This window comes from Chrysemys picta, chromosome 4, assembly GCF_011386835.1.
Source record: "Chrysemys picta bellii isolate R12L10 chromosome 4, ASM1138683v2, whole genome shotgun sequence".
NCBI lineage: Eukaryota > Metazoa > Chordata > Testudines > Emydidae > Chrysemys > Chrysemys picta.
Genome location: NC_088794.1, coordinates 21,303,126 through 21,445,221, shown reverse-complemented (window position 1 = coordinate 21,445,221; position 142,096 = coordinate 21,303,126). Strand labels below are relative to the sequence as shown.

At 50.5% G+C, this 142,096-nt stretch overlaps 3 protein-coding genes across 13 annotated transcripts; 2 read left to right on the top strand and 1 right to left on the bottom strand.

Moving 5' to 3' along the window:
- Window positions 1-9,750: 9,750 nt before the first annotated feature.
- On the bottom strand, window positions 9,751-28,687 carry FMOD (fibromodulin). 2 transcript variants are annotated; one of them, XM_005308272.4, is made up of 3 exons: window positions 28,304-28,676; window positions 23,300-24,292; window positions 9,751-13,287 (listed from the first exon to the last, which is right to left on the bottom strand). In XM_005308272.4, exons 2-3 carry the CDS (start codon window positions 24,285-24,287, stop codon window positions 13,136-13,138), a joined length of 1,140 nt encoding a protein of 379 aa, XP_005308329.1. In that variant the 5' UTR covers window positions 24,288-24,292; window positions 28,304-28,676; the 3' UTR covers window positions 9,751-13,135. The 2 variants fall into 2 exon arrangements, with proteins under 2 accessions (XP_005308329.1, XP_042704988.1); XM_042849054.2 differs by lacking the exon at window positions 9,751-13,287 and having other exon boundaries at window positions 23,139-24,292; window positions 28,304-28,687.
- A 56,076-nt stretch (window positions 28,688-84,763) lies between these two features.
- PRELP (proline and arginine rich end leucine rich repeat protein) lies at window positions 84,764-119,583 on the top strand. Of its 2 annotated transcripts, none has more exons than XM_042849053.2 (3): window positions 84,764-84,896; window positions 109,959-110,913; window positions 114,856-119,583. In XM_042849053.2, exons 2-3 carry the CDS (start codon window positions 109,974-109,976, stop codon window positions 115,029-115,031), a joined length of 1,116 nt encoding a protein of 371 aa, XP_042704987.1. In that variant the 5' UTR covers window positions 84,764-84,896; window positions 109,959-109,973; the 3' UTR covers window positions 115,032-119,583. The 2 variants fall into 2 exon arrangements, with proteins under 2 accessions (XP_042704987.1, XP_005308328.1); XM_005308271.5 differs by lacking the exon at window positions 84,764-84,896 and adding an exon at window positions 98,242-98,412.
- A 3,155-nt stretch (window positions 119,584-122,738) lies between these two features.
- On the top strand, window positions 122,739-138,802 carry OPTC (opticin). Of its 9 annotated transcripts, XM_065591571.1 has the most exons (8): window positions 122,754-122,831; window positions 124,459-124,655; window positions 131,102-131,336; window positions 132,406-132,559; window positions 134,478-134,636; window positions 136,600-136,802; window positions 137,681-137,776; window positions 138,262-138,802. In XM_065591571.1, the coding sequence occupies exons 3-8, from the start codon at window positions 131,109-131,111 to the stop codon at window positions 138,430-138,432; spliced, it is 1,011 nt and encodes a 336-aa protein (XP_065447643.1). In that variant the 5' UTR covers window positions 122,754-122,831; window positions 124,459-124,655; window positions 131,102-131,108; the 3' UTR covers window positions 138,433-138,802. The 9 variants fall into 9 exon arrangements, with proteins under 9 accessions (XP_065447642.1, XP_065447643.1, XP_005308322.2 ...); XM_005308265.5 differs by lacking the exon at window positions 124,459-124,655 and having other exon boundaries at window positions 122,779-122,878; XM_005308261.3 differs by lacking the exons at window positions 122,754-122,831; window positions 124,459-124,655 and adding an exon at window positions 125,132-125,157.
- Window positions 138,803-142,096: the final 3,294 nt, after the last annotated feature.

Sequence of the window (142,096 nt, the reverse complement as noted above, 5' to 3'; positions counted from 1 at the left end):
TGAACACCCCTGAATGTTGCGGGGCTCCAATCCTGGATCTGGATGGCAAGGCCTGGTCCCCTCTCTGTTTACTCAAAGCCCCATGCTAGCTGACTTAATGCCTCCTTCCTGCATTTTAAATGAAACTGTGCAACTAAGAGCCCTGCAGCCAGTCCAGAGCATCCCTGACACCGGTTGGCACAGAGGAGCCAGGATCAAAGCTCCAGTGAATGCCCTGGGTGAGCTGGAGGCTGTTATTTCAATAGGAATTTACCTTCTCCGCAGTAAAGGGTCTATTTGCACAGCTTACTGAAGCGAGGGCCATTCGGGAGGAGAGAGGACATCTGCAGAATCCATCACACCATGGAGCGTCTAAGTGCTGGAACAGAAGGACCATCAGACAGCAGCAACCAGTTAGCCTGCTGCTCCCATGTCTAGGGGCCTCCCAAGCTACCTGTCTCTGTGTCCCTGTGACCTCAGCATCTATTCGCTGTACAGGCCTTTGCTTCACCGTAGCACCACGAGTACCCAAGGTCGGGGCCTGTTGTGCTAAGCCTTGTCCATACGTGAGAAAATCCCAGAAGAGCTTATCGTCAAAACAGACAAAGGACACGAGGGGGAACAGGCACAGAAAAGTGAAGTGACTTACCTAAGGTTGCACTGCAGGTCAGGTTGCACTCTCTGGAGCACACTACCTCCTACCTTCTTGGTCCCCATTTATTCCCCCATGTCCCTCTGTCCTGCATTATCCCACTGAGCTCCAGCATGTACTTTTCCTCTCCTGCCTTAAGCGGCAACAGTGCCACCGTCTTGGGGTCAGCAGCTCAGGGGCCATCATGTCATATTCAGCAAATCCTCCCATCCTGAGAGCTTGCTCGGCAGCAGAGAGCCAGCCACATCTCTACCACATCCCCAGCCTCCCAGGTCCTTCCTGGCTAGTGCTTTCTCCTCCTCCCGGCACTCAGGGATTGGACTCTCAGAGCAGTGATTTTGGGGATACTATCCATTCTTTGCCCCTTATGCCCACCCCTAGCATGTGAAAGGCACCATGGTAGCTGCTCTAGGAGCTACCACCAGGGGCAACCAGAGCCTGGGGCAAGATGCCACTTCTTGCTCCCTGATCTTTTCAAAGGCTTGCTAGGAAGGGGAGTGTGGACTGGTGGTGAGAGTCAGGCCTCCTGGGTTCTTTGCCACTGACTTGCTGTATGACCTTCGGCAACTCACTGACTCTCTCTCTGCCTGAGTTTTCCCATCTGTAAAATGGGGGATAATATTTCCCTACTTCACAAGGGGACTTTGAAGCTTAATTCATTGTTTGTTAAGTGCTTTGAGATCCTCGGATGAAAGGTGCAAGGAGAAAAACCCTAGAGTTTCCTTTATCTCTACAATACCCTTTGCCTGCCTTGAGGATGAGCCCTTTGGAATGGGGGTTACAGGAGCCTTTCTCTGGTACTCACTGGGGAGCAGGACCTCTCTGTTTTATTTACATTTCTGTTTGCAGCAGAGACAAAAGGGAAAGAAGATCTTTCCGCGGCTCTCGTTCTCCTCCTGAACTCTGCAAGCATGGCATGGCAGATGTTAGCTGGAGCACCATCTCCAGGGGCAACACACACACGCACACACACAAACACACTTCCAGGCAGCGGGACTCCCTGCCCCCCCTTCCCTGAATACAGTTCTCCCGCAGGAAGGCAGCAGCAGGGCTAGTGTCATGGAGAGGACAAAACCCCAGGCTGGAGCAGGGACACACAGTGAGTGACTACCTTGCGTCTCGGGTCAGAGTGAAACACTGCCAGGTTAGAAAGAGGAAACAATGAAAAGCAAATCCTACCCACCCGATTCCTGACCTCTCCAATGCAAGCACAGACAGGGGAAAGCCAGAGCGGCCCAGCGAGCCCTGCGGGCCACCATGCCTTCCTACATGGCAGCCCCCGTTTGGGAAACGCTTTGGTCCCACGGCACGGCTCAGTAGCGAGGGTCTTGATGTGTCTTTGAAGCAGAAACAAAGCCGGTCTTGATATTTATGGCACGCGCGCTGTTACCGTAGAATGGTGCAGGGCATACTGTACTGCGAGACAGATGGCAGGTTAAACAAAAGGGGAGACGAGAAAGAGAGCTGAACAGATTGGGAATTTCCTTCCCCCTTCCTTCGGCCTCCCTACACGCCAAAAATACTGGTTGAAGACTCATTTATGTACAGGAAGGAGTAGGGAGGTATAGGTGCAGTCTCAAAATACACTGGTGAGGCTGGGTTGTCTAATGGTTAGATCACTGGGAGTCAGGGCTCCTGGATTCTATTCCTGTCTTAGGGTCGGGGTATAACAGAGCAGGGGACTGGGAATCAGTATTCCTGTGTTCGTTTCCTGACTCAGCAGGGTGACCTAGGATAAATAATCTACTTTCTCCATGCCTCAGCTTCCCGTTCTGTAAAATGGGGATAATATTTCACCTACCTCTCAGAAGTGTTGCGAAAATGAGAGACAGTTGGTGAAGAACTTTGAAGGCCTTAAATGAAAAGCGCAGCACCAGAGCAAACTATTTATTATTTATTTCCTTGTTATTAAGGGAAGTCTTCTGCGCTGTTTGTTACCTCTTCCAGAACTACAGGAACTGCTGGCACCCAACATTCAAACAACCGACAGCTTATTAATAATAATAAACAATTAATAATTTGCTCATCTCTAGCACCTTCCCGCTGAAGATCTCAGAGCCTTTTGCAAAGAGTAAGGAACTAAGCCTCACAATACCCTTGTGAGGTGAGGGTTATTTTCCCAGTTTTACAGATGGCAGGACTGCGTGTTTGCAAAATTTGATCTTAGCTACACAAATATCCATCCAAATAAACTCCCCACAGTAGAGTCACCAACATAACAAAGAGCAGAATTTTGCCTGTGGCTGATAGAAGTGACGAATATGTATGATAACTTCAACCAGGGAGAAACCCAACCGAGAAGGGAAAAACACAAAGCAATAGACAGTGTATGTGTGTATGTGTGTACACTTCCCTTTGTTATGACTCAGACTCTGATTATGCAAACATTTACACATATGCTTAAAGTTATGTGAATAGTCTCGCAATAAGTTTGTGGAATCAAGGCCTTAGATAAATAAACAGAGACTCTCTCTCTCTCTCTCTCGAATTTTTCTATCGCAGCAGTAGTGTTAATCATCTTAAATGGATTACTCATTACATTGTGGTTTTCCTTGTGCCTTTTGTACTTTTCTTGGGGGGAAATATAGATATAGATATAAACAAAAAATTGCATGTGCTGAAACAACAAATCCCAATAACCTTGAGAACCCAGAAGGTGTCTAAAGTTGTAATTGGGGGATGTTTAAAACCAGAATAAAACAGCTGAGCATCTAGGTCAAGATTTTGAGACATAAGCACTGATTTTTAGGGAGTCCAACTTTTAAGATATTTCACAGATTTTCACCAGGAGCTCAGCACAGGAGATGCATGTTGGGTGCTGAGTTCTTGTGAAAAATCAGCCCCTCTGGGTCACAGCGGGAGTTGCTGGGTGCTGAGAACTTTGCAAAACCTACACGGGGAGTTGAGCTCCTCTGAAAATCTGGCTTCAGCAGTGGGTGCTTCTGAAAATGGTTCTGAGGGGCTGATTTGCAAGGGAGTGGAGTAGCTGCAGCACTGCTGGGGGTGGAAGGGGATCAGCACCTTTGAAAAACCAGGCTTCAAGTGAGCGCCCTAAAAGGGAGGTGTCTGAAACCCGAGGTCACTTGGGAAACTGTGTCTTGCTGAGCCCTCTAACAATCCCCCTGTTGTTTGCCCCAAGACGGACCCCTCCAGCACACTTTGGAGGGGAGAGCACTACAGGATTTTTATTTTTCGTGATCTAGGAAACCAGGCAAAGACAAAGGTCGCCTCCCCCCTCCCCCGCCCCCTTCCTGCAGTGGGTGGGAACAGCCCGCCCTGGGCTTTGCCTGCTCCCATCCCCACAGGGCAGCCTGTCGTACCAGCCTCTGCCTCCTTCTCCCAGCAACAGAGTGAAAAATCTTCCCCACACCGCCAAGGGCTTGCTCCACCCCACCATGACAACAGACCTCTGATTGGGCAGTCTGGTGGCCCAATGGGGGCCCTCCCCTTTGGGGGATAAAAGGGAGAGGCGTTACTTGGGGTGCTGTTAAAGGGTCGGTGCCCACTGCAGGGGGAGGGTGGTGGGGGAGAGGCCCCTTAGAAATCAACACTCCTCGAAGCAGCTGTGGCCTTTTGGGGGGGGGGGGACAGAAAAAGCAGGGGGTGTGAGGGGGTTGGCAGCTGCTTGTGTTCGCCAGGGCTGCCTGCCAGGCGAAGTCTGTTTGCAGGGTGTTTTCCAAGCACTGACCTGCTTTGCAAGCCCTGATCCCGTTTTATTAAGGGAGCGGGATAGTAAAGCCCTCTTGTCAGTCTTGCTGACGCGGGGTGGATTAGGCAAGACAGTAGCTCTGGCCAAGCTGGGATCTTTTACCACCCCCCACCCCCACGTGTTTTTTTTTCCAGACAACATGCATGGAACTGGAAATGCACAGTGATGTTTCTGAGACTGCCTCGGGGATGGGCCATCCAGGGGAGTTGGGGTTGTCCCTCTCCCAGTCCTTGAGCCCTTTATGAAGCTGAATATTAAGGGCCAGCTTCCCAGCTGGTGTAAATTGGCATCACTCCATTGGAGCCGACGGGCCAGATCTCTGGCCGGGGTAAATCTGCCAAACTCCAATGGATTCTCAGCTGGTATAAAGCTCTGTTAGTATCAGTGGGTCAGATCCCCAGCTGGTGCAAATCAACATCACTCCACTGATGTTAACGGGCCAGATTCTCAGCTGGTGTGAATCTGTGGCATTCAGTGGTGCTGTACCAATCTACACCACCTGAGGATCTGGTCCTAAAAGCAGAATATGCAAAGACTCCCCACCTGCCTGTGACTCAACCCCACTGGCTATGAGAACCACGTCTAACCACAGCCCTAGTGGTGTCAGAACCACTTCGCCCTGCCGTTAAAACCGGATCTGCAGATCCCAGTGCATCTTAATTTTTGTTTTCTTCCCCCTCTTCTTCACCCCAGGCCAAATTCAATGGCTTTGGGGATGTGGGATGGGTCAGCAGACAGGGACCTCCAATGCAAACGTCCCAGGATGCCCGGCTCTCCTTGGTCCTATAGGACAGTGTTGTTTTTGGAAGGGTAGCTCAGTGCTCCAAGGCAAAAATCTGACCCGGGAACAAAGAGCCATGTGTACAGGGCACTTGGGCAGCTTTTGAGCACAGGAAGGGGAGGGGGGTGCTGAGCAGCTGAAAGGGAAGGAATTTGCAGGCCTCCTTGCAAGAGAAAAACTCCCACAAATGCTCGCTCCCCCCACAACAGTGGGGCTCCCTGCACTGCTTCAGGGGGTGTGTTTCCCATTACCATCTCCCCCCCCATTGATCTGGATGAATGGATGCTATTATGGAGGAAGGAGGACGGGTAGTGAGCCATGGTATGTTTCTGGGTGGTTGCAGGCTGTCTCTGGCAGGGCTTTGAGACTGAAGGCAGACGGGTGTCAGGTCACTTGCCGAACGCCAGGACCAGATATGCACAGCCTGGAGTGTGCTGTAATGCCCGGGCTAGGACTCTGGGACAACTGGAGAGAAGGCTAGAGCCCTCCTCACAAACTCTTCATCCCTGGGCTTACGATGAGCCTGATCCTCTCCACAAAGAATCCATCTCCGGGCTGGCCCTGAGCCTGGCCCTGCCCCATGCTGGGGCAGGACTTTGGGATTTCAGTCAATCCCAGGGAGTGCAGACACATTCATTGCAGCTGGTATTTACCTACATCAAAACCATGTCAAAGCCAGGGACACAGCCACTGTTAACCATCTGCTTCCCAACGATCCCGAGGGAAGTCAGATGTGTGTATTTAGTGGGCATGATAAGACGTGGTTGAGGGTCAGCAGGGAGACCCATTGGGCTAACACCAGCTGAGGAGGTACCATGCACCTGATGAGAGTCACTGATTCTCCCCACTTGTCTGGAAATTCAGCAGTCACTGTATGTGAACAACTGTGCACGGAGGGCTGCATCTGCTGGAGAGGGACTGTCCGGGACTGATCCCATTTAACTGCACCCAGTGTGCTCCTGAAACTCCCATGCTAGTGACAATCGGGGCCTTTCGGATTCCCAGACTCTTCCTGCTGTGGGGTTCCCTTATTGCTTTGGCTCTGCTAGCTCCATAATCCAGCATGACCCCCTATCAGAAAGGGGTTCACGGTACGGCATATTCACTCACGCAACATGCACCAGGAACTCCAAACCCAAGAGAGGCAGAGAGACTTTTCAGTACTTACCCCAGCAACTGAGGTGTGTGGGTGGTCTAGGCCGGCTGCACTTTTCTCCTCCCACACACTGGCCTTCTCTTTGCTAGAGATTTAACATAAGGTCTGGTTTGACTGCAGTGAGTCCTCCGTTGGGGAAGCCCCCAGAGCAGTGGGTCTTGGAGCTAACACCCCACTGAGATGCATGAGGCAGTTCACACCTCGCGGAGCTATTGTTGCAGGCTGTCTGCATAGTCAGGCATTGGGTTCATATTTTCAGGATGTTCTTTGCAACTATGAAGGCTAGAAATGTTTTGTTTTGTTTTTAATGAAAGTTGTGATTCCGACACTGATCCAAGTACTGGGGCCCTAGGCACTGGCCTATAGTGCCTATGACTTAATCTGACCCTGACAACAGCAGATGCCTGGAGATTGGGATGGGAATTCAATCAGAGTAGATGATCAAGCTGATAAGAAGGGAAGCAACAGAGCAGTGTAGTTGGTGGGGAGGAAAATCATATGGTGACGGGGTGTGCAAAGGAGCGTCAAGGCGAGCAAACATCAGTCGACATGAGGAGGACACGGATCACTGGACATGGCGCTCATAAAGATCTGAATATTAACTGCCAACCCCAGCCCTGAATTTCACGTGTGCTGACTGATGAATACATGTTTCCTTCCAACTCCTAGACAGAGAGAGAGAGGAGTGTAGTGAGCTCCAGTGCGTTCAGGCACTGACCTGTTTAAAGGTCTCTCTCCTTATCTGGGTCAGGCTGCAAGCTGTTCCCTTCTTCCTGCACCATGGAGCGGGTGCTTTCAGCCCCTCGTGGAGCAAGCTGCAAGAGAGAGACTGCCATTATCTCCCATCTCCTGTTTGTGTAACCTCAGCTCTGCGCACCTGTGTCAAAGCAATTGGGTCAGGTCTGGTAGTCAGCCTCTCCTTACAGCTTTTGCTGCCCCAGTTTCTCTGCCAGGCAGCCTCCTGCCTGGCTGACCCGACTATTCCAGCTGCAGCAGCTGCGTTCATACCTAGGCCCACGCTGGGTACCCACAGGCTGAGGAGCGTTCCACACCTGGACTGCTCCCAGCGCTGGCTGAAATCTGTTAACTCCTCTGGGCATCATCCAGATTCTGTTTAGAAGAGATTGTCTTGGGTTTTGTGACTGCTGATGTACTTATATTGTGTTTGCTCAATGGTCCCATTGGTGGGTGAGACTCACTTCTCATCCCCCTCCCTACCCCATCATTTTCCACCTCCAGAGCTTTCCGTTCCTCCCGAGGGGTTGCTGGAATACCGTACGGGTTAGCTCAAAGTCCTAGCAGTTACCAAGAGCAGAGTGGGGAGTACCCAAGTGCCTGTGGGCCTCATCTCTAGCTGGCACTGGGAAGCCACGTGAAGAGGCAATGTGGGCCCCCACCTGAAGGCAATGGATTTTGGGTGCAGGTAGGAAGGATGGAGAGATAACGGGCATGGAAAGGCATCCCATCTGGAGGCAGCTGATCCAGATAGTGGTGTGCCAGCATCCAGCCAGGGGCTGTACATTAGGGAGACCAACCTAGAAATCTCTGGGAATCTATTGACTCTTTATCTCAGGCTCGTCCTATCCCCCCTAGGAAGAGCCTGTTTCTTAGGTGAGCCTGGTCTGAAGCACCATTCACGTCACCCCATCCGCTTCTCCTCTGAGAAGAGAGGAGCTGTGTATATCCCTAGATCCCTGTATTGCTCATGGGCTTGTAGCTCGTAGCTAGCCTCTGATCTGTTCTAACCTTCCAGGGTCCAACGTCCTTTTTCATTTTAACAGGCACTGACTGTGGCTGTGCCTGGGATCCCCTAGCATGTCCTATCTGCCTCCTGCCTTCCCCTGGGATGGGGCCGATGAAGGCTGTCAGGGAGCCTGGATTCATGAATATTTTGGGGAATCTCTGGAGACAGGTGCCTTGTCCCAAGACTAGATTCTACTAGATACAGCTTTCTTCCTTTCTCCTCCTCCTGAGTGCTTGATGTCCCTCCCGTTTTAGCTCAGTCCAACCCTCCCGAGCATGGAGCAATCAGCTGAGGTTTTGTGCCCACCAGTCACTGCTCTGCCATCGACTTCTTGTTGAGTTGGAGGAACTTCAGACTGCAGACTCAGCTCCCACGGGTCTGGACTTAACCTACCCCACCCTGCAGGGTGCAGACGATGTTCTTCATCGGGGCTTCGGAGATGTGGCAGATGTGTGGGTATCTGGGGGCCGAAAAGCTTGGGCAAAACATTCCTATCCCAGCTCAGGCTTTAAAAACAGAGCAAGTTGAATGCAACTGACGTGCAGCACTGACACCTAGCGTCAGAAATACAGTGGTGCCTAAAAAGATTTTACTCATCCCAGTAAATACGCATTTAAAATCGAGGTGGGCCTTATCCTGTGATGCTTTGCTTGAAAAGCAACATCCCCCAGCCACTGGCTATAGTAAGGGGTGCAGGCAGGGCTTACATTCTCATACAGTATTTCCTGGCACCCCCTCCCCCCCATGCCCCTGTCCCATTCGGGGCTTCAGCTGCGGGGCAGCTTCTCAGGGCTTCAGCCCCACGGGGCATGCCAGGGCTCGGGGCTTCCGCCTCATGGGTTTGAAACTATTTACCAGAGCTCTGCTCCAGACAGTTCTGGCTGAATTTAAGCCCTGGGTGCAGGGATGTTTTAGCAGTATCCAGAGAGGGTGACACCACCCTCCTAAACTCTTTAGAGCAAGGACTCTGTTTACTATATGGGCACACAGCACCAAGAGCAATTGGGCATTGGGGTCTCTAAGAGCTATTGTAGTAAAATTACTGGCTAATGGGGCTTTTGGCAGAAAGCTTTTACCAGGACACTGTCCGTGGCTCACTTTCCAGACAGGTCAGTGGAGCTACATGATTTGCATCAATTGACTATCTGACCGTTTAGCCCAGTGGCAGATCTGGTACCTTGTGTGATTGTGTCAGCAGGCTTTTCGTAATTTTGGGTAGCTGCTGGTTTGTTTGTTTAAAGTAACAACCCTCTCCACCCAGAAGCCCCCTTCCAGAACCTTTCCGAATAGAAAAGAATTTAGACGAGAGCTTGCCAGTCACCACTGAAGAGGGATCCAAGCGGCAAAATTAGGATCTAGAGATGCATTTTCAAAATTCCCGAAGCTCAGGCATGTTTGGAGCATGGTATTGATTGTAAAATTAGGATCTATGGTCTGCCTTTCCAAAAATGACTAGTGATCTTGGTCGCCTCTGTTGTTCGATGCCCAATCTGAGACTCTTAAGAGACTTCCTGATTTTCAGCAAATGTTGAGGGTCTTGTCCTCTTAAAAAACACACCCCTTTAAGGTTAACATCTCATGTTCAGTACCCAAAATCACTAGTCACTTTTGAAAATTTAGGCTTAAACCTTTATAAAATTCTGGAGTGTTTGTTTCAGGCCCATCTCTAATTGCCATCTAGACATTCAGAACTTGGCCTCCCTTTTTTGCATTCCTGAAACACGTTCCATGCAATTATAAAAAGGGTTTTATTGATTGGTATGATATCTACAGTTCATGCTTTGGTGAGAATACAGATTCCTTTATATCGTTAGCATGCAGTTTAAATGTGGAGGGTTTAGATGGCCTTTTGAGCTTCCCAAGTCCCCCAGAAGCTCACCTGACCCTTGTTCTCTGCCTTGTCCAATGAACCCAGCTGGTATTTTGGCTTTTGTGGAATTCAAATTCACCGCCAAGATTTTTTAAAAAATGGGACCCCAAGCTGGGCTGGGGAAAAGGGATGTTTCAAACCAAAACAATTCAAGGGGATTGATGCTTAGAGCAGACTGAGAGTTGCTACCCTGTGAGTTCCTCAAGAGAAAAGGGCAAACTATTGTACAGGCAGAGAGTGCCACACTTAACAAATGCAATTAACCACAACAGGAAGGCACAGTAGGAATTTGCAATAAGGGCCAGTCTGGGCAGCTCCTTTCATTTGAGTGCGACATCTGACTGGGCTCACACACAACCATGAAACCAGCTTTCCAGAACCAGATTGTCTGCCTTAGAGCAAAAGCTCACTGAACCAAAGTGAATCCTGCCTGGTATTATAATGTCAAGGCGGGTCGCATTATAGTTACAACTGGCTCTGAATGCCACTTCGTTAAACTGTAGCATTCTTCACCTGCAGCCAAGCAGCACATGGAAAAAAAGGTATGATCCATACGTTACGAGCAGTGATAGCAAAGCTGGATTCCACAGGAGTTGAAAGTAACAAGAACGCTTTTCCTCTCTGGCTATGCCTGCTGCACTGTCTCCTCCTGGTACCTGCTGGTCACCTGTAAATTCATTTGGTGGAGCTTACGCAGGCAAGGACGCTCAGAGACTGATACTACCCCAAGGAAGCTGCCACCCAAGATCTGCCCTTCTGCTACCTGGACTGTAAAAGGTTGCTACGTTGTGCCAGAAGTGTACAACTTTCAACTCAATGCAACTGGGAAACGTAATGCTCCTGCAGCCTTGAAATTCCACTCGTCCCACCCGAAGGGGACAAAGTTTGGCAGGAACTCAGTTATCCAGTGCAAACACCCTGCAGGAAAAGGTGGAATTTTAAACTGTAAACCCTGTCTATAATGGAAACCACTTCAAGCCGGGGTGCGGCAGCCCCCACATGCACTCCTAGTTCCAGCACCTATTGGTACTTTGGCTTGGCTGGCTGACAGGTCAGGGACAACCCCCCCTCCGCACCCTCCATCTGTGAGTGCTGCTGCCTGGTAAATGCTTCACGTTCACATGGCTAACTTGTGCCTGGTAAATGTTTCATGTTCACATGGCTAACTTTGTTTCAGGCACCTGTCGATCCATCCCTGTTGCTCAGCCACATGTGCTCCTTTCGCTTTGCCCACTGAGGGTGTTTGTGTCTATGAATTAAGAGTTAATACAAAGAGGAGAGGTTAGATTTGGATCTCCAGCAGAAATGCAGAGTAACACCTCACTGACTTCCATTGGCAGCCACTTCGGTGGCAGGCACTCTATAAAGGTTATAGAGAAAGATGAAGGATAGGATACAATAGGAATGGTCATACTAGCTCAGACCAGGAGCCCATCTGTCTGGTATCTTGTCTCTGACAGTGACCAGTACCAGCTGCTTCAGAGCAACCTTCAAGAAATTTCCTTCATGGACAATTCTTGGACGAGCTTCCCTTAGCAGCAGTTTCACCCTAACTCCAGAGTTACTGGTTAGCTGGTACCTAGAAGCAAGAGGGTTTATAATCCTTATAGTTGATGTAATGCAGTTGTTCCGGGTTTGACACCACTGTTACAGAGATCAGAAACTGGCCCACGGTCTATCAATTAAAAAACCCACGGTATGGAGTCTCGCTTGCACTAAAGATAATTGCACTCATGCTAAAGCCGCGCTGCCACGCTCTTGCAGTTCAAAAGGGCCCTAGGATAAATGGGAATCAGGTTTTATATAACTATTGGCTTTTTTTTTTTGGACCAATTCAGCTTGAAACATCCTACTGGCAGGTTCCAGCTAGAGGGTGACACCTGACCACATCATCGGCCAATAGGCTCTGTTGGTTTGCCAACATTCTGAGGAGGGAGGGGAAGTGTGGGGCTCGAAAAACTAGTCTGCAAACCTTTGAACCACACAAATCTCCCCCAGGCAATTCCCCTTTATAAACCAGCTCCTACATCTTGCTAGCTACATAGAAGCCTGCAGTGTGTTTTAGGAGGATAGTCCCCTGAAAGTTCAGCAGTAAGAGGAGACCAGTAAATACAAGATGTAAAGTTGCAGATGTAAATCAGCTGGTGTAAATCAGCATAATTCATAAGAACATAAGCACATAAGAACGGCCATTCTGGGTCAGACCAAAGGTCCATCTAGCCCAGTATCTTGTCTTCCGACAGTGGCCAATGCCAGGTGCCTCATAGGGAATGAACAGAACAGGGAATCATCAAGTGATCCATCCCCTGTCGCCCATTCCCAGCTTCTGGCAAACAGAGGCTAGCGATACCATCCCTGACCATTCTGGCTAATAGTCATTGATGGACCTATCCTCCATGAATTTACCTAGTTCTTTTTTGAACCCTGTTATAGTCTTGGCCTTCACAACATCCTCTGGCAAGGAGTTCCACAGGTTGACTGTACATTGTGTGAAAAAATACTTCCTTTTCTTTGTTTTAAACCTGCTGCCTGAAGTCAATATAGCTACACCCATTTACACCTGGTGAAGTTCTGACCCATAGATTATAGCTATTTTTCCATTAGAATTTTCCTCTCGCCCTTCCTCTCTGCTCCTCTCTTCCACAGTCTTTCTTCAAATGATCCCCATCCTGTCCCATGGCCTGTTCTGTTTTTCCACACTACATCTGAAAAACCTGAATTCTCCTCCTCCCCCGTCTCTGATCCCTTTACCACAGTTCCTCCTACACAGAACATGAACTCCAAAACTATCCCAGCTGGCATCAAACTTTCAAATCCAATGCATTTGAACAGAGACAACTTGAGTCCCCTCTGCTCAACCCACCCATGCTGGTGGGAGCTGCATGAACATGCGTGCCGCAAGACAATGGCGGGGAATCATCAAGAGAACTGATTGGCTGGTTAGAGAGAGAACCGTAGGGGTTTTTATAGGACAAAGCAGAGACCTGCCTCCATACTGGTGTGACCTGATAGGCTAAAAGGGGTAGCATCTAGTGGGTGGAGTTAATGACACATCCCTCCTACTCTGGCAGGGAACCCTGTACAGGCTACTATTGTGCCACCCATATTACGCTATTGCAGAAGCCAAACAAACCATCAAGCCGCGTTAAAACGAGAGTGAAACCCCCCCACCAGCCTGGATTACTGGAGCGGGTGTGCTGCTGCCCTGAGGACTGGAGGAGAGCACGGGGGGAAGGGGAGGGGGTTAAATCTCAATGACGGCAGCACGCCTCAGGCAGAGGGGGGCATCCGGGGGCACCGCGTTCCGTTGGATCTCGTTCCCATCCAGCCGCAAGACCTGGAGCTTGGAAAAGTTCATGACGTCGACGACTGTGCAGAAGCTGCTGATGGAGAATTCTGCAGGGAGAAAAGGAGACAGAGCGCTAAGAGACAGAGCCCACGACTGGAAAAGAGCCGTGCCTAGGATAGATCCGGACTAACAGCACCATGGGTAGTAATAGTCATAACAGTGGACATGACTAGAACGCCTAGGCACTCCGGTAATATACTTTTTTGGACAGCGCAATGTCTTGCTCCATAGTGCAGGCACAAGGCCTTTGAAATTCAGTTGAGAACCATTCTGCCCCCTTTGCCTCCCCACCCCTCCAAAAATCCCTCCCATAACTGAAAACCACACTTGGGCTATCTTAGTGGGGTTTGGAACATGTAGTACTTTGAACCAGGGCCAAGACTTTCAGAACTGAGTAACGATTTTGAGACAACCTTCAGGAGGCCTGATTTTCAGACAGTGCTGACTGCCTGCTCTCTGCAAATCAGGACCCTTAAAGTTGGGCACCCAATAAACGGAGGCTACCAAAATCACTAGCCATGTCTGAAAGGGCAGAAAATGCCCCGGCCCTGATTCTCCTCTCATTTATTCCTGTGTAAATCAGGAGTCACCCCACTGAAGTCAATGGAGTTACACTCGTGTAGCTGAGGGAGGAGTCAGACCCTGCCCTCCTGTTAACCTTGGGAAGGGGAGTAGATTGCAGAGCAGGGCTGGGTCTGTTTTCCTTACTTCTAGCAAGATATCTCTGCTAGCAGTGAAGGGGGCTGCTGTGATCCCAGCTGAGCCACTACAGAGCCACAGCAAACCTTGAAAGCCCCCTGTTGTATTGTGGGAGAGGGTGTGTTTTGGAGAGGGGCATGCTACAGCTTTACGTGCAGCGTTTGGGAAGGAAGAGAGCAACCAGGGGGCAGCAAAGCTCCAGGACTTGGCGGAGACTTAAAAAATACCTAGCCGGGGAGAGAGAATTCCTTAGCACAGATGTTCCTTGTTTAAAGCTGGGGAGGTGACTGCGCTGCTCACATGCAGACTCGGGAGAACAGTGAGACTCCATTTCTCCAGCACCACACGGGGACAGGGGGCAGGGAATAGGCATTGAGCCTCCCCCTGGCCCTCTGTAGCTCTTTCACAGGGGGAGTAGCCCTGACTAATGGTAAGAGCAGGGAAACGTGAGTTCTATTCCTGCCTCTGCTACTGTTTCACCACATGTCTTTGGTCAAGTCACTTCATCTCTCACTGCCTCCATTTCCCTGTTATTTCTATTACAGCAGCACAGTGTTGCCGTACGTACTGATAAAATGGACTTCCATATAAGTGCCAAGTACACCATTACAGAGAACTTTGAAGTACAAGTATGCTGTGGAAATAGAACTGATGTATTTATAAATACACGTACAAGTTCTTTTAACCCCCGTATTATAAAAATTAAGCTAATTCTTACAATAGCTGATCTGTTTTTTCTTTGGACACTGGCCCATCATGGAGTTGTTGCTACAGAAAAGTATCCATACAAAGGGGCCTTGTATTCTGGGCTTTCCCCAGGTGCTGTGAACAAGTCTCCCCATTGCAGCTGGGCCGGGGAGCAGGTCTCCTGCTGCCGGTTGCATTGACCAATCAGAAACGAAGGTGAGGGGGGGCAAGGCTGCCACCCTCCCTGAGTAGTGCAACAGCAGGACCAGAAAAAAGCCCTGGCAGCTGGAACTCAGGGCTTGAAACCCTAAGCTGGGACAGTGGGTTCCGGGGGCCAGCCAGACTCTGGGACAGTTGGGAGGGACGGGATGGTTTCCTACAGCTATTCTGAAAAAGTATTTGCAGATAAAAAAAAGTTATTGATTCTTTAAGTACCTTTAAAATGTACTTAAATTCAAGTACTAAGTACAGAACATTTAAAGTACTTAAATACTAGTCTGTAGAGTACCTGAACCTACTTACCTACATGGGAACATGCAGTAGTATCTAAAGGCTCCAACCAAGATCCAAGCCCCATTGTGCTAAGTACTGTCCATTCATATAGTGAGAGACAGCCCTTGTCCTAAAGAGCTTCAGAAGACAAGACAGTGAGTGGGTGAGAAGGTTAAATGACTTGCCCAAAAGTCACACAGCTCGTTACTGGCAAAGCCAGGAGTCAAACCAATCTCTCCCCAAACCTAGTTCAATGCCCCATCCACTGGTCCACACTGCCTCAGCTTCAGTCATTAGGAGATGTAAAGTTCTTTGAGATCCTTGGATGATGACACTAAAGACAAAGTGGTATTGTCCATCGGAGACGAGTCACAGGGAGAATGTTTTCCGTCCAGGAGATCACAACATCATTATCTTAAAAGCTCAGCAGAGGCTCCAGGTCTGGTTTAAAACAAAACACTGCCTCTCGATTCTGTCGATCTGCAGCATTCCTCATTCACTACAGGGAAATAAAGCTCTTCAGAGAACCCCATTGAATTCTTTCAAACTCAGCTGCAAAACCAGCCGTAAAAATGCATGACCACATAAACACAAGGGGTTGAGCACCAGCATGATTTAACGCCATCTAGGCGCAGACTCAACAATTGCACATGTTGAAAGCAAACATTTGGGAGTCTGGTCGCGTTTTGCATGTCTGTCACTTCCCAGCGCAGGGCTATGCATTTCCCCTAAAACAGTTGATGGCATCACTCACACTTAATTTAAGAAAGTGATGCAGGCAGCACGGCTTGTTGCTCAGGTTTCTCTGATATTACAGAGCATCCTGATCGCAGGGCTTGTCAGGGGAGCGAAGCAGGAATGGATTTTTCCAAGCATTCAGCTTTAAAAAAAAAAGTTCCATTTGTTTTCTTATTTCAGTGAATTTCGCCCTGGTGAAAGATGCCAGGTTGGTTCTGGAGATGAAAGGCTTCTGTTTAACCACAGAACCTGGGCAGCACAGGAAATGACAGGGCAAGCTTCCCACACATGATGCTTCCACTCACCTGGAGGGGCCCCTTTTGGGGTGTCTGTCTTAAGTGCTTATATGGCCCCCATAACTATAGTAACTGAGCACCCCACAATTTTAAAAAAATGGATTTACCCTCCCAACACTGGTGGGCAGTGCTCTTATCTGCATTGTACAGATGGCAAAGCAAGGCAAAAGAGACCAAGGGTTTGTTGGCACATGAAAAATAATCCAGAAAAAGGTAGGATGTGAATTTAAAGCAGATTAACTATTCCTGATTCACTCCATGTGTGGATGTTCTTCTTCCAGAATAGGAATGCCTTATTCTGAATTAGCATAATCCACTTTGGAAGTAAACTGAAATAAATAGGAGTTAGGCACCTAAATACCTTTGAGGATCTGCATGCAAGCTCTTTGGGGCAGCGCTCTCTTATCATGAGTCTATGCAGCCCCTAGCACACTAAGGTCCTGATCTTGGTTGAGTCTACAAGCAAGACAATAATAAATAATAAGATGAAACCCCTTCAGGGTACTGAACATCCTTCAGAAAATAACATTAACGACTTATGGTCAGCAATGGACCCAGTCTGGATTCAAAGTGGTGACTGTCAGGCGAAAGGTTCCCAAACCCCACAAAATAGCACATTTAGAATCTCAAACAAGATTTTTCCATTTGCCTTTGAGGGGGGAACCAAATAGTGAACAGGAATGTTGCTCCTGTGACTTGGATGGTTTGGAGAGAAATCTAGACGCTGACATGAGACTTTCCGATGTGAAAGAAGCTGCCCATTATATCCAAGCTGCTTTGGGTGATCCAAAGTTTTAGAATAAACGGGTCCAAAGCAGAATTCCCTGATGGTGCCAAATTGGAGAAATTTTAAAGAGACACTGATGGCAAAAGTTTAGTGGATCCCAGAAAGGAGGGATAGAGAGCGAGGCAGATAGAAAGGACCAGACAAAACCAAGCATCTTTTCTTCTTTGCATGTGTCTTCTTGGGATCCTCTGAATGAAGAGTCATCTATAGAACTCAGTAACCTTTGTGTACTGGTTACTGGAGCCCATGATATGGGTTGCTTCAGTTACATGCTGTCACGGACTGAAGGCTTCCTCCTTCCTGTATTTGTTCCATGTGTATTTGTCAAGGCTCCTTCCCCACTCTGAACTTTAGGGTACAGATGTGGGGGCCTGCATGAAAACTTCTAAGCTTAACTACCAGCTTAGATCTGGTCCGCTGCCACCACTCCCAATGTGCTAATTCCCTTCCCTAGGTAGCCTTGAGATACTCTTCACCAATTCCCTGGTGAATACAGATCCAAACCCCTTGGATCTTAAAACAAGGAGAAATTAACCATCCCCCCTCCTTTCTCCCACCAACTCCTGGTGGATCAAGATCCAACCCCCTTGGATCTAAAAACAAGGAAAAATCAATCAGGTTCTTAAAAAGAAGGCTTTTAATGAAAGAAAAAGGTAAAAAATCATCTCTGTAAAGTCAGGATGGAAAATAACTTTACAGGGTAATCAAACTTCAAGAGCCCAAAGGAACCCCCTCTAGCCTTAGGTTCAAAGTTACAGCAAACAGAGGTAAACACCCTAGTAAAAGGTACATTTACAAGTTGAGAAAACAAAGATAAAACTAACACGCCTTGCCTGGCTTTTTACTTACAAGTTTGAAATATGAGAGACTTGTTCAGAAAGATTTGGAGAACATGGATTGATGTCTGGTCCCTCTCAGTCCCAAGAGCGAACAACCCTCAAAAACAAAGAGCACAAACAAAAGCCTCCCCCCACTCCCCAAGATTTGAAAGTATCTTGTCCCCTTATTGGTCCTTTGGGTCAGGTGTCAGCCAGGTTACCTGAGCTTCTTAACCCTTTACAGGTAAAAGGATTTTGGAGTCTCTGGCCAGGAGGGATTTTATAGTATTGTACACAGGAGGGCTGTTACCCTTCCCTTTATAGTTATGACAGTATTGGAAATAGATGGAGATGTTATTAACTAAGTAGCCAGCATGCAAGCTTCAGTTTAGGGTTGCATCCCCTCTCCAGTCTGGGCCTGCAGAGCTTCCATTGATGGCAGCTGGTTTCTGGGAACCAATAAGTGACCTTAGGAATGGATAAAGAGAGGTGGGCCACAAAGACTTTTCAACCAGGAGATGCTGCCCCTACAGATGGGACTTCTGCTGTGGCTAGTGACAAGTGGTGTAATGGCCGTATCAAAGTCATAGACGGCATGTGCGAGGGAGTTCTCTGAATGAGACCTCACACAGCACCTGGTTTCTCTTGCGACATGGTACACTACTGTCCCACTGAGCCAGACTAATTCCTTGGCTCTGTTGCTTTCCATTCATCTGTGTGCACGCTACATTGCACAGGTGTCTGGAAACTCCATAGCCCCTTAGAACAGTGGCCCCTGGCGGGCCACGAGCAGGTTTCAGGGGGTCCACCAAGCAGGGCCAGCATTAGACTTGCTGGGGCCTAGGGCAGAAAGCCGAAGCCCCACTGCCTGGGGCTGAAGCCAAAGCCTGAGCAACTTAGCTTCACAGGGCCCCCTGTGGTGTGGGGCCCCGGTAGGGTTACCATACGTCCGGATTTTCCCGGACATGTCCGGTTTTTGGGGGCTCAAATCCCCGTCCGGGGGGAAAATCCCCAAAAGCCGGGCATGTCCGGGAAAATCGGGAGGTCAGCCGGGCCCGCGGGGAGCCGGTCAGCCGGGCCGGCGGGGAGCCGGGCCCGCGGGGAGCCGGGTCAGCCGGGCCGGGAGCCGGGGGGTGCGCCGGGCCGCCGGGGGCCAGCAGTGCTGGGCGGGCCGGGGGTGGTCGGCCGGGGCCGGCACCCCAGGGCCCGAGCCGACCCAGGCTGGAAACGCCGGGGGGCCAGCCTGGGCCGCGCCTCCTCCCCCCACACCCCCCTTACCTGCTTCAGGCTTCCCGCGAATCAAATATTCGCGGGAAGCAGGGGAGGGGGCGGAGACTTTGGGGAGGGGGCGGGGTTGGGCGGGGCTGGGGGCGGGGCCGTGGGCCGTGGAGTGTCCTCCATTTGGAGGCACAAAATATGGTAACCCTAGGCCCCGGGCAATTGCCCTGCTTGGTACCCCCTAACGCCGGCCCTGGCTTTTATATGCAGAAAAACAGTTGTTGTGGCACAGACGGGCTGTGGAATTTTTATAGCATGTTGAGGGGGCCTCAGAAAGAAAAAGGTTGAGAACCCCTGCCTTCGAATGTAATGTGCACTGCTAAAGAGGAAGCCGACAGAAGCTCAGCATTGAGTAGGGCAGGGGGAACCTACAGCAGCAGTCATCGAAGCCTGGAGATGCCAGTCCTAATGGAGAACCGCTGATCAAGAAAGACTATTTATCCTGTGCCCAAATCTCTGATCTGGGATGGCTCAGGGACTGCCACAAGTGAAAAGCATTTGCTAACTGTTCCAACGTGAGCAGATATAAGAACCCCTGTGACAGCACAGACCCTGTTACCCCCAGCCCCATCTGACCCCAGCACAAACCCCATCATCCCACCCTGATGGAGACCCTCCATCAGACATTTGCTCAGGCTTTAGTGTCACTATCACCCAGGACACCCCAGCTAAATCCACACTGGAGTTTCTGGGCCAGTGCAGATGGATTTAGTTCCTGTGCCGAGGAGGCTCCCGGAAAGGCCAGGCAGCAGTTCTCACTAATTGTCTGTAACGATGATGCATGCTGGGAGCAGCAGGGTGGAAGAGATGCACTGTGGCGCTTTAGCACCCCAGAGAGGGGAGCGTCACTATTTTTGGCCTCCGGGCCGGTAATGTCAAGCAGCCAGTGCTCCAGCCCAGGAATGGATACAGGATTAAGTTAGGCAGAAGCCCAGATGCTAGGGCTACCATATGTCCGGATTTCCCCGGACGTGTCCGGCTTTTTGATCTATAAATAGCCGTCCGGGGGGGATTTTTAAAAATCGAAAAATGTCCGGGATTTCCCCCCGGTCGGCTATTTATAGACAGAAAAGCCGTGGCCAAGCGCCGCTGGGCACCCAAAGCCCCTTCCCGACTCCCCCCATCCCCTGCAGCCTTACCACGCTGTCCCGCCCCGCAGCTGTCTTCCCCCTCCTCCACTCCCCTGAACGCTCCGCCCACCTGCTCCTCCCCCTCCCCTGCTTTCCGCGAATCAGATCTTTGCGGGAAGTCTGAAAAGAAGCAGGGGCAAGCGGGAGGCAGCAGCAGGTAAGCTGGGGCGAGGGTGGGGGGAGGAGAGCTCCGGGGAGGCGCGGCCCCGGCCGAGCGGCTCCCTCCGGCCCTGGCCGAGCGGCGCCCGGCAGCCCCAGTGGCTCCGGTCCAGCTCGGGCCCCGGTTCCGGCCGAGCGCGCCGGCCCAGCCCCGGCCGAGCACCTCTGGCCCGGCCCCAAGCCCCGCAACCCCGGCCGGAGTGCAGCCCGATTCCTGGACTCTTTAAAGCCAGCCCTGGTCAGGGGACAGGGAGGGGGCGTTGGATGGGTCGGGAGTTTAGGGGGGGCTGTCAGGGGGGCAGGGGTGTGGAGAGGGGTTGGGACAGTCAGGGACAGGGAGCAGGGGGGGTTAGATGGGTCTGGGGTTCTGGGGGGGCTGTCAGGGGACAGGGGTGTGGAGAGGGGTCGAGGCAGGCAGGTAGCAGAGGGGGTTGGATGGGTCAGGAGTTCTGGGGGTCCTGTCAGGGGGCGGGACAGTTGGATAGGGCATGGGAGTCCCCGGGGGTCTGTCTGGGGGCAGGGGTGTGAATATGCGGTGGGGGTGTGGATAAGGGTCGGGGCAGTCAGGGGACAGGTAGGGTCATAGGGGGTTCTCAGGAGGGGGCAGTCAGGGGACAAGAAGCAGGGCGGCTTAGATAGGGGGTGGGATCCTAGGGGGCAGTTAGTGGCAGGGGTCCCAGGAGGGGGCAGTCAGGGGACAAGGAGCGGGGGGGGCTTCTGAGGATGGGCAATCAGGGGGTGGGGAGTGGATGGGGGCGGGGCAGGGGCGGGACTAGAGCGGGGCTCCTCCCCCCCAGTGTCCTCTTTTTTGCTTGTGGAAATATGGTAACCCTACAGATGCATAGACACAAGTGCCCTTCATGGGCCAAATGCAAGCTGGAGTGAACTGGTACAACTCCCATGAGTCAAATCAGTTTTGGTGTAAGTGTTACGAGGTGCATGTAAGTGGCAAAGTAGCAAACCTTGCGCTGATCTGGCATTCAGAAAGCAGCCATTGCCCATGCACGTAAATGGGAAGGTGCAGCTACACCATTACCCAGATTCCCAGAGTTAGCTTCAGGTCTGGTGTAAGCAGACACAATCTCCATTCAGTTTAATAGGAGTTGTGCTCACTATTCAGGTCTGAATTGGGGCCCCACAGACTTGCACGCCCACTGAGTGCCAAAAAGTGGCATAAGTTACTCCACTTTGCCACTTACCCCTCCTTCCGGACCAACCCTGTGTCATCTGGACCCAACTCTGCTCCCACCCACACCATTGACTTCAGCGGAGTGACTCCCCATTTACACCCATGTAAGTGAGAACGGAATCAGGTGCATCACTTGCACCACAGTTTACATCCCGGTGCAGGGAACCAAATGTACGTCTCTAGGATTATTCATCTGTGCACCAGCGTGAGGGGGAGCAGAATATTGTCTTTCGCCTGTCATGCAAAGGATGAGTTTCTTTCTGTTCTTTTCACACCTTTTCTGTTGTGCTTTTTTGCTCTTTACACAACAAAAGTTTATATAAAGAAACCACATGGGCGCACAGCTGGGTCTCAAATAACTGTGTTTACTCGATGTACACAAACACACCAGACCTAGCCACCTACACGCTGCTGCTCTCACTGGCTTCTAATATAGTGAGCACCACAACAGTGTTCTCAAAATATTTAAAGGGATACTATCCTATTCTTATACACTATGCTTTCTTATGTCCTCTTCTCTCAGGGGCATCCCCCATTCTCAGTGCAGCCACATCACTTGTGCCTAAGATGACCTTTGTCATCTGACCTCTGACCATTTAATTCAGCTAGTATTTTTTTAATCATTAATATATCTCAATCTCGAGATTTCTTCTCCTTTAAATTCTCTGTGGAGTTCTACCTCAGCTTGCAGAATTTAAAAAAATAATCTCACAGACCCGAGCAGGGCCGGCTCCAGGCACCAGCTGAGCAAGCTGGTGCTTGGGGCGGCAGATTGTTGGAGGCGGCATTCCGCCCAATCCTAGGCTGGGTCTACACTACCCGCCTGAATCGGCGGGTAGAAATCGACCTCTCGGGGATCGATTTATCACGTCCCGTTGGGACGCGACAATCGATCCCCGAATCGACACTCTTACTCCACCAGCGGAGGTGGGAGTAAGCGCCGTCGACGGGAAGCCGCAGAGGTCGATTTTGCCGCCGTCCCTACAGCGGGGTAAGTCGGCTGCGATACGTCGAATTCAGCTACGCTATTCGCGTAGCTGAATTTGCGTATCTTAAATCGACCCCTCCCCCCCCCCCCCCGGTAGTGTAGATGTAGCCCTAGGGTGGCAGGGCCGCTTTTTTGTTTTTGTTTTTTTGTTCTTGTTCCGCACCGGCCGTCCTGTAGGGGGCGGTGGCGTGGAGAACCAGAGCGCCCTACAGGGCAGTCCTCTTCCTTCGACCGGAGTGGAACCCTCATGGCAGGTGGCAGGCGGCAGCGCAGCGGGAGGGGCCGCGTGGTAGTGCCCCTGCTGTAGCCCTGGCCACCCCCTTCTCTCTCTCTCCCGCCTGCTCACTCCCCCTCCCCCCCAGCCTGTCCCCCTGCACCCGCGCTCCGTCCGTGCCACAGGTTTTTGGGTTTTTTTTTTTGCTTGGGGCGGCCAAAAAGCCAGAGCCGGCCCTGGACTCGAGAAAGACTTCCACTGAGCAAAAGGATAACACCTTGCACCTACCAGAGCACCATGCATCCCAGCATCTCAAAGCACTTTACAAAAGTACCATGTAGATGGGGCAAACTGGGGCAAAGAGTAGGGAAGTGACTGTCCTAAGGCCACACAAGAAATCAGTGGTAGAGACAGCAATGGAATTTAGGTTTGCTGAATCCCAGCCCCTCTGCTCAGGCCATTAGACCAGGCTGCTTCCAACAAACAGTGCCAGAACCTGGCTCCCCATCTCCCTACCCCTTGTCCTGACCATTTGACATTAGGATCCCCTAGCATCAAGAGGGTGCTGTTGGGAGGCTGCTCACCATTGATTTGGTTCCCTTGGAGGTAGAGGTTCTCGAGGTTGGTGCTAACCCGGGGGATCTTCTGGAGCCTGTTATAAGACAGATCCAGCTCTAGGATGCTGCTGGTGTTGAAGGTGTTGGAGGAGAGCCCATCATTGGTTAGGCTGTTGTGGGACAGCCTGATATAGAGCAGCTTGGGGGACACTTTGAAATACTCATCAGGGATGGTGTAGATGTAGTTGTGCTCTAGGTAGAGCTGCTCCAAAGAGCTTGGGAGGCCATCGGGGACCTTCCTGAGGTGATTGTAGCTCAGGTCAACAAGGATCAAGGACTTTAACCCTTTGAAAGATGCTCCTATATCATGGATCTGGTTGTGGCTGAGATACAGGGCAGTAAGGTTCTCCAAACCTTCCAGAGCGTTGGATGGGATCCTGGTGATCTGATTGTAAGCCAGGTGGAGTTCTCTCAGGGACCTGGGCAGGGGGCTGGGCATCTTGGTCAGGTTGTTGTTATCCAGATACAACCTCTCCAGGTTCTTGAGCTTGGCAAAGACCCTCTTGCCCATCTTCTCACTGGTTATCTGGTTGCCATGCAACGCAATCCATTCCAGTGTTGTGGCATTGTCGAAAGCCCCCTCTTGGACGGTGGTGATCTGGTTGTTCTGGAAGTAGACGTACTTCATCCTGGAAGGCACAAAGGGAAGGTACCTCAGGTTGCGGCTGTCGCAGTACAATGCCGTGGAGAAGTTGGGGGGGCAATCGCACTCCTGGGGGCATTCCCGGGAAACGGGCTCAAGGAGGGGCTCCGCAAAGGGGGACCCAGGTGGGACATAAGGGTATTGGGGGACCTCATCCTCGTAGTATGGCATGTAGTTATAGGACAACGCCTGGCTGCGAAGGTACTGATGCAACCAGTACATATCTTCTTCATCTTCATACTGGCCCAGGGAGACCCCACACAGCCCAGCTACTATCAGGACGGAAGCCCAGTGCATTGTGCAGAACCTCATGGAACCTGTATGGAAGTGGGAAAAATATGAGCAACTTTAGGTCAGGGACAAGTGACTAGAAATAGGAAGCAGGAGGGAGTTTATCATGGGGAGGCATGGAGCCTAGAGCATTGGAGAGTGAATCAGGAGACCTGGGTTCTATTCCTGACTCTGTCACTGGTTTTCAGGGTGACCTTGGACAAGTAACTTCCCTTATTTTTTTGTCTCAGTTTCCCCATTTTTAAAATGGGGATAATGACACTGACCTCCTTTGTCAAGTGCTTTGGGGTCTGCTAATGAAAAGTGCTATAGAAGAGCTAGGCATTGTTATCATACCATTGAGGGAGGTGGCCCTTGAGTTGCAGTAATAGAGAGAGATGGATCCAATTCACCATCCTTTCATTTGCTTTTCGTGAACATTCATGCCAGTGACATTTTGATCATGATAATTTATTTATTATGAATAACAATAATAATAATAAATAAATAATAATTGTATTATTACAGTAGTGTCTATAGATGCTACAAATGAGATTGGAGCCCTATTGTGTTAGGAGCTGTACATTGTAAGAGTTCCTACTCCAAATATATATAGACAAGAAGTACACAGGATGGAGGAGAGACAGAGACAGCAGGTCAGTGACAAGCTGAGAAGAGAACCCAAGATTCCTGACATTGGTCACTTAAGTCACAAGGTATTGTTTCTGCTTCCTTATTGGGTGACACCTAAAGAGTTTCCAAGCAATCACTCATAATGCAAATCTTTATACAGATCCATGTGCATTAAATATATTTGCAATTAGACCCCGTGAATAGCAATTGTTTGAAGTGACAAATAGTCAAGATGAAACCCAGAGGCTGAAGTAACCATTCATCATCGACTTTTGCATAGCAAACACATTTATAAAGATCAAAGTCTATTCATGGATAATTTGCAAGCAGAAGAAAAGGGGCTAAATTAGTGGCATGAAATTGTTGCTGTTAATATTTCATCAGGCTGCAGTCACAGACCCTGGCACTGGATGCAATGAGACAAAAGCTGTTGACTGGGGAGGAGGGGTGGCCTGTTGGAGAGGGTTTTGGATTGGGACTCAGGAAACCTGGCTTCCATTCCTGTCTTTGTCACCGACGTCTTTCGTAACTTGGGCAAGTGACTTAATCTACCCCACGCCTCAGTTCCACATCTGTACAGTGGGGTTAATAGAATCATAGAAGATTAGGGTTGGAAGAGACCTCAGGAGGTCATCTAGTCCAATGCTCTGCTCAAAGCAGGACAAACCCCCACTAAAACATCCCAGCCAGGGCTTTGTCAAGCTGGGCCTTAAAAACCTCTAAGGATAGAGATTCCACCACCTCACTAGGTAACCAGTTCCAGTGCTTCACCACCCTCCTAATGAAATAGTGTTTCCTAATATCCAATCTACACCTTCCCTACTGCAACTTGAGACCATTGCCCCTTGTTCTGTCATCTGCCACCACTGAGAACAGCCGAGCTCCATCCGATTTGGAACCCCCCTTCAGGTAGTTAAAGGCTGCTATCAAATCCCCGCTCACTCTTCTCTTTTGCAGACTAAATAAGCCCTACCTAAATAATACTGCCCTACCTTCCCATTAATGACAGTAGGTTTTGGCACACCATGGCCATGAGGGCCGTATAACCACCCACACAGTGGCTTACACGCTTTCTTGAAGGGAGGGGATAATGACCCTGCTGACCGAGGCATCTTCCAGTACATACCAGAAAGCGCTTGATCAGCATTCAATGGCCTGGCCTTATTGTCATAGAGTGACCAGCATGATGGAGAGGGGGCTGCTCCCAGAGGGTTCCAGCTACTCTGAGCATGGTGTGAGTCCAACTTATTGTTAAGGTCTGCTCTGCAGAGGGAAAAGGCTGCCCTTGTGCTTACAGCACTGGCCTGGGATGTAAGAGACCGGGCTTCAACTCCCACCTCTGCCACAGTCTTCCTGCGTCACCTTATCTCGCTCTGGGCCTCAGTTCCCTATCTGGAAATGGGGATAGGAATAACACTTCCCATTTTTTCTCTGTCTGGTGTATTTAGACTGTCAGCTTTGTGGGACAAGGACCGTCACTGCCCATATGTACAGCGCCTAGCGCAAGGGGGCCGTGCTCTTGGCTGGTGCTACTATAATCCAAGTAAGAGTGGAAGATCAGAGGTCCCCTTACAGGCATGCCCAGGCCCTTGCAAAGCTGTGAAATTGGTGCCTGCTGGACATTGTGATCTAGATTTGCTGCCCCTGCAGACAGCCTGTCCAAACTGGGCCTTTGGCGGGGGCGTCGCCAGACTAATTATCACAGGAGGCCTCTGGGTTACGTGTAGCAAGCCTGACAGCATCCATAGCCCTGGCTCAGACATACATACAGAACAGAGCTGCAGGAAGGGGGGGATATTTATAGCTTCACCCCTAATGAGGAATCCCGGCGCTCCAAACAAAGAGGGTACAGTCCTGCTCTGAGCCAGACTGTGCATCGCCACCTAGGCACACTGCTGGCTGGCAGGCTGCTCGTGTGGGAAGAAAAGAGGGATTGAGACACTCCATGGCTGGGCTCTTGGGTTTCTTCCATTTTCCATACGTACAGGAGTTCTGGCAGTCGATGGGGCCCATGAAACTGAGTCTGTGTGTGGTGCAGGAGCTTGGCATGCAGGCTGCTTCAGAGAGCAGCTCTCCTTCTCCTCCCATTCCAGGGGTACCTTGATGGGTAAAATACTAGTCCTACTTCCCGATAAATGGGCTTCCTCCACCCCCACTAAAGGCCATCTTTCCCACTGTATAGCACCATTCCTAGGGAGTCTGACCCCTCTATTTGGCACAATTCCTAGGAGTTCTGTCCCCCAATTTGGCACAATTCCTAGGGGGTCGGTCCCTCCATTTGGCACCATTCCTAGGGGGTTTGTCCTCTAATTTGGCACCATTCCTAGCGGGTCTGTCCCCCCTATTTGGCACAATTCCTAGAGGGTCTGCCCCAATTCCTAGGTCTCTCCCACTATGAGGCACTGTTCCTAAGGGGGAATCTCCACTATCCACTATTATTCCTAGGGGGTACCTTCCTGCAAGTACACACCATTCTGAGGCGGTCTTTCCCTCAATCTACCCGTTCCTAAGGAGTCTCTCTTGCATATACAGCACAGTTTCCCTCTGTCCAATGCCAAGTCTACGGGGTTTGTCTCTCAACCTACAGCCCCCTTCCTATAGGGAGCTTTCCACTGTCCAACCCCATTTCTACGGTGGGGTCTGTATCCCTTTCATGTGTAGGATAACACAAGTTTAACTTCTTCATCTGTCAGCATGAATAAACTGGTCCCAGTTCCACTGGCTGCTAGTCTAATTGGGATTGTGCTGCATAGGGCACCTTGCTGGAACAACCAGAGTCAGACAGCATGAGCTTCATCCATTGCCACCTTCTCACCCTGTTAATCAGGTAATAGCCCTCATCTAGAACCGAATGCAGAGCCAGGTAGATGTGCTTGGTGGAGGAGGTGGTGGTTGGGGGTCTGGAGACTAGAGTCTGGCATGAAGGAAAAAGTTCCTGTCAGGGTGGTTAAACATTGGAATAAACTGCCCAGGGAGGTTGTGGACTCTCCATCTCTGGAGATATTTAAGAGTAGGTTAGATCAATGTCTATCAGGGATGGTCTAGACAGTATTTGGTCCTGCTATGAGGACAGGGGACTGGACTCAATGACCTCTTGAGGTCCCTTCCAGTCCTAGAGTCTATGAATCTATGAATCTGTCTGTCTAGCTTGTCTCACTCTTCCTTGCCAGGAATTTAACAAGTCACCAAAGGAAAAAAAGGGCATTGTTAATAAGGACAAAAGCTCCCCAGTAGTAACCAAAGCAGCCCTTGAGGCTCAGACCTGTGCCATCCATGTCGTTGGCGTGTGATTCACATGGCTCCCTGTGTCAGCGTCGTGCCACCGGCATGGCGAGGGGGTTGCATTCCCTCTGCGGTACAGGTATGCAAACAAATAAAAAAAAAAAAGGCAGCACAACCCATGATAAATACAGAAATCGACTTACCAGACTCAGAGTCCCTTTTCCAAAGCCTCAGTGTTCGTCTGCCTGATCTCCTGTGTATTAAAGAGCATGTGTATATCTCAATTTGCCAGGGTTGGTGCCCGCCCCGCAGTCCTGATCAAATATTGTGCTTGCAGGTCATGGGCACTGCAGGGTTTTTCTTTTGGAGTGACCTCCCAGCGGCAGACAGTTTGCAGACCCGAGTGAAGATACCCTACCACTGCCTGACTTTATAAACAACCTGCTTTTTCTCTCTCCTCTCTCTCACTCTTGTGTCTTTCCTTGCAGAGGCTTTGGCAGTTTCCAGCCTCTCTCTGTTTAACAAGTTAGTGGAATCGTGGGTGTTGTTTGGAACAGACTTTTGCTAGGTCGCCTGCGTTTCTCATCAAACAGAGCTGATGAGGCCGCTTTAAAAAACAACACAGGCTTTGGGTGGGGGGAGACGCTGAGGATGAACGGCTTAGAAACAAAGCATCTTTCATGTTTTCACTGCGGGGGGAGAGATGGCAGAATGGCCCACAGGCTGCATCCCTTGGCTCTGGGTCACCAGCAAACCTTGATATTTTATTATTCTACTATTAAATAGGAATGTATCATAGAAATATTTATTCTAATCAAGCAGCATCCAAGGTACATAAACTACATACCAAAAACCTAATGTCACACTAAGAATTTGTTTTCATCTGCTGCTGAAAGGTGCCAGGTTGACCATCCTGCTAGCTGGAGTCCTCTGCCAAGCCACATGGGAAGCAACATAGTTTCTTGCTTAGATACTGTGGGGAAGGATTCTATAGAAATATCGAAGACACATAGCACATAGACTAGGACCTGGGAGTCCTGGGTTTCTATCCATCCTTTTATGATCCCCATTACTGTAATATCTGGGCATCTTACCATCTTTAATCTTTATCACATGCCTGTGCAGCAGGGCAGCGCTACTGTCCCCATTTCACAGATGGGGGACCTGAGGCCCAGAGACATTTAGTGCTTGCCTCCACATGAACATTAATCTGGAATAAGATAAACTGTTAATTTAAAGTGGATTCACTGTTCTTGATTAACTCCACATGGGGATGCTTTTATTCCAAATCAGCTTAATCCACTTGCAAATTGGAATAACTCCCATGTAGACAAGCCCGAAGGCACTTTCCCAGATTCACACAGCCAAAGGAATTGGACTGGAGTCTTCCAGAGTCAGAGGCATGCTAACTATTGCCCCACCCTTCCTGCGTAGGGGGCTCTGCTCCCAGTTCTGCCACAGATAGTCGCTCAACTTATGCAAGTCGCTTTGCGTCTCAGTGCCAGTTTCCTCACCTGTGTTATGAAGCTAATGCTACTGACCCAGCTTTGTAAAGCGCTTTGAGATCTGGGGATAAAATGGGCCTAGACAAAGGGCTTAAATATTATTATTTATCCACCACACGGGCCATGGCAATCCAAGCTGCTTCCAGATTCCACATTATTCTCTGCCAATTTGCCTCTGGAGAAGCAAGAGGCCTTTGTAACTCCGGGGCTATCCGCTTTCACCAGCTCTCGACGCACAGGGTATTTTTAAAACTTCAAGACATAATTATTAGTTATTCAAACATTTCCTCCCGCTCCCCTCACAAAAGAAAAACCAATAGATCCTCATCCAGTTGTTAATAACCCCTCAGTACAGCAGCAGTCAGGGCACTGGGGATAGGGTTTCTGAAGGAGCCTGGAGTAAATTAGTTACATTCAACAGGCGATGGATGCCAAACTCCCTTAGGGGGGTGTATTTATGTAGATTCCTTTGAAAATCCCAGCCTAAACTACCACTGTTTTTTGGGATGCTTGCGGTGACCCTAAATAACCCATAACGAATTGCTAGTAGGAGCGCTCATTGTAGCCGGAAAGAATGGGAGGCAGATTCATGGAAGTTATTAGGAAAGGGACTGGTTGTATGGAATCATTGTCCTATGGAGCAGCTGCTATTTATTAGGGAAGGGTGTGGCCGGAGAGATCAAAGCATCACCCTTTCTGTAGCAGTGTGAAGGCTGGTCAGAGTAGAGTCCTGCCTGCTACGGCTCTCTCCACGCTGCAGTAAAACACCTGCAGCTGGCCTGAGTTAGCTGACTTGGGCATGCAGGGCCCAGGCTGCGGGGCTATCCGATTTCAGGGTAGGTATCCTGGCTGGCTCAGGCTGGAGGGCAGAGGATTCCAGAGTTGGACTCCATCCTGAGCCGAAAGGTCTACACAGCAATTCATCAGCCCCATAGCCCGAGCCCCATGAGCCTGAGTGAGCTGACCCACGCTAGCTACGGATGTTTAATTGCAGTGTACACCTATCCTGAAAGAGCTGGCCTGATCTGCAGCTACTGTGAGAAGCTGGACTGTATTTTTGGCAGAAATGCCCCCACTGCCTCATGGCATGTTGTCAACTTCACCACAGACAACCCCCTGAAATTCAGGTTCTTGTCAACCCTCTAAACCCCAAGGCTGACCCATTGATGGAGCCCCAGGCTCCCCCTGAATCCCAGGCAGATATTGCAGATCAGTGGCACTATCTGCCTCAATGTAGCCGTGTCCTGAAAACCTCTGCTTCTGAGAACTCTGCAAACCGGGCTACACCCTTCACTTCCCCAGTCCCGTTCCTCAACCTTCCACACCACAAGACAGCGTGGCGAGCAGGAGAATCCCTCAACTCCCACACCCACAAGGGACAGGCCTTTCTCTCTCCCCCGCATCCTACCCCACAAGATGCAGAGAGCATTTCCCCCATGTGTGCAAATTGGTGATCTTGAAAGCACAAACTTGTGCTCCCCCAGCCCTGTGTTTTTTGGCACTGGCTTGTAAGTGTGCTCTGTGTAATGCCTACGCAGTAGTTTTTTCTGCTGTTCATAACACACAACTGGGTGGATGATTTCTTATTACATTGAATGTCATTGGAAATGTCATGAGGTTGTTTAAAAATTTCACGAAAGCCTTGCCCGAAGCAGGATAAAATCCCCACATGAAGCTTGCTACAAGCCGTGCACCATGCATCACTGGTCCCTGCACACAATCATGAGAAAAGCCTTACACTAAGATAGCTGCGTTGTCCGCAAGACTGCCCTGGCCTCACAGCAGGAGCATAACGCATCCCTGACCCTGTGTCCTTGACCAGTTGAAGCATTTCATAGAAGCCGCCTCTCTGGCTGTTCATAATGTTCAGCTTGTCTGTCCACCTCTTCTTTCCACCCGTCATTGAGGAGCTCTCCCTTGTGCTCACTTAGGCTGTGCAAAACATAGCAAACCGCTCTCACACGAGCAGGGCCGGCTCTGGCTTTTTTGCCGCCCTAGGCAAAAAAGCAGCGGCTCCGCTCTCCCCGACCTGCCGGAGCGCCCCGCCGCACCGCCCCCCTCCAGGCGCCGCCCCAAGCACATGTTTGGTGGGCTGGTGCCTGGAGCTGGCCTTGCACACGAGGCAGATAATGTTCAGCAGCCTCCATTCTTGGCAGTAGGTATCTGCATCCTCCCTTCAGTCTCTAAATGTGCACTCCACTGTCATTCTGCAGCTGCTTCTGGCATAGCTAAAAGGCTCCTTTCACCTATCCAAGTATCCATAAAAAGCTTCATAAGCTGGGAAGCAGAGGGGTAAACTCAGGGCAAGTTTACATTACACAATTAAGTTGACCTAACTTATGTCGACATACAGCTGCCACAGTAATTAAATGGCTTTTGCATGCCCACACTATGCTCCGTGGGTTGGTGGTGCACGTCCTCACTACTAGTGCTTGCATTGGTGCGGAGAGCAGTGCACCCTGGGTAGCTATCCCACTGTGCAACTTGCCACCATGGCTGTCTTGGGAAGGGTTTGCAATGCCTTGTGGGAGCAAATGAGTCGCACAGGAGGACCAGGAACATGGTTTCTATGTCTCATGATGCAGTTTTCTCCATCCCATAATTTTATCTGCATCCAATAATGTTTCGTGCCTCTTTTCAAAAGCACCTCCAACCCGCGCATCTGCCATCTCTGTACGCATGGATCGTGCACAGCTGTGCGCTATTGTGATGAGCGTTGCGAGCACAGAGCGCCTGATCCTGCAGTATTTGCAGAGCTGCCAGAGGAGCTGCGGGGAACATAGACATTCCTTGGAGGCTAGCTTGCTGTGGGACACAGTAAGAAACAATTCAAGGTTGTCATTGGCATTCACTGAGCAGTTGCAAACATGACACGAGGAACCGAACACCACCGAGGTCCATAGTGGTCCTCCAAGCAACAGTTCCATTTGTCATTGCAGGATGAGGTGCAGAGTTTCTAGTGGTCTTGTCACCATGGACCTTCTCAGACCACCCTACATTAATACCGATGAACCTTCTATGGGGATCAGCCAGACCTTGCAGCACCGTGCAGAGAGACCCCTTATTGTTGATGAATTCTGAGTCCTGGGGTTGAGACAAAAATAAGCATGTGGGTCCCATCACTACCCCGTATACAACTTGAGAACCCCAATCATGCAACTCCAGCAATAAACCCCTGAGCATCTCCAAGCTTTATGACCTAGGGCAACAGCACATTCTGAATAGCACCACTGCACCTCCATGACAATAGCCCCAACAGTTGATCTATCAACACCACACTGGGCAGTTGCTGACCGGTAGCAATCGGGGTGTGGCGAGCTTCCAGATACCACTAACCATGTACCTGTGTCCAGCGCTGCAGCTGTAGGGTGAGCTCAGCACAGATTTTTAAGAAAGTCACCTCTGATATCCTGAAGTTCTGCTGCCACTGCTGGTCTCCCAGGTCTGCATCTCTGTCCTGCCCTCCCATCATGGCTAGTTGGCCATGCCCAGAAACAGCAGCCCACCACGGGAAGCCGCTCCAGGAAAAGTTCATGCAGAAGTGACTACTTGATTTCAGCCGCCTCCTCTCCAGGTGCCTGTATTGCACTGCCCCAGAAACCTTTGCCCAATTTGAGATACATGGGAAGCAACCTGTTTGTCAGGATCACAGCACTCAGCAGTGTTTCCACTACGCTGTGTGACAGTGAAATGCCAGAAGAATCACGGGATGCAGTGAGAGGAACTAATTAGTTGGGAATTAATTCGTTTGACCCCAAGTTTCAGAATCCCAGTGCCTTGGGGTAGCTATCCCACAAAGCACAGGGGGAAAAAAAATACCAGACTGCATAGAGCCTAGTGGAGGAGTATTGCACCAGGGGATGTCTGCCCTGAATGCTGAGGGCTTATTTGGAGCAATGCAGTGGTGTGTGGGCATGATGATCCCAAAGAGAAGTACATTAACCTGGGGTGATGCGGTGTGGATATGCCACTCGCATAACAGTTGTTCAGGATGACTTAATGCAGATCGACATAACTCCAAACAACTTTCAAGCATGGACATATGCTTAGGTACTGTGACAGACCCAGACCAGTGGGGTACAGGAGTCTGGTAGAGGGCAAATATACTGGTCAGCGGATGAGTAGTTTTCTGTTCCCCGAGTGACCAGAGCAGGGGCTGCACTAGAGTAATCAGGAACCTGCTAGAACCAGTTAAGGCAGGCAGGCTAATTAGGACACCTGGAGCCAATTAAGAAGAAGCTGCTAGAATCAATTAAGGCAGGTTAATCAGGGCACCTGGATTTTAAAAGGAGCTCACTTCAGTTTGTGGTGTGAGTGTGAGGAGCTGGGAGCAAGAGGTGTAAGGAGCTGAGAGTGAGTGCTGCTGGAGGACTGAGGAGCCCAAGTGTTATCAGACACCAGGAGGAAGGTGTCTGGAGGAGGCCATGGGGAAGTAGCCCAGGGAGTTGTAGCTGTCATGCAGCTGTTACAGGAGGCACTATAGACAGCTGCAGTCCACAGGGCCCTGGGCTGGAACCCGGAGTAGAGGGCGGGCCTGGGTTCCCACCAAACCTCCCAATTGACCTGGACTGTGGGTTCTTCCAGAGGGGAAGGTCTCTGAGCTGTTCCCCAGCCCACATGGTGAATCTCTGAGGCAAGAAAATCTGCCAATAAGCGCAGGACCCACCAAGATAGATATGCATCCGAAGAAGTGGGCTGTAGTCCACGAAAGCTTATGCTCTAATAAATTTGTTAGTCTCTAAGGTGCCACAAGTACTCCTGTTCTTCTTTTTGCGGATACAGACTAACACGGCTGCTACTCTGAAACCTGTCAAGATAGAGGAGGAACTTTGTCACACTACATACAAGACTCCTCATTCCGATAGGATCTGAGCACTGCAATCTTTAATATATTTATCCTCACAACACATTTGTGAGTTGGGTAAATGCTATTATGCCCACTTTACAGATGGGAAACTGAGGCATGGAGAGACTAAGGCATTAGCTTCATTAGAAAAAAAGATGTGTTCTTAACTTGTTAGCTAACATGAGGTGAAATCCTAATGAAGACAAGGCAGTTTGTAGTTTTAACACAAGTTTGCAGGACAAGGTAAACCTTAGACTAAGAACACATGTTGATTCCTCATGAATACACACCTTAAATGTGTAATCACTAGGGTGACCAGATGTCCTGATTTTATAGGGACTGTCTCGATATTTGGGGCTTTGTCTTATATAGGTGCCTATTGCCCTCACCCCCGTCCTGATTTTTCACACTTGCTTTCTGGTCACCCTAGTATTCACCTTCAAGTACATAAAAGGCTGTTACAAGGAGGAGGGAGAGAAATTGTTCTCCTTAACCTCTTAGAATAGGACAAGAAGTAATGGGCTTAAATTGCAGCAAGGGCAGTTTAGGTTGGACATTAGGAGAAACTTTCTAACTATCAGGATAGTTAAGCACTGGAATAAATTGCCTAGGGAGGTTGTGGAATCTCCATCACTGGAGATTTTTAAGAGCAGGTTAGACAAACACCTGTCAGGGATGGCCTAGATAATACTTAGTCCTGCCTTGAGAGCAGGGCACTGGACTGGATGATCTCTCGTGGTCCCTTCCAGTCCTACGATTAGTGTCAAAGCACAGACTTGACCCTAGGCTTCCCAAGTCTGAGGCAAGGGTCCCTACCCACTAAACCAACCAGCAAGTTCTAATTTGTGTGCTGTTAGGCTCTTTTCCTCTTAACTTTAGATCCGCCTATTTGCTTCACACAAGCTGTCCTTGGTCTAATATGAAGAGCAACACCATTATGAAGGGGTCTCTCCTGCTGTCAAAGAGAGGAGGTGCACACAATAATGTACATTACCCAGTTGCTAGACAGATGAACCAAAGTCAAATCTTTGGGAATTCAAGATACCACTAACACCAGGAACTTAGTAGGCTGTTAAAAGGGTGAGACATTTCTTTGGATAGTGAGAACACCCACTCTTACATTAGACAGGGCATGTACCCTATAAATATTATATACTTGCTGGGGTGAGTGACAGCTGGGAGGGTACCATCTGCAACACCTAAGCCTAAAGCCTTGAACACCTTCCTGTAGAGAGACCCAAGCATCTAGGATCCAGGCTCTGCTCGTTAGCCTCGTATATTTTCCAGACGGCACTGAGAGAGCCCGATGATGAGAATGGTACAAATGCCTACACAGACAGACCAGCTAGATCCAGAAATGGTGACTACAGAACATCAGGGTGAGAGGCAGAGAAACAGTCCTTAATTGACTTCAGACTCTGCAGTTGGTCTCTGCAGGGCCTGTGGATCTCAGGCCTGATGTTTCCTGACTGGCACGTCTGAGAGTTTGCATCCATACAGTCTTCCTTGCCAGCGCTACCTCTCTCCATCCTCTTTGAAAGGCAGAAAGGATGCTTGTATTGACACTGACAGGGTGCCCTTTCTCCAAACAAATCTGATGAGTCTCTCTCTCTCTCCCTTGCTCATTTTCATTGCATCCTGGAAAAGGCAGCTACCAGCAGAGGGGTGGGCAGCAGGTCTACAAGCCACTGCAGAGCTCCTGGAGGGCTCTGTTGTCCAGTAAGGGGGTTGAGTCCAGCTACCCGGGATGGGCTGTGCTCTCAAAGAAGAGGCAAGGAAAGGCAGGTTCATAGGGAATGTGGAACATCGGTCAGACCCACATTAGAGATACCACCTACTGCTGTACTAATGTCAAATATTATAACCTAAGCAGCACTGGCCCTGGTCACTACTTGGATGGTTGAGCTGCAGTGAAAAGCCAGGATAGTGTAGGCAATAGAGCTGGTGATCCAGCAGGCGTCACCCTTCCTTCTGAGTTAGTACAGAAGAAGTGCCCCGCCCTCTGCGTGCCCTGTGCTGCTGCAGTAAGCTGAGACCTAATGCCAAGGGGATGGGCCACTAGTGGTCATCAAAGGTTCCATATTATGTTCCCAGGGGAACTGCCAGGGTGTGAAGCACAGGCTTTGTGCCCAGTACTAGCAGAAGCTGGGAAACCATTTAATTCTTTTAGCTTGTTATAAGAGAGTCTGTGCCCGTGAATGGGAGTTTGGGGTTGGAAATGGCCTCTTAACCCTAGAAATTTTGGCGGTGGATACAGAATTCAGTCTGCTCACTCATAAGAGTGTCCTCTGGGAAACCAAGCACCTCGCAAACCCTGCTCCCTTGTATGGATTGCTTAAATCAAAGCCTAATTGTGGAGGAGCAGGCTGGCTGGGGCCCCTGGATGGGGGCTCTTCATTGAAGGAAAAATATCTAACTACAAGTCGTGCACCTTTGACGTTTTGCTCGGTGTCAATCACTGTTCATTGGTCTAGTCCATTTTTGGCAAACTCTTCCCAGCCTGGATCACGTCTAACTCTGTTTGTACAGCACCTAGCACAAGGGGGGCAGTCTTGACTGGGGGCTCTAGGCATTATTACTATGGAAACAATAATAATAGCATAGCAAGGCATGTGGCAGGATAGAGCTGAGGGGCAGCAGAGCTGGAGCCAAAGAGTGAAGTAGCCAGGGGTGCTGCAGGGCTGATTCAAGTGCATTGGCAGAGCTGCAGTGGAGCCCAAGACTGGATTAGATGGGTGGCATTGAGGTTCACTAGCAGAGTGGGGTGGTAGTGGGGAAGTTAGGCCAGGGGTCAAGGTGGCAGAGGGTTATCAGGGGATGTGGCAGATCAGAATGGAGATGTCTTCATCAAACAGTGCATGGGAAGTTTGCATGGCACCTACATGACATCTACAAATTGGCCGTAACCAGTGGTTCTAATTAGTCTTGGAAGGATTAGATTTGTGTTGGTAAATGTCAATTCCACTGTACACACACACACACCCTCACAAAGAAATATATCCATTGATAATCATTGAGATAGGCAGACAGACAAAGTAAGAAAAATGCTGCTTGAGAACTTCTTACAGCCAAACTTCAGTGATTTAGAATTTTGAATTAAGCTTGTTACGGATGGACTAGCCAATGAACAGTACAAACAGGGATGACTTGTTGATTTGCTTTGTATATTTGCTATTTGCTTTGTATATTTTGACACGTGATGTTGATAATTTGGTGTCAACCGTTTATAAAGCTTTAACTTTTTCAGTCTCTCGGTTTACTCTCATTGAATAATTATCTGACCCTCCCCCACCCCACCCATCATTTCATGCAACTGAGATAATTTAAATCAATCAAAATTGAAAAAATGCTTAACAATAAAGATTGATACTATCCATTAAATTATATAAAAAATTGAATTTTGCCAAGCCTCATTATAATATTGCTTTCCAAAAATCCAAAGGTCATGATGGGGGTGAGAGGGTTAATTCTCCCTGGACCTGCCTCTTCACCCATGATCTCACTTTTCCTAGTAATAGTTTTTTCAACCCAAACAACATTCTTGAATCGAGATTTGAGAGAGTCTGAAGAGAGAGACGGTCACTCGGAGACAATGCGGCTACGGGGAGCAGCACCGCTCCCGGAAACTCTGACTCCAAGGAGAGTTGTTTGGTTGGTGTTTTATAAACGATGCTTGTGTTTCAGTGGAAAGTCTTTGCCACCTAGGATCCCCAGACTCTCTCGGGTCACACTGTTTCCATGGCAGATTCTTTAATGTTTACCCTCAAATGAAATAAATAAGTGACTTAAATTCTCAGCCTGGAGTTTTCTAGAATAAGAGTGGTGCAACGGGAGAACCCCTTGCTAGCAGGGTGCACTGGCGCCACTCTGCTTCCAGCTGCTGAGTTGGCTTGGCTGCCAGCACTGGGGAATGACAGTTTGCTGGAGCAGCCTCTGACTTGTCCCACGGTAATTACAGCTCAGATCCTGAGGGTAATTAGCACTCCCTTCTCCCAGGAACTGGGGGGGTTGATGACAGGCTAGAGGCATCGTCTCCTCCCTCCCGCAAAAGCCTGGACTCAGTAATGAGAGTCCCAAGGCCTCATCAAGGAAGGAAGGTCTCTCCAAACCCACCTGGTTTGACCCATTTCAGAGCCATTTGCTCGAGGGATTTCAAAGCGGAACCTCCATTGTTTGCCCTAGAAATCCACTCCCTCACCAGCACCACTGGGCCCAGGAGAGGAGAGGCTGGGTCCCAGGCCAGGGAGATACTCTGCAAGCACAAGACAGGATGGATGTGAAGAGGATATAATCTGAGCCACAGGATTTTTAAGGTCTGACATCTCACGGATCAGCCAAGTTGCTATATACAGCATGGGAAAGCTGGGGCAACGGGGTGTGGCATGAGATCCTAGCCTCGGAAGGTCATACGATGCCATCATCCCATCAAAGGTCCCTGGGACCGAATAAAAATACAAGCCATTTGCCAGGCCAGGTGAGAGGGTTTTCAGGATCCTCAGCATCCCCACTCTTCTGGGATGCTGTATTTAGATGATCCTCCTCGGTCTGAAAAGAACTGGCTGTAACTCTGGAGAACTGCCACATACTCCATCAGGCTGGCTTATCCATCTCTCTATCTACCTAATCTTCATCCTTCCTGTCTTCCTTCCATTTTTCCTTAGCACCCATCACCCTGGAACCTAAATTTTGCCTCCTCTTTGCTCCCAGCTGGTTTGGACTGTTATCCTCATAATCAGTGTGACCCTGAATACCCTTTGGGTAGGTCTACACTTACCTCCGGGTCTGGCGGTAAGCAATCGATCTTCTGGGATCGATTTATCGTGTCTTGTCTAGACGTGATAAATCGATCCCGGATCGATCCTGGAAGTGCTCGCCATTGACGCCGGTACTCCAGCTCGGCGAGAGGAGTAGGCGGCATCGACGGGGGAGCCTCCGTGCCGCGTCTGGACCCGCGGTAAGTTCAAACTAAGGTACTTCGAATTCAGCTACGTTATTAACGTAGCTGAATTTGCGTACCTTAGTTCGAAATGGGGGGTTAGTGTGGACCAGGCCTTAATGTACAAAGAGAAAGAGTAACAATACCCAAGAGGGGAGGACTCACAGTGCCAAAAACTACTTGAAAAGGGTGGGTCCCTAATTGAGGAAAGTTACGGGTGCAGCAGCAGCTTCCAATGGCTCTCCCAGTCGTCAGGGTGCATTAGCGAGGCCGTGCTGCATAGTCGGGAACAAACGCCGGGCAATGTTAATACCGAAGGAGCTAAACAGAAGGTCAGTTATTAGCATGTAGGGAAATAACTTTGAGAAGAGAGGAGCCATGAGAGGCATTTGCACAAGATTAGCCACATGCAAATCCATTCAGGAGCACAGTAAGTGAATTGCCAGTCGTGCTTATTTCTGGGAGGTGGCTGGGTTTTTCCAGGATACTGAAAGTAGACTAAAGAAATGCGAATGCACCCACCTGGTGCAGCTGCATTTTCATTTTTGGGGACTCGCATTTCCCTCTTGTGGTTTATGCTGTCACCCTGGATAACCCTGTACGGCTGAGTGCAGTTTGTTCTCTTTATAGTACTTCACAGGCCTGTGTCTCAGTTACTCTGATCCTGTGCTTGGGGGAAGGGTGTGTGGGTGGGTGGCAGATGGTCAGGATTTGTGCATCCCATATTCTAGGACTGGGCGGGACCTGCCCAGCCTCTAGGGTAGGTTAGAGCAACCACTGGGCTTATCTACACTTGAAATGCTATAATGGTACCGCTGCATCTGCATCTCAGTAGCACTTCAGTGTAGACATTTCCCCTCTCCCTTCGGTGTAGGTAATCCATCTCCCCAAGAGGCCATAGCTGGGTCAGTGGAAGAATTCATAGAATCATAGAATATCAGGGTTGGAAGGGACCTCAGGAGGTTATCTAGTCCAACCCCCTGCTCAAAGCAGGACCAATCCCCAGACAGATTTTTGCCCCAGATCCCTAAATAGCCCCCTCAAGGAGTGAACTCACAACCCTGGGTTTAGCAGGCCAATGCTCAAATCACTGAGCTATCCCTCTCCCCCTCCATCAACCTAACGCTATCTACATGGGGGGGTTATGTTGGCTTTTTCACACACCCGAGTGACATAGTTAAAATGACGTAATTTTCTAGTATAGACCAGGCCTAAGCTGTGCCCTGATAATCAGAGGCTAGCCCTAGACCAATGCATTCTGTCCATGTACCCTATGCAGGGGGCTGAGAGCAGGGCTTATGTAGAGGTCTTACACCAGTTCTGCACAGGCTGGGGGTATGCTCAGCAGGCTGGTTCAATACCCTTTGAGGCTTTGTATGCTACCAGGATGGCATTTAGATGCCTTCATGTAACTGGCAATCAGGCCTAAGCCTCTGTGTGACCTAATGGTAGGGATTTTTGCCTTTTCCTTATCTTCCCATCTCCTGGGCCTTGCTTCCTGTGGGTAAGCTTGCCATAGAGTTGCATATGAAGCCCTGTTCAGAGGGATGTCTATTTGGCTTTGGGGCCCAGTAACACCTGAATGACGTTTAATGGTTTATAAACTTACATGGTAAACTCACTGCATGACACCTGGCTATCCTGCTTCCCAGTTGAAAAGTGATCCTTTGGATTTGGGAGGAAACTCCTTCCCTACTTAGCAATGCCCCAAATCTTGGAGGTTCCCCTGTTGCTCTTGAGCCACTATGCTACTGATACATTAGGAAGTCTACAATGGACAACTGTCAGACCCAGTTGTCTTTTCAATGGTTAGATACGACACATGATGGCTGCTATAGAAACACCTGTGATAGGTAGATCACCTTCCAGCTGTGAAGAAGCTGAGCTACTCACTTCAAGCATACAGTAATCCAGGGGATGTATTATTCCGCATGGGAATCCAGGTTCTCCAAAGAGCTAGACCTTACAGTGGTGGGTCATCAGAGTCAGCTGGGAACTGAACTTGGATCAGTGTGCTTGCAGGTACCAGGATTTGTCAGACTCCTGCTGCAATTCATTCCTATCCTGGAGATAGAGGACAATCAGCAAGATGTCTCATGTTCAGGGCTCAGGGTCTAGCGGCAGCCTGTGGGCTGCTCAGCACCACAATTATTTTTCTTTTAATACGCCCCTCTTGGCAGGCTGGCCCTTTGCAGAGGTTTCACAATGATCGCAGGAAACGTTCCAAAGATCACAGCCCACTTCCTGGTTTTGTAGCTCGCATGCACTTTTCTAGGCAGGGGGTTGCTTATGGGGGTGTGTGAAATAGCTCTGGGATGTTAGCATCCTAAGGCCGACTTCCCCACAACACACGCACACGCCAGTCAGCAGCCCTAGTAAAGCGAGCGGGAAAGCCCAGGTTAAACAGGGGGGTGTTGAAGGATTGTCTTCCACAGCTGCTCCTTTGAAGTGGTCTGAGAAACCACAGCAGTGTCCCAGCCATGGGCCAAGCAGCACAGTCCACAAGCCTGAGCGGAAAATGGGCAAGGATCCCAAAAAGGGCTTCAGTCTGGTCAACCCCCCGGGCCACAATGTATTGGCAATATGTGAAGTAGGGTGTGGATGGAGACCAAGCTTCCAAGGCTCTTACCCAGACTATGACAATGCAGAATTATGACATCTCCATGGAATTTACCAAGACAACACTTTCACCTTGATACTCCCAGAGGCTGTTTCCCTCGGAGCTACGTCCCTCTGACACAGGATTGGTTATGGAACCTGTTTCACTGGGATTCAAGGAGTGTCAGGTCTAGAGAATGTGGGATAGACAACAGATCCAGACAGCTGTAACTGGCTTACATCTTCTCCTGTTTTGCAGCGTTGGGAGGGACATATCACAGGCCGGGACACATCTTGTTTGGCAGAAATCCTGAGCAACCTCGCAACGGGCCTTACAGGGCTGTATCTGAGATCACAATTTGGACTCTTCTTAAAATTGGGGGAGCAATTTTCCCATTCATCATGGGGTGCTGCAGCTATCCCCCACCGCCCCTGACTGTCAGCACCTAGACCTGATGCCATGGGGCAGATGGCAAATTTCACACAAGGTGACCGGAGAGTTAGCTTTCCAGCAGATCTCAAGACAGAGGCCAGGTCCATGTGGCTCCTTCTGCTTAATGTCTGTTATGCATGACTTTGTTGTATGGTTACAGCAGCCACTTAGCAGAAGGCAAGCTCTCTCCTTCCCCCACCATTCCAGTCTGTGGCATCAAAGCTGCTGGTATGAGCGCCAACAGCTGTCAAAGGAGGGAAGGGAAAAAGTGTTGCATTTCCTTACTCACAGCTTTGAATTCATGTTTTCAAAGAACCACTGAATGCTTTGCACGTCTCAGAAGCCTCAGTGTCCTAAACAAACAGCACAACAGAAACAGGTTCCTTTACATCTCGTTGACAGCCGGCTGAGATCCCTGGAAGGTAAAGCCCTCTGAGGAAGGCTACGTGTCATTTTTCATACAGCTTGCAAGCTGCTGAGTCCCCTCGACTCCCACTGGTTTTGACTTCCAAGGCATCGTTCTGGAGGCAAAATTTGACCTCTCCAAAAACAGTGTTGCCGACTCTTTAGGAGATAAACACAAATCAATCCAGAGCTTCACAAAGTGTAGCTGACACTTTAAACTGCATCTACGAGCAAATAGGTAGCCACTGCAAAGCACAGAACATTGCTGTCATGTGTTCAGAGCTGCCTGCCCTGCTCAGCTTCTGTGTGCTCTTCAGAGCACAGACCCTCTTTTTAGACCGCCCTTTTCCTGTCAGGCACTTTGTGAAATACGGTACACAGGAATTGCTTCACCTCTTACTAAAATGCAGCCACTTCTGGGGTGGAAAGAACCAGCTGTTTAATAGTGCACAGCAACAGTTTAGGGCAGGCAGGGCATACGCATCCCATTGTTTTAGGAGCAGAATGCACTTCTCCTTTTAGAACAATCAGCAGTCCAGTGTTTCTATATGCCTGGGCTGGAGAGCAACACACTTGATACCCGGGATTCCATTGCAGATAGATCTCCTCCTTTCCAGCAAATATGCAGACCTCCTTCCCCTCTGCTCGCTCTATCTTTGCAGGTGGCCTGCTCTCTTTAAGCCGCGTTGATAGGCAGCCGAGGACCCTGGGGAACATTTCCGCACTTCTTCAAATCCATAATAAGCTTGCCCAGTTTCCCCTAGTTTGAAATAAACCCCACCTGCCTTCGGGGAGACACTGTGCAGAAGGTCACGCATAGAACTTGGTTCCCAGATGGTGCACACGGGCTGGTTTTTGTCCCTTAAAAATGTCTCAAATATGACATTGAAGGGAAACGTCAGCTCTCTGGGAAAGCCATTACCATTCCATGCTGCCTGGCCCAGCCGCCTGGCTTTCTGTTAGAGCAAATAAAGAAATGAAATGCCCAGCTTTCGAGCTCTCCTTGCCCTGGCATCAGCCACGTCATTTCTCATGGGGCACGGTGCTCGTGTTCAGTAAACGCAGCCAATACCTCCCTGAAATGAGCCGCTTAAGCAGTGCCCTCCCCTCCTTCAAACCCCCTTCTGAACGACTAAGGCCTGCTCTAGTCGCACAAGTTCCAGGGGTTTAGCTAAAGATGTGCTTTTTAAATGGATTGAGTTCAACCAGCACAAAAGGCTGAGTGGATGTCCTCTTAGCTAAACCATACTCCTGTCGGACAAAAGCCAACTCAATATAAACCAGGTTTATATTGATTAAGGAACATCCCCACTGCTGCTGGCACCAGTTTAATTAAATCTATTTAAAATCGCTCCTTTAGTGACGCCGGTGCAGGCCTGCATGTAGACAAGCCCATTGATTGTAAGGGGTAGGGACTCTCTCTTTCATTCTGGGTGCATAGCACAAGGGGAGCGTGACTGGGACCTCAGAGCTATATTGCATTGCAAATAATAAAACAGGTTGGTTCCTTAAGGCCTACAGGGGATTGATTGGCTGGTTAATCACAGAGCTCAAGGAGCCGCTGGGTAGATTTGATGAGGGTTTGTTTAAATATATTAAATTAAATTACATAATTATTTAATTGTAATTTAAACAATCAATAGAACATGTGTATCTGCTGAGGCAGTGTTGTCGAATGGTCAGGGCTCTAGATGGGGGGTCAAGAGACTAGGGTTCTATTCTTAGTTCTGCCACTGGTCTGCTGGGTGACCTTGGGCAAATTACTTTCCCTCTCTGTGCCTCAGTTTTCCCTTCCCACTCCTTGTCTATTGAGACTGTACGATCTTCCTGGCAGGGACCGCCTTTTACTATGTGTCTGTGCAGCACCTAGTACAGTGAGACCCTAATCTCGGTGTTATTTGCACTGTAATACAAATAATAACAGAAATCACCGTTTCACGCATCACCTTGGGGGTAATAACATGAAAGAACTCCGGGCTCATAAAACTAAACTGGATCTTTATTAAGAGAACGATTTACGGAGGTGCTGCAACCGTAGCTAGCGTTTGACTCTGGACATGTGCCTGTTGAGTACGTTCCAGGTGCTTCCTCCAAACTCTTCCCTCTTGAAACCTGTGTTCCTCCCTCCAAGTTCCAGGCAGGTTGCCACAAAAACATGCATAGAAAAATTGTACATATTTTCTTTGTATCCGTCTCCGCTCTCCTGTGTGTGCTGGGGGAAAGGGGTAGGGTTGGGGCCATGACGAGGGCCCATGTAGGTACTTAAATACAGACTGAATTCCTGGGGTTGGAGGCAGAAGGAGGCAGTGCCTAGCACATTGTAGGTGCTGCCAGAATACAAATAATAATTAATAATGATCAAAGCTGCTTGCAGATAACATTCATGAATATTGATGTATGGAAATCCCAGCTGGATGCAAACCCTCTTTCAAACCCCCAGTGTAAAGACAGCAAAAACCTGCTCATGTCAGAGACTCCTCAGTAGATCGCAGACACGAAATCTCTTCGTTTGCAGAGCTCTCTCCCTGGGCCGAACAGGTTTTGCACACTTTGTCCACAGAGTTGCACCAGTAAAGTTAGGGAGTCTCTTCCCAAGCTGATGCTTGACTGGAAGAAGAATGGTTGAGTGGTTAGAATACAGAACTTGGGGGCAGGCCCATTATTCCCAGCTCTGTGACCAGTTGTGCCTCAGTTTCTCCATCTGTAATAAATAAGTACTGTGATACAGACATTAATTTCTTTTAATTAAGTAAGCTCCTTTGAGGTCCTTGGATGGAAGGTGCCAGAAGACTGCAAGATGCTATAATGCAGCTGTGGCCACTTAACCACTTCATTTACTGCAGACAAGACACAGAATTTCATTGCAGTTTCTGTGTAGAGACATAGAACTTATGAGACACACTTGGAAAATTCTGATTCCCTAATAGAGGACAATGGTGCACAGACACACAAGCCAGTTCATTCCAGCGTTGCTATTCAAATATCCACATGGTCAGGTCATGGGCTCCCTAACACCCAACCCCTATATTGTGTATTCTTAAATGCTGCCACGGATTAGCACACGTGGAGCTCGATATGTTATAGGGAGGGTTGGATACATGCAATTAGAATGAAGTTTTCCAGTCATATTCTTTAGATTGTCTTTTGCTTTCTGGTTGGCAGATGTTCTCTAAGGACAGAGTGGGGATCTGATCTCGGGTATGAACTGGAGCTGCTGTCAGCTGAGTTTACTCCATCTTCCATGAGTGAGGCACCAGTGACTTCTGTTCTGCACAGACCAGGAGTATCCTATTTGTTACTGGTGTAAGCTGCCTTTTGCTGACACCAACATTTGCCAACACGGCTTCAAGATGAAAGTGACCTGCTTAGTATGTGAAATTTTGCCACACTCTGATCTACTTTCCCATTAAAAACAAGTACAAGTCATTGCAAACCTTGGCCCTGTTACTCCAAATAGTGCCCCACCCATAGGCGCCGACTTCCCCTCTGTCCAGTGGGTGCTTGCCCCTGGTCCCACCCCTGGACTGCCCTCGTCCCGCTCCCATTCCACCCCTTTCTCAAAGTCCCCACCCCAGCCCCGCCCCTTCCCACCCCCATTCTACCCCCTTCCCCTAAGTCCCCGCCCCTGCTCTGCCTCTTCTCTGCCTCCTTCCCTGAGCACACCGCATCCCTGCTCCTCCCCCTCCCTCCTGGAAAGTTGTAAGTGCCGCCAAACAGCTGTTAGGCGGCGGGGGGGGGAGGGCGGGAAGCGCTGGGAGGGAGGGGGAGGAGCGGGGATGCGGCACACTCAAGGGAGGAGGAGGAGGCGAGGAGTGGGGGGCGGGGGGAGCTTGGCTGCTGGTGGGTGCGGAGCACCCACTAATTTTTCCCCGTGGGTGCTCCAGCCCCGGAGCACCCACTGAGTCGGCACCTGTGGCCCCACCCTGATTCCCCTGTACCCAGCTCCCTCCGCACCTGTGTGATGCCCCTATGAAATGGCCTTCCCCCAAAATCTAGCCACAGTCATTGCAAACCTCTGTCCGTTACCCAAAACCCCACCTCTCCTCAATCCTTCAGACCTCAATCAAGCTTTCTGTACCTGTGTGATTCATAGATTACTCCCCCACACACACACCATCCGCAATTATATGTGTTGTGTTTTTGATGTCCCTGGGAGCTCTCTACTCCTGCTGGGATGAGTTATTTCTCTGCCTCTAGGGAAAATAATTAAATAAGTAAATAGACTCTGTAAAGCCAAGTTTGCACGATTGAAAGGATTCCATCAGCAGCTCCTTGCCAAACATTCCCAGGGATGGGGATGTGGCTGGGCTCTGAGCCCATGCTGTATTCAGACAGAGACAATGGCAGTATTCCTCTAACTGGAGACCCGGAGAGAGAGACTAGAGAACGGAGCTTAGCGCCTCACAGCTAAAGATTTCACCGTGCTTTATGAACCCGTGAGTTGGTGAGTCTAGCTAGTCCACGAAGAGGGAGACGGTCGATACATTGGACAGCAGTGGTGTGCTGAGAATCTCACTGTTGTGCCCGCCAGTGTTTTCAAAAAGCATTTGTTATTTAAGGTGCATTCGTTTTGGGAGCCCAGCTCGAGACCAGGTCTGAAGTTCAGGAAGTGCCGAGCACCCATGCGCGGAGAATCAGGGCTTCTTAATGTGGCTCATGTCGGGCATCCAAAATCACTGGTTTTCTTGAAAAGCTTGGCCACAATGAATCAGTGACGGCGCTGGGGCTAGGACTCAGGGGGCCTGGCTCTGGGTCCCTTGCGCTAATTCATGCACACCCTGGAGATCTTTGAAAAGGGGAAGCTTCTTCTGTACTGTGAGTTCATTCCCTGCAGGAAATGATGCCTGTTATGAAAGAGTTCAGTCATTTCCTGCAGGACAATCCTGTCTGTCCCTCTGTCCATCCATTCATCCAGTAGAAAATGTTACTATTGCAATTGCTCTAACATTGCCATATGCCACTACCTGGGATACAGAGCAAACTCTTGGGACCCATGCAAGCTATGCCCCCATGGGAGGATCCCATTATTGATTGCAAGGGGCCTTAAAGATTTTGACGCCATCCCACATCTCCACGCCTCGGTGGGACCTGCAGTCTCTGACGACATTGGTCGGAATTCCACTGGGCTGAGACGGGAAGAGGAGGACAGGGGAATGAAGAGAGAGGAGACAGACACTGAAGGGGCTGTGAAGACTGAGGTGAATGTGGGGGAGGGAGTAGAGGTAGAGTGAATGGGCCCCTTGCCCCATCAAACTCCCCGTGAAAGGCAGCCCTGCTAGGATAGCGGCAGGCAGGGGCCATTGTTTGCACACGGCCTCTGGGCCAGCACGATGAATTCTACAGCAGCCTGGGGGGCGCATGGATTTGTGCACAGGGTCAGCAGCCTTGATACCTCCTCCTCCTCCTCATCATCTGCTCTGCCGTCCCACTGCCAGCGGTGATGAGAGGAGATCAGTTTCTTTCACAGGAGGGGCAGCTCCATTGCAACCGCTCTTCCGTGAGGACGCGATCGCCGCCCGCCTCGTTCTCCTGTGGGTCCTGCAGCGTGAATGATGAGAAAGCTGCTTTTGATGCACAGGTGGCAAGTGGGCGGGCTCGGGGAAGTGTGTGCCTGACGCAGCCTGACCTGCCAACACGACAAATGTTCACCGCGTGTGCAGGGGAGGGGCTGTGGTTCAGGGGCTGCAGTCTTGCCTGGTCGAAGACTGATGTGGGGGCTGCCGTAAGGGATGTCCATAGGGTATCTGCCCCGATGGGCAGCCATTGATGTAACTGCACAGGGGCAAGCCCCTAGAATAGCCTGACTAGGATGAAGCGACATCCCTGATTGATTAAGTTGCTCTGGTGCGAATCACAGTTTATTTTCTTGTCTGCGCCCATGGGCTTGAAGCGCTGCAGCTACACGGAGGGCTGGAATCAGGGCAAATTGCCTGCCTGGGCAGGACTTAGGGTGCTGGGTTGAATCTGGTCAGATCCCTAGCTAAGCAGTTGTCACTGTCTGAAGGCGGTTACATGGCCTATGTGAAATGAGGTTGGTGCGTCTCAATCCGGGCAGGTGACACATGATGGAAACCTCCACCCTAATTGACAGCTGTTGAAGGACTGAACGGCCACGGTGGAGGGACACCTCCATGTTCAACCATAGCTCCTTGCAGGTGAGGGAAGTTTGCTCGGCAGCTGCCGATGTTGGACCCGATCGGTGGATAAAAAGAGAAGAGCTGTCAGCCCAGCAATTTCCTTATACACTGAACTCCCTCGGAAGATGCTGTATACCTGCAGCAGCCCCTTAAGAAAGAGGAAGAGAGTTGGCCTCTCACCCACCATGCCTGCAGCCAATGTTCCTCTTTGCTGCTCTGGCTGATACCCACACAGGGGGATGGCTTGGTGGGAAGGCTGCCGTTCATAACAGAGAGAGGCCCAGGGTCGGAAAATTCTGTTTGGACGTTGGGGCCCCCCAAAACTCAGGAGTTCAGATCCAGGGTTCCAGTTTGGTCACTTATAGAGATCAGGGCTCAGCCTTGCTATCTGGGATTCTGGCTCCCCCTTGCCAAAGATCGGGGGGATTTGGTAAAGGGCTGCATCTAGGCGTGACGCAATGGAGCATCAGTCAGCAGCGAATTCCCTGCGTTGTATGTCCCTGCACCAGATTGTTAGCTGTTGATCGGAGGGGCGGGGCAGCCCCGCTGACAAAGTGTGATTCCAGTTCCACACGTGGGCGCTCCAATGTACTGCACCTCTCGGGGACCAGCCAGCCTTTGGGGGGGACAAGGGCAGCTCCAGCAGGGTTAACAAGCCAAGTCAATCCCTGGGCTCCTGGCAGAACCATTAACTGTGGCTGGAGAGGAGGGAGGATTATTCTGGAGCTGGGAAAGAGACACCAGGAGGAGGAAGTGTGGGTATTATGCAAAATAAGGCTCTGCGGGCAGCAGGAATCTGACTTTCATTCTTGGTTCCTGGCAAAGCCCCCAGCTGGGAGTTGTGCTTACCCCTGAGCTCTCTCTTTTGGGTAACCTGCCCTCCCTATGGCCATGGAGCTGTGCCTCGAGATCCGACTCTAATGATACCCCCCTAACACCTTTCATCACCCTTCCCACGGCAGAGTAGAGGGCAGCCGCCGCAGGGTTCACCCCACAGCATGGGGAAGAAAAGGTCTGGCCCAGGACATGGGGACACGCCCCGGCACTTTCCGAGAGAACCACTGCAGAAGGACTTCTAATAGCCACTCTGCAGGGAATTCAATGGATTGCAAAAGGTTGCTGGGCTGAGCCAATGGTGCCGATGTTCGAAGCTGATTCCAGAGACCTTTGAGCCAGAGGCCGAGGCGTCTGGAGTCTGAGCCTCAGTGATTCTGCCAGCGTCAAGGGGCCTTAGCATGGGTGGAATTGTCCCCTGAGAACACCTAAGTGCAGGGGGCCTCCCTGGCTGTGGGAGAGCTGGGATAAGGGCTCTCATTGCCCCACTCCCTGCCTTTGGTGTGGGGGTTGGATTGGGAGTGTGACTGGAATTCACTGTGTCTGTTCACAGCTTCTCAGCCACGGCTTGTTGGGGGGGGAGGGCAAGTTAGAGCAGCTGTAAGGCTGCCCTAAATTACACCAGGGCCCCTGCATGGTCACAGAATATGGGGATCGCAAAGGAGCCTTAATCTACTTTTGTCCCCTCTCCCTTCAGGGCAGGAAGAATCAGACCCCTTAGCTTTCCTTTCCAGCCAGAGACCGGATCTGGTCTCACCTCCCCTTCCTGGAGAGAGGCATCATCCTGCAGCCGTACACCCATGCACATGGGAGTATATCCCACAGGGGGCACTATAGGAAAATAATTAACAAACCCCGGGCATCTCATTGCCCCTCAAAGAACAACTCCCCTCCCCTCCCCTCCTGCCCCCCAATCCCCTCTGGGTGTCTCTCTTCACCAGCCCAGGGATCGGCGGGATTCCCCGCTGCACTGGCCAGTACAGTGACACCTCTTGCCCCCGAGAGAGAGTATGGGCCAGCGCACGGCAACTCGCGTTGAGAGCAATGGACAATCCCGCCTCCTCCAGGCCCCAGTGGGAACTGCAGCGTGAGGCACATGGACAATCATGCCCATATAACGGGCCCAACATTCTGGAGTGGGAAAGAGGCAGGTCTGTCCTATGGCAGGTGGCCCCTCTTCCGGCAGGTGCACAGGCTCCGTACAAACAGCTGGGCACCCCCTCCGCCAATTCCCTTGTGGCGCAGCACTCAACGCGGGGAACACCTGCACTTCCAGTGCCCTTGGAGCGCTCGCTCCTTTCTGGGAGCTGCTGGAAAAAGGATTCCTTTTATTGCTGTTAATACTTTTCGCCCTGCTAATGAAAGGCAGCTCTATTCCAGGCACTGCCGCTTTATGTGAGGGAAGGGGTGGGGCTGGTGGAATATTAAGCATGTGATTTTTCTTCTTTCCCTGAAAGAATGAGAGAGATGCTGCCGGGCTGATGTGTAAGCTCTGGGTCTCTTTGGCTCCCTAGGTTCTCTACGGCTGGTAATAAAAGTCACATTGCGCAGAAATAGCAGGCAGGAAACTCTTTCATATAGAACTCGGCTATATTCTTCCAGGCTCAGGCACTTAAATTTCCCTTGTGCTCACTGTTGGCTGTCTTGTGCTAGACAGAGAGAGCGCGCGTCTCTAAAGCCCAAATGGAATTAATGGGCTGTAAAGGATAGTACACGCTGCTCTATCAAGGTGCAGTTCTCAGTTCATTGAAGGAGGCTGGGTCTTCATCCCTCCAAGTGTTTTCTCAGCTGAGCGGTCTCCAGGATTATTCAGGGAAATTGATCTTATCAGCCTGGGGATGGATCACGTGACAGTGCCGTAGTGATACAGACACACGGGCAAAATGGAATGCAGGGGCGGGGGTACGGGGGGAAGGGAGGGGGAATAAACTCTGTTCTCAGAGTCCTTGGTGCTGCCCAAGGGGCCTCAGCTGTTGAAGCAAATTTGTTCAGCGATAGGAGCCGGGCAGCTGGAGTGCAGATGGGGTTGGCCTCCACAGAGCTGCCATGACAGCAGGCACAGTCTGTACTGGAGGAATCCATACTGGTTAATTTCAGGATAAGTGTAACATGGCCTGCAGTGACTCAAGAGCACGAGTAGGAAGCTTAGGGGAGACTGGTAGGAACCAGGGCATAAGCCCCAAATCGGCTGTGAGGTCTATACTTAGATTTCACCACCCAATTATCAAGTCTAAACTCCTCAGGTGCTATAACAGCGTTAACCTGGAGTCACAGACAGTCTCCTTGGGTACTCCGATCTATCTTGCCACCCAGGTGAGCGAGCCTTTGTGATAGCTCAGGGGTTTTCAACCTTTTTGCATTTGCGGATGCCTTTTCGAATGGAGGTGAGGACCCCTTTGGAAATTCACGGACCACAGGTTGAAAACGGCTGTTCTATGGTAACAACAAACTTTTGTGGACCCCTTAGACATAGTCTGCAGAGCCCCAGGGGTCCGTGGATCACAGGTTGAAAACCACTGTGATAGATGATTGCTTACACCAAGAATCACAGCAATATTCAGGTTACTCCCAGAGGACCAGTCACTTACTCCAGGTCAATTGCACCTTAGATCTCGCACCAAAGACATTGCTTGTAACCAATACTATAATAAACTATCTAAAGATTTATTAACTAGGAAAAAGAAATGAGTTATTTACAAGGTTAAAGCAGATAAACATATGTACACAAATGAGTTACAGTTGTAAATTTCAAAAGGTAATAAAAGCTTCTATATCCAGCAAGCGCTATATGTCCCTGAGGGCTAACCCAGGCTAAGCAGCTGAGGATCTCTCGTTTATGTCTAGAAACACTTTGCACCCCCAGAATCCAAGCAACATGGACATCCCAAGTTCCTTTTGTTTGCAGCTCTGAGCACATGGCAGCAGGGGCAAAAATAAACCAAACTCAGCTGATGGGAGGAATCCACTTGCAGGGCTCATCTTCATAGGGGAGAGTCTTTTGTTCTCTTGTTGATGGTATATGGGGAGACTGCATTTGCAGTGTCCCTAAATAGTCCATCTCGTGTGGTTGGATCCTTCCTTTCGGGCAGGGCATAACATCTTTTGTTGGAGATCAGCCCTTCACGCTAATTAATGTCTCTCTCCTGTCTTAGGGTTACCATACGTCCTCTTTTTCCTGGACATGTCCGGCTTTTCGGCAGTCAAACCCCCATCCGGGGGGAATTGCCAAAAAGCCGAACATGTCCGGGAAAATGGCGGCTCTGCTCCTCCCCGACTCTTCGGCTCTGTTTAAGAGCCGGGCTGCCCGAGCGCTACCGGCTTCGGGCAGCCCCCGTGCCTCCGGACCCTGCGCCGCCGGAGCCTGGGAGGGGAAGTGCCCGGCCGGGGGTGCAGGGTCCGGAGGCATAGGGGCTGCCCAAAGCCCGAGCGCTACCGGCTTCACGATTTGCCGGGCAGCCTCCAGACCCTGCGCCCCCGGCTGGGCGCTTCCCCTCCCAGGCTCCAGCTGTGCTGGGGAAGCGCCGGCCGGGGGCGCAGGGTCTGGGGGCTGTCCGGCAAACCCTGAAGCCGGTAGCACTGGGGCAGCCCTTTCCCCCTGGCTGGGAGCGGAAGGGAGGAGGGGGCGGAGTTAGGGTGGGGAAGGGGCAGAGTTGGGGCGGGGCTAGGGGTGGGGAAATGGGCGGGGCCAGGGCCCGTGGAGGGTCCTCTTTTTTTATTTATGAGATATGGTAACCCTATCCTGTCTGGTGATTGATAGTCACAGAGACTCACAATACAACCACTCAACTATTACCTTGCAATATGGGATAGAGATGTTATAAGTGAGATTTATGCTGGCAGCAACTTGCAAGTATTCAGTAAAGTCTAAACACTAAACACATTCTTATAACTCTAATACCTATTTTAACAATACTAACACACAGGTGAGCCAGACTGACTCCAGCTGTGTATTTGTCAGTGTTCAGTTGAGACACGGGGACCTTGGCATGAGCTGGAATTTAGTCTGCCAGTGTCACAGTAACAATAAGGGAAGGATGAGCTTGGGGTTAAGGCACTGGGTTGGGATTCAGGAGATGTAGGTTCAGCTCTCAGCTCTGCCACAGTCTCCCTGAGTGGCCTTGGACAAGTCACTTAATGTCTCTGAGACTCAGTTCCACTTCTGTAAAATGGGATTGATATTCTATCCTTTCCTCCACCCTTTGTCTATTTAGGGTAGGTCTGCACTTAACAGCAACATACAGAGTATAGACACTGCATGCCCTGCTAGCATGGGTATAAATAGCAGTGTAGATGCTAAGGCCTGGTGTAAGTGAGTAGAGACATGCCAGGCCCCTAAGGTAGGTACCCGCCACAGCTCTCTACAGGCCCAAGCAACACCTCCCACAGATACACTGCTATTTTTAGCAGTGTCGTGTCCCACTGCCATGTGTAGCTGCACACCACAGGGATGACGCAGCCTGCCTTTCACTGCCACCTGTCGCGCCCTGTACCCTACAGGCTGCCACCAATGTATACAAGGCCTTAGACTATAAGCTCTTGGGTCTTTTACAATATCTATGTGCAGCACCGAGCACGGGGGCTGGGACCGTCTTTTTGTTCTGTGTCTGTACAGCACCTGGCACAGTGGGGTCCAGACTGGGGCTCCTAGGTGCTACGGTAATACAAATAATAACAACAACCGGGCCTTGATTTTCAGTGGGCTGTCTAGGTGGTATCGTCCTAATCCTAGCTGGGATTTTCCAAGAGCATAAGGGAGTCAGGCATCCGCATTGCATCGGCTTGGAGCTGGGGCTGTGAGATACCTTTGAAATCACCGGCTGACAAGAATAATAAACTGATGCTTCACTTCTAAGGACTCGGAACTTTTCATCAATAAATGATCACGAATGTGAAATGTATTAATAATAAATAACCAGATCCCAGTTCTGCTTTAAGTTACAGGTCTGCAACTCCCACGGGAAAAACTAAATAAATACTCACCTGCAACGTGCTCTAACCACCACCCTACATCCTCCTACAGACCCCATTGGCCACTACACTGTATGGATGAAAAACAACTAATTAGCCCAAGGAAAATAATTATATTTACTTGGCATTTCAGAGGCATCATAATGTTACAGGAGAAAAAAAAAAGAAGAAAAATGGCCTTCCTAATTTGTTTATTGATTTTCCCAGGAGGGACCCAGTTGAAGTAAGATGGGGACAATAAGCTTCCCTTTGTGTATCTGGTTTATTGAGACCAAAGATCCTCAAGGCAAGGATTGTCTCTTATTATGTGTCTGTAGAGCACTTTGGAGAATGGGGCCCTGATCTCAGCTGGGCAAATAATGGAGTTCTTGTCTTGCGTTGATCCAAAATAACTTTACAATCCTGGGCAAGTTGCTGCTCTGTGCCTCAGTTTCCCTACCGATAAAATGGGCATAATAAAACTTCTTCACATGCCAGGGGGCTGTATCATGATTAGTTGGTTAACATGCACAGGGGGCTTTGAGGAGAAGTGCAAGACACCTCACTATTATTTAACATCTTTTTCCCGACCTTCAGCCCAGATCAGCGACATTTTCCAAAGTAAAACACGGCACAGAAACGCAAACACCACTAGGGGAATGAAGCTGGGCATTTGTAATATTCTATTCCTAAATATTCTATATTTAGAAAATGCTGGATTTCCCTGAGCATTTGAACTCCATCTTAAAGATTCTGTTCTCGCTCTCAGTGTCATATACTCACAAAGATTCTTTATTTGGTGTGCTGGCTATCGTCAGCTGTATTTAGGAAAACACTGTTTCCTGTTGACTTGTGGGTTCCCAGATGTGATTCCAAACATTGTTGGCCAACCCGCCCTCTCCCAGCCTTTTTGTCCCCTTCCTCCCATCCCACCCACGCACCCCTAAAGCAAGAGAAAGTGACACAGCAAACACTTTTCCAAGAATTCACATTGGAACGCCTCATCCAAAGCCCTTTTGAAGTCACTGGAAGGGAGTCTTTTGATTTTGCTGTAAGTATCGGGGATGCTAATTGTGATTCAATGACTCAGAATGATAAGGCTACTGTTCCGAAGGTGGCCATGATAAAATAATAATAAGAGTTAGGAGAATAATTCACAATGGAAAATGTCACATCCTGAGCTAATCTCTTTTGCTGGCCAGGGAATATTCCCAAGCAGACCAGGATGTCCACTGACTACTATATTTCATGGTTTGAAATCATTCAATGCACTTTTTATTATAATTTTTTTCCTCAGGAGTATTCACCATTTTCTCTGTGTTGGTTAGTTGTGATTGATCAGGTGAGTCCTGTGGTATTGTTTCTTCTCCTTGATTGGAGAGGGAGATCTTGTGGGTAAGGCCTTGGATTGGGATTTAGGAGACTCAAGTTCAGTTTCTGGTTCTGTGACCTGGAGCCAGTCATTTAATCTGTGTATGAACTTCCCATCTGTAAAATGGGGATAATACCTCTTTCCTCCCATATTTTGCCTGTCTTGTCTGCTTAGGCTGTAAAATCTTTGGGGCAAGGACCATCTCTCACTTCTTAGCATAAGGAGGCTTCCTGGTCTCAGATGGGTTATTCTACAGATGGGAAACCGATGCACAGAGAGGGGAAGTGACTTCCCCAAGGTCACACAAGAGATCCGTGGCAGAGTGAGGAACTGAACTCATCTCGCTTCAATGCCAGGCCCGTGCCATCGCCATATGCAATGAACCCATCCTTCCTGTCTGGCGGGGATTTTGTTTCATGATCAGGGCCAACAAGAAGGGGGGGAAGCTGGTACAAATTACCGGGCCCCGGCGGTCCGGAAGGGGGCCCGGGGCCCAGCTTCCCCCACCTCTCATCGGCCCTGTTTAGCCAGTCTGACCTTGCTGGGGGGCCCGACATTTTTTTTTCACCGGGGCCCGAACCCGCTCTCGGTGGCCCTGTTCATGATATCTGACACCCATCAAGGAGAGTCAACCCCGAGGGGAGAGTTTTAAATGGAAACAAGGCGAACAAGTGCTTTAAACTGGTGAAGAGAGCGCCATCTGAGTCCGATACGATCTGCCTGACGTGCTACTGTTATTGCTCTGGCCGGGGAGGCTGCCAAAGCGCTAGGTGAATTAACGAGCAGCAAAACAACACCTGTTTGTGATTACATTTGCCCGTCTCCAATCAGCGTGAACAGCAGCTGCAAAGTCACCCCATTGACAGTGCATAAACGAGCCAGGGCCTGCTCTCTTCCAGCAGCGTCTGATTCTAACTCCTGTGCCTCCAGATCCCTGGATTTACCTGGCTGGTTCCCTCTCTAATGGTTGCCGTAGAACCGACATAGAGAGGCATCTCCCACCCAGCTGTCTCTGTGTCTATGCAGCTCCCCACCATGAGAATGCCACAGCTAAGCCCTGGCCTGTCTCTCCTGCGCACCAGGCAGTGCTCTTGAAACGGTGGCCGGGAGGTGGCACGGGGCTTGGAACCGGATTGCCTTTCTCCAGCCAGAGAGCAAAATAAAGGAAGCGGCCTGGTCTCCAGCTGCTTCTCTTTCCAGTGACTGAGGACAATGGAGAACAGATGTGAAAGCTTGACCCCTAGCGGCTGTAACTCTCGGCTGCGGTGCAGGCTGTGAGGAAGGAGCACCGTGAAGCTGTGGAGTGGTGTAGCTCAGGCGTCTGCACCTGAACTGTAGGCTGACCTGCCCCATCCCAGCTACACAGCATGCAGAGCTCAGTTCCTGCACCTCCTGCTTCCCCATGCACATCTAGGGATATTACTGCCCAGATAAGCCACTCTAGAGCCTTGCTCCCAACAAAACCCTAGAACTAGTGGATAATAAGAGCTAGCACTTTCCTCTAGGAATCCAGAGAGGTGAACGTGACCTGTCTGAGGCTTCCCAGCAAGTCAGCGTCAGAACAAGGAACAGAACCCAACCCTGATTCGCAGATGGACGCCCTGATTGTCGGAGCCCTGGGCGCCTGGGACCCCTGCAACGAGTGTGTGCTGCGGACCTGCGGGATCGGTCGACGCTACGCATAGCTCATGCGGCGCCTCATGGTCTCAGATGCTATCCGATGGTCCAGGGACATCTACATCGAGCACATCACCGGCCACCGACAGTACCAGGAGGCGTGAGCCAGTGACATCGTTCTCCCACTACGAGAAAGGGACCAAGTGACCTCCGTTGGATCATATGAACTGGAACCATAAACTCCCTGAACATTAAATCTCACCAAATGAGGGTCAATCCATCCTCATCATCATATCCACTCGTTATACTCCACACCCGAACATAGCCACTCTATGAACTTCATACCCTCATATCTCAATGCCTGTCCTTTCACCCATCAACCTTTTACCCCCAATCGGGGATATTGCAGATTATGTATTCCTTATGCCACCTGATCTTAAACAAAACTTTGCACCCTCGATAATCTGTACCTTATTCCCTGATAACCAGAAACTTCTATGCTCAAACTCTGTGAACTTTTTTTAACATCATCTTAATAAAATTTTTAAATCTATTATTAAACTTCAGAGAGATCTGTTGTGTGAAAAGGGCCAGGCACTGAAAGTGTTAAATGCTTTGCCAATGACAAACTCAGCATGTTGTTGTTTGGAAATGATCTGAGGGTCACGGGAACTTGATGGGGCCAGATAAACTCCTGGGACCTGTTTCTCAATTGGTGTAAGGGGCCAGTGCTACACTGAAATTCATGAAGCTCTGCTGATCTACACCAGCTGAGGGTCTGGCCCTGAGGTCTCCCTGCCTCCCTGTCCATGTCTGCACGGTTTCAGTGACTGCATTGAAAAATAAACACATTTCCTTATAGCTTCACATACAAAAATGTTACCGTTGGCTTCCTCCGAGGAGCCAGGAGCACAGGGACTGAAGGGGCTTTTGTTGGGGAAAATGGCTGCGAAATAGGAGTAGGTTTTTCTTCCATCCTCTCTCTCAGCCCTCTTCCCCCACACCCCTTCCAGAAAACGAAAACCCAATATTCATGCATGGGAGTTTATTATTGCACTCTGCTGGAGCAGACCTGCAGTTTGGGATGGCTCGGCTTGGTACCATCGTTCCAGATAGAAGGATTCTGCACTGGAATCCACCCAGTGGCCTGCAGGTTGACGTACCTGCGGTGCTCAGGAGTGTGACACCCCCGTCCCTTGAGCACTGGAGCTGCACCGCCCTCCACCCTCCACCCCCTGATGTAGATGCAGCGAGGTCAATGGAAGAATGCTTCTGTGGACGTTGCTACCGTCACTCGGGCAGAAGGAGAAGCAAAAACTCCTTTGGTCACTGTTGGCAAATACAGTGCTGTAGCAATGCCACCAAAGGCCCACGTGGCACAGACATGGCCTCAGCTCGGCTACTTTGCTGTCGCTCTGCTGGGAAAATCCTCCCTGTAGACTCCAGTGTGATGAGCGAGCACTGGGGAGATATGCGGGAGGGAAGGTAAGGGACCGGAATTCCCCTGCTGGGTAAGGACCTGCTGCAGGGTTCACTCTGCTTCACCCTGCATTTGCCCCCAGGGTCCTAATGCGACCCCCCTACATGGGGGGAAATGGGAGGACCTGCCAGTGCCTTTCCCCTTTGAGTGCTGCTGCACAGAGACCCTCTGCAGAGAGGCTCCAAGCTTCAAAGGGGGGGGAGGGGTGCACCCCACACACAGCATCCCAAAACTCTGCCTTTGCCCTGAGCCATTGTAACTGCAAGACTGGCTCCAGTGTCTGCCCCCAACGCAGGCCTGTCCACCCTACAGCTTCTACCACTGATAGTGCCACTGGAGAATGATGGGTCCAGCATAGACACCCCTCTGGGCACAGAACTCCCAGGAGAACAGAACTGCACAGCTGTTAGCCCACTGCCTGTGGTGGGCTGTAGGGGGTGCGGGTGGGTGGCATAGATGTGAAAGAAGCTCATTAAACACAGCCAACGGAGAGACCTCATCACCCATATCCCCTCTTCCCCCACTCCAAGTGCACGTCAGACAGCATTTCATCCTCTGCGGGGGTGAGCTCTGTATCAGAGCTCTGGAGAGACCGCTCCATTGCAAACCCTCCCTGGGGTCATTATGCCATAGAAAAAAATCACACCTGTACACACTCTAGTCTCTTCCTTCTGTTCCTTCTCCAGCTCCTGGGCATGCCTGGGCATCCCGTCTCCTCCCACCCCCTCAATTAGATTCTGCCGAACAAGACTGTCTTGGTCCACCTGCCGTTTCAGGGGTCCCCAGCAGGTTGCCTTTGAGGAGCTGATTCAAAGGGCTTAGCAGTGCTTGGTTACCTGCTCTGTGGGCTCCCATTTGAAGCTCCCTTACTTCTGCAGAGGCTGCTGGCTTGCCAGTCTCACTTGCAGCAGCTGGGATCCATACGGGGTGAAGTTCACCTGCCGATCAGAAACCAGGGCCAGTATCTCTGGGATTTGGGCGCATGTGCTTTTTGTTACAGCTTTAATTGCAGGCTCTGGCATTCTGCTGAGAAATGCCCCAGACACCATCAGCACAGGGGTGAGGCAGGAAATCCTAGATGCTCAGCTGCAGCAGGGTGCGTGCTTTATTAGGCGAACATCCCGCAGGAGCATTCCCAGTTGCAGATAATTCATGGTCACAAAAGTATGTCCACCTTGCTGTGCGACTGGAGAGGACTTGGAAAGCTCTCAGACCTCGAGAAATGTCATTGAAAGCAGAAAGCTGCCTCCCCCTTCTCCCTTAGGTCCTACCTCGATGGGGCAAAGTGCAAACCCTCCAAGAGGAAGGAAGGAAGGAAGGAAAGGAGCGGACAACAGACTGTACAGAGAAACAGGACCTTAGAGCGGGGTGGTTTACAGCGCTTTGGATGAGTGCTAGGGCCTGGCGATGAGACCCTCCTGCACTCCCCTCCTTCCTATCTAGGTTCAGGAGAACATCTGAGTCTAGGTTTGACTAGAGATGATGAGCCAGCCTGGTTAAAATAGGAACCACCACTCAGAACTTAGGTCTGGGGCAGTCGGGTTAAAGATGCTCCTACAACATCGTCCTTGAATGGGGAGTACCAATCCTGAGCCTACAACCACCCCATCTTACCTGCCCACCAGCCCCGTTCCTCTACTTCTTACATGCTGTGCGGCCATTGTGGGAAGTGGGGCTGGGGGCTGGCCCTTGCTCCTCAGAGTTAGGCTTTAGAGTTTATCTCATCTAGCATCAGGGACTTCTTGTGAGAGAGTGAACAGGTCTTGCCCCCACCAGCTCCCCATTTATTATCACTTTACTTCAAGAGACAGCTTTGGCTAATTTCTCTCCTTCCACCTGAATCCACTCAGGGATCTTCCTCTGGGGTAGGCCAGAATGCCTGTTGCCCTCTTCTGGGGCAGTAGGGCCAGGAAACCCCACCTCTGGCTCCCCCTGATCTGCCACTACCAAATTTAAGATGCACTTCAGAGCGTACGCACCCAAAATGCAGAATGGTGTCATGGAAAACCTTCCTCCATTTCTCTGAGATCACCGGGGAGCTGGGATCCACCCTGCACCACATGTCCAGCTTCTCCTTATAGATCAATACTGTATATACTTAATTGGCTTGAATGTTGGTTTATTAGAGCAGATGAGTGTGTAATATCCTGGAAAATATTCACTCCAGATTTCTGACGATGCCTATGGAAACCCAAAAACAGAGAGAGCCCCTGGGGAAACTAACGTCCACTCCACAATCCTGACCAGGATTTTGGAAAAATCATAGAAGAGACCAGCCTCAGGTTGTGCACAGAGCCCAGTTCATGTAATGATCTGTGCAGTTATGTCATTCAGTCACTAGATGTCTTTGTATGCTACACAGATTTCCAGACAGGATGTGGTACCTGGTAAACAAGAGAGAGAGAGCGGGAACTTGAGCTGTGTGAAAGTCTGTTTGTGTCTGTAGCTACAGCTGTCTTCTTTAATAGATGCCTGTTTAAGAAGGAGTTTGATTCTATTTATCATGAGAGAGAACTTTGATAGTTTGTGGTGTGTGAATACTCATGCAGCGCAGATCAGCTCAGTAAAGTCTGGCAACATACCTTACTACCCCGGCTCAATGCTTTGATTTAAAAAGATCGAATAACTTAGAACACAACCAAATTCACCTCCTTAGTTTTGCATGGGATTGATTGTATGCTGTTGCAGGGCATTTGGGAAGTGTTAGTCATTTTCCAGGTAGACTGTTAGATAGGCTAAATATATTCAGCGAAATGGCTAGTTCATTTCCTTCACACTCATCCTGGGGGCTGATTTTCAAATGTTCAGCACCCAAAATTAGGGCCATATTTTCAGCTGTGTTCTGCACCCAGCAGCTCTTTGGAAACTCCAGCCATTTCTTTAGGGGCGGAAGCGGGAGTTCTACTCTTATGCTAAGTCTGGCTCCAATTGTGCTGAGCACTGGGAAAGATCTGGCCTTGGTGTGCTAAAGGACACAGCAGTGTACAGTGGTGTACTAATGATGCTAACCAGTCCTAGATGAATGAGAGCAAGCGCTCCCCAGTGCCATCTCCAGATGTGCATTTCATTCCGATTTAATAACACATTTATTGTGGGTCCATAAAACAATGAATTGTTCAAAACGCATTTCCACAGCTGTTCCCTGGGGCCTGTTCTCTTCCATAATGACCCCTTGCCTCTCATAGTGCGTTGCTGTCCAATACCTAGTTAGCTAGTGCCCTGTTTGTGAACCTTCCTTTTACATGATGTGACCAAGTCCCGACTCTATCAGAGCACGTAGCTATTTAGAAACATCCCTCAGGTGGGCCAGGAAGTTCTCCCGAAGGCAGTCACTAATTATTATCTGATCACATAATAAATGTCTCAGATGCAATAATGGGTGCAGCTGGGAACTAGGTTCTACCCTGGTTTTTGTCTGGCTTTCTTTGTCTTTGATCAAAGCAGTTGTTCTTCTTGATCTGCTCTGGAATAGCAGCCCGTTCCTTGCAATGGGATGTTCTGGTAGTGCACTTCAGTGGTGAATGGAGCCTGCCATGCACTGATACCCCCCCTGCATTGTGACACATAATGTGCACCAATGTGTCCTGGTGTGATGCTATGCACCACAGATCAAAGCATTACACATCATGGCCTGTACCATCTATTGCTGAAATCGAGCACCAAATATCAGGAGGTTTCTGTTGAACCATAGATACTGCATGTAGTAGTGCTTGACTTTAGCAACGAGTACCACAGTGGTACACTCTGGCATAATGGTATGTCCCACACATTGATATAATCAAATATAAAGGTGTGTGCCATGTATTCTGAAGACATACCAGGCCTTTCCAGCTGGTTTAGCAAATTTCAGCCTAATGGCGTGGATTGCACATGTGCAGTTGGCATCCCGCAGTGTTGGTGTGCACCGCACGAGTGCATTGTTGTGCATCAGTGTAACGGTGTCTATGATGCATTTGAAACGTGCTCTGATATCATAGCATGCGCTGCCCATGTACCAAGTCCAGGGCAGTATCTGGATTGATGTGCGCTGATGAACATGAGAGCGGCCATACTGGGTCAGACCATGGTCCATTGTGCCCAATATCCTGTCTCTGACACTGGCCTGTACTGGAGCTTCAGGGGGAGTGTACAGAACAGAGCAACTACAGAGTGATCCACCCCGTCTTCCACTTTTAGCTCCCGGTAGTCAGAGGTTTAGGGTCGCCCCAATCCTGGGGTTGCATGTAACAGTTCATGCTGCAACTGCATGCTGCACGTTGGGGTGCCGTGCGGCAGAGCTATTGTGTAGACTCTAGAGAGATATGCAGAAAAAGCAGGTCAGCTATTTGCTAACTCGAACCTCAGTGCCAAGGGACTAGGCAGAGGACTGCTTGTGGGCCTTTCATCTTCAACGCTACGAGAGCAGAATTACTCAACCGTCCTCATCAGCAGAGCAGAAGAATAAACAGCACCTTTGGCTGGTTGAGGAGAGCTCAGTCATCCGTGGCTGTGACCACTGGGGCTTCAAAAAGGATGGGGCTTGTGCCGTGATTATATGGAGCATAGTTGTGAAAGGGGTGGATTCTGGCATATCCATGTTCAGCTAGCAATTCCTTGCAAGCACCAGACGGAACCTCGCTTCCTGACATGCCTCATTTCAGCTAGCGTGGGCTTTGCTGCTGCCTGTCTGTCTTCCACCTTTCAGTCAAGGCCTTCCCCCACCCCCACCTTACATTCTGAACTTATCCGCAACTGATTGCAGACTCCCTGGCACCGTTTGCTACTGCTCTTGTTTTTTCAGAAGACGCTACATCGCTTCCGATTTTCTGAAGAGGCTCAGAAAACAAATCAGTGAAATGTCTCACGTCAAAGGTAGCATCAAGTGCAATCTTATGTCCCGTGGTGATGGGGGAGGAGCCATATAAGTACCTAGACAGACAGACAGATTAGATAGATAGGAAGCTAGTCATCATCGTACAAACCTCTCTAGTATCATCAGAAATATTATAATAAGGAAGGATTGATCTTCAGGGATTCACTAAACTCTTGAGAGTGTAACAGATCGATCTATCTATCTATCTATCTATCTATCTGTCTATCCCCATACACTACATCCATCTAATCTATCTATCTCCATACACCACATCTATCTATCTATCTATCCCCATACACCACATTGAATCTATCTATCCCCATACACTACATCCATCTAATCTATCTATCTCCATACACCACATCTATCTATCTATCTATCTATCTATCTATCTATCTATCTATCTATCTATCTATCTATCTATCTATCCCCATACACCACATTGAATCTATCTATCCCCATACACTACATCCATCTAATCTATCTATCTAGCTATCTCCATACACCACATCTAATCTATCTATCTAGCTATCTCCATACACCACATCAAATCTATCTATCTATCTATCCCCATACACTACATCCATCTAATCTATCTATCTCCATACACCACATCTATCTATCTATCTATCTATCTATCTATCTATCTATCTATCTATCTATCTATCTATCTATCCCCATACACTACATCCATCTAATCTATCTATCTATCTATCTCCATACACCACATCTAATCTATCTATCTATCACAGAATAAATATACCTTACACTGTACCTAAATTCTTCTTGCCAGTTGCATGGGAACAACTTCTACTGGCTCAAATGGGAGGTGTTCACATGCCACTGGTGGGAAAGCCCCTCTTTGTATATAGAATTTTTCATCCTACTGGATCCCAGCTGCAGGGCAGACCCTGGGTCGGGTCCACAGCTCATGTAAATAGATGTAGCTCCTTTGACTTTGGGGGAGCTATGCCCACTTATAACAACGGACAGTCAGGCCCCCTCAGTCAAACTCTGCACAGATTTATATTCCATGCAGCTCTCTGGAGCCGGACAAGGGATAAGCCTAGGCAGAAGATGGCCACATCTCTAGAGATGATCTCACTCATCATCGCCTGCGGCCACCTCTGGGTGGGACAGGGCAGAAGTTCTACGTCTGCCCTAGGCTTAAGAGAGGAAATGAAGGCTATACACACACACACGCTGTGCAGGGAGCGGGCCATTATGGAGGCTGGAATTAACGCTTTTCGTGGTCAGAAGAGGAAGGAGAAATAAGAGGAAAGGGGGCAGATAGAGCTAGACTGCAAGAGATGGCAAAGTTGCTGTTGGGATTGCTGGCAGTGTCCGGGCTGCTGGCGAGACAGAGCTGGCTGGCTGGGTTTTTTTTTTCCAGGCCCGTGTCTCAGTTTCTCTGTGTTTTATGTGTTTTTATTTCCTATTAAAAGCTCCCTGTCTCATTTCCTCCATGAAAAACAAGGCTCTTTCAGGGAGATGAATTCCTTCAGCTCCAGAAGAGCCCTAGTCGGCACTGAAAAATAAACAGCCTGCAGATCGCAGCGTCTTTCTCCCGAGCCTCCTCTTGAGCCCCACATTCTCCCCCCAGAGCCTGCGGTTAGCCTGCTTTTATTACCAGGACTTAGGGACATCAGAGATTCTGGTGCTAGAAAATGTTCTTTCTGCTCCAGACATCAATTGTTTGCAGCCCAGTGCACTCAATGTATTCCCGTGGCCCTCCATTCAGGGACTTGTTTTGTGCACCGTGTTCAGTATTTGGTTAAAGTCTAAACTGCTGGTTACTAGCTGCGGACAATCTGTGAGCAACACCTTTCTGTCAATGCTGCACTCTCCTACCCATGGATCCAGGGTGTGTCGTCTCCTGGCCTCCCACCCTGTGTGCCTGATCCACTAGCCTGGCCTCTCGCTCCAGTCCGGGGTTCATGACACGCTTCCCTGGCCTGTTATCTGTGTACGCTGGTCAGAAGTAAGGCCCTTTGGCAGAGTGGTGCTTGAGGGAGAGCCCAGAACAGGACTAGCAGGGGATGCTGCTGGCTGGGATTACAGTGCATTGGAAAAATGCTGGGGAGCCCAGGACTGACGTGGCAGGAGATGCTGCAGGCCAGGAAGGAGATGCACTGGGCTCAGGTGTGTAGGATCCCAGTACTGGAATAGCAGGCAGGACCTCAGGGGTGCACTCAGGCGCATGGGCAGAGCTATATGGGGGGAATTTGCAGAGTGTCACCTCACCATGTGCCTGCCTTTAGCCAAAACTGTTCACCTTGCACTTTCACAAGCACTGAAATTCACCTAGATACTGAGGGAAGAACACCCCTGCGTTTTCTGCTGGCCAAAAATAAGTGACTCTGGCCAGTTTGTTTTCTAGCAGCGAGTGATGCCTTTGGGGTGTTCGTCTGCCCTGGGCCGCATGTTCCTGAGTTTCGTTGGCCTCCAGGCTGAGGAGCACAAGCGTGGGAATGACTTCATCGTGATCCCTGCTGTGCATGGCAGGGGAGCTTGTCGCACACTCACTCCCAGAGAGGGGCTCCTCTAGCTAGAAGAGCCAGGTCAGCAGGAAGGGCTGGCCCTGGGGTACAGCTCTCCTGTCCAATAGCCCTCCCCTGTGGTCACAGGGTATTAAAGAAAAGCCCATCTGCTCTCCCACCAGAGACCCATGTCCTGCATCTTTGAGGCAGCTGCTTGCAGAACCCAGCAGTGGTGTCTTTCAGAGGCTGGGGTGTGTTGTCCTGGATAAGAATCAGGTCATTGATGAGCTCTCTAGAAGGTCTCTTGGTCTTTTCCCAGCTGAGGAAGTTGCTGATGACCAGTGACAACCTGGAACAAGTCCCAGGTGCTGTGGCCAACCAACTAGCAGCAGTTGAGGTGAGGACACATTCAGATCTCAGAGGGATGGCTGGTACTTTCAAAGATCTGGTGGACCTGAGCCTGCTGCCGCCTGAGGCCTACAAGACTGAAGAATTTGAGGGGAGAAGGAAAGGGGTGAGGGTCATTAACTCAGGCAGCCTCCTCCACATTTCCCCTTCTTTGCTTATGCCAGACTGGTAATCTTGGAGCCTCTTCCATGGTGCTTTGGTACGTTTGGTCCTACCTGGAGCCAAAGGGTAAAAAAAAAAGAGGTTAAACAAAAAAATCAGACAAGCAACTGAGAAACAAATAGTTTGGTTCCAGTTTGGTTCTGGACCCCAACAAAGGCTCTGAAACCCGTTGTTTCTAGAACATGATAAAGGCTCTGAAACCCACTGCTCCTAGAACATTACAAAGGTGCTGGAACCCACTGGTTCTAGAACACGTGAAATGTACTGGAACCCATTGGTTCTAGAAGATGACAAAGATGCTGAGCACAATTCAGGACCCTGACAAAGGCCCTGGAGCCCATTGGTTCTAGGCAAGCCAATGGCTCTGGAAGAGTCTGGAACCCTTTGATTCTAGACCATACCAAAGACTCTGGGAACCCACTGCCTGTCATTACTTGGAGAAGCCTCCAAAGTGTCTGCCTGCTGCATGTAACCCCCTTCCTGAAACCATGGCATAGGTATTTTCATGGTGACGGTGCTTCCACCCCATGATCCTCCTGCATGCAGTGTTTTAGAAAGCTGAGCTTTGACTCAGTGGGGAGGGAAGGCAGCGTCACCAGGACCTTCATGTTCATATTAACCTCAGCCATAAAAACAAAAACAATAATAATAATGAATAACTACATGACATGATTGCAAGAAGCAGGCAGTTTGCTCCAGCAAATCCCAATGGCCGTTGCCAAGAGAACTGGAGTGTTGTGTTTATCCCAGCCAGCGGAGTTGGCTTTTGGAAGCTCTTCCCCCTCGTAGTGCACTTGTGCGTGTTGCCTGCAACACACTGGCCGCCCACATCAACATCTGAGCTGTCAAGGCTCAGCTTTGAATTTGACCAGCCCGACAAGTGGAATGAGCTGGTGGGATCTCGACTCCCAAGCGCCACTGGACAGCTCTGAAAGAGTGGTTGATAATGACACCTGCAGGAGAGCCTCCTCTTAGCCCTGCAGGCTCCTGGCAAAGTGTAGGACCTATAGAAACCATCCTGGCCCTGGATATCTCTCCCTAGCAAGAGGAAGCAGCTACATCCCCCGGGGAAAAGGCACGCTGCTTTTAATCATTATAGGACCGCAGTGGGGTGAACTGTCTTTTCTTCCTAGGAGAGGGTGGTCCCTGAGGAAGCTGTTACTGCAGTGGAAGGAGATTTGATCTTAAGGTTCTCCCTAGATTCACTGCCCTAGATCAGCTAGTATCAACCTTGCCCTCCAGAGCTGCCTGCTCTTTGCACTGAGCTGTTGGCTGATGCCCAGTCCCTCAGTAAAGCACGCCGCAACAAACACAGTGGTGGAACCAGCCAGCGGGGATAGGAGCTCCTGGCCTGTGTTCTGAGACTATTCTTGACAGTCAGTTTTACAGCCTTGGCAGCTAATCTCCCCCTTCCGTCCCTTTCTGTTTAAATCAAAATAAACGAGCAAAATCAAAGCAGCAAAACCCCAAGCACAGAGAGACGTTTATTCTCCAGCCGTGTAATAGATATTTGTTATTAAATATCGGGGCTCGTGGAGGAGAAAATATTGGCAGAGGCAGAAGCTACAGCCCGGCTCATTTGCCAGCTGCAGGGACACTCAGCAGCTGCTGATGCCAGTGGCTACTGGGGAGGAAAGGTATTCTGGGACTCAAGAGAGCTGCGTAGGACATGGGGTTTCCCATGGGGAAATTTTTGAGATTTAAGAAAAATGTCCTGTCCCAAATCAGGATGAAAAGTCAACATTGCAAAAATTTGAGTGAACCGACAATTAAAATAAAAAAATATATATGTGTTGGTTTGAGTTGATCAAAACGTTTTGTTTTGATCATTTCAAATCAGACCCTTTCCAGAAAAAAGTTTCAGTTTCGATGAATCGGCATTTTCCTAACCAGAGTAGGGAGGAAATTTCATCCAAAAGTTCCCGACTAGCTCTAGACCTGGGTTCAAGACTCGGCTCTGCCACAGACTGCCTGTGTGACCTCGGTCAAGTTACTTTATCTGTCTGCATCTCAGTTCTGTACAAAAATACCCCTTCCTTTGTCTGTCTTGTGTACCTAAGACTGTTAGCCCTTTGGGTAATAACGCACAGGCATTACTACCTACAATGTAAGCCTCCCCAAACACTCAGTGGTTATACCTTTAAACTGCCTGTTGCATGCTGGCTTGTTGTTTAGCTCCTCCTGACCTCAGACTGGTGGATTGTGACTTATATTGGCACCCTCAGAACCATGGCCTGGAAGTGGAGACAAGGTGGCTGGAGACCCATTAGCAAAGTAGGGAGTCTTGTCCTTCTGCAGTCATGTGCCCTAAATTCCTTTCTATGGAGAGAAGGCAGTTTCATGAGGCTTGCACTGAGCACTGCAGCCTGAAAAGGGGATCAAACCTTTTGAAGGAGGACAAAGAAACCAAGTGCTCTGCTGAGATCCCCCTGGAAGCTGGTGAGCATGACTGGGTGGTGAAAGTCATCACTGGCCACTGGACCTGCCTACTTCATGGGCTTCTGCTCAAAGGTAAGAACCTCGCTAGGAAAAGGGACTTCTTGCCTGGGTTCACTGCTCTGCACTGGGCAGCCAGGAGCGGGGACTGCGAGATGGCACGCCAGCTCATGGAAATGTCCAAGAAAGCTGGCAGCTGCCTCGACGCGAACGCAAAGTCCTACGGAGGTTACACCCCGCTCCATATCACCGCCATGCACGGGCGTGAAGATGCTGCCGCCATGCTGGTCAGGAATTACCAGGTCAAGGTGGATCTCTGGGAGTGCAGTGGGAGAAAGCCCCTACAGTACTTAAACAATGAGTCGCCTGACACCCTCCAGCAGCTCCTGAGCAAACCAGATAGTTCCAGCGCTGCTGCAGCCAGCCGGTCTAAGATGACAAATGTGGAAACTGCCATCTTGAGTCCCACCAGCAGGTTCCTTGGAGTGATCAAAGGCTTAAAGAGATCTGTGTCCTCCCTCAGTGGGTCAGTGGGTGCCAGGAAGACAGGTAAAGCTACAGGGATCTTTTCATCCCTCTCCAAGGAAGTGAAGCAAGCCCAGGAGGAAGCCAAGACCAGAAGAATACAAACCTGTGTCTAAACTATTTTCTCAATTTGCTACTAGTCTCTGCCTTAGTAAATTCAAAGAGATGTGAACAAAGGCATCAAGGTCTCTGGAACTTGTACCACAAAGGGAGGAGGAGTTTTGCACCTGTACACTGGCACTACCCAGATTTCCTTAGAAATGCTGTAGCTGAGTGGTTCTCAAACTATGGGTTGGGACCCCAAAATGGGTCACGACCCCATTTTAATGGAGTCGCCAGGGCTGGTGTTAGACTTCCTGGGGCCCGGGCTGAAGCCAAAGTCTGAGCCCCACCACGCAGGGGAGAAGCCCTCTAGTTTCGGCCCTGTCCAGGCAGCGGGGTTCAGGCTTCAGTCCCCCTTCCTGGGGTCATGTAGTAACTGTTGTTGTCAGAAGGGGGTCGCGGTACAATGGAGTTTGAGAACCCCTGCATGATACAGACGTGTTAATTGAAACAGGGAGACCTCTAACTCCATGCAGGAGGCCTGAGCTACTTCAAACCGTTTTAGCAGAAAGAATGGCCAGTTTACACAACAGCTTGCTTAAGCTGAACATGCTTCCTCGGAATTTGCCGCGCCTTCTCCCAAAGCTTGAAGAGGACCAAGGATTGTTTTAAACGAACCCCTTGTGTTTTGTCAAGCTAGGTATCGGGTTCTTAAAAATGGCCCTTTATACTATAGGTTTAATGGCGCCATTGAGAGAGAGGCAGAGTTTGGGGTGTTTTGCAAAATCTCCCCCTTTGAATTCTGGTTGACTTGGGGGTATGCTGAGAAGGGATGGAGTTCAGAGGGAGGGGATGTCAGAGCAGCTGAGAGCCCACTGCATGAGAGGCATGTGGCAACCAAAGGGTTAAAATTAACTCCAGGGTATGAAACATCAGTTAATCAGGACCCCAAGGTGTCCGGCCTGAGACCAATCAAGGGTGATGCAATCTGTGGTGCTGAGCACCTGCTAGGTAACTGATCTCTGGGTGTGGCCCCAGGGCTGCCAGAGCAGTAGCTGGCTTTGATGCTGGTCAGGCCTCTGCAGCAATGTCTAGTACCTTGGCAATTGCTTTTGGTGTTCAGTCTAAACTGAACCTCTGCTAAGGAAACTCAAGTGGGTGCTTTGTAATTCTCCAGCGCACAAGGGTGAGGCTGTAAGAGGGTGGGAAGCAGAGCTCCAGACAGCGAGTGGAGGTGTTGGAGGAGCCTGGAGCAGTGATTTTTATACTGAGAGGTGGTGGGTTTGCTGAGGGTGGGGATACGGGAGGGATTTGCAGTGTGCTCTGTTGAGTGTCTGTGCTGCATGGGGTTAGTCTGAGAGTTTGGAGCTGTCCGAGTCTTACAGCAGCTTGTTTAGGGGGTGGCAGATTGGAGGTAGCAGAAGGACTGGCACCATCCTGCAGGGGGGCTGTGCTCTGTGGGGATGGAGTTCCCACAATGGAGATATTGGGAGCAGGCTGCAGGCTCATTATGCATGGGGACTGGGGCTAGGGGAAGGACTGGCAGCTCCCTGCCCCATGCTTATGGGATCAAGTGCATTACATCTGGTAGTTACTTCAAGTTCCCCAGTGGCGCTCCCTGCCCTCCCCCCTCTCCTTCCATGTAACTTCATGTAGTTAATATCTCTTGGGGGGCTTCAGGGGAGTGTGGAGGAGAGGAGGATGTCTTTCTGCTAGCTGGCAGTGAGTGTGTGAGACTGCAGAGTGGCAGGGCCAGGGCATGGCTAGGCAGAAAGGCCTGAGACAGGTGAATGAGCAGATCGCTCTAGTCTAGAGGCCAGGTTGGCTGGGCTGCTAGATGGGCAGGTATAAGATTCAGGAGTGACCTTGGAACCTCTGCAAAAATTGCTACAAAGGTCTCTGGTGATACAGAGGCAGGGGTATCGGGGCAACAAGATCAGCGGTCAGTGCGCTCTGCCGCCCCCTCATCCTGATTCCTGCAGCCCCTTTCTTCCACTTTATGCAGAAGGCTGCTGCCTATAGAGCGTTCCCCTTGGCCCCAAATGGCTCCCCATTGGCTTAGGGCAGTGGTTCCCAAACTGGGGTTCGCAAAATGTTCTAGGGGCTTCTCGGGGGGGGGGGATCCCTAATGGCGGACAGAGCTGTCCCTAGGGACCCAAGGCAGCACGGGGCCAGCAGCCCGGAGCCCCTGGCCTTCCAAGAGCTAAGCAGATCAAAGCAAGCCTATCTATCACACGGAGGAGATTTAAACTTCAAGACTCCTTATAAGAAATGGAAAGGGAGGTGGATATTTTTTGCTGTTTTTAAAATGAAATAGGCAATTAGTGTTTTTAAAATTATTATGAAGAACAAGTTTAAGCTTTGTTGTAATGTGCGTTGTTTGCCTGGACTGCTCAAGACCTGAATGTTTGTGTAGGAGGAACTCTTTGAGTTGGCTTCTTAAATACCTTCCTGCTGTTTCACATCTGATACTCCTTGATGAAACATAGGAGCCTTGTCTTATAACAGGCTTATTCAAAGTGATACAAGCTATGAAAGTGAGATCTTGGAAGTGTTGCCATTTTCATAATGTAATAAAAATACTGTAATGATAAATAATAATTAATGATAAATAGTGTGTAATCATGTCATAAAAACAAATTGTGTATTTCCAAGATCACTGCTTTTATAATTTATACTCAGGTAAAGGAGAAAATCCCTGGAAATATTTATTTTTAGGAGGGGGTTTGCGAGACTTGACATTTTTGTGAAAGGGGTTCACAGGTTGTTAAAGTTTGGGAACCACTGGCTTAGGGTCTCGGTCAGATCCGCTTGCCTTGACTGTAAATGCCCATCATGGGCGTTGCTCCATACTACCCTGCTGATATGGGCCTGATTCTCCTCTCATCTAAACAGGGGTGAATCAGGAGCAGCTGCACTGGACGCAGTGAACTGGATTCTCAGTAATTCCCTTCCTGCATGTGGAGTAGGAAGGGGGAGGGCAAAGGTCCTCAGTAGAGGGCTTCTCTAACTTATTCTATTTCCTACTGTACCCTAAGCAGCAGAGAATGAACAGCATGCTTTGCAATGCCCTCCAGCAATGCGCCGTTTACCAGGGGGCCGGGAGCAGGACTGGTGTAGTGCCCTTGCACCAGTTCTACATTGGCCAGGGAAGCTCCCTTGGAATGGGATTATCAGGGGGCCGTTTACACTGACTTTAAGGCCCCGTTGGCACTGCCAGCGCAGCATAAAGGTGGGCTTAGTGTAGAATCAGGCCCACGGTACTTGCATCATTTTAAGTGTGAGCAGAATCAGGCCCATCTGCTCTCTCTACTGTGCTCTCCGCTTACCTAGCACTTCTCCCCCATCCTGCCATCTGGCCCCTGCTGCTACAAGAGCCTTCTCCTTTGCATCTCCCCAACCTTGTCTGCAACAGTATCTTCCCGCCCGCACCTCCCTGTGATTTCCTAGGTTACTTTCATGCAGTGCCTCTGTTCTTTAGCCCTGCAGCACCATTCGCCTGGAAGATGCTATGTATAAAAATATAGCATTGCTTAATTCTGCACACTCCTACTCTGTGTATGGAAGAGAGACTTCACTGGGGATCAGCAGAGCCCTAGTGAGGGTAAGTAGGGTGGGGTCCAATTGATAGGAAGAGTTATTCAGACTGCAGCCAGGACTAATTCTGGTTACGCTTTCTCCCAAACAGCCCCTAAAAATATCATTTAAATTGGGGAGGGAAGAAAAAGGACATTGATTTTAGGTGACGTAAAGGCGAGCTAATGTTAAAAGCAGATTGATCGAGACTTCATAGATTTGTAATAAATTCCTTCTGCAAACAATGTGTGTGAGAGGGCAGTGAAATCCCAAATGTTTCTCCTTCTGTTGCTCATTAAATAACCCGATGAAATTATCTTTATTAAACGCAGGCCTGCCCCGGCCATAAAATGTTACTTTCATAACGAGTGAGGGTTGTTCCAAACGGTAACTTGAGGGATAATAAACCTGCAATAGATGTTCGCTTATTGCACAGTGGTTAAATGGTCACGATTGTTACTCATCACTCTTTGTTGTGTGGCAGCCCCTAGAGCCCTTGCCATGTGTAAATCACTGTACAACCACGGAACAAAAAGAGGGCACCTGCCCCGAAGAGTAGGATCGTTTGATTAACTTGAAATCCATGTCTAAATTAATTTTTCTTATTTGGGACATTCAATTAAAGGCTTTTATTATTTATATTGACGTAATCATTGCTGGCCCTAGCTAAGATAGGGGGTCGTGCGAGGTGCTGTGCTCACACAGAGCAAAGGATAGTCTTACAATCTAAATAGAGCAGACAGGCGAATGGTGTGGAAAGTAAATTATTCTTCTCTCCATTGTACAGATGGGGAAACTGAGGCACAGAGAGACTAAGTGACTTGCCTAAGGTAACACAAGGAGTTTGTGGCAGAGCTGGGGATTGAAGCCAGTCCTCCTGAATTTGCATCCAGGGCCTAGTCTTGGGGCTCGTGAAAGTACGTGTTTCTATAGAGGAAGGCAATTGCGCATACACGGTTTGATTTCAAAGGTTATGCAACATCAGCAATGCAGGAGATGGCACAGTTTGGTGGTGTGACAGGTTCAATGGGAGAATTTAGCTATCAGAGAAAACAAGAATGTCACCCAGAAGAGAATTAGTGGAGCAGGAAGCAAGTATGTTAAATTACCCCCACTGAAGGTCAGAGTGACACAAGAAAAGTGAATGAATTGATTATATTTGGAGACCTTCTAATGGATCACTGATGCCGTGAGCGTGGTGGTCTCAGCCCAGTGCAGAGCGAACCTTTTCAAGAGCACCGCACAGCACGGCTAGATGTGAAAAATCTCTGCACAGAATAAGACCAAGACTGGTGGCAGTTGAGGACTGTGGTACCTTGGTAGAGCCCAGCACTGGAATGGCCGGACTGGTGCTGCAGGTCAGGATTGAGGTGCAGTAGCATAGCCGTGGGGGGCTCACAGCTGGCACAAGAAGAGCTGGTAGAGGTCGGGATTGAGTAGCATCCGTGGGGTGGGCTCAGGACTTGGAATAGCAGGGCATGCTGCAGGGCAGGACCGAGGAGCATTTGAAATGCACTGCTGAGTTTTGTTCCCTCACTTTCACGTGCCCCTAGTCCATACAGAAACCCCCCCAATAAATCTCTCGCAGGGTGTCGATTCGGAGCCAAAGCTGCCTCTCTTCACACTGAAACAGTGGAAAGCGCAACAATGACTCAATGGGGCAAAGGGAGGTGAGATCCATGCACAGCAAAAAGCCCTGATTTATTAGGAGACATTAATAGGCCTAGTGGTAATAAAAGGTCAACATTTGTTTAGCGTTTGGCACATCCTTATGCAGCGGCGAAGGGGGGGGGGGCGGGAGGCTGCATAGCTGTTTGCACTGCTAATTGTCTGCAATGTGGAGTTTCTCCAAACACACAGGAATCGTCAGCCAGATGTTGGGCTCAGCCAGAGGACCAACCTTAGCAAAAGCCTTGGCTTGGTTAGTGCTTTGGAGAGGGTCATGTAGCTTTCCCCCTGACTCGGTGAAGGCTTGGAAGAGCAGTCAGTGTGTGACATGCTGATTGATCTCCTTTGCATTCTGCTTTCCCCACCAGTCGCCAGAGTTGTGGTGTTTTGCTGTCTGGCATGACTGCTGAAGCAGTGTTGTGTTGGCCAGCCTGATGTCAGCTTCTCCCTCTTCCATTTTGTCTGGAAATGATATGGCAGCAGCGGGACAAACCAATTAATGAAGAGGGGAAGTCAAAATAGCTGAAAGCGTCTTGCTGTCACTGACTCTGAGCTCAGGACAGAGCACAAAGGGAGGCAGCTGTCGTGCCTTAGAGGGGAATAAAAACAGTGCTTTTCACAGGTATAGCACCTTCTCTTCAAGGGTCTCAAAGCACTTCACAAGTTAAGGCTCCCAGCCCCACTTTGAAGCTCAGAAGCTATAGATAGGTGAATTATAGACGGAGAAACAGTGGCACAGAAAGGGTAAGACTTTTATTTTTGTTTTAAAATAGGGATGTCTAAATTTAGGCACCTAAATAGGTGCACCCAGTAGCTCCTTTGGAGCTCTCAGGAGGCTGCTGAATGCTTGGCACTTTTGAAAATCTAACCACTTCTTTGGGCTCCTGGCTTTAGGCCCCCAGGTTTAAAAAAAAAATCTTGGGTTAAGTGACTTAACCAATGTTGGACAGGGAGTCAGTGGCAGAGCTGATCACCTCTACTTCTCAGACATGGGCATCAACCCCAAGGCCACCCTTCCCCTCATGAAGAGAGAGAGAGAAAGGTGAATGTAGAGGGAGGACAGACAGATGCAACGCCAAGACAACAGATTACTTATGGGAAGTTCTTTGGAGCAGGGACCATCTTTTTGTGTTTGTACAGCGCCTTGCACAGTGGGGGCCTGGTCCATGACTGGGGCTTCCAACTGCGACCTCATTACAAATAATTAAAAGAGAAGGTGAGGAAAAAGGGAGGAGGGGGGAAAGCAGGGGGGAGAGAGAAGAGAGCGAGGAGGAGACATAGAAAGAGGCGAGAGACGCCAACATGACCTCTCTTGATGTACAAACTACTCCGTTTTTTTCTGGCTGGTTCAAGACTCTGATTCATCAGCCTGGCTATTTTAATGGCTTAACCCCCTAGAGCAGAGAATCCCGGTCTGTGGATCACTGGTGGTCTGCGACGAGTTGCCTGGTCACATAGCGCTGGCTCCTCGTCCTTACTTCCAGCAGCTAATGCGCATCCAAAGACACTTAAAAAAGGACCTTCAGCACTGTCCCGACCTGGTTCTTCCATGTAAGCAATGACCGTGGTTGCCACAGGGACGTCATAGTGGTCCTCTGTGCTTGTGAGTAAGAAGACTGATGGCCTGTCTCTACAATAGGGTCCCCCACAATGAAAAAGTGTGGGAACCCCGGGCCTAGAGCACTATTAGCAGAGCGAGAGAGACCCAGCTGGAGCAAACGAGGGAATTTTTGTAACGTGTGTAGGACAAACATGGGTGACACAATTTACCCGCTGACTCTGCATTGCTATGCACTGGATGTCAATGGAGAAGGGAATGAGGCATGGCCATGTGTCACGTATGTTGTCTGGGTTGAGACCAGCTGCTCTAACGAGAGCTGGCTGGAATCAGCACATACGCAGGGAAGGCCCAGGGGAGATGACAGGAGTCTCAGTGACTGAATGTTAACTTTCAGTGACGGGGAGGCTGAGGCGGGCTGCAAATGAGGGCCAAAGGAATATGGGGTGAGCAGACTGGTTTTTAAGATTGTTACTGAGACATGCAGGGTCACAGAGACAGAGGGACGGAGAGCCAAGATGGATCCAGGAAAGCATGCTGGGGCAGTTGCTTCTGCCAGTATGGACTCTGATTTCAGCTTGGCTTTCCCATCCTAACCTAGAAGCTGTATGCCAGGGGACTAATAAATGCTGCCTTGTTCTGAAAAGGCTGCACGATGTCGCTGCAAAATTCACTCGGGTGCCTGAAGGGGTAAAAAGTCTCTGAACAGGGCATCTGCACTTCTGCCAGGCTCGCTGGGGAGAGCCCCCGGGGAGAAACAGAAGTGCTGGACCCAGAATGCAGGCCCGGTTTCGGAGTTCGGCTGCAACCAACGTGTGTCTGCAAAAAGTTCTGGTTTCAACAGAAAAGATGTTTTGTTGAAAAATTCCCAGCCAGCTCTAGTCAATATGAGCATTCTCCAGGGAGCACAATACTTGGCTTCTATGCTGAGTTCCTCTCTTCCCCCCCGGAGCCCTGACTTCGTCTTACCTTCACCACCAATTCACTCCCTCCACCAGCAGCACAAGAACCACTCCCTGGCTCTTCCTCTTGGCCCACCCCCCATCCTTGTCACGCAGCCACTGCACCTCCCTTTGACACGTACCCACTTCCAGGATGCAGCTGGACCTTGTGCTATGACTGTCTCTTCACTGCTGGCGCTGAGCTTGCGGGGAAGGGATGGCGGTAGGAGCCACAAACAGCAGGCGACCGGTCATGTCAGGGGAACCACCTGAGGGAGCTTCGCAGGATTTGGACCTCACAAGTACCTACCTGCCAATGGCCAGAAATCCTCCCTTTTTCCTAGTGAAGTGTCCCTGGCGACTGAGCCGAGGACCAACCTGCCTCCCCTCTATCCTAAAGCCAAGGCCCAGCAGAGACGTTCCCTCCTCCACTGGGGCGCGAAATAAGGCTAGCCTGGGAGTTGCCCCCAGAAGATTGTGGGTTCAAGCAGCCACTAGCTAGTTCTGCAGCACCCTCATGTTGGCACCCTTTGGAAACTGACCCCTTTCCCCACTTGTTCTCCCCTGAGATATTGGGACCTGCCCTTTCCTAAGGGGTTAACGCTTTTATGAGCTAGTGATTATTTTGTTCTTTTACATCTTGTACCAGTGAATAATTAGAAGCAGCTTGTTGGTGAGGTTTCCTGGTTCTCTGGAGTAGATCTGAATTGCTTTCCCCATCATTAACCATAGCTTGGCGGGAAAAAAACCCTAGTTGATAAGGAGTGCATTTGGTCCATGCTGCCTGTCCCGAGAGAGACGAACGTGCCCAATGGCCGGGCCAAGCTGTGAAGCTTCATGGCTAATTATTATCACCAAAGTCACCCGAAAAAAAAAAAAACCACAGCGTGAAAGGGAAGAGATGACAGCAGAAGAGAGAGAGCCGCTGCAGGGGCATGTGTAAAGGCTTTTGGATAAACACACTGTGCAGTAGTGCCAGCAGAGTGACTGGAAATGAACTGGACAGGAGGATAAGGGATGAGGTGGGGAGAGGGCATGAGGTGATGGACAGTTTTAGCTGTGAAGGCGTTAGACTGAATCACTCCAGTTGTCCTTCAGGAATGAGAAGAGCTTTAGGGTCTGTCTTCAAGGCACAATTAACTCAGTGCTTACCCAGGTGCTGCCCCTAACCCTCCTACTGTCCATGCATGAAACCTTCTGATCCGGGTTAAGTCATGCTTTCAGTTCAGGCTTGCTGGCTTGCCAGGGGCTATAGGCTGAACCCCAAATGAGCCTTTCACTCAGCCTTTCACTCAGACGTCCCCTCTGCAGTGAGCCACTTGAATGCTGATAGTCCTCCAATGCCTTCCCACAATCCCGCCATGTGCCCAGAAGGACAGACAAGTTCTCCCACAATTTACCAGGAGAGAATCTGAGCAGCTCAGCTCACTGCAGTGCAAAGAACCATGGATGTGCCCCCAGAAATCCTAGTGACACACACCAGGGAGCACAGAACCAGTGAGGGTACTGTAACTTGGGCAGGGCTTTGCAACATGGCTGCTCATGCCTGGGCTAGGCCAGTGGTTCTCAAACTTTTGTACTGGTGATCCCTTTTACACTGCAAGCCTCTGAGTGTGACCCCCTTTATACATTAAAAACACTGTTTTTATATTTAACATTATTATAAATGCTGGAGGCGAAGCGCTGTTTGGGGGCGGAGTCTGACCACTCAGGATCCCCCATGCAATAACCTTGCGACCCCCTGAGGGGTCACGATCCCCAGTTTGAGAACCCCTGGTCTAGGCTAACCTGGCTGCTCAGACCTGGGGGCTGACTACCTGAGTTAACTCTGCAGTGAAAACGTAGGCCGAGTGTACATTTGTGCTGGGTGAACCCAAAAAGGTCGGAAGTGGAACTGGTTGGGGGGGAAAAGGAGAAGGAAAAATTGCAAATGTCTCTTCCCCCTTTAAAAAAAATTCACAACTTGAGAATTTTTAATTTGATAGAAATTTCAAAAAATTTTAAATTTAAACTAAGCCTCTAGTTGGTTGAAAAATATGTTGAAATTTCAAAAAAATAAAAATAAAAAAAATCAGAAATGTCCAATACATTTTGACCAGCTCTTCTTGGAAGTTCTGATTGGAGGAAAAAGCTCATCCCAAAGTCTGATTGTTATTTGAACTCTCAGAGCCTCTGGAGTTTTGTTAAACTAAGCTGAGATTTTCACCAAAATAATATTTCCTTATGAGATTCCTGGTACTGCCAGGAGAGGCAGAGATACCACCAGAGCAGCCTTTCTCTCAGTAGTTATCACTTCCACTTCAAGCCATTGCTGGAATTCTGTAAGATAGAGACAACCCGGTGAACTCATGGTGTGTAACTCCTTACAATGACTAAAAGCATGAGTAAGAACCCCGGGGAAGACTGTTTAAAAACCAGTTAGATTTTTACCAACCAATTGCACCAAGTGCAAACTCCTCAGGTCCTTTAATGGCCTCAGTATGGAGTCACAGACAGTCGCCTTGGGTACTCTGGTCTGCCTTGTCACCCAGGTGAGCATGTCTGACAAAGTGGGTATTCACCCATGAAAGCTTATGCTCCAATACGTCTGTTAGTCTATAAGGTGCCACAGGACTCTTTGTTGCTTTTTAGTCCTGTTGTTTCTCAATCCAGATGTAGGAGTGTCCAGTTGTAAGAGCCAACCAGAGCCCATGTGGTATATCGATGGGTCTCCTCTTTCAGGAGGAGTGTAACAATTTCTGTAGAAGAGCAGCTCTTCACACTAATTAATGTCCCGCTCCTGTATGGTGATTCATACAGTCACAGAGGTTCCCAATACAACCAGTCAGCTATTACATTTTAATATGGAGTCCAGATATTATAAATGAGATTAATGAATGCAGCTTCTCACAAGCATTCAATAGAGTCTAAATACTAAACACTTTCTCAACATTTTAATACCTATTTCATCAATATTAACACACAGGTGAGCCAGACTGACTCCAGCTGTGTATCTGTCAGTGTCCCATTGAGGCCTGGGGACCTTGGCATGAGCTGGCAACTGGTCTGCCAGCGTCACACATTGAAACGCTGGACCAAACTTTTTCAACTCTCACCGAAAGTTTCTGTTCAAATTCACAGCAAAGGTTGGAGCTGGGGCAAGAGTCAAAGGAGGAGGTGTGTTCTATTATCAGGTCCAATCTCTGCATACCTACTTAGTTAACCCTTGATGTCTCTGTCCTCAGCTATGATTCCTATCTTATGCAAGAATGGAAGGCCAGATTTTTAAGAGGTAGTGCGGGGAGATATAGTCCTCAGAGGGCTGATACATGATCCTGGAATGTTTTGGAAATCTAATGCTGCCTGCAACATTTCCCTTCTCCACAGCTGGCCAGTGTGCAGCTGTTGGGAGGAAGAGAACCGTTAACTCTTTCCTGTCAGTGCCCAGGGATCCCTGCCGCAGGACAATGAGTTGTTTGTTTGATTAGGCTGGATTTCCCCCAATGCACACCAAGGGTCTTTGAAGAGCTTGCTATCAGTCCTGGGGAGCAGCAACATTCATGCCAAAGAATGAAAACAAAATAGCATAACAACTCCTTGGAAAAGGAGATATTTGAGGGTGAAAACCAACAACTTCGCCCTAGAAAACAGACAGCCAGATGTTCCAAAGAGAGATTAAGCCTTGGAGAAGCTTAAAGGACAAAATGGAGCAGGAGTGGTTGGCTGCAGAGGGGAAATGAAGTGGGAATGGTACCAGGTGCAGAGGAAAAAAGGTGCTCATATGCCACGGTGATGGTCGCAGGGAAAGGTCTGGAATAGAATGGGAAAGGGGAATGGAATTGAAGAGGCCGGAGTGATGGGCAAACAGAGTACGCAGAAGTAACAGACACAATGCAGCTGCATAGGTAGGGGAAATGAGGCATGAGTGGCGTGGACAAACCAGAGCCTGAAAGGAAGGACAATGATTTATTTTACCCAGGAGGCACAGAACATTGGGAAGCAGGCACTCGGCTTGCAGCGTCTTAAACTTGTGTCCAGTGCAGGGCTCGGGGCACTGAGGCAAAGGAAAGGTTGGTGCCCAAAGAACTCAGGCAGAAGCTTTGACACGAAGAACAGTTATAGAGGAGAAAAGTCAAAGTTTGTGTTGGGTCGGCGCTTGTAGAAAACCAAGCTGAATGTAGAGACAGGCCATAGCTGTAAAGTTTGGTGCTGAATCCAAACTTTTCTGGGGCTTTGGCTCAGCCCCTGTTCTTCCTAAACTATTTGCCAAGCAATATAGGCCAATCGTACAAAAGGGTGTAAATCATGTGCCAGCTGGGAGTATTCTCCATTACACTCCAGAGTCCAAACTGATACAGTTGCTTTCTGGGTATTTTCTTGTTGTACTTCTCCACCCCCTATGTATTGATTTGAGTGCCAGCTCCTTGAATTTGCACGGAAATTACTTTCCATCTGTCTCCACCCAAACAAGGAAATGGAATAAGAGGGTGAAGAGAAAACTCCACTTGCTAAACAACACTTGCTGCTGTCATGTCGCTTTGCTAAGGAAACTTATGCTCCAGATATCTAGTGTGAAACAAACAAACAGACAAACAATTCTCCAGGTAAGAAATTTGCATAAAAATGAGTCACACCAAGGGGCCTACAGTTTGAAAACTCACAAGTCCCTTTGATGTCTATAGGCCAAGAGCTTTCGACTAGTGCCGGGCATATCTGGACACGTTCATCCTTTTCAAGGGGCAACTAGACAGACAAGAACTTTATCATGAGGATTTAGTTCCGGTGAAGGTACTAAACTTTACTTATGCTGGAGACTTAAGCCCACTGCCTATCCAGCTAATCATGCAGGTTTCTCCCTACTGCCTCACTCCTGGACACAGGGGGACCATACAACAAGGGCAGTTAAGCTACCAGGGCCCGTTGAGTCCTTGCTGAGATTGCCAAGGAGGTGGCCAGGAATGAAGATAGTTTTGTGGCATGGTGTATTAGTACCTGGCCTGAGCATCCTGATTAATTTCTCAAAGGCCACCAAACAGCCTTCCTAAGAGTAAAAGATACTGGCCCCCACTGAACTGGGCTGGATTTGAACTGGTAACCCAAAGTCAAATGTTTCTTTCTCCTGTTGCCATGCCCCGGTCTCCCTGGGCTGTAGCATTCCTTCAGAGCCACAGAAAAGATGCTGGCGCAGACTTGAGTGACATGCCAAATGCATGTGCTGTCAGCTCCTCCTGTCTTTGGCAGCGAGGCCACATGGGACGTTAACGTCTAGCAGAGGGGAAAACTAAAGGAAGGGCTGTTGGATTCCAAAAGAAGCTGATGCCACGCAAGGAAAACAGCTGCCTGGCTCCTTCTTCCAGAGAGGAAAAATACTAGGCAAGAGGCTGGAGGAGAGAGGCCTAGGCCAAAACCATGGCCAGGCTGGAAGGACTAGTGTGGAAGGGAAGCCCAGACTAAGTGGCATGCGTGGGGATGGAATCAGTTGGCTTGTGACACGTCTCTCCATGACCGGCAGAGCAAGGGCCTGTGAATGGGGAAGTAACATGACACCTGCCCGCTGCTGAACCACCTCTGGTGGGTTGGATGGTCTAATAGCTTGTCCTGAATAGATGCTGTAGGAGTTTACCCCGTTATCTAAGGGTTTCTCCTGCTCCCTGCGGATCATTGGCCTGTGGCAGGGAGGTCGTCGGACTAGGTGATCAGATGGGTGAAATCCTGGTCTCATTGAAGTAACTTGTTTAACAGCCAGAGTAATTAACCACTGGGACAATTTACTAAAGGTCATGGTGGATTGTCCTCATCTGGCAGTTTTAAAATCAAGACGGGATGTTTTTTCTAAGCGATCTGCCCTAGGAATTATTCCGGGGACGTTCTATGGCTTGTGTTAGGCAGGATGATCACAGTAGCCTCTTCTGTCCTGGGAATCTATGAATGGCAAAATCCCAGCCACCTCAAAGGGGGCAGGATTTTGCTGGGCGGTGTCTGAGCATCCATAGAGTCTCCCGAGCTCTGGGATACAAGAGACTTTTGTCTCCAGTTCAATGGGAGTCTCGGCCATATCTAGCAGCCACTCCTTAGCCTGCACAAAACGAGTTGGGTGGGTCTCAGTCCACTTCCCAGTGGTCAGGTTTCTGTATCACAAATCCCTAAAACATGAGACTTTCTAGACTTTTCATACTCCTTCGGGGAAAGGGGGGTATTTGTTAATCCTTCCTATTGTAATTTGGAATTACCTCATTATCCATGCAAATCTCCAAGCCTTTTAAACAAACAATCCTGCTAGGTTCTTGGCCTCACTGGCATCGTAAGGCGCTGAGTCCCACTGGCTAATTGTGCGTTGGGTTAAAAAGTATTTCCTTGGATAGCTTTCCAATTTGCTGCCGTTTGAATGTTCATTGAATGCCCCCTTGTTCTTGCATAACCAACACTGGCAGCCGTTCATACCACTGAAGGGCCACCAAGAATTTGCCGTCCCTTCCCATCTGTTGCAGAAATTGCTGTCGTGGCCGTTGGAAGAATTTCCAGCGAGTGGTACCAGCTGTCCTGTGTAGCCAACGCAATCTGATATGCACGTGTCTGGCAAGGTACCGAGCCTGTTATGGAGGATTATAGTTAGCATTCGTGCCAGGGACATAGCCTAAGCTTCTCTGTTTATGAATGAAAACCATGGGGGCTAGAGAAGGGTGGGGAATCTCTCCTCTCTCACTCTTCTCATCGAAGACAAAATAAACTCTGTTGGCTGGCTAGCAAAGAGCATCTGAAGAATGTGTGTGTCAGGGGAGCACAGCTGTTGCTGATTGATCTGCAAAGCATGCAGTGAGGGGCGGAGAGGGGATGGGGTGGGCAGGGACAGAGACAGCCCTGAGCCCTCCCAGTGTGGGGAAGGGAGGGGATGATGTGCAGAGACAGTCCCCTGCTCGTGTGGGACAAGAGATGGGCTCTGTGTTGGAGGCATGCAGACAGGCCTCTTCCCGAGAGGGCAAAGGAATTCGTTGGTGTTAAGGAAACAGTCCCTCTTGATAAGGGATATTTGGGAGCTTCGCTGCTGGCTGTTGTTCCAGGGTAAGATGGGATCACATGACCTGGGGCCTGTTGATATTGGCTCTGGGAAATGGAAAGCTAATTAAAGTCAGGCATTGTCCCCAGCCCTCACACGCATGGTCACACAGACATGCATGGCCGACGCGGGAGCCTCTCGAGATATACAGGCCCAAGCCCTGGCTGCAGCGGTTTCCTGCACAGCTCCCTGTGGGGTTATTAGTGGGGCACAAGATCTGGACCCTGGGGGAGGGTTAGCGGAGAGGGGTCAGCTCAGCCTGGTTACATTTGGCTGAAGGGCCTGTCCCTGCACATCAGCACTGTGATGTTTCACATCCTCTTCCGCTCTCTTGGCGTTGCAAAGTTCTGGGGCGTCTCTGAGGTGCCGGCGCGCGAGCTTTCCCTGCCTGAGAGGGAGCTGGTCTTGGCTGCTGGCAAGGCAGCATAAGAGACTCTCCTTCCCGGCAAAACACCACGCTTCACCCATCCTCTCCATAGCCTCCCATACCATGATTTGTGAGGAGACCTCCCCCCCCCACCACCACTACCACGGTAGTTAGTGCCCATGTCACAAGAAAGGAGGCACTAGAGTGGGAACAATCCAGGGCAGTGGGTGAAAGGGGATTGAAACAGGAGCGGGAGATCTGACTGTATCAGCCATGCACTGTGGGGGAGCCGTGCTAAGCCAAGCCAGCAAGATACAGCACCCCATGGTGAAGGCAAAAGAGCAACCCCTCCCCCCACCCTGAACCTGGGAAGCAAGCTTGGCTGCTGACTGGCTCAGGGATTGCTGCTATGCCCAAGGTGGCTTTAACCAGCGTAGCAGGCTCCGTGCTGCCTGTGGTTGATGCCAGATGCCTCACAGGAGACTCAGAGCTGCAGGTTGTCTTATTACGATTATTTTAGTTTATTTTTTTGCTACGTTTTGTTCCATGTTTACCCATCCCACGGCGACAGCTCGCCTTAGTCAGACGGACAGTGTGCTGTACAGGGAGTGCGCCGGCCAAGCAGCCGTAATCGTGCTGGTGGAAAATATACCTCAGCGTGAGAAAGCTTCTGTCCAGGGCAAAACCCAACACACATGCCCTCTGCGGGCTGGCTCTGCTCCCTGGGTGTGAGCTCAGAACTCAGCAGCAGCTCCTGGATTGGTCCCCATTGTGGGGGGGGGGGCAGTTTGCAAAGTCTGGGGGCAAAGCATGTTGGGCTAAGAGCTGGCACTGGGGGAGCTGCTGGGGTGATTGCAGTGCGGTGCTGTGTTGTCCTACAGGGGCTCGCAGACACATCGCAGGAGGCAAGGCCGGTGTCTGTGAAATAGTGGGGGAAACAAGCTCATGGGCGTATGTGTCTCCGACGCCTCCAAGCTCATTCGCTCCGAGAGCAGCCTGCAGTGTGAGGAGTGCTTGGTACCAGCCTGGTGTGAGAGCACCACGTGGGGCCTGTCTCTCCACACGCTGCAAAGGGGATTCACCAGCACTCGCCTACAGGTGTTCGCGTTCGGAGCCCGGAGCCACATGCATAAGCTGCTGAAGTGCTCCTGGACTTGCTGCACCCTTGGATGGAAAGGGTAGGAGTTTGGCTAGTGGTTAGAGTGAGGAGCTGGGGGCCAGGACTCTTGGTTCTTAGCCAGGTTCTGCCCCATCACATCCCCAGTCCACCCAAGGAAAGGGAGCAGGCCTTTAGTATGTGTTGTATGAAAGGGTATCCGGCTCCATGGGCAGAGATGGGCCAAAACTGGAACTATTTATCTACACCTCCCTCGACTTTGGGGCAGGTGGATAGAATAAAATGGGACTTGTTTCCTGGCTTTGGCTTTTGCAAAACAAAAGTGTGAGCGATGTGGGTTCTGCAGAACCAAACCCACCTTGGCTTTGCCCATCCCTATCCATAAAGTATGGTCTGCAGGAAGCTGGAGTCACTGGGTCACCCCTAGACCCTTCCCCTTTAGCAGGGGCCCATGTTATGTCACCGGCTGAAGCTGGCACCACTGTCCCTTTCAGCTGGTTTCCATCCATGTGGTGGTGGGATGGGGCTGTCATCCGTCCAGCAGCATCATTGCTCCCATCTGTGTGTTAGAGAAGAAAACCTTTGGCTTTTTGTGCAAGAATCTAATTGATGGCAGGACATGAAAATTCCTCCCTTAATAACTTCTGATAAACTTTACCCTCAGCTTGATTTATAGAATGTGCTGCTAAACCCTGGGAAGATACCAACTGGTTCAGGGGGAGGCCAAAGAACTAGAATTGGGGACAGAGTGCCTTTGCTTTCAGAAGCGTGGGGATGTGGAACAGAGCAAAGCTATCACTCGCACTTGAGTGCTTGAGATATTTCAGTCTCGCAGTTGTTCTCACAGGCAGAATTTGAGCCTGAGGCCAAGTTCAGAGGGATTCAGGAGATCTGGGTTCTAATTCTGCCACTGAACTGTCCTGGGAGTCACGAGTCTCATCCATGTGCCTCGGTTTCCCTATCAGTCAAATGGGGATAATGATGCTTACTCTCCTTCAGCAAAAAGCTTGGCGATCCATGGATTAAAATTGAGGCATAAGAACAAAGAATTATTATTAGACTGGGGCATAAATATTTACTCCCTACAAAGTAATACCAAACATGAGCCATGTGATAGTCCCTGTGGGAGCCAGAACTTGGAATCACTTTGCATTAGTTTGTTTAAAAAGCTCATCCCTAATATTGCACTAAGACAGAGATTTTAGTTTTGCATTGACGATAACACACTCCAGTGGAGCGGCACGGTGCATGGAATAATAGCGGATTGTTTTTGCAGGGAGGGTGGAAGCCACACGACGCTCCCCAAGGAGACTGTTTGCAGGCAGGAGAGCCTGGGAAAAACCAAGTGCTAGCGAGAGCCTTAATGGACTGGAAGTTTTTCAAGGGGTAAATAAAGGGCCTTGTGTAATTCACGTTTGTTCAATCAGACCACCGCTGGCGCATGCATATTAACCAGGCCGTTATATTAACCAGGCCATTACGGAGCTCCTGAGGTCACCCTGCCAGGGAGTGGCGAGGTGGGGATCTGCTTCCCAGCAGCCCTGTATCCGCAGTGAGGAGCAATGCCGGACAGCAGCAGCAGGCAGTGTCTCTCTGAGAATGCAGGGCCGGAAGGGACCTCAAGAAGTGATTGAGTCCAGTCCCTTCACCCCTCCTGTGCACCTGGCTAGCCAGCATGTTTCTCGCTGACTGTTGGGTTTGTGCTCTGATATTGGCATTGAACTGAGAAGGGACAATAGTGCCCACTTTCCAGAGATGGGGTGAGGGTTAATTCATTAGTGTTTGCAAAGTCTCTAGGGAAGGGCCATCTCTCTATCCATCCCCATACACATCTCTCATCTTTCTCTCTCTGATTGCCATGGTATCTGTGCACCTTCCATACCATTCGCTCTACTACCTTCATGTCTTAGCTGCAAAATCAGAGCCCTGGAATGGGTGTGCTCAGGATAGGACTGGCTGGCATACCCAAATGGGATGGGAGGTCAGGCAGAGTACATAAGAACATAAGAACGGCCATACTGGGGTCAGACCAAAGGTCCATCTAGTCCAATATCCTGTCGTCCGACAGTGGCCAATGCCAGGTGCCCCAGAGGGAATGAACAGAACAGGTAATCACCAAGTGATCCATCCCCGTCACCCATTCCCAGCTTCTGGCAAACAGAGGCTAGGGACACCGTCCCTGTCCATCCTGGCTAATAGCCATTGATCGACCTGTCCTCCATGAACGTGTCTAGTTCTTTTTGGAACCCTGTTATAGTCTTGGTCTTCACAATGTCCTCTGGCAAGGAGTTCCACAGATTGGCTGTGCGTTGTGTGAAAAAATACTTCCTTTTGTTTGTTTTAAACCTACTACCTATTGATTTCATTTGGTGACCCCTAGTTCTTGTGCTATGAGGAGGAGTAAATAACACTTCCTTATTTACTTTCTCCACACCAGTCATGATTTTATAGACCTCAATCATATCCTCCTTTAGTCGTCTCTTTTCCAAGCTGAAAAGTCACCGTTTTATTACTCTCTCCTCATACAAAAGCCATTCCATACCCCTAATCATTTTTGTTGAAAGCAGAGTGTCTCTTCTGCAGGTGATGGTTGGGGGCAGGATAGGCGGAAGGGGGATGGGCAGGAAGGAAGGGAGATAATGGGGAAGACAAGACAGGGATGGGTGGGAATGGACCAAAGGAAGCACTAGGAGAGAGGGAGGAGCAGGGACAGATGGAAAGGAGTCAGGACGTCTGGATCTCTGAATGTAGCACTCACTCCTCCTTTCCCCCAGTCACAGTCACTGAAGGAGATTCCCAAACTAACCCAGCTGAAACTGACATGCCTAAAATATCTGACAGCACAGGCAGTCTAAACACAAAGCCTGAACCCCCTCTTCCATCCAGGGCTGAGTGCAACCAGGAGCCCTGATTCCACCCCTGCTTGCTCTGGGACAGGCCAGTCCCTCACAGCAAAGGAGTGACCTGGCAATGCCAAAGAGGCTGGTGCTGGTGCTGATCACCTCAGGAGAGGGGTGGTCTTGGCAGCAGGAGTCCCTCTCTGCCTGGGTAATCTCCTAAATATTCAGCCCACCGGTGTATCACTAATGTTTGGCATTTCACTGGGCTCTGTGATATTACTCAGCGTGCCGAATAAATAACCGCGAGCTGATATATTCAGCAGAGTTGTTGGCCTCGGGAGGGTGCCCAGCCTGCCAAGATCTAATGAGCGGCCGCGCAGCCCCGCAGAAAAAGGGTTTGGACTTTTATAAAGGTTTCTGCTCCAGAGAAACAATTTGGATGATTTAATCCCAGAGAAATGTGAAGTCTAATGAATTTCATGTCCCCTCCCTGTACTTAAAGCGATCAGAAGAATAGTCAGAAGAAAGGAACAGGGAGAGGAAAGAGGAATGGGGAGGAAGGGGTTGCACAGAGAGGGAATGGGGAGGGCATGCCAATCGGGGTCAACAGCCACCACAGCACAGAGCTAGTGGGATTCTCCCTCGTCACTCAAACCTCCCAGAAAGTCTTTGCAGTGCCCCACAAATAGCCCGTCTTTCTTTCTTTCTTTCTTTCTTTCTTTCTTTCTTTCTTTCTTTCTTTCTTTCTTTCACAGTGTTTAATAAAATAAAATACATGTAAGAGAGAGCATGCTGAGAATTCAGATGCCTTGGGGGCTGGATGGGTGTCTGATCACTGAGATTTTCAACCCCTGTATCACCACTTCCCATCTGGCTCCTTTTGGCAGTGATCAAAGCTCCTTGTAGCCGTTTGGTCTCTCGATGGAATGAGTTTGATGGGTCTCAGACCAGTTTCTAGGGGGTGGTTTTCATGTTGGGAAACTGCCCTAATAATTGGTGTGGATTTGGCCCCATTCCCAGGAGAGAGTACAAGGACTGGATTGGCTACGGAGTTTGAACTATTCCCTCCCCCCAAGAAGGGATCCCTCCCCCACTCAGAGATGTCTATTCTATGGATACATACAAGACTTCAGGGCTGGAATACAAGTGCTGTCAGTCCAGCACTCAGACTGATGTCTGATAGTTAGTCCCCCTGGACTGCAAGGCTGTCAATCCAGCACTAACAATTCACTCCAACTTTTTCCTTTTTTAATGAAAAAAGTAGGTTAGTCTTGAGGTTAAGGCACTGGGCTGGGACTTCGGAACCCAGATCACCTATCTTGACCTTGCCACAGACTCCTTGTGTGAAGATGGGCACCTTACTTGAACTCTCTGTGCCTCAGTTCCCAATCTGTAAAATGGGCTTCCAATCCTTCCTTTGTCTGTCTAGACTGTGAGATCTTCTGGGCAGGGAGTGTCTCTCACCGTGTTTATGGCAAACACTTAGCACAATAGGGTTAGGGTCTCAAGATGCTACCACAGTACTCATAATAATGAACCTGCATCTTCCCACGTGGATTTTTCTTGGCTCACCTCCTGTAAAACCTCTCATTACAAAGTGATTGCAGGGCCAGATCCCCAGCTGGTGTAAACTGGTGTAGTGCCGTAGAGGCCCACGCAGCTTGTGCTGATTTACACAGGCTGTGGATCTGGCCCCAGGCACGGCTGGCTCTTCATCGTTTTGTTATGTATCCCTCAATATCAGGGCCTGAGTGGAAGGCAATTTACAGCTCCTCCGGGAAACAGGCAGCATTACTTGTTTGTTAAATTCCTCCACCCCATCTGGTTTTCCTCTCCTGTTCTAGAACTGCCAAATATGAAAGCTCCAGCAGGTAATAACCCAGCAGGCGGGGGAGAATGAGCGAGAGCTGTATACCGAGGGGGAACTTTTTAAGCCTTGAGTAACTTGCACAGAGTTTTCCATTGCTTAATTTCCCTGATGCTAGAGAAGGTGCATTTATTCCCCTTATTCTCATAGCCTGTTCTTCGGGGAATGTTTGTCCACGGATTTAATGACCAAACCATCCCAGGGAACATTTCAAAACATGTTTTTCTTTTTTTTTTTCTCTCTTTTATTACTTTAAGCACCTGGCAGGGGCATGGAGAGCGAGTGGAATTCTCTTTCCAGATCCTCCCCCCCCCCCCCCCCGTCCCTGTCCTTTAAAGCACTAGTGAAATGGAGCATCCCGGTCCAAGCATGGACAAAGAGCTTGCCAAGGCCTGATTGTCCAGAGTGAGGTGCGTGATGATGGATGGAGTGGACTAGCCAAGTCTGGGAAGGTGGGACGAGCGTTTTGGGATGGGAATGGCTGTAGCAAACTAAGCTCTCTCCTCCTCCTCCTCTGTCATTCTCTCCCTTGGCTGGGCCTTTTAAGACTATGGAATCCATCGCCAGGATAAACAAAGCAAAAGCAATACGAAAGTGTCCCTTGTCCGGGCCAATTCACTAAGCGGACAAAATGTTGTGTCTATGGAACGCGCAGAACTAAGCTGGCGACGCAGGAGGCCTCCGAACGCTGAGATGATTCTGCGAGGATTTTTCGGTGCATTTGGACATTTTGGGGCCCACACCCCACCCAGAACTGAAGAGCACCCGTTACAAAGCTCCCCAGGTTTTTAATGATGTCAGGAAAGAGTCTGGCTGGAAGAAGAGATAAGATTCTGCTAATAGGGAAGTAGAGTAATGGGGTGCATAGGGTAAGTCATCTAAGCTCTCTAGGAAGTCTCCAATAAAGGTGTCATAGGTTTTACTTAGAGGAGATTGGCTGGGTATTATAATGTCATAGAACCATTGATTTTACAGCCAGAAGGGACTCTTACAATAATCTAGTGTGACCTCCTGTATATCCCTAGCCATAGAGCTGTACCCAGCCATTCCTTCACCCAACCCACCAGACCACTTTAAAGATTTTTCCAGTCCTGGGGACACAGAGTTAAGCAGCAAGCACATGGACTGACAGTAGCAAAGGCTCCCTAAGGGATCTGAGCATGTGATTGAGGTGTCCAAACCCTCTCTGCATTTTTTAAAAACCTCAGCCTCGAGGTTTCTTTGCTTTCTGACGCCCTCCAGTTCGAAAAACGTGGCCAGCGGAGGAGGTTGTGGCGTGGCGTGGTGGCTCCGCAGATATTTTGGGATGCTCCTACATACCGTGATATTTGGACATGGGACATTCCTGGCCAACATCAGGAGAACCCCCATCGGTGGGTAACTCCATGTGAGCTGCATAAAGCATGCTGGGAAGCAGCATGCAAATGAGTATGGCTAGCAAGCTCCTCCCTTCCCCACTCTGCTTCTAGAATGCTGTGTGAAGTATCCAGGGGATTAACAGATGGAAGGAAATAAATCATGCTGCATTTCTGTGCTATGAATTATTACAGTGGAATCCTTTTATTATGAAGCAACATATTTTTTCCACTGATCATCTTCCCTCCCAAACAGAGACCTGCGCATTGCCAAGCTTTGCGCTTTGATTTTTGTGCACAGGAGCCTCGCAGAACATGCTATAAATGAGGATCACTTCACCCACCATGGAAATGCAGCCACCTCTGGGCCCAAATGAGGCAGCTGTTTAGTAGGTATAACAGTTTGGGGCTAGGAGGAGAAAAAGAATTGTGCTTCCAGCTGGGAAGTGGAGGGGGAATTTCGGGAACCAGAATGGAATTCTCCAGTTTGAAGTTCAGTCACTCCTCTACTGATGCAGGAAATGGGACACTTGAAAAGCCATGAGAGGGCAGGGCCTCACTTTTATGTCTCAATTAAAAGGCAGCACAGCGCCTCAATGCTGGGTTCACTGACCCAGAGGGGAACTGGTAACTCCTGAACTACCAACAACGCTTCCTGCGCAGCCCAGGAGTCTCGCAGGCCATGGCTACACTGCAGGGTCACTCTGCCCCGCCCAGCCCAGACAGACTTGCACTAGTGGAGCTCAAACTAGTGCCCACAAAAAAGCAGTTTGGATGTCGCAGCTCAGGTTCTCAAGCCCACCAGACCCCTGGGTCTGAGCTCACGCACCTCGCCCAGGTCTCTGCTGGAGTCACACCATCCACACCACCGCTGTTTTTAGCCTGCTAGCCTGAGCCCAGCCAGTGCATCTCTATCTGGACTGGGAGGCCTCGCTCCCAGCTGCAGTGTAGATATGCTCAGGGATCGCCCTGTCACGTCACTGAATGAGCCAGGATCATTGTAACAATGTTGAGCTTTCAGCCTGCATCGTTCTGCACGGCGCTTGGCTCTTTTCGCGTTCACTAGAAGCAGCATCCCCTGTGCATTGTAGATTAGAGAGTTGAATGACAGGGCTATGTGACTTCGGAGCTGCCTGATTTATACTGAAATAGACATGTGAGTGCACGTATTCTGCATGGCTACTGGAGGCAGGACTCCTCTCTAGGCCAAAGCATGATTGCCAAGGCACGACCAGCGGACTGGCACAGGACGGTTCAGATTTGAGAACATCTGGTTCATGGTGCTCAGAGGTGACATAATCCACCAAAAAGCAACAGAGGGTCCTGTGGCACCTTTAAGACTAACAGAAGTATTGGGAGCATAAGCTTTCGTGGGTAAGAACCTCACTTCTTCAGATGCAAGTAATGGAAATCTCCAGAGGCAGGTATAAATCAGTATGGAGATAACGAGGTTAGTTCAATCAGGGAGGGTGAGGTGCTCTGCTAGCAGTTGAGGTGTGAACACCAAGGGAGGAGAAACTGCTTCTGTAGTTGGATAGCCATTCACAGTCTTTGTTTAATCCTGATCTGATGGTGTCAAATTTGCAAATGAACTGGAGCTCAGCAGTTTCTCTTTGGAGTCTGGTCCTGAAGTTTTTTTGCTGTAAGATGGCTACCTTTACATCTGCTATTGTGTGGCCAGGGAGGTTGAAGTGTTCTCCTACAGGTTTTTGTGTATTGCCATTCCTGATATCTGACTTGTGTCCATTTATCCTCTTGCGTAGTGACTGTTCGGTTTGGCCAATGTACATAGCAGAGGGGCATTGCTGGCATATGATGACATAACATTGGTGGACGTGCAGGTGAATGAGCCGGTGATGTTGTAGCTGATCTGGTTAGGTCCTGTGATGGTGTTGCTGGTAATCCACCAAGTGGAGCTTCAAGGGAAAGTGGAATGAGGGCCACCAAATTGAGCCTTCACTGGGAGCTAGAGTAAAGTGGACTGGGCTAGACTAGACTATGAGCTGGCCTGAGCTGGGCTAGGCTAACGAGGGTTGGATCAGCTGGGCTAGAATGAATTGAAGGGGGCTGGCTGGGCTAAGCTAAAGGATCCAATAACTATAGACCAGAATGGGGTGGAGTGGGATGGGCTGCACTAAGGATAAGACTGGGAGTGTCTGGTGGACTGCCTAGGACTAACTAATGCAAATGTCTCCCGTGTGGCTCCTAATGAGGAAGTGGCCTGTCCTGGAACCCATTAGAAAGGGGCTCGAAGAGGGGGACATGTTGCTGCTCGGAATTAGCGCTGGGATGAACAGCAGAGTCGGCAGCCCCCAAATTACATCCAGCTGCAGTGCACCGACCGACCCCCAGGGATGCCCGCCATCCGCACTGAGGATGTGCTACAGAGCTCATTCGGGTTGCAGAAGGGAGGTGGGAGAGCTGGAGTTGTGCACGGCGTGTGAGTGCAATAGAAAGAGGGAGAGAAAGATGCCGCTCTGACAGAGACAGAGCTGCTGTTACAATAGGGAGCTGGACTCTCTCCCCAGCACCGCCAGCCAGTCCCATGTTCTCCAGCTCAGGTTATTGAGGAGCTGTTTACACTGTAAAGAAGGCGATTTGCTCTGCAAACTTTATTGAACGAAGGACAGATGCTGATTTCCCCCCACACACACGCCTTGCTGACTTTTCATCTTTTCATTCCACCCCCTCTCCCACCCCTGCCCCTTTATCTTTTTTTCCATCCAACTCTTAAGGATGAGCCGAGTCGCATGAAAAACACAATGAAGGAAAAGCAACGGCAACCACTGGGAATCTTTGCAGCGAGCCTCTGAGTTGAGGATCCTCAAAGAACCACCCTCCCTTCCACCGACTCATACGCGCAGATTCACAACAGCTGATTTCCTTCATGCCTTCCACCTTGTCAGGAGCAATCGCCTCGTCCCGCCACAACAAAACGCACATGTAATATCCAGACTGAGTCTCTGGTCAAGAGCAAAATTTGTGCCTGTCAGATTGTCAAAGCAATCAGGTCAGCTGTTTTCAGGTGTTGAGTTTAGTAGTATTTTAAATGAGAGACTGTTAGGACACTGGACTCATGAGACCTGGGTTGTATTCCCCGCTCTGGCTCTGGCCTTGTCGCTGGCCTTGGGCAAGTCACTTCTCCTCTCTATGCTTCAGTTTCCCCACCCACCCTTTACCTCTTGTCTGTTTAGACTGTCAGCGCTTCAGGGCAGGGACTGTCTCTTACTATATGTTAGCTCAGCACCCAGCACAATGTGGCCCTGATCTTGGATGGGATCCATAGGGGCTCCTGGAGTACTTCCAATCAACAGTATTGCATTAGATTGTCCTATTTTGCTTCCAAACAGAAATGACCTTCAATGAGGAATTTAGCAAGGGATTCAGCCTGGCTGCTTTTTGGAGCTTTTACATTTTTGAAATGCTCAATATAAAGCTCCATGGCATAAAATAATATTTTCTTTCCTTATTGTTTTTGTCTTTTTCCATCTGGCAATGTCCACCCTGATCCTCTTTCAAAGTGGTGAGAAAAAACCAACATGAGGATAGGCTGAGGGAACTGGGCTTATTTAGTCTGCAGAAGAGAAGAGTGAGGGGGGATTTGATAGCAGCCTTCAGCTACCTGAAGGGGGGTTCCAAAGAGGATGGATGTAGGCTGTTCTCAGTGGTGGCAGATGACAGAACAAGGAGCAATGGTCTCAAGTTGCAGTGGGGGAGGTCTAGGTTGGATATTAGGAAACACTATTTCACTAGGAGGGTGGCGAAGCACTGAAATGGGTTACCTAGGGAGGTGGTGGAATCTCCATCCTTAGAGGTTTTTAAGGTCAGCCTTGACAAAGCCCTGGCTGGGATGATTTAGTTGGTGTTGGTCCTGCTTTGAGCAGGGGGTTGCACAAGATGACCTCCTGAGGTCCCTTCCAACCCTGATATTTTATGATTCTATGATTCATGCTGATATAACCCTGGCAAGCTGTGACTCAAAATAATAAATACATGCAAGAATAAACGGTATTATGTGGACCCCTAAATGGTGTGGATAAATGGCCCGATGGGCCTGACCTTAAAAACCTCTAAGGAATGAGATTCCACTATCTCCCTAGGTAACCCATTCCAGTGCTTCACCACCCTCTTAGTGAAAAAGTGTTTCCTAATATCCAACCTAAACCTCCCCCACTGCAACTTGAGACCATTGCTCCTTGTTCTGTCATCTGGTACCACTGAGAACAGTCTAGATCCATCCTCTTTGGAACCCCCCTTCAGGTAGTTGAAAGCAGCTATCAAATCCCCCCTCATTCTTCTCTTCTGCAGACTAAACAATCCCAGTTCCCTCAGCCTCTCCTCATAAGTCATGTGCTCCAGACCCCTAATCATTTTTGTTGCCCTCTGCTGGACTCTTTCCAATTTTTCCACATCCTTCTTGTAGTGTGGGGCCCAAAACTGGACACAGTACTCTAGATGAGGCCTCACCAATGCCGAATAGAGGGGAATGATCACGTCCCTCGACCTGCTGGCAATGCTCCTACTTATACAGCCCAAAATGCTGTTAGCCTTCTTGGCAACAAGGGCACACTGTTGACTCATAGCATGGTTAGGTTCCACTTCCTGTCTATCAGCCAGCTCCCTCTTGGGGCCGCCATGCTCTGTTGATTAGGATCCCTTTCTTGGGAACACTTAGCTCTTTCCATTTCTAGCTCTCCGAGCACCCTAGGAAGGAGTGGCAGTATCATTAGCCCTGTTGTGCAGATGGAGAAAGTAAGGTGCAGAGAGGCAAAGAGGCTGGCGGTAAGTCACTGGGAGAGATGAGAATAGAGACAAGATCATAGAATCATAGAATATCAGGGTTGGAAGGGACCTCAGGAGGTCATCTAGTCCAGTGCCCTCCCACTACAGCCCACTGGCCCCCTTCTTTCTGCACTGCTTCCTCCTGAAGGATTGAACTGAGCTATGGGCTGGGTCCCCCAGGGGGGCTGTAACAGTCTGTGGGCTGGGTCCCCATGGGGGGCTGTCTGGTCTATATGAGTGTTTGGTTCCCTGATGGGACTGTTACAGTCTATCAATTACATGCCCTTCAGAACTGTCTCCTGCACTGGGGACCGGGTCCACGTGGGGGGCTGTCCGATCTATGGGCTGGGACCCCCGGGGTGGCTGTCACTGTCTATGGACAGGGTCCCCTCCAGGGTAATGGTGGCGGAAGGCTAAGTTGCTTTGTGCAAATGCTGTCTGCCTCCATTTCCTTTACAGATAAAAAGCACTACAAGTCCCTTCTTTCCCCTTGGTTCTTTTTATTAAATCCCAAGAGGATTTAGGGTAAATAATAACAATCGGGGAGGCAGTAAAGCCTGGAGGACTTTTCCCTGCTATGTGTGAGCCGGCACCAAGAGCCCAGCAATTGCTTGGCTGCTTTTGGCAGGGCGCAGAGAGAAAACTGAAGGGCCCCAATTCAGGAGAGCATCCTCATAACCCTTGATTATGTGCGTGGCTCCCACTGAACGCAATGCATGTGCTGTAAGTTAAACATGTGCTTAGTTTAAGTGCTTTCTTGACTGCAGGCCATGGTGAAAGATGAGGTCTTTCTAAAAACACCCAAAACATCTATTTGGTAATTAGCTTTGTTTAAAAACACAGTTCTCAACTGCCTCCGCAGCAGAAGGAAATGTTATTAAACGCGAGTCCGTCGGTAGGCAGGACGTGTGTGCGGATTAAATCCTGAGGAGCTTGGCTGCCAGATAAAGACGTTATTGTTGTCATTTTTCCCTCCTTCCCACCCTCCCTCCTTCCCTCGCTCCCACCCACCCTCTGCGAGAGAATCTTGGAGGAACAGAACCAGGGAAAACACACACACACACACAGAGCTTAGAGGGAGGCTCACTCGTGTCAGAGCTGAACTGCAGTGAGGAAGAGGAGGAGGAGGGGCGGAGAGAAACGTTCCTGGGAATTAATAACAGAGAGGCAGGAGGAGGGGCAGGTGCACACAGGTAAGCTCTGGATAGGTGTTCTACTGGAGAATGTTGTCACCTGGACTGATTATTACAACTGAGTCAGCCACCTCCTTTATCAGTGGGCTAATATTACCATTCACTTTCCAACTTCTGTGAAACTTAAAAGAAAAAAAACCTTTTCTTTTCTTTTCTTTTCTTTTCTTTTCTTTTCTTTTCTTTTCTTTTCTTTTCTAGTTCAGCTGTTAGATCTTTCTTTCTTTCTTTCTTTCTTTCTTTCTTTCTTTCTTTCTTTCTTTCTTTCTTTCTTTCTCCAAAAGTAAAACTTGTTGGGGGGGAGGGAGAGGAGGCAAGAAGATATCTTTAGGTCTGCAAAGCGAAAAGACAAACCCATGTGTGAGATAGTTGCAAATGCTGTAGACTGTTTCCATGGAAGCATAACTCGGGAACCCCTTCCTCCCTCCTTCCCCCCGACCACTACCTTTCACACACCCACTCTTTCTCGCTCTCGCTGACACACACACACATGTGCATGTCTAGTTTCTCAGCTATAAATGCAAAAACCAAGGTGCCTATTTAAATGAAAGCTGCACACCTTAATACAATCGCAGAACAGGAGTTGCGCTGCGTCAGAAAAGAAGTGTAGAAGGGATATAGGGAGGAGTGGAGGCTGAGAGCAGGCAAGATTTCCTCTGCTACAAAGTCTTGACTTTTACTGGGTGGCAGTTAACCAAAACTTTTGTAGTTTTATTCTCAGCAGACATCGGCATTTGTTAATTCCTCTTCCTCTGTGTTAAACACAAATTTGCTGTTTCAGATGAAATCTCAGAAAAGCTTGGTAGGAGTTTCCGGGGGGGGGGGGGGGGGGGGGGAAGAGAGAGACACTCCACAAGTCGCTGAAATCTCAAGTTGGGGGTGGAGGGGGTGTGGGTGTTAACCCACCTTTCCAAATGGATAGATGGAAAAAGAGCACACACTGTTTTGTTTTTCTGGGAAGGAGTGAATCAATTTTTTTCTGAGAGGGGTGTGGGGGGCTGCACTGCGTTTCAGTTTCCTTCAGTCAGCTGGGGTTTTCCACTTGAATTTCAGAAGCTAGATCCCTGGCTCCAACACGCAGAGGGCAGAACCCAGGCTGCGTTCATATTTGGATCATTCCAAGGGAAAGGAACGCAGGATCCCCTACCCAGATTGTCCCAATGGTATAGAATCGAGACAGTTCTACTCCAGGACAGCCGGAGAGGTTTAACCCATTCCTCAATGCATAGATTTGATACTGCGCCTGGACAATATGGAGACATGAGGACCAAGGTTCATAGTCCCTGTTCTGGCAGAGGTGATGAGAGAATGAAGTGTAAAGATAGTAACCCTAACTGAATCCCTAGGAAAGAGATTCTGTCTATAGCCATGAGCAGAGACTTGTGTTGTACAGAAACCTCCTCCCTGTGTGGGCTGAGAACTGTGTGGCATGGGGAAAGGGGGTGTGTGTGTTTGTGTGGTGCGGAGGGGGGAAGATTCAGCCTTGTTGTGACTCAGGGTAGGGATGGTAGCCCGAGAGAGAGAAGCAGTTTTCTTCGTCCTGGTCTCCATCTAAAAATGAGATTAGCCACGTTGCTCGGGGTTGTGAACAATTTTGCACCTTGTAGTTAGCTCGACCTATCCCCCACTGTAGCAGTGAATTTGCTACATCGATGGAAAAAAACTTTCTGTGGCTGTAGGAAGTGGCTACATTACAGCAGTGTTGTAGCTGTGCTGCTGTAGCCCTTGTAGGGTAGATGTGGCCTAAGGAACCTGAGGTCCCAGCCCACCCTTATCAGATGTTTGGCTTCTGCTCCCTGCTCTGCAGCGCACGGCAAACTACGCAAGATGGCTCTAGAGGCATTGTTTTCATCTCCTCTGTCAATCACAGACACTCCATATCCCAACCAGCCTGGGATCGTAGTGTCCTAGCCACGCAACTGCACTAAAGCTGCTTTCCCAGCCCTGACACGTGAGTGTACGGTTCATGCAGTGTGTTGTCCATACTGTCCTTCCCACTGGAGCAGTTGTGTCAGGAGAGAGATCTAAGTGCAACGGGAAGGCTTGGAACAGAGGTGGGGAGAGGGGAATCTGGAGGAGCAGATAAGGCAGGTATCAGATGGCAAATTCTCATTCCTTAGAGAGAGAAAGCAGAGGATCTGAATTACAGACAGTGCGGAACAAAGAGAGAGGCTCAGGAGTTGCACTGTATTCGCTTTGGAAACACCGATCCCATGATCTCCTCACGTCTGCTCTGCCAGTTCCACTCTGTGTGCAGCACAGAGGATCCAGCCATTTAGTCTGCTGGACAGGGAGGTTCTGGTGTGGGACCAGGGGCCAGTGCCGTAACAAGGGCAAGGCGAGTGAGGCACTTGCCTCGGGCGCGCAAAGCTGAGGGGCGCAGAAAAAGATGATGTCAGTGCGTTTGTCTGCAGACAGGGATCCCCGCACCACTCACAGGCAGGGCTCCTCTGGGGCCTGCCCGCCTCCGGCCTCCCGGCCCGTCAGCACCACTATGGCGGGGCCGGCTGAGGGAGGCAGCCGGGCGGCTCTGCTCTGGATAAAGGGGCCGTCGTGCCAGCCTCAGGTCCCCCCGCCCCACCCTGCCTTGCCCGACTGGAAGCAGCATCATACACGGAGCGGGCCCGGGGGTTAACCCCTTCAGGCCCAGGCGGGGAGAGGGGTGCTGCTTGGGAGGTGGGTGCAGCAGGGCGTGGGGCAATAGGGACAGGGGCAGGATGGGATGGGGGCAGCAGGGGACGGGGTGTAGCAGGCCATGGGGCAGCAGGGCATGGGGCAATAGAGAAAGGGGCAGGATGGCACGGGATGTAGCAGGGGATGGGGTGTAGCAGGCCATGGGGCAGCAGGGGATTGGGCAATAGAGACAGAGAGGCAGGATGGTACGGGGCGCAGCAAGGGCCAGGATGTAGCAGGTCATGGGATAGGATGGCATGGGGCAATAGAGACAGAGGGGCAGGATGGGATGGGGGTGCAGCAGGGGATGGGGCAATAGAAACAGAGTGCCTTTGTTTCTCATTCCTTATTTCTTATGGAGATCACAGATTGGGAATCTGCAATCTCTATAATATATTCATTTTGTGTAATGTTTAGACGAATTTAATACATTTATTTAGGTATTTTTAATTTTTATTCCAGTCTATTGAACAAGTCCCTATGAAATTATATGGAGGGGGGAGGGCGCAATTTTATGTTCTTGCCTCAGGCGCAAAAATAGCTAGTTACGGCTCTGCCAGGGGCAACCGAGGGACGGAGTGAAAGGAAAGGGTGTGGGGTGAGCCTGAGCCACTGGGAGCACAGATGCCATAGAGGGCTTCCTTAGCACTCAACATGTGCTCCGTAGCAGTGGTGGCAGAAGGACAGGAAGATACTGGGGTTGCTGAAGACAGCAGGCTGGGGGATATGGCACCCACTGTAAACTCTGCACCTAAATGGGGAAAAGATGAAGGAGAAATTTCTGTGGCATCTAAGTGGGGATCTGTGCCCCCGAACACCCATTTGCACGCACAGAAATACATGGTCTGTGCTTGCTGTTTACACGGCTGCTTTTCAAATCTGGGGGCTACGGTTTGTTTGCAGAAGGAGACACAGGCAGAGAGGGATGGATCGAAGAGCGACACTGGTGCTGCTGAAGAGCACAAGCACGGATTTTCTGTTACAATAACCCAGGAATTATCCAGCCAACTGATCCGAGCTAGTTTCCACCCAGGACACACCCCATCCATATGCATGAGTATAAAACCTTCCCTGCAGAAAAAGGCTGCTGCGGCTGAGTCCCCGGGGTTGGATTAGCCAGTGGTATGATGGCTCCAGCCCAGCACAGATACTCTGTTGTTTACATTCTCACTCCAAAACCTATGAGGAGAATTGGTCCTTAGCATCGGGTCTCTGTTTTTAAAGGTACTTTGAGGACATCCGAGTCTGAGCACTTGCCACACTCTCCTTTGTCCCATCACTGCTTTAAAGGCACGTCGGGTGCATGTTTAATATAAACTCGATTCTGCCATTTCAGCTCTCCAGCCCGGCTGAATAAAGGAAACCCCTGTTTTGTGTCTATTAGGGTTATCAAACCAGCTGACTGGGAGCCCTGTTTGGTCAACCCAACGGATGACTCTGATTAGCTGCCATAACTGATAGACAAAAGGGATGGCCAATGAGAGAGCTTGCTGTTCTTATTTTAGGTCTCCCTCTCTGTTTTAAAGGGACAAGCACATGCTCTGTCCTAGCCTGTTCGTCACAAATGCTAAATAGTTGTAGGTTGGGGAGGGGGGTGGTCATCAGGCGCACAAGAAGGAGTAGGAAGTTGGGATCTCAACCAAGCAGCAACGAATGGAGGGAGAGGCAGTAAAGAGAAACTTTATGACTGAAACAAACAGAAAATGATCCCTGGCACCACTTATTGTAACAAGCTGGTTGTGCACATCCCTGCCCCCTACTGGACAGAATCAGAACTGCTCGTCTGTGTATCATAGACCCTATTCTGCATGGAGCAAATGCTTCATCTCAGGTAACTGGGGACTGTGTTTCGGGCCATCTTTCCCCACTGTTGCACTGAAGGTCTAAATGGCCATGGAATGCATCTCAATGGCAACTTGAACTACTTTATTCAATTAATTTAACTCCTTTCCCATAGGCAGTTCGCAAGTTTCTTGAATATACTTGTTATTCAGGCAATGCACTGTTGAATTTTTTTGATAGGGATTGATGATAAATATTCAGAAAGCGAGGTGTTTTGCCTACTTGTGATTGGTCGGAAAGGTCACCTGCTATTGTTACTGCTCCCTGACTGGAGGCACTTGCATGCCAGTAGTTGGGAGTGCAAATCTAGTATTTGGTTTTTGTGAAAACTGGTGCATGTGACTTGAAATTCCTTCCTTGCTAACATTTAAGCCAGTAAATGCAATCACATGAATGTGGATGGAAAGCCAACACACAAGCATGGCCAAAGACAATTCAGTTAAACATCCAAACTTATTAGAGGCAACTATAAAGTTCGAAGTGGCCTCAGATTTGTTGAAACATCTCAAATTTCTGTCACATGCCTTCCTTTTGGAAGGTATTTTTAAGACCTGGCTGGAATATTCATTCCACATAACATTTATTGTGCATGTAGCTCCTTCTTGTGCCTGCGAATTGTTTGCAAATTGACCCAGTTTTCTATGAAGGTGTTTAATTTTTCGGAATAGTTTATGTGAACAAATTTCATCTTATGGGTTGTTTAACTGTTAAGCTCTTCATGGTGTGGGATTGGTCACCTGAGACACGAGGTAGCAGCTCAGATAGCAGGGTGTTGGTCATCTGAAATACATACAGTAGATAGATGCACAGTAGAGTAAACAGTGGAGTGGATTACAATAGGTTGATAGTATTGTTTCTGCTTGCTGACATTTTTATTCAGCTGTGACGTAGAGCAAATAATGAAGATGCTGCTTTCTGTGCTGAATTTCTGGGCCAATATTTGTATTGAAATGTGGATTCCTAAAAAATTTCAGAAATAAACCACCACTCCCTCATGCCCAGCAACTGGCATGACGCTGTGATAGGAGCAGAGCAAACATACTGGGTTTGTTCACAAAAATATTTGGAAACTTTGTTCCGTGTTATTCAACCAGTTCTGGTATGTTCACTTGAGTGACAGCCCTGTCCCCCGCCTCATGCCTCCCTCTCTCTCTGCTGGGTTCTGCCCCTGGGATCATTAACTCTTGAATAACATCACAATCAATTATCATGGAATGATGTCAACAGTTAAGCATGACAATTGGAGAGAGGCCTGAACCAAAATCCCAGCTCTGAAGAGACACAAGGAGGAAGTACGCATCCCAGCTTTGCAACTGGCTCCTCCCTCCATAACGGGCTAAACCAAAATCCCAAATCCAACCCTCCTCCCCACCCCACTCCACCCACCTACAGCCTTTGTGGTTTTTTAAATCCAGATCGGAATTTTGGAGTGGAGTCCCGGGAAACAGCTTCAGACAAGGGCGATGGGGTTGAAAAAACGAGCGTGTGTACTGTGCAGGTTAGGGGAAACCAGAGGTAGCCGGATGTAGGCAATATCCCTGTGATGAATTTGTCAGTTCTCTGAGGCATTCAATGTTTCCCCCTCTCCCCCACCCTTACCCAGACTATGGTGAACCTAATATCCAGCAGCTTCTCGAAATCCCCAAGCTGCCAGAACGTTGATTGAAAGCAGCAGGGCCGCAAGGGTTCTGCGGTTAAAGAGAGACAGATGGAAGCAAAGAGAAACAATCAGGAAAAAGAGGGGGTGGGGAAAGCCCAGAATCTCTTTGTGGAGAGAGTCAATTATTTAGAAGCCCAGGAATGCGTCCAGTCAGCTGGGCAGAGGTATTTCAAAGGGAGCCAAGTTGTCCATGGTCCAATGTGCCAGGAGCCCTTGGTGGAGGTTGCCAGCACGGAGGATGTTTCCCGCAGCTCTTGCTGCGTCTTCTCTAAGTCAGAAGGCTCAGCCTGGGCCAGGATGCAGTGCCAATCCTGCCAGTCGCGGGAGCTGTCTCTGGTGGTGTCAGGCGGAGGTGAAGAAGCTAACAGGCTGCCTGGGAAGCAATTTCCTTGCCGGAGAAAAGGGGCTGAAGGGCTTGTTTACCAGTGGGATTTTCCATTTCTCGACAAGCGCTGACAAACCTTTCCATTTCGCAGCCACGTGAGCCCTCGCTGCTGGCTTGTTAGCCTAATGCTGTTGACATTTCCCCGCTGCAGCCCGAAGGGGAACGTGACGGGCCTGTCTCGGGGCCTGTCTCAGCCCCTGTCTGCGCGGTTGGCATACAGCCAGCACCATCCCGCACTGGGCTCGTTGTGAAAGGCAAATGAAGTCTGTGTGCATACATCCCCCAGCGCCCAGACTCCGAGCTTTGTCTTTGCCAGGCTCCCCTGAAGTCCTGCCGAGGGCTGCGTGGCAGCGGCGCTGGGGCTGGGGTTAACAAGTGAGGTGGGATCCCGGCGCGGGTGGGGAGCGCCGCACATTTGAACGCACGAAATAAAGCGCTGAGCAGGATGGGGAGCACACATCTTGCTTTATTCATTCTTTACTCAAGGGGTTCTGCCTTCAGCCCTCTCTAAAGCCCTCCTCTTCTTCCTCTGGTCGCACGCCAGACCATTGGCAGTAGCTTAGCCAAGTTGCTGCCTCATCTGACTTACAGTGGGCTGCGAGGGGGCAAGTAAGCAGGAGTGGCACAGTGGATGTCCTTTCCATTCTCCCTCTGGTCGCTACTCCACCCAGCTGCACATCCTCCAGCTGTCTGGGGCTCAGGAAGGCTGTGCCGCTTGGTTTCATGCACATGATCTTCCCTAGGTGCTGCTACCTCCTTCCTTTGCCATTGGCAGCCTGGGAGAGAATTTGATCAGTTTGTCCCGGCTCCTCTTTCTATCCCAGCCTGGGATTCTCCCTCTGAAGCGGATGATATTTTTTGCTCATTGCTGCTAAGCTAGATGGACCCCTGGTCTGATCCAGGATGGAAATTCCTACGTTGTCTCTGTCTACATTGTCAATTACGTCTCTGTGCAAAACCATTATTCATAGGTTGATACTTGTCAGCCATAATCACTGGGCCTCTTCAGCCCTTCTATACATCACCTTAACGATACCACCCTGGGCTAATGCTCGTTGTAAAAAGATGAGACATGGAGGAGAAAGACAATGTGGTCTGATGGACTGACTGCAAGAGTGGGGAGTAGCGACTCCTGGGGCCTCTTCTTGGCTCTGCCAGTGACCCGCTGTGTGACCTTTGGCCAAGTCACTTGACCTTGCTATGTTTCAATGGCTTCATCTGTAAAATGGGGATATACTGATATGTGCCCACCTGCTTAGAGGTGGGGAGCAGGTCTGTGAGAATTGTACAGGTGGGATTTTCAAAGGGCATTGACCTAATTCATCTCCCGTTGAAGTCAGTGGAGCAGAGCTGAGCCAACGCTGAGCGCTTTTGAAAACCGCACGTTTAATGTTTGTAAAGAGCTATGCAAATGAAAAATGTTATATAAGTGCTAAGTATAATGTTATTACTGACACTGTTCCTTACCTACCTAGATGCTTACATGGCCCCATCATATAATATCAGAGGAGTTCCCAAACATTAGTGAATTCAGGCTCCCAGCCTCCTTGTAAAATATGATGGCTTATAACCCCCATTGTATAAACGGGGATACACAGAGATCAAGGGACTTGCCCATGGTCACACAAGGAGTCTGTGTCAGAGGTGGAAACTGAACTCCTAATCATAATACCTGGTCCTTCTACAGCCCTTATCATCAGTAGAAGTCAGTGTCATCATCCCTATTCTACCAATTAGGAAACTGAGGCACAGAGCACGGAAGTGACTTGCCTAAGAGTCACCAAGTAAACCAGTGGCAGAGCCAGGACTAGAACCCAGGTCTCCTGAGTCCCAGTCTAGTGCTCCAGCCACTTCTAAAAGCTTGCTTTTAAAAACACGTTGGACAAGCACCTGTCAGGGATGGTCTAGAGATTTGCTTGGTCCTGCCACAGCACAGGGGACTGGACTTGATGATTTCTCAAGATCCCTTCCAGCCCTACGTATCTATGATCTTGTGAAATCACACTGCTGTCTCTCAGAGCTCCTCCATTCTAGTCCAGTATGTAAGCACGAGACCATCCGTCCTTACCATCCCACCAGCAGCTGCTGGTCTGCTGCTATCATCATTTAGTCTATTTACGACTGATTCATTGACTTCTGGCACAGCCACAAAGCTAAACACGACGCATCGCGGTGCTATTTCCGCGGAGCGCGTTCTGAAGATGCAGTCCGTCTCTTTGGTGACACTTATAATGTTCCATCACGGTTCATTGACGGAAGTGTAGCCTCATAAGTGAATTATCACATGACCATGTGTCTTTATGATTCATGTAATCTACGGTGCAGGATTCGGTGCTGTCACTTGGTGGCACTGCAGTTAAAATATCTTTAAAAACTGAAGTGAAAGTATTGTTCAAAGCTGTTATGGATTTTTCGTGGTAGGAGGGCCAGGGAAGCCAAGAAAATATTCCTCATCCTTGCTATCTGTCATTCACATCCTAGCCACTGGGTATACTTTTCCCTTCCTCTCTATGCTTCTGTGTGCTACGTTATCCTTTGCCAAATAGATTACACTGTGCTGCTTGCTGCTTCGAGACCTCTACCTAGCTTCCTCCTCTCTAGATATTTAATCCATGAAATGACTGCAAACCCATCTCAACACACCAGTTCATAGTGAACCCCGTGCACTAGAAGTTGGTTTATGATGGGCCTTGTGGCATAGAATGTCATTTGTCAGACGTAGATCTAATGATCAAAGCCACAGATGATCCTGCTAGGAACGATGAGCCTCGTGCTTCAGGGAACAAACCAAGCATTAAACCGCCTGGGTTTGGGGATAAACTTTCTAGACTGTTCTCAGTGGTGGCAGATGACAGAACAAGGAGTAATGGTCTCAAGTTGCAGTGGGGGAGGTTTAGGTTGGATATTAGGAAAAACTTTTTCACTAGGCAGGTGGTGAAGCACTGGAATGGGTTACCTAGGGAGGTGGTGGAATCTCCTTCCTTAGAGGTTTTTAAGATCAGGCTTGACAAAGCCCTGGCTGGGATGATTTAGTTGGGGATTGGTCCTGCTTTGAGCAGGGGGTTGGACTAGATGACCTCCTGAGGTCCCTTCCAACCCTGATATTCTATGATTTCATACTTCATTATATAAGGGCTCCTTCCTCCCCCTCAGACACATGTATTGGAGGCTGTGTGTGTGCGTATTAACACACAACAGTTGTGTGTGTGTGTGTGTGTGTGTGTGTGTATGTGGTGGAGGGAGTGGGGTGAGGAGGAGGTGAAAAGAAAGGGTGAACTAATGCAGAGATGCACACACAATATATATATATAAAACATAAAACGAGATGGTCTTGAACAGATTTCCCTGGGCAGTACAGCTAATCTCTCTCTCTCTCTAGTCTGTTCCGGTGAGATGCCCCTGGATTACCCAGTCCCATATTACAGACCCAAAAGGTTCGGCGAAGACAAGCGTGTGAATTTGGGGGGTGTTTACCCGAGCTGGTCCCAAGCAGCGAGCCCCCTGCGGTTCACACGTCACCATCCATCACCCCGCCTGGCCTAAATCGCTGCACACTGTCACGAACTCTCACGAGGACAATGCCTCTGAAAGGCAACCCGCCGAGTGGCTTTTCATTGCTTTGTACAGCAGCAGGTTTTCAGGCTATAGCCCCCCCTGCAAGATGCCCAGGGCCTGCAGCTCCCCCCTAGATCTATGGATGAGCAGGCTGTTACTCCCTGGATCAGGCCCCTCATGCTTGTGTGCAGAACCTGTGGAGCAACGAGTGATGGGAATCACGCTTTGTGCAGTTGGCTCTGTAGCTCATTAATCTGTTCCGCTCACTAGGGGCCCATTTCACACAATGGCTTTTTGCTGTGATGTATTTCCCTGGGGTTTACTCCTGGAAGCAGTAATGTGACAGGAGACACTGAAAGGGGAAGGCACAGTGAACATCGGGGGGAGGGGAGGAAATGTGGCTTCAGAGCACTATTCTCATCCATGCCAAGGGGTCACAAATTCGGTTTCGTTTTGGAACGGAAGCTCCAGGAGAACGGGACCCAGTCCCACGTCAGTCAAACACAATGCACAGAGATGGACCCGAACGCCGGAGCCGTTTGCATTCGGCTCCAATATGATTTTACACGGCAGAGCACCCGGAGATTAAGAAAAGGTGCTGCTAGGTTCTGTGCTGAGCTCTTGTTCTAGCAGAGATGTGTTACGGGAGCGTTGGCTGGACTGGCAGGCCTGAAGGTGACCCACAAAATATATGGAGCCAGAATCTCAGCTGGCAATTCAAAGTAGCACCTGCGCTGACTGCAGTGCAGATATACCATTCCCACCTGCCATTTTATATTCCAGGAGCAATTTTCACCTCTGTCTGTTTGCAGATTATTCAACCTAAACCTCCCCCATTGCAACTTGAGACCATTACTCCTTGTTCGGTCATCAGTGCTGCCCCACTAATTGGCTAACCAGCACAATAGCGGACCCTGCGTAAGGAGGAAGGGAGGATGGTCTTGTTGCTGAGGGACTGGTCTGGGACTCAGGAGATTTAGATTCAATTCCCAGGTCTCTCACAAACTTTTCATTTCCCTGCCATTGCAGGGCAGTGGGCACTGGTGAGCCTTGGTCCTACCGGTTCTTGGCCTGCAGCACATAATGGTCTAATCTCCTGGGGGCTCCTTGGGTCTCATTTTGGTTGTTGGGTTGGTGTGCAGCTGGTGTTGGTGGCCTGGGATATACAGGTGGTCAGATTAGACTATCTGGTGATTCCTTCTGGTCTTAAAGTCTGTGACCCTATGACTTCCTGTGTGACCTTGGGCAAGCCCCTTGATCAGTCATTGCCACGGCTCCCCGTCTGGAAATGAGGGATAATTACTCTTCCCTGCCTGGTGGGGCATGGTGAGGGTAAACTGGTCAGCGTTCGTGAGGGGCTGATACAGCTGCGATGGGGGATACATAGTGCCTAGACAAGCCTCTTTTTAACAAACCCTGTTCTGCTCCCTGCAGGTGAATTGCTGGACCATGAAGGCAGCATTCAGATTGCTTCTCCTCCTCATCCTTGTGTTGATCTCTGAAGTGAACGGGCAGAGGCAGAAGCCTGCGCGGAAGCCCGCGCGGAAGCCCGCCCGCCCGACTCCCGAGCCAGTCGAGCCAACAGAGCTGCCTCCGCCCCTGCCGCCGGGCCCCCCCTCCGTCTTCCCGGATTGCCCCAGAGAATGCTTTTGTCCTCCAGACTTCCCCTCGGCCCTCTACTGTGACAGCCGCAACCTGAGGAAGGTGCCCCTCATCCCTCCCAGGATCCACTACCTCTATCTCCAGAACAACTTCATTGACAGCCTCCCGGAGGAGTCCTTCAAGAATGCCACGGAGCTGAGGTGGGTCAACCTGGACAACAACCGCATCAAGAAGTTGGACCGGCGGGTGATGGAGCAGATGGACAGCCTCGTCTTTCTGTACCTGGAGAAGAACCAGCTGAAGGAGGTGCCATCCTTCCTGCCGGTCAACCTGGAGCAGCTGCGTCTGAGCAGGAATCAGATCTCCAAGATCCCCTCTGGGGTTTTCAACAAGCTGGAGCACCTGGTCCTCCTGGACCTGCACCACAACAAGCTGAGTGATGGAGTCTTCAACAAAAACACCTTCAGGGGGCTCAAGAACCTCATGCAGCTAAACCTAGCTCACAACATCCTGCGGAAGTTGCCTCCTGGGCTGCCCAGTGCTGTCCACCAGCTCTTCCTAGACAGGAACAACATTGAGGACATCCCCGATGACTACTTCAAAGAATTCCCCAATCTGGCCTTCCTCAGGCTCAACTACAATCAGATTTCTGACAAAGGGCTGCCCAAGAACTCCTTCAACCTCAGCAACCTGCTGGTGCTGCAACTGGCGCATAATAAGCTCACCACCATGCCCTTCATCAACCCCAGACTGGAGCACCTCTACCTAAACGACAATTCCATTGAAAGTGAGTTGGGGGTAGCAGGTCGGCAGGCCTACGTGGCCGTGGCTGGGCCTGGAGGGAGCAGACGTACCCCAGGGACAGAATTCTTTGCATCGGGAGATTGTTTCTTTCAGTGTGAAACCCACCCACAGGGTTCCACTCCCTTCAAAACACGACTTGATGCTTAGAATGGGTTGGTGGCCCTTTTACATGGGTGCGTGGGGCCAGGTGGTGGAAGGGCCTGTGCTTAGGAAAAGGATGGTCCAAAGTACTACTCAGCATTTCCTGCTTTGCCACAGATTTTTCCCATATGATCCTGGACAAATCACTTAGTCTTGTCATCTGTAAAATGGGGATCAGACTTCCCTACCTCCCAGGGATAAACGCATTAAAGACTGTGAGGTGCTCAGATACTACAGTGATGTGGGGGGCTCACATATGCACCTAAGATAGATGGAAACAATACAGCTTAACTTTCTGGGTGTTGAAGCTAGCAGGGCTACAGGATGCAGAGGGGGACAAAGGGAGAACAGGGCTATGCTGGTGAGCACCTCTGCAAATCCATCAGAGACAGCTTCACACAGATTTAGGCGAAGAACAGCGATTTCATGGGACAGGTGCCAGGCCATGAAATGCATAAACACAGCAAATGTAGGAATAACAAAGGCCTGTTCCCAGCAGACCCAGATGTTTGTGCTATCGGAGCTCTCACCACCTGCTGCCCTGGTTGAAAACATCTGCAGGGATGCAAGAATGCAGAGCTCCTTCCAGAAATTCTCTGCATGCAAAGGAGGGACACACACAGAAACCAGCCCAACTCCTAATATTTCGGGCTGCAGAGTGGGCTGATGGAGTTTTGGTAGCAGAGCAGCATAGGGGATTATACACCTGTAAATCAGTAGTCCCAAAACTGTAGTTAAAATCTAAATACCTTTATGGCTAGCAGTTTATGACAGCTATGCCCATAGACTGTCACATTAGTGAAAGGACCAGGGGAACCCATTGATAATAGCAATGAAGGATGTAACCTCAAAGTCCTTACTTAGGAATATCTCCCCCTTAACTTCAATGAGAGTTTTGTCTGAGTAAGGACTTCTAGATTGGACCCTTATATGCCAAAATGGTCCACCACTGAAGAACAGCCATCTCTGAGGTGGAACATGGCAACTGTAGTGGTCAAGGGAAGCGGCAGTAGAGTACGGGTATCCAGCTTATGAATACACTGGGGTTTGATCCTGGGGTTTGATCCAAAAAACGAAGGGAGGAGCAAGCAGTTTCAAGGTGGAGAACCCTAGTGGAACTAAGTTGTCATCACTGAACGTCAGCAGTGCCAGGAGAAAAGGATAAGGAGACAGAAGGGCCCAATCTAGGCCTTGCTTAAGTAGCTGGACTGGCCCACAGGGGACTAAAGAACCATCAGCAACCGACAGGAGCCCCAAAAAGCCAAATAAGGGCCAATTTGGGCCAAGTTTTAACTAGGGGGGAATTCGGGGTCAAGTTGCTGACTGATCTGTGATGTAGTTAGTCAGCACAGCTATGGTATACTAGTTAAGGCAGTATATGCTGCAGGTTAGAGAGAGACCCATGTTCCATTCCCCTGTGCTGCCAACTGTCGGCATTTTATCCTGAGCCTTGGGACATTTGGTGGCTTTTCTAAGTCTTCAGCTCCGGGAGTCATGTATTCAGTGAGAATCTCTGCTTTTATTTTCTTTAAAAGCAAGTTTCTAGCCCTCGTGGTGGCAGAGAAAAGCCTGAAACGTGCTCCCCTAAAGGGCTTGCAAACAGAAGGCAAACAGAAAGAACCCAGCCATTTTTTTGATGTCTTGGGTTTTAAGCCAGTCTCCTGACTTTGGGGGGCCTGGATCATCATTTTTGAAAGCCTGAGGTTGGCAATACCGTTTTCCCATTGTAAAGTATTTCTTTTCTCCCTTTCATAAAGTGCCACGGTATTTCTCACCTTTCCCTTGTTAAGCACAGATTACTCTGGGAGCTTCCTGACAGAACTCATTCACCTCTGTCTCCAAGGCCACCCCACCATAGCACCCTTCTCTCTGCCCCACATCACTGATAGAGACACTATAGAAGACATTAGGAAGTGCAGATGCAATCTGAGGCCTAGTCTTCACTTACCGGCTGGTCCGGCGGCACGCCATCGATGTTCTGGGATCGATTTATCGCATCTGGTTAAGACGCGATAAATCGATCCCGGATCGATCCCGGAAGTGCTCACAGTCGGCGCCGGTACTCCAGCTCGCCGAGAGGAGTACGCGGCATCGACGGGGGGAGACTTCCGGCCGCGTCTGGACCGCGGTAAGTTCGGACTAAGGTACTTCGAATTCAGCTACGTTATTAACGTAGCTGAATTTGCGTACCTTAGTCCGATTTGGGGACTTAGTGGGGACCAGGCCTGAGAGCACCCCAGACACCATGCAATCGCAGCAGAGCCCTGGGATCACGGCACACACAACATAAGAAAAATAGACATGAAAATAAGCCCCAGAATAACTACTCACGGCTAATGCTCTCTCTAGCTCCAGGGTTTTCCTGCCTCTTGTGATGGCTTCATAATGGCAGCAATGATTAGCAATACTTTGGGCTATTTTTATAGCTACCTACAGGGATGGGAGGAATTATAGCTTGCTGTTTCCTGGAAAATCACCCAATCAGGAATATTCTTAGGCCGATGTGAGTGAGTCCCCAGCTGCGATAGCCAATTAGAAGACATGAGGGGTGGTGACTACACCTTCTCGGTGGCCTGCTGGAGTGCTCACTTGTTGCAGGACGTCTCATTGTTTGCTGGAGTTAATGACAGAGTGGAATCTCCAATGCCTGGCTGACGTTTTGAAGGCTGGCTTTGGAGCTCCGCTGGGGCTATGTGTGCTCAGATGATTTGGTGACGCCAACGGCTGATATAAGATTCCTCTGGTGGAATCGTAAAAGCCATGGGGGCTGAAGGGCAGAAGGACTGGAGTTTGCAGCTGGATAGCCAGGAGAGGTGAGAGGATCTTTAGTAAATCCAAGCACGCTGGACTGATGAAACCTGCTATGTCTGTAGGGGGAGGAGGTGCCACATGAGGGAAGCCATGTCATGCAGGAGCTAACAGATTGGGTGAGCATGTAGGTTGGTTTGACACATGGAGCTTGGCGAGATGATCCACCACCTGGGACATTGAATTCAACAACAGTGGTCCAGGGATCCCTATGTTTTGGTAGACAAAAGGAGACTTGGGATGCCCACATGGCTAGAGTTAGGGTGACGTGCAGCTCAGTGCTTGCAGATCCCCGCTGACAGAAGGACAGGCAACTCTGCTCTCTTGCTCTCCTTTGATAGAGAGGTATGTCTTCAGACAGGTTGAGGTCCTGCCTCCTAGTCCAGGGGCACAATTCCCACCCATGGAATGAATCCCGGGTGCAAATGTGAGTCACTGTACCTCTGCCACCCGATTTCCCCCGGGAGTCAGCTAGTTAGAACAAGGACTTAGAGTTGCACCCAAAATCCATTGATGGGTGCAATACTCTAGGTGCAAAAATGCACCCACAAAGAAGGAGAAAGTGTGCCCCCATTTGCACCTAAACCGATACGTATTTCCACTGTAGCATCAGCACCTATTTACTGCAGTGATGTGCTCTATCAATAAGATAGATGCATAGTTAGCTCGTCCCAAGAGAACGGACATACCCAAGGAGATACAGGGGTAAAGAGAGGAGCAGCGGAACCCTCCTCTTCCTTTGGTGCAGTGAGAGCGCCCTCTTCTGTTTCAATCTTCTTTAACTACGGGATGGGGTGGTATGCACCAGAGACAACAAAACAGATCTCTTGCAAGCCCCTTAAGCACTAAGTGTTCACTGAACACCATAGATGGGTGGATGGATGGGTGTGATGTAGAGTAGATAAACTCTCAGCGTCTCTCGCCTGGAATCAAATAAGCTCTTCCAACCCATGCCATGCTCTCTCTTCCCCTGCAGAAATCAACGGGACCCAGATTTGCCCCACCGCCCTGGTCACCTTCCAAGACTTCTCCTCAGATCTAGAAAACGTGCCCCGGCTCCGCTACCTGCGCCTGGACGGCAACCAATTGAAACCTCCCATCCCCTTGGACCTCATGATGTGCTTCCGGCTCCTACAGTCAGTCGTGTTTTAACTCTCCCAGCAGTGCCACTCTCCCGGGACTTCGGCTTTGCGCAGACAATTGACTCCAGTCTATGTCAGACACTTGGAAAATATCTTGTTCCCCCATTCAACCCACCCCACTCACCCCTCAACGCTCTGTCTCCTCTTCCTCCCCCCTCTCTTTCCTCCTTCCTCAGCTGCAAGGAGCCCCGCCGCCGTTAGGTGCAGCACAGTACCGCCCTGTGGATGCTGCATGTATCTTATAGGAGTGCACTTCCTGTCGGATACCTGTAGTGCCCACACAATGGCACTATGCCACAATAAGCATCCAAGGCCTTCGTGTAAATGGGGCCCTTTCACGCCTACCCTTTAGGTCAAAGTCAGAGAAGAGGTGCCTGCTCAAATGCCACCCACTTATACCCAGCATGCAACTGCCTTTCCTTCCCAGGTCTGTATCTCTTCCAGTCATAGGAACCATCTCCAGGTGGACCTGATCTTTGTAGGTCTATCAGCATCTCCTCCCAACTCCAGCAGACGGTGGTACGTGAGCTTTGTTTTGGGAGCACCCAGTGATGGAGGGGCTGTCTGGCAGATGGGAGGGGCAGGGGGCCTGGAACTGGACAATGATCCGAGGCAATTATAGCTGCTTTATGAGACAAGGCGATTTCATCCCCAAAGCTGCAATATCTGGCAAAATAACCCAAGTTGTCTTGGGCACCGAGATCCAGTTCAGGTGCTTCTCTTCCAAGGGCACAGAATTCATTCGAGGTGGGCGTTGGGAATCCAGGTCAGGTTCTACTTTTTTCCAAGTCCTCTCCTTGGCCAAAATTGGTGCAGCTCACACTTCACTGTGGACGATCCTAGGGAAACCCAATGGGTTTGCTCAGCCATTGTGTCTTCGGGCCACATTGGCGCTGGACTCACCCACCAACTTCATGCCAATGAAAGCTGATGAAACCTCAGAGGTTCCCCACTGAGCAGAAAATTCTGGGTACAGACACCATATAGGCATGTGGCAGGCATGCAGAGCCCTTGGGTGGGTTGAATGTATTCACATGGAAGAAAATTCATGCAAACAAGCAACTTCCTCAACCACATGGCAGCTTCTTGCTGCACCTTGCTGGATTCTATCGCAATTCATGGCAGCCAGGGTTACCAGCAGGTCCCCATCGCCAACTCAGATAGACCCCATAAGGAGTCCCCATAAGGTCCCACATTAAAACCCTATGGATTATAGGAATCCTGGTGGAGTACCCCTTTCATGTACGCACACACCAGTCTGCCCTTGTGTCAGAGCAGTATGGGCATCAGCCATCACTGAGAACTTTTAAATCACGATTGGATGGTTTTCTAAAAGCTCTGCTCTAGGAATTACTTTGTGGCAGTTCTCTGGCCTGTATTACCCAGGAGGTCTGACTAGATGATCACAATGGTTCCCTTCTGGCCTTGGAATCGATGAATCTATGAAAAACCACAAAGAGGGTGGTTTTTGCTCTGGCTGGTGACCTGCAGCCGGGTCCTTCCTAATACATGCGGCTACTTTGATTCCAAAAGATGGTTTCGAGACCAAGAGTAACTCCTCGAGCCCAGAGCTTAGGGTAGTTTGTGAGGCTTGGGTCTGCAATGGGGCTAGCTAGAGAGACATCTCAAGGCGAGGGGGAGATGGATTAACTGTGGCTCTACACATTAGGGACAGCTTGTGATGTCATGGCACTGCAGCACTCCTGCATGATGGGGTTAAGTCCAGGAGCTGGTGCTGAAGGCTGGACATTGCTAGGGCCCTGGATTTTGCATTGGTAGAGCAGAGAGGTCCTCATTCTGGGAAATGGGGACAATAGGGAAGATCTGTCTTGAAAGCACCACCTTTTTGCAAGCAGACAAATGCTTCCTCTGTTCCATTTATGGGGCACCACAGTGACACCCAGTGGCCAGAGAGGGTAATGTTGGCGGGCAGTCCTAGGTTTCCCAAAGATCGACATTGTTCCTGTTTAAAGGTAGCTGGTTACGTTAATTCCATTCATTCCCTTTGGGTGGATCTGACCTGAGCCATTTGTCTTATTTAAAGCTGGCAGGTTAGAGTAATGCCCGGTGCATTGTGGGGATCCCTGCTTCACATTCAGAGACGTCAATCCGGATTTAGTCCGGCAGAAGTGAGAATTGTCGTAAGCTACAGTCCCCCCAGCTGTCCACTTGGGAGTGCATATAAGTACAAGCGATGTCGTTACACCCTGAGATGGGCCTGGAGCTCTTGGGGGACCAGAACGATGGTGAGAAAGCTGCAGCTTCCCCGGACACTCCCCATCAGAATGAAACACCCTCTGCCCATCCCCCTCGCTCCCCAGAAAACCACTTGCAGGGGGAGCAAGAGGAGAGAAGAGAGATGTGAAGAACAGAAGAAGCTGCCCAGCCCACTGGCACCGCTTGCTTTAGCGTCTTCTTCTCACCATCTCCTGCTGCCCTTCACGCCCTTCCTCCGGAGTCCTCCAGCATCCCATCGAAGGTCTCTATCGCCTTTCTTCAGACCCTTCACTCGCCTTCCCCAGTCACTTATTCCCTCCTGCCCTGTCTGGGTGAGGGCTCTGCTCAAAGTCCCTGCTTCCCCCCCCCCCCCCCAAGATTCCTCTGAGGTTTTGAAGCAGCGTGAAAAAGTCTCTCTTAGTTTGTCGATCCTGTTCGCCAACTTCAAGCCTTAAGTCCCAGGGCCAGATCCTTCAGCTGGTGTAAATTGGCTCTGACTTCAGTGGAGCTGCACCCATGGACTCCAGCTGAGAATAGTGCCCTCTTTATCCCTGGGGACTCCATTGAGCTCTCTTCCCCTCTGTGCAATGGATGCTTTGATCTTTGGTGGCACACATTGCATCCTCTCCAGCACTATGTGGGGCAGCACCCAGTGTTGCCTGCTGAAGCTCAGAAGGTGTCTAACATGCGTCGGGCACAGTAGCAGTATTGCCACAACCTAGTGCCAACTACTGCATGTGGCCCAATGGGCAGAATGAGGCGTTACTGTGTCCTGAGTGGTTTTGCTGTTCTGCTCTGCACAGGACGTAGGTTTTCAATGATTCCTCCCCCCGAGACTCCATCTGCGTGCTGCTGGGTGACACACGCTCAGCTCGGATCTTGTGGCCTGGTTCCTCTCTCCCATAGACGAATCCCTTTACACATCTCAGCAACGAAGTGCATTCGCCAACTCGGTGGCCTGCTCACCTCAGTGACTCAAATCCCTCTGGATCCCTGCGATTTGCTCTGCCTCTGGTATTAGGCTCCTCGGCGTGATCTAAGCATGCGCAGCAAAACAGGTCCAGTCTTTCTCTCCCTTACCCCTGTGCCGCTCGCTTTGAACTCAGCAGGATTCTGTGTGGGGTAATGGAGAGCAAAATTGGGCTTGTGGCTGTAAGCGACGTCCCTAAGGCTTGACTCTCCCCCAGTCCCCGCCTGTGAATCCATTTGGGCTCCTCGTCTTGGCAGATCTTTGGATGTGAATTGGCAAAGCTCCATGCACTTTAGTGGAGCAGAGCTAGCGGGGGTTCCGGCTGATTGGTCTTTCCCCCTTCACACTGGGACTCCTTTTGACTTACAGCTGCATTGCCTCCATCTTAGCAGCTGGAAGGAGCTGGGGTGTCATGAGCCACCAGTGTGTGTCTCTCTCTCTCTTTCTGTATTGCACACAGCAACACAACACCGTCATATCACTCCCAAGAAGTGTCTCTCTCTCCTCTTCTCTCTCTCCAATACTCTCCCTGCCCCCCACCACATACACCCCTTTCCTTTACCTCCCACCAGGTCTCTAGCTTTGGCATTGCTGGGTAAGACGTGCCCATTACGCTAACCCTCTCACCATCTCCTCTTCCTATCCTGCCCTGCTCTCGGTCTGGTTTCCCTTTGGCTCTCTCTGTAAGCCTATACGGCCCTGTGGAACTGCACAGATTGAACTCAGTAGCCGACGGTATATGTGCAACCCCCTCTTCCATCCAAAACCCCCCACTTCGGCCCTCAAAGCCAATGGACTCCCATTTACATCAATGGGCTTTGACCACGTCCTTAGTGACCAGACAGCCCCATTGTCCCCTGGACACGTCCTCCCAGGAGCTCCTGTTGGAGGTGCATGCTCGGAGTCAATTATTTTAACAGCAATGCAGGCGTGAAACTTGCTCTCCTACCTATGTCCGCGGGGCCAGATTCAGATCTCAGTGACGCAGGGGTAACTCCACAGTCACTCCGTTGATCTCAGTTGAGTTGCTTTGGATTGTGACATGTAGAATGTGATCTCCTGGTCTCTCTCCTAGCCTACCTTGCATTATGTTTCATTCTCGGTCGCTTTACAGAACCAAACACCGCTTGTACCTTTTTCATTTTGAAAAAAAAACATTGTTTTTTTTTTGAGGAGCTTATTTTTTTTATTCTACTCCCAGTTGTTATATGTACGGTTCTCTCCTCCTTCGCCACTGCATACATAGGGGTCTGGGTTTCGTTTCTTTCTGATTTTCCGTGTTTATGTTCTGGACCAATTGAGGATCGTTTTTTAAAGGAAAAAGAATCTGTTTTAAATCGGTGTTTATAAACAAATAAACCCACTAGCAATTGTCTCCCTTGAATTCAACCAAAATGTGAACCCTCTGTGAGAAGAGGAGGTTTTTAAAGGCACAGATGGGAGTTAGATATCCAGCTTCCATTGCAAATCGATAGGAGTGATCCATGAAAATCAGTGGGAACTAGATGCCTTAACTCTCCTTTGTGCCTTTCAAAATCTACCTGCCACGCTCCAGGGATGAGCTCCCAGTAAGCAGTAGAGAGACTGTTAAGATCTACTCATTCCCTCCACAAACACTGTGAAAATTGCAAATTCCAGGCAGGTATTTTTAATGAAACCCTCGTCTCCAAATGTTCCTCAATGGGATTTATTGGGTTTGATTGGTTTCAACATTAAACCTGGAAACCCTATGTATATATTTATATATCTATATGTGTATATATACCGGTACACTGTACCTATATAGCTATATACATACAGTAGCTCTCAACTGATTTTAGCTCAATGGTATTTTCACTTCTCCTCGCCCGTGGCAGTGAAAATAAAACGATTCAAAAAGAAACCTGGAAGTGCGGTCAGAAAATGCTGCCTAGGGACCTGTTAGCAACTGATGTACTGATTATTTAGTCACTCCAAGGGTTCTCTCGGATGGTGCCCATCGCACTGGTGTCTGGGTACCGCTATGAAGTTCAGGGTTAGAGTCTCTGCCCTGCCTTCCTCTGCTTCCTTTGGGCCACGCTGCCAGAGGTGAGAAAGAGAAATCTAACCCTAACCCCCCAACTGGGGATATCCCCAGGGTAAGGAAGATCCCAGCAGGCATAGCCTAAGCAACCATCTCTGCAGGGCAGGCAGAGGTGTGCCCAGACCATGATTTGCTCAAGCGATCCTCACCTGGTGGATGGGTACTCAGGGCGCAGCCAACTGATGCAAATTACAGCAGCCACCCCAGGCTGTTCTCAGCTGGGCCAGGGTTGAACAGAGAATCAGTGAGTTGTAAGCAGCTCCCAGGTGGGCCCCTCCTTCCTGCTGTGCCCAGCGGAGAGTCTGGGCCTCCGTCTTTAGAAATACCCTCGTTGTCTGGCCCATTTGCACATGCAATTACCACAGACAGTCCCAGGGAAGTGCAGGGACCTTCAGCACTGAAGCAAAGACTTCTACCACTTGAACTAAAGGACAAACTCCGCTAGCTGGTAGGAGTTTGTTGCCCTCTCCGTGGGCCACGTGCTGACGGCAGAGGATGCATGCACTTTCCAAGCGTGCGACACTTGCCAGTTCGGGGTGCGAATGCCTGTGTGGTTGTGAAAGTCGGGGCGGAGCTGCCCTCAGTTCATGATCACAACCCTACTGGGGAAGGAGCGTTTGTGCAGGGAATGCACAGTAGAGGTATGTGGAATGGGTGTTGGGAGGAGAGATTGTGTCTGTCTGGCTGTCTAGGTATGTGTCAGCTCACAAATGATATGGATATGTGTGGGGTAAGTGATTGTGACTGGCTGTGTGTGTATGTGTGGGGGGCATGTGCATGGGAACAGAATGGGTGTGGGCTGCAGTTTATCTTTCTGCCCATTGCTATAGACTCAAAGCTCATCAGAGATTGTCATGGAGGCATGAATCATAAAGGGGTGGGCGGGGGTCCGTGGGTGAGTGTGTGTGTGTGTGAACGCATGTGCCTAGACGTGGCGCTCCATTCACGTGTGTGTTGGCAGGGAGGCGTGTCCGTGGGTGCAGAGTGGGTGCAGCTAGCCTCATGCTGATCGCCGCAGGATAAAATCGGACTGTTTTAGATTGTGATCAGCGCGTGAATCGTAAACTCTCTGGTGTGCGTATGTGAGCGAGACAGAGGGAGAATTACCTTGCCACCCCTCTAGGCAGGACAGCCCTGTCTCCTGCAGGATATCAATACCGCAAAAAAAAAAAAAAGGGGGGAGGGGGATCATTTCTTTCCCTCCCCCCACCCCTGCAAACAGCAGCCTCTTGGGGCTCAGAAGAAAGTGGGGCGGTAACTTGTGAGCTCTCCAGCCGTGTTAGCAGGCATCAAGGGGAATGCGGGAAATCTCCTAATTAGCCCTAGTGGATTGCTGGTGATCCAGGGGACGTGGGCATGCCACATGGGGATGGGAACATCAAAGGCATTCCCAGGGCTCACAGGGCGTTTGATATCCGGGGAGGGAGGGGTGTCATTGCAGTGGGGAGTCATCGAGCCTACAGAGAGAAGAGAGAGATTCTAAAATATGGGGCCTGGTGCAAGGTGCATAACGAGACTAATTACAAACCACGGTCCCCATCCTATCAGTGGGTGCACAAGCATGGAGTCCCAGTGCCTCTCACTGTCTGGGGTCTTATCTCCATTATCTCCCACCAGTGTAATGCAGCCATCTCTGGGGTGGTGGGTGGCAGTCAAGCAGCAGCCAAGTGGGGGAAAAGAAATAGTCCTCGGCAAACCTCGACTCCTTTGGGAAAGCAAGGGGGCAGAGCAGAGCTGTCGTGGGTTTGAATTCAGCTAGAATTCCTCCCGAGAGTTCTTGCTGCATCCTGGGCCTTCTCCAGTTCCCCGCTCCTGTGGCATGGGCTGTGGCTTTCAGCCTACCTCTAGCCCTTTGTCTGGCAGTGGTTTAAAATCGTCCAACCTACAGGAAATGAATTGTGCCTGGTATTTCCTGGGCTGGAGGGGGACAGGGAAAGAAGGGGGAGTATACCCAACTGTCTGCCTTTAATGCCTCTTCATAGTATCTCCCAGTATCTCCCTCCACTTAGCCTCGGCTGGCTACAGCAGTGCTCTCCGAACTGCAAGCCTCTCTCTCTGGCCCAGCCCCTGCTATCAGCGCTTCACTCCTGACTTCTCTGTGAACCGAGTCTGTTTCATCCAGCGAGCGGGCGGCACAGCACCCGGGCGACCCCTGAAAAGCAGCCAAATGCCGCTGGGCCCATCAAAGGAGCAGACCCGCTGAGTCAGCTGGAACGCGCCTCTCCGGGCTGCCGCGCCACCTCCAGCACTAGTGAGCCTTCTAATGAGGGCTTAAAACGGATTACTGCAGGCCTTCGGCGCTTTTCTGTGCCTAGCGGGGATGGGGCTGCAGGGCATGGCTGCCCTCCAAGCTAGAACACAGCTTGGGTTTTTCCAGGATTCTTAGCACCTCCCCATCACTCCACCTCCACCCTCCCCTGCTTTCCATAATCATCTCGTCAGATGTAGCCCTCCCAACTGCCCCGCATGGGCCTGTGCATGTGGTCAAGGAAGCGCATGACGCAGGTACCTCGGTGCAGTCCCTACGATGGTTGAGCCCGCAACTCTGTGTGCACGGCTGGGTGAGACGGCGCGTGCCTTGTGGTGTACGGCATTAGAATCTCTGAAGGTGGGAGCATATGTGGGAGGAGGCTGTGTGTGTGAAAGACAGCAGAAGCTGTGTGTGCGTGTGTATGCGTGATGGGACTGTGTGTTTGTAAGTGAGGGTCTCTGCAGAGGGGTGCATATGTGCGATGGGTGTGTGTGGTCGGGGGGAGGGTGGCACATGAAGTTTTTAGAGGCGTGAGCACAGGGCATTGTGCCTTGCAGATGTGAAGTGTGCGTGGGTGTTCCGGGAGTTGCAGGATTAATGACCTTTCTCTGGCTCAGATTCTGGTTCCAGGCCCAGGCTCCAGGCGAGGTGGCCCATTCAGTGCCGGGACGTGCGTAATCCAGATACATGTCCTCCAAGAGGCAGTGATGTTCAGTCCCTCCGACAGACACCGATGCTCAGAGGCTGACATGAACCGAAAGCATCGAACTAGGAAGTTTGATTCCTAGAGGGAATCTGCAATTCACAAGGCACAAAACTGACTCTCCGGCCATCCGCCATGGAGAGGGCTGGACCAGGGAGCAGTGTTGCTGTAGGTCAGGGCTGAGGGGCATTGGCAGAGCTGTGTGTAGGGATCCAGGAATGAAACAGCAGGTCGGTCTTAAGGTGCATTGGTAGAGCTGTGGGCAGAAGCCGTTCTAGGCATATGAAAGCTCGGCAGATGCCTAGGGTGGCGGATTTCTGGGGATGGCAGATTTGGGGATTTCCACCCCCCTATTCCTGCCATGGATGGCGGGGGATAAGGTTGGCAGAGCTGCCCGGGGGAAGGAGAGGCTGCCAGCTGAAACTCCGAGGAGCGGGATTCTGGGAAGCACACCCACCGGCAGGCTGGGGGTGCAGCTTGTGGGCTGGGGGTGCGGAGTGTGAGAGGCCAGACGGGGGAGGGTGCCTAGATTCCACTGTGGTTGAGCTAAGTGGCTCCTGGGGAAGGATTGCAGGGGATAGAGGTCCCCAGCCTCAGCGTGGGGAGAGAAAGCCGGGACAGGGATGGATGGGGAGCAAGTCTCTGGCCCCAGGGGGGTGGAGGAGGCTGAAGAAGGGGTGTGTGTGGGGGATCCTGATGGAGAAAGGGTCCCTGAGAGCAGGAGCAGGGGCAGCAGCACATGATATTTTGCCTAGGGCAGTAGATTGGCTGGGGCAGCCGGTGGCTGTGGAATGCACAGGACTGGACTAGCAGGGAGGGCTGCAGGGCAGGACTAAGGTGCATTGGCAGAGCTGTGGTACCCGCAGGGCTGGAGACGCTGGGAAGGCTGTATCGAGGAGCATTTGCTGGGGCGGATCAGCTTTCCTGTGCAATGCCTGGTTGTAGACCATGCTTCTCAGCCCCTTGTTTTCATTAAACTAATGAAAGGATGAGAGACGAGAGTAAATTGCACCTCCAGCTGTGGGTGCAGCCTGGCACAGACACACACACACGGCAAATATTTACCTTTAAAAATCAGCTGTTCTTCGAAATTCTCAGCTCCCTCTCCTCTCAGTGCCCTGTTAAGGGAGGTTAGGATGCAGGTCTCCCAGGCTCCCCAGCACTGTAGCAGTACAGAACTCCCCTCCCCCTGGAATAATAATGCCTAGTTTTATCTAGTGTTTTTCACCCCTAGATCTCAAAGCGCTTTACAAAGGTCGGTATCGCGCTAGAAGGACAGAGATTTATTGGAACACTGCAAGTAACAACTCCAGAACCATGGGCAGGACTTAAGTTCCTACAACCCCTCTCCCCCCCGATAACAACATACAACACAACAGCTTCACATACAACACAACATAACAACATACAAGAGAACAGCTTAACACTAAGGTAACAATCTGTTGGTGGAGGTACTGTCTACACTGACCAGTACATTATGCCCATTTTACAGATGGGTAAACTGAAGCACAGAGCAGTGAAGTGACTTGCCTAAGGTCATCCAGCAAGCAGTGGCTGAGCTGGGAATTGACTCCCGAGTCCCAGTCCAACACTCTTTCCACGAGGCCACACTGCCACTCAGTAATCATGTGTGTTTCCCATGTCGTCCCTTTCAGCCAGTCTGCTCCCCCTCCTCTGAGCACAGAGTGGGTGATCCAGCCAGGCTTCTGCCTTACTTTCCAGGCTTGCATGCTGGAGGGGGATGAAAGTATTCCCCCGGCTGCTGTATGACACGTGGGGAGTGAGAAACTCACCCACTGGCGCTCCCAGACGGGTTGCAATACAAACACTGCCAGGGGTCAGAGAGAGGCCTTTTCCTCTTTGCACCACACCCCCAAGCAGAGCTTTCCCTCCCCTGCACTGCGACAGACTCTGCTCATCAGATGCAGCTAAGGTGCGTCTTCCAGCTGGGCGGGAAGGATCAGACAGGACTCCTTTCACAACCAGTCAGCGTCAGTCCCTGCTCAGCTGGCAGGGTCGCCCGCTGCCTGCGGGCTCAGCTTGCTGCCTCTCCAATGCTTCCAAGCTGGGGAGCGAGAGGCCATCAGCTCAGGCCCCCTCCTGTGTGGAAACCACGCAGCGCTGGCGCTAGGCCACAGGAGGTTGGCTCGAGGGCTCGCAGGCAGACAGGGAGTCAGGAATAGCACCGGCAGGCAGATCTGCTAGAAGGATGGGCTGCCGGTGTCCACGCAAAGAGCTTTGTACCAAGTTGGCCCAGCCTCTGGGTTCGATTCCTAATTGTGGGGTCTCTCTCCAGTGGTTGGGAGGGGTTAGGAATGTGCACACTCAGCCCTGGGGGCGGGGAGTGAAGGTCAGTATCCCTGCATTGCTTGGCAATCGAGGAACAGCATTGATGGGCTCAGAAAGTTGGCTCCTCCAGGCCCTCCTCTGGGAGGGTGGGGGAGGAGTTCCCAGGGAACGGGCCACGGCTCCATCTCTGGGGCACCTGCGTTCACTCACTGTGCGGGCGGTTGGGAACGTGGGATAGCTCAGCAGAGACAACAGCTGCCATCAGCAAGCGCCTTTCCTCACGGCCGGGACAATGTTTGTAACAGGACGGAGAACGCAGAATTCCCTGGCCTTGGGTTCGGCCCAGCCCTATGGAGCCCTGGGCATGGAACATCCTCCTCCTCTGCTTCCCAAGCTGCCAGGTTTTGAGCCTTTCTCCTGAACCCCTGTGCACAGGGAAGGGGCGGCCAAACCACGGTTAAGCCTTGTTCTCCAGCTGGTGCCCCTTGCCACCTCTCGGGCAATGGAGTTGTGCAAAGACGGCCCCTGTTTAAGATGTGAACAGCACATGGCACGGGAGGGGTCTCTGCCACCATCTGGTGCTATTCTGGGCTTGCCAGGTCCAGCGTTAGAGCGCGCGGCTGCAGCCATTCCTGGTTCCAAGCGGCCACCAGCCGGGCAGCCCTGCAACACCCCCCACACCCAGGGGGACAGTGGAGCATGCCAGGGCTCCTCGCAGGCTGCGGCTCGAATGCGACTGCTGCAGCAGGCTCCAGTGCAGGGGGGCCTGCGTGCCTGGCAGACACGTTGCCACTCCTCTGCCCTGGGGAAGGGGATGTGAGGGGGTTTGTTGATCCTCCTGGCACACAGATGTGGAGGAGCCGCTGTCCCACCCAGAGGGGAGCAGCCCTGACGTCAGCACTGTATGCCCAGCATCAACAAACAATGTGCCCCCCCTCCAGGTTTCCAAAGCAACAGCACTGCCGAGGTGTGAGCCGGCACTAATCTCTTGCGCGGGGGTGGGAGTGGGGGTGGCTGCTTCCAGCCGGAGCTTTGGCTACAAAGACAGAGTTTTTTTTATGAGGTATTGAATTTAAACAGTCATCCGGCTGCTGGGACGTGAGCCCATCCTGGCCATAACGGCAATCAGACCATTGCCAGTGGCTGTGGATGGGGGGGATGGCACCCAACCACCAAGGACCCCACTGAAGAAGGATCTGTCCGGTGAGATCCTACCTCCTGAAGGCACATTTCCCGCCCCGCCCCTTTCCTGCCCCAGTGCTAAATTCATCTGAAATACTGGATTGTCACAGTTCCTAAACGCATCCACGTCCAGGGGAAATCTCAGCCTTTCCCAGCATGTGGCCCCTATCGCTGCAGACAGAGTGGCGTGTGGACACTTCCCCTCCCACTGGCCATTGCGAGGCAACACATCACCTTCAAGCAGTAGCCTCCAGGGGGAAGCAGTTGGGAGGAAGCCCTGTGCATTGGATGGGATTCAGCAGTGGGGAAGGAGGAGATGGAGTCGGCTCCCGCTCTCTGCACACTCCCAGCACATGTTCCCCCAGCCCTGGTGGTCCGCAGTGTGGGGACTACTGATTCATGGATGCTAAAGCCACTGTGATCAGCTAGCCTCCCCTCCTGCATAACATAGGGCAGACCTAGCCCTTTGGAAAGAGAGCTCCTACCCGGGTATTTCTCAGTGAATTCTGCCCCTGCGGCCAGGGTTTTTACAGGCTGAGCACACCCTGCATGTACCTCTCCCCACACGGTTCTGCTTGTTCCCACGTTATCCTGCGTGAACATCACGTACCCCCCTAAGCCAAGGGGAGACCTAACGGGCACCCAACCCGTAGGCATGTTTCCCAGCTATAGACTCATAGACTTTAAGCTCAGAAGGGACTATTATGATCGTCTAGTCTGACCTCCTGCACAACGCAGGGCACAGAATCTCACCCACCCACTCCTGTAACAAACCCCTAACCTATGCCTGAGCCACTGAAGTCCTCAAATCGTGGTTTAAAGACTCCAAGGTGCAGAGAATCCTCCAGCAAGTGACCCGTGCAGCTAGGGGTGAAACTCAGCCCAGCAAAGGGGCGGGGTGTGCCGCGGACCCTGTGCAACACGTACACTGGGGAGTTTATGGTGAAACTCCGGCTGGCTTTGGTGGGACCAGCGTTAGGCCTGATGGGTTTAAATGGGGCATTGTGCAGCCTGTCCCCCACACAAGCTGCATGTCACCCTAGAGCTCCTCTGCCTCCCCCGAGGTTATGTGCTGGCAGGCTGTAAAGTCGGGGGGGGGGGGGAGTGTTCTCAGGCCCACCTCCCCCATCCCAGCATGCAGGCCCTAAAAGCAAGCCCAGCCTCTTGGAGGAAAGCTATAAGTGAGCATGGCTGCTAGCCCTTGGGGGCACCGTACAAGGGACACCATGGGAGGGGGGCAGGTGACAGCTGGAATAATCATCACCCTGATTGGCTGCACTCCCTGCTTATCCCCTGCACACTCCCACCCCCAACCAGGCAGGGCTGCCCTCCCCTCGCCCTTGTTAAAACCTCTGCAGCCCATTGGGTCCCAGCACATCAGCTTTGCAGGAGCTGGGAGGTTCGCGCTCTTCCAGGGCAGCCCAAGGGACCAGGGGGTACGTCTGTGACTTGTGCCTCTCTCTCCCCTTCTCTCTCTTTCTCTTGAGTGAGCTGAACTCAGGGGCTTTGATGCTCAGTTCAGAGGCGTTGTGGGGGTGGGGGCTACCTGGGGATTGGGCTTTATGCAGAATGCATGAGGGCTGCCTGCAGTGTGCATTTCAAAGGCTTTTTTATTACTCTCTTAATGCTGGGTTTGATCTGTGGGGAAACTGGCTGAGATTAAGGGCCAGGCGCCTCACTTCAGGACATTTGAAATTCAGTGCTGTCTTTTATAGACTGGAGAGAGCTGTGCCAACTAAGCGTCTGCTGGTCTGTGTGCGTGCGTGGTTGTGCATGTTTTCCCAGGTTTGTTGCATGCGTGTATGAGTGTGCGTGTCTATGTGACTGGGCTGTGTTTGCGAATGCATGGGCGTATGGATGTTTGGGGGGGTGTTTGTGTTTGCGAGTGCATGGGCGTATGGATGTTTAGGGGGACGTTGGTGTGGATGCTGTGTTTGCGAATGCATGGGCGTGCGGACGTGTTTGTTTGTGCATGCGTGTGCACTCGTGTGTTTGTGTGTACACACAGATGGGCCAGACGCTTTGAGTCACGCTCGGAATAGGGGCTGCTAGCCAAGCAGGAGCCGCTTCTGAACGGAATGAATCCCCTTTCCGAGGGAGCTAATCGAGTTTGGATTTCATCCTCGCCATCGTGCGTCCTACCCTTACTTTGTCGAATGAGCCCTGTGCGGGAAATCCCTGTGTTAGATAGTGTAGCCTCTAGAGTGTCATCGAAGGTGCATAGTGCAATTCCGCTCCTCTGGTCTCTGAAGGCCTTCCGTAGGCAAGTGGGTTTTGTTGCTTCCCGGAGCAGTCTCTTAAAATGGGTTTCAGTGCAGGTGCTCAACTGCTCGCCTCATTACTGCATGTGCAAACTGAGCAGGCAGCTGGGTGTTTGGGTGTGCAGCTGTGGCAACTGTCCACCAAACTGAAAATGTGCCCCCCCCCCCCCCTCCCAGTGTGTCTATTCAGGGGAGAAGGGCAGACTATAATTCACTAGCTGTTTTACCCGGCCCTACGTGCACGGGCGCTCACTGTCACGCTGTTCACAGAGCTCTAGCCCAAGGTGTGGATCTACACAGATGTGCAGGCTGCGGGACATACCCCAGGGCGTGCACGCCTATAAACATACGCTGCCTTGTTCACTCCAGTAATGAGCCAGCATCTCTGCTAATGGACACTGCTCTGAGGAAGAGAGTGCTCTGACACTCAGGCCTCAGGATCCAGTAATATGAACCACTTGAGCTGGTGGCCGTGACTGTGCTCTGTAAGATATGCAAAGAGGAATTTCCAGCTGAGACCAGCTCTGGTCCTGCCCACTAGGCTAGGGGCAGGGTCTCATTAGTCCAGCTGAGAAGAGCCTCTCTAGGGAGTGATCATCAAAGTCCTAGTTTGTATCCTAGCTCTGGAAGGGACTGGGATCTAGTGGTTAGAGCAGGGGAGATTAAGAATCAAGACTCCTGGGTTCTCTCCCCAGCTCTGCCGCTGATCTACTGTGTGACTTTGGGCAGGTCACTCTCCTCCCCCCCCCCCCCCCCCCCGTGCTTCAGTTTCCCGCTCTGTGCAATGGGAAGGATATCGCTGCCCCAACTCTGTAACGAGCTTTGGGATCTCAGGCTCAAGTGGCACATAAGAGCAGAGAGTTACTCTCGTGAGACACCCTCTCCCCGTCCTGCAGCCAAGGAGTTCAGGCCAGAGCAAAAAGTCTTAACCCCCCACTTGGGGAGCTTCTGTCCAGGCTGCCTGTTCTTTGAAGGCTGTTTGTACGGCTGGATCTGGCGTGTGAGTGGGAGGTGAAGCGCCGTACAGCAGCTCTGGGCCTCTCCCCTCGCAGCAGGGCACTCAAGCATGAAACAGCCTGAAAAGAAAAGGAGAGTAATGATTTCCTCCGGGGCTATAGGCTCTCTCCAGCAGGAAAGCCAAGTACACTTACTTTCGCTGCTGCAGAGGAAGCCTGTTTAAAGTGCTCCGGGACAAGGCCGGGGAGACTCGGGGAGAGCGACAGAAGGTGCAGTAGAAGGAGCTAAAGTGAGCGGTTGGGAGGGGGGTAAAGCCGGCGGCCAGCACTTGGAGGAAACATTTGTGGCAGAGACATTAACTAGTGCTTGGTGGGCCGGGTTTCCCAAAGAGCTCAGCACCCACACGCAGGCTCAAGCGAGCTCATCTGGCTGGGGGCTCAGAATTTCTGGCCCATCCGGGTCACCCTGAGATCTGCTGGGTGTTTTTGCAAACCCAACTCTCATTGAGGTGTTTAAATAGGTGCTAAGCCCTCATGGAAAAGAGTCGGTGGGAGCGGAGTACTTGGAAATCTGAGCACAAGTGAGCAGGGCTCGCTGTCCGGCCCCTGTCTTTGCTGCACAGCAGGGGATGCCAGACAATGGGATTTGCAAAATATTTAGATGAATGTGGTAAATGTTATAGTTTACAAAGGGGAACCTCCGCTCACATCCCTGACAGAACTCCGCTACCCTGGCCTGCAGTATACCTGGCTGTGGTATTCCTGGATTCCCCATGCACCCCATCTCCTGCCACGGCTGAACCCCCTTCGCCCAACACAATGCCCCTCGAATCTGATCTGTTCCAAGCTCTGCTATGCTAGCCCTAGCCCCACTGCTCCACCCTCAGCAGGTCTGCCGATGCCCCTCACTCCTGGCCTGCCATACTCCTCTCAGCCCCAGTCCTGGGCTCCTACCCGGGTCTGCTTATCCACTTCACTCCCAGACCATGGCACCCCCTTGCTGGGTTCCCTGCACCGTCCTGCCAGTGGTGTTAATCCGCTAAGCGCACCTGGGGGATCAGAGCCCTGTGCTGGGCAGGTAGGGCACATCCCTCAGACCCCGCAGCCCCGAGCTCAGCCCTGTAAGTGGCGGAAGTGAACTGCCCAACGATGACAAAAATGCTTCGTTGCTTCCCTTTTCTCGGCACAGGTGCGGGATGCAGAGCGTAGCCTTGCTGGGGGTCACCACCCTGGCTCTGGTGCTGGCCTTGGCCGCCCCACCTAAAGAAGAAGGCAAGAAGAAGGAAGAGAAGCCCAGAGCTGACATTGCCACCGATGACAACCTGGACCTGCCCAACTACGACCTCAGTCTAGACAGCTATGGAGAGATCATTGACCTGAGCCTCTACGAAGAGCTTTATGACTATAGTGACCTGGCACCAAAGGTAAGATGGAGACAGCAGAGCAGCAGAAACATGGGCCAACTCTTCTCCAGGCACCTGTGGGGAGTTCTAAGGCAGCTCCTTTCTCTAGGATCCTAGGGCAGCTTCTGTGCTACCACCCTTGCTGAGCCGGGCGTCCCTCCTGCTCCCCGCCCTGTCTTTCCAGGGCTGGGGCATTCTGGCCACTCTTCCACCCACAGCACTTGGTGGACGGAAACACTTTCATGTGGGAGTCAGGAGTCTAGCTGTGAGTACAACCCCATTTTCCCCAGTTTAGGTACTTCACTCTCTTCTCCTAGGTGCTTCCCTGGTACAGTTTGCAAGCCATGAAGAAGAGCGTTCATCGGTTCACACAGATTATAATGTCAGAAGGGACCATCATGATTATCTAATCTGATCTCCTAGTCAGCTGGTTGATAGGGAGGCGTGCAGCAGTGTAGGATCCAGAGGGAAACGGGTATGACACTGTCTATGACTTGTTTAAAGTCCTGAGTCAGGAGGGAGAACCAGCTTTCCCCTGACACTCAGCACTGAGGTCTTGACCACATGTGGTCGCTAGGAGATAGCATTGTTTGGTAGTTAGATCCTGATCCTGGTTAGCAGCAATCCTATTGCCAATGCCTCGCTCTGCCAATGACTTATTGCATGGCCTTGGGCAGGTCACATAACCCTCTCCCGCTGAAGTTGGCTCACAGCGTTGCAGGCATGGAGAGGAAAGGCGCCGTATGAATGCAAGACATGCCTGGTATTGCTGCTGCACGGAGCATGCCATGTCTAGCAATCCTCTGTTACCTGGTGCAGCTGGCGGGGGGGGAGGTGTCTTCAGTGGAACCTAAGGGAGTTAGGTGCGTTTCAATGGGATTGGGTGCCTGCCTACCCTAGATGTTGGCTATTTCAGGTATATCACTGCTGGAGCCCTCCAACCTGCCCTGTGGCACCTTCTACCCCTCCCCAGTGGAGGTGTGAGCTGGGCAGGGCAAGGGAGGAGTCAGTGACTGGTCAGTGCTTTAACGTGAGCGCAGCTCCACAGCCTATGCTCACTGCCATGATGCCCCTGGCCCTGTATTTGCAGATTGAGGTTGGTACGTTGGCTCCTCCAACCAAGCGTCTAGAGGGCGTCGTGAGCACGAGAGCCATGCCAACCGAAGCACCCAGAAGGCCGCCCCTGACATCCCCCACGACCAAACCCTTCGGGCCAGGTCTGCTCGGATCCATAACCAAACAGGGTGAGTAAGAGACCAGCCCTCGTCACCTGTTCTTCCAGGGTAATGGTGCAACGTGGGGGATTTGCTCACAGGAGATGCAGCTGAATAGGTCTCCAAATACCACGAGGAATGACGGCAGTATGGAAAGACCCTTCTCTCAGCATGGGGGCGAGTGGGAGGGGCTTTCTCTGTACCCATGCGGGGCAGAGGGGGCTTTGGAAATGAGCAAGATGGAGGCACTCCTTTCCTGGCATGGCACGGGGCAGCAATCTCTGAGGCTTCTCGCCCAGAGGCAGACCCATCCCTGTGTGGGCCGCGGGACTGATGGGAGGAGAGAGAGAGAAGCAATGAGTGAGCCTGGGCGCTTAGAGGCGCTGGTGGAAGGACGCGAGGGTGAGCAAGGAGCCAAGTATTTGCCCTGCGTGAGGAACATGGTGGCGGGCGAGAGGGTTTCAGAAAGGAATCGCTTCACAGCAACGAGAACACCGGCAAAGCAGCAGAGATGTTGCGACAGTCGGACAGAGTAGCAATTAGATTAGTGACAATTAAAATCCTGCAGTGAGGGATAAATATCTTTATTCATTTTCTGTCATTCCAAACTGGGACAAATTACGTAGTAGGCCCAGGGAAATGGTTGCCTTTATGCTTTGAACTCCCCCACTAATAGATTCGGAGTCTCGCACGCGCTCTGTGGGGAGAAGAGGGAAAAGAGCGGAAAAACAAAAAAACCCCCACCCAACGCAGTTTTAATTGGTGCCAGAAATCTTGTCACGCTGCCACTGCCACTTTGCCTGGCTGAGCAGGGTCTAGTTCCAGACGTAGGGGAATCAGATGTTTGCTTGATGCAAACGATTTCCTTTTGTTTCATTTCTGACCGTGCGGAAGGGCCAAAGAGATCCCTGGTGGACCTGGCTGCTGTGTTTGGTGGAGTCGCACCCCCCAGGGAGAGATTTGGCCGGAGCTGATTTGTTTTTAAGCAGCTCTTTTGGCTGGTTGTTCCTGGCCTGTCTCGTGGTTTGCTTTTTGCTTGTTTTGTTTTCCTTTGAATTTAGCGGTTGGTAGAAGGAGCTGACAGCCCTGGACCAAGGCCCTCTGCATATCTACATAGCTGGTACAGCGCGGGTAGGGGATGGGCAGTCCCTGTCCAGGCTGCCCTCCCCCAGGGTGCTCTGACCCTCCCCGCAATGCACGGCCATCTCAGCTCACTTGAAAGTAGAGGGTTGAGTCCCAGACTTCAAAGCCCGGAACAGACTCTGAGCTTTAGGGACCCTCCTGGCACTGCCTGGATAACAGCACAGCACCTCCTGAACTCCCAAAGTCCAGGCCTAGATTCCTAGGGCTGGGCTCTTCTTTGACTCTTCTGAAGTTCTGGTCTGGGATCGGGAAGGGGGGTTCCCCAGGCTCCAACTCTGCTCTGCTGCTGGTTGATTTTGGGTCACCTGAAATTCTGGGGGGTTGGCTCCAGGGCTTGGCTTTGGGTCCATCTCCGTCAGAAAGGTTCCTGGGCCCGAGCTAGTCTTATGCTGCACGTAGTGTGACCAGATAGCAAGTGTGAAAAATCAGGACATGTTTTTTTCGGGCGGAGGAGGGGGGTATAGTTGCGTATATAAGACAGAGCCCCTAATATAGGGACGTCTGGTCCCACTAGTTGCATGTGGTCTGGCCTCAGGGTTTTCAACGAACCCCAGAAGCAGGGGAGTTTCAAAAGGCTTCGGGTTCTGTCAGGAACATTCCCTTGAGCTCTGCTCCTAACCCACAGCATGGGGTGTCGGGCCAGATCCTCCACTGTGGTAAGTGGAGCTTTAGTGGAGCTAGGCTAGCTGAGAATCTGGCCCCCCAGCCTCCCTGAGGGCTCCGGTCGGAGGTTACATTTAATACCCCCAAGCCCCGATCCCTGCTCGTTGCTGCTGGCTGACTGCTCCGTCTCTCCCTGCCCCAGGTCTGCCCACCTGCCTGGTCTGTGTGTGCCTTGGCACCTCCGTGTACTGCGATGATGCCGAGCTGGAACAGATCCCACCGCTGCCCCTGGAGACCACGTACCTCTACGCCCGCTTCAACCGCATCAGCCGCATCCGAGCCAGCGACTTTGCCAGGCTGAGTATGTGGGGCCGGGGCCCTGCTCCCCCTCCCCCCACATAGAGTGGCATCTGGGCATCACAGTGCTCTGCTGGGGGACATGGGGGATGGGGAAACTTAGCCCCTGCCCCCAGCTCCCTGGGAGTCAGTGCAAAGTGGACCCATTGCAGAGCTGCCTGGGGGAGGAGGATGCCCCTTGCTGTGCTGCCCAGAGTCCTGTTCAGCTGTCACACTGGATCCTGTTCCGGATTTGTACAATGTTTAGGCTGAGTCCAGATCCAACCTGACACTGAATCCTCCCAGGCAGGTTTAGACTCCTCCCAGCCCACAGCGGAGGGCTCAGACCTGCTCCTTGGGCATCAGATACAATTGCAGGTGTACACAGATGCCACTCCCCCTGGCACCAATGGGAGCCAGGCCTATAGATGCCAGAGCTGGCTTTAGCCCCGAGTCGTGGGCACACAAGCCCGAGTCATGTCAGCGGTTCATCCACACCCCTCTCTACAATTTAGATCAGGGCTTCTGCCTTCCTGCTGAGTGGCATGTAAGGGCATCACCGCGGGGAACAGCCAGGCCGGGACATGGCTGCATCTCGCACACACGGCCCCAACCATCACACCCAGGTGCACAATCAGGGAGCCAAATGCGGACCATTCCCAGGAGGGTGAAAGGGAGCACTTCACACTGCTCTGCAACAATGCTGCTCTTTAATAAAGTCCTAGTACAGCATGTCCTGGTTGGCTCTAGGAACTGGAGGGGCCAAGAACTCACTGGTTGTAACATCATAACGTGGCAGGGCTCCTAGATGTTGGAGATGAAAAAGCCCGGTTAGGTCCTGTCATGCTTATAAATAAATAAATTAATGGAGATATCCCATCTCCTAGAACTGGAAGGAACCTTGAAAGGTCATCAAGTCCAGCCCCCTGCCTTCACTAGCAGGACCAAGTACTGATTTTGCCCCAGATCCCCAAGTGGCCCCCTCAAGGATTGAACTCACAACCCTGGGTTTAGCAGGCCAATGCTCAAACCACTGAGCTATCCATCATATCCAGGGTTTACAGTTTGGTTCAGTAGCTCTCAGCCCCCGCACTGTACAAATTGTTCCAGCCCTCCTGACGGCTTGCACAGCCTGTGACTCCGTTCCATGCTAGTTTGAACTCAAAATTTGGGGGTGGCAGTTCTGTACCACAAGGTTAAAACCCAGAGAAAACAGTCATCCCTTCATGCCCCATGAAGCAAACTTGCTGGGTTTTGCCCAGCTCTGGAGATCTCCTAACGGGTCCCTCTAGAGGCAGGCCAGTGGTGTTGCACAATACTTCCCCCTTGGCTAGCTGGAATAGGAGCCCTGTAGCTTTAAAGTCCCTTCTCCCCTGCAGGAAGGAATTGCACCTGGTGCTAGTCAATGGAATGCACCCTGCCAAGGCAGATGGAGCCTTAAGATTGCAGGACTAGCTAGAAAACTGTGAGCTGGGGCTTGCAGAGGCTTTCCACACCGTAGGTGCATGTTTGGGGGGGCTGGGCTCTGTTAAAATGGGACCTGCTGGGTGTTGTGCATATTTGAAAACCTTGCTCTGATTTCGGCCCTTAAATGGATGCTGAGCTTCTCTGGAAACCTGTCCCTGAGAGGGGATGCCGAGGGCTTGAAAATCTGGCCCTTGGAGGAATAATAACAACAAAGACATAAATGTATTTCACATTTCTGTTGGAGCTGCATCCAGCCACCATAGTCAGGCTATTGGCCTGTTGTGTTAGATGCGAGATTAGGCTTGGCTGGTGTAGACTGGCATCGTTTCATTGAGTTCAATGGAGCTGTGTTCATTTACACCAGCTGAGGACCTGGTTCATTCTAGTTCTGTTTGCTGGAGTGCTGGCTTTTTCCCCTAGGGCTCTGGCCAGGCCTAGCCCCTAATTATTGCACAGCACCGTTGTGAGCGATGGCAAGGGTTTGTGAAGGTGGAATCTCTCCCCTCCCTCCCCTCCATTAGAGAAGCTGAAGCGAATAGACCTGACTAGCAACTTCATCTCCTGGGTGGATGAAGCCTCCTTCCAGCAGCTGAGCACCCTGCAAGAGCTCATCCTCGCCGAGAACAGGCTGACGGCGCTGCCCGCATTGCCTGGCAGCATCGTGCGGCTCGATGCCCGACGCAACAGGATCCGGAGCTCCGGTGTCAGACCTGAAGCCTTCAGGGTGAGTCTGTGCCCAACGGCCGGCGGCTGCCCCAAGATTCCAAAAGGGGTCCCTACATTTCACAGCTTCTGTTCCACCCTCCAAGAGGGCTTGGGGTATGTCTACACTGCAAGATAAGCTCAGGGTTTGAACTCAGGCTCAAGCCTAACCTCCCTCATAGCTCCACACACGTCACACTAACCCAGGGCTCAGACCCAGTGTTTGAGGACTGTACGGGGGTGGAAGGTCTGAGCCTGAGTTAAACTGGGACCCAGGGTTCATGCCCTATTGTTTTGCAGTGTAGATGCAACCCCACTGGACTTATGCTCTGGGAGTCCACCAGCAGTAGCCCACAATCCCACGAGCTGACTTTCTTTATCCTCTGGACAGTCACGTTTTCCCATGTTGCATTTGGGCCCATATAATGCAGTGTAGACACTTCTTCAGCCCAGGTTGGGACCCAGGGTTCAACAATTCCTAACCTAGGGTTGGATTTGGGCCCACATAATAAGTGTAGACACTCAAGCCCTAGATTCACAAACCCAGGGTCTTGAGTTCTATAGCCCTGGGCTTACTCCACAGTGTGGACATACCCTTGGTCAATTCAATCCCCTTCTAGGCCTATCTGGCTCTGATTCCTACCCCTTTGTACCACCAAAATAACCCAGATGTTCTGTATAAAGAAGCTGACTGGGATTTGGGAACAGCCAAAGCGCCACCCCCAGCTTTTCCGGTGTTTGCTGGGGTGGGACAATCCCCTGCAAGCATGAGAGCAGCAAAAAGCTGTGAGTTCCACCCCACCCCGCTGAGCCTTGGAGTGTTCGTTCCAGACACCCAGCCAGGCCAGGTGAGGGGGCTGGGCAGGGCGAGGGCTTATGCATTTGCCTGTGTTTCTGCAGGAGCTGAAGAAGCTGCAGTTCCTCCACCTGTCTGATAACAAGCTGGACTATATTCCAGTGCCCCTGCCTGAGGGCCTGCGGTCCCTGCACCTGCAGGTGAGGCAGTGGCTGAGTCAAGCCAGGGGCCCCAGCCAGGCTGAGTGAGGGTCCCTTAAAGATACAGCCATGCTTTGATTTTTGAATTTGCTTTTGAATTTTGCTGCCCTTGCAATCGAGGGATGGAGAGCTCTGGCTAGACACAGGTAGAGTGCAGGTGGGTGTGGGGCGAGATCTTCTCTCTCACAATGCCCCAGTCCTCCCCTGCACGGATCTCACCGTGCACCTCATTCTCCCCACAGCTAGTCCAATGCTGGGCCCCCTGTGCACACCCAGCTCTGCCAGTGCCCCTCAGTCCCGACTGATGCCCCCTCTGCTATTCCAGTTCTAGGCTCCTTCCTGCCTCTGCCTCTAGTTTGAGCCCCAGTCTAACAGAAGCAAAGGCTCATACTAGCCAGGGACAATTAGTGCACAAACCCATCACCCCGCCTTACCCCTTTCCCCCACTGTTTAATGTTGGCTTTGTGCTTTGTCTCCCCGGCTAGAACAACAACATCCAAACCATGCACAAAGACACGTTCTGTGATAGCCAGGACCACGGTCACATCCGATGGGCCTTGGAGGACATCCGCCTGGACCGCAACCCCATCAACCTGAGCCTCTTCCCCGACGCCTACTTCTGTTTGCCTCGGCTACCCACTGGCCACTTCTACTGAGCCTGCCAGACCGCCACCTAGGGAGCACCTATGATGGGAACCACTCTCGGGAGAAGCCTCCCCTGGATCCACAAGTTAAGAACTCCATGCCTGGCTGTCCTGCTGGGCCACCTGGTATTTGCCCTTCTCTCCCTTGCTCATCTTAGCACCACCGGCCTTGTCTAGACTAGGGTTTAAGATGCGATGTGAGCACATACGAGCTAACGTGGGTTTAGAAGTCTAGTTAGGCTAAGGATACCGTGGCATGTGTTAAAATGGCCAGGGGGCGCTGGATGCGGGGATCTTATTGAGTTCTCAGTCCATGTTGCCAGCACGAAGGATGCCTCAGGCCGAGAGCAGCACTAATAAAATTTAAAAGGTTAAAAACTTATTCTGTGGATTGTTTAAAACAAAATAACCAACCCCATCTGGCACGGCAAGCCGCAGCTACTCCAGGAGCATTATGGTGTGGGCAGTGATGGGCAAAGCTTTCAAGGGAATGAACCCTGGATTCCCTCATGGCTGGACCTTGGTCACTTGGATCCTTACCTGCATTTCTAGTCACAGGCTCCCCTATGCACAGCTCTACTCAAAGCTTAGGTCTCGACGCTGATCCAAACAGGCAGGGGGAGGGAGGGAGTTTTGAGGCTTTTAAAAGAGGCCTGAATCATTTCAGTGTATTTAAAATATAGCATGTGTTGTGTTCCCTAACATCTGAAATCAGAAGAGAGCGGTCCACGTGGGGAATACTTTCAATACAGCTTATTCATCATCTGTATTTTTTATACATGTGCAATAAACGCACGTCACGTGAGAGAGACGACGTGCACATGGAGAAGCCAAAACACTGAACTGAAACCTCTGAGCTCCGCCTCCACCCTCCAGGGCCGGGGAGGGAAGTTGGTATGTAAAAAAAATCTTACAGCACGCTCCGAGTTCTCAAAAATTCACGTTGTCCCGCCAAACTCTCCTCATCTGTGTGCGCAAAACACGTGCCCAAGATGTGACATTGCCATAGGCATGCGCAAAAATGCCCGTTTGATGCACAGTTCGGCTGTGGCATTTTTTAAAGCTTGCCCCTTAGATGCACGGTTCTCTGATGCATGTACAAAACTGTCATTTTGCACTTACCAATGGCAGGCAGGCAGGAGCCCGGGGAATTGGCTTTGGTTGTACAAAATTATCCTCCTCAGCTGCATTCTTATTATGCAAAACACAAAGCAGGGCCACTCAGACGTGAGTCCTGTTTTGATACCCCAAGTTTCTAGGGGGGCAGGTAAAAGAGGAACGTGGAGGAATGGTTGCTGTTCTTGTCTCCAAAGTGTCAGGGTTGGCAGATTATGCTGTCATGCAGTGCTCTGAAAACATCTATCTATGGGTTTTCTTCAGTATCCATCACCATAATATCTAAGCACTGTCCTTAAGCATCTTGTATCTTACTTGCTTTTATAGCCAAAGGGCTGAATAGAGGGGCCAGTTAGGCTCAGATCCAGCAAAGATGGAATCGTCCAACTTTAGCTGTTTTTTCGCCAGCGTTCACTTTCACCCCACTAGAGGGTGCAACAGAATGTGTGTCAAAACCCACCCATCCCTGTGCCTTGCTCACCTAATCGCTGCTCCTTGTCTCCCTTCTGCTTTGCCTTATCATTTAAACCCATTGTCTACATAAATGAGATTGGTGAGCTGCTGCCCACGTGCCTGTCCTTCAGTTAATAGCACTGAGCACAAATTCCTACCTGCTGGTTGCTGGGAAACCCTGCAGCTCTCACGGATCATGTGTTTTGGGGGTGGGGGGGAAGAGAGCTGAAGGCAAAGAGGAGATTGGAGAAAAGTAGTTTCCCAATTGCAGCCACTAAATATATACAAACCACTGCCTGGCTGCCTTTCTCAGAACGGCCTAGTGGGATTGGAGGGGGATTCGAAAGACTGGCACCAACCCACCTGCTGCAGATCACTGATAAAAACACTAAATAAACCTCACATGCATTAGGGGAGCCAGGTCCAGAAACCTGCGCCTTCCAAAATCAGCCAGCAGTGGGCAGTAGCAGTTTCGCCACTGGCCCAGCCTCTAGGGCGACATGACACACAAAGGCCGTGCATTACACAGAGGGTGTTGGGCAAGGGACTACAGGGCTTTACTAAGGAGTAGGCTGGTTTCTTGGCCGTGAGCTGGTTATCCTGGCCCGTTGGGATTGTGCTCACATCCTTTTCAAAGGGCTCCCATTGGCAGGCAGTGATCCATTTGAGGGGGACACTCCCTGCCTCTGGACGCACACTGGCCTGAGCATCACGTTCAGCTCTGCACCTGTATGAGCTGCTGGCATTTGGGGCTGGGTGTGTTTGCGGACAGCAGAGGGCAATAAGACACTGGCTTGGCGATTGCAAGTGGGCCTAAGGCTCTGCGGAAGCCACACAGGAAGGGTCTGAGGAAGACACAGCTAAAGAGTCTGAAAACTGTCTGTATTTTCTTAAGAGGGGTGCTGGTTCCTCTGGTTCTCCACAGCTCAAGAGGGACCCCCCCAGGCACAGCACCATCCTGGGGTGACAGCCATGATGCAAAGAGTTTACTAGTCTCAGCTAAGCTCTGCTTCATGTAGGCAGCAGCAGGGCTCTGCAGCAGCTGAGAGGAGCGTCATAAGAACAGCCAGACTGGGTCAGACCAATGGTCCATCTAGCCCACTAGTGTGCCTACCAACAGTGGCCGGCACCAGATACTTCGGCGGGAATGAGCAGAACGAGGCAATTATCTCGTGCTCCCTTGTCATCCATGCCCAGTTTCTAGCAGTCAGAGGTTCCGGGATGGCCAGAGCATGGAGTTATGGCCCCTGACCCTTTTGGCTAATAGCCCCTGAGGGATCAGGCCGCCATGAATTCCTGATTCAATTCTTCCCACTATGGGCTGACAAGAGGGGATTTCAGCAGGGAGCTTTCTCAATTTTTCTTATTGAAGTTATTCCACTTTAATTACATATTAATTAGGCCAAAACAAGAGGTGAGTGTAGGAAGCCCGTTAGAGGACATGGGGTAGGGCACTCTTGTGGGCTGTTGAAGATCTTGGTTCAATTTCTCCTTCCTAATAAAGCAAGTGGATTTAAACAGGGAGCTCAGGCCAGCTTTTCACTTTAATTAACTATGGATTTGGACAAAGGCAGCATGACTCCTAAGAAGTCCTCTCTAGTCCAGTGATTAGCGTGCCCACCTGGGATCCTGATGCACTGGGTTCAATTCTTCTGTCTACCCCCTGAAAAGAGGGATTTCTGTAAGGTGCTCACTGAAACTTTTCATGTTGAACCAGGGCTACTTTAATTCAATAGTAATTGGGCCAAACGAAGAACCCAGAGCAAGAAGCCCTCTATAGCCTAGTGGTGAGGGCGCTCTGCTGGGATGCAGATCCTTGGTTCAGATTCCTCTTCAGGGCCTGAGATGGAAGAAATCTTTGAAGAGGGCTCTGCTGTCTGAGCAGTGGCTTTTACTTAAATATTTAGTGCTGTCATCCCCCCGCTCCATCGAGAGTACACTTATAAAGTTTGCAGAGGATACCAAGCAGGGAGAGGTTGCAAGCACTTTGGAGGACAGGATTAGAATTCAAAATGATTTGACAAGCCGGAGAAATGGTCTGAAATAAAGAGAATGAAATTCAATAAGGACAAATGCAAAGTACAACTCTTAGCAAGCAATAATCAAG

What these genes read in the sequence shown, in the direction of transcription:
- FMOD (XM_042849054.2), bottom strand. Translation starts at nt 24,287, where the DNA reads ATGAGGTTCTGCACAATGCACTGGGCTTCCGTCCTGATAGTAGCTGGG.
- PRELP (XM_042849053.2), top strand. Translation starts at nt 109,974, where the DNA reads ATGAAGGCAGCATTCAGATTGCTTCTCCTCCTCATCCTTGTGTTGATC. An exon ending in AAACGACAATTCCATTGAAA is followed by an intron (nt 110,914 to 114,855) that starts GTGAGTTGGGGG and finishes CTTCCCCTGCAG; the next exon opens with AAATCAACGGGACCCAGATT.
- OPTC (XM_005308261.3), top strand. An exon ending in ATAGTGACCTGGCACCAAAG is followed by an intron (nt 131,337 to 132,405) that starts GTAAGATGGAGA and finishes CTGTATTTGCAG; the next exon opens with ATTGAGGTTGGTACGTTGGC. An exon ending in CAGCGACTTTGCCAGGCTGA is followed by an intron (nt 134,637 to 136,599) that starts GTATGTGGGGCC and finishes CCCCTCCATTAG; the next exon opens with AGAAGCTGAAGCGAATAGAC.